The following is a 144,179-nucleotide window of genomic DNA, read 5'->3' as shown; positions in this document are numbered from 1 at the left end:
AAAAAATTGATTTTATATTTTGGAATTTTTCCAGGGCGGTTCACAGTGCAATGGTTATGCGAAGTTTTTACTGACGACGAGAATACTTATCTGGAGGGCTACCTGATTGGTCACTAAATGGAGGCCCTGAGGGAAGGAAGCTAGCACAGAAAAGCAGTATTTCTAATGGAGGTGGCTAAGAGGCTGGTGGCTAATAAAAAAAATTTGTCACCATGAATTTACAGAGTGCTGCATTGTAATAAATCTCTTTCTTCAACTTCAAAGGCAATTATCTCTAAACATAAAATATTGCTGCATTTCACTGTTTTTTTTTTTAAACTACTGAAGCTAGGGAAATACAAAGTTAGAACCATTTAGTTAGCATCACAGAGAGTCTGCTGAACTAGAACTATTAACATTCATTGGGAGAATGAATATTTAAAGGCAATTTACTGCAGATTTCGTGTTTAAAATATGTACCCCTAGTAAAAAAAAAATAAAAAATGTAACTTTCGGAAAATAATAATCCTGTTTCAGTATCAATACCTCAGATTTCTGATTACATTGACACAAATATGAATGCTCTAAACCCAGAAGATCATGAGAAAAAGGGTCACGAACATAGGCTCACAAAAGGGCCACAATATACACGGGAGGAATATAGGCCTACCCTGTCCACTTAAAAAATAAGCCACCCCGACGTGTGATTTCGCTAGTTGTAACCAAGTTTAAATAGAGTTAAACAACCTCCATTTGACGCTGCGTCTCCCAAATGGCACACATGCACAGGTGAAACCAGATTCCTAGGATATAGCACTCTAATCGGTTGAAAAGAGATAAACTCTGCCGTCTTTTAATGAGATAACATTAAAACCCCTCGGAGAAAATACTATGTCCTCGGTCACGAAACGCGATGATTGGCTGCGGGAAGTGATTTCATCAGACTCGATTATTCCTGTTCACTAGAGCGAAGTGACGAGGTCTTAACGGCAGTGAAGACTATGCTCTTCGATGTATTTTCATTGTTATGATGACAGATACGCTAGAGAAAATGTGTAAACTTTAAATAGACGATTATAGGAAATGTCCGGTTGTATGCAGGCAGACGTGCAGTGTGCACTCGCAACCGAAATCATGAAATAATTACACAAAGCTATATTTCAAAACATTTCCAGCGTGTAAGGCTATTGAACTCTCATGTATAACGTAATTGTATATCTATGCAAATTCTTTATGCTACGCTTCATGATCAGGAACGTTTGATAAATATCCACAGTGGCGGGCAAAAAAGGAACGTTACACTGAGACGCATTAGTTACGCGGCTTCTATTTTTAGAAAGCCTTCTGCCTGAAGCGATGATCGTAGGGATTTTGGCTTCCTTGCCATGTATTCCATTTTTTTCTCATACACTTCACTCAGAAAAGGGCTGTGCAGTGATGCAGCCCACTAATGGCTCTTTCACCCTCAACGTTGTTTCATGAGGGCGAACTGTTTTGGAGGGAAGCCATCATTTCTCGGTGGGTTCATTTACGCTGCACGTAGTGAATAATCAAGGCCCAACCAGCGGTTTGCTTAAAGAGGCTCCATCAGGAATGGCTCCATCTTTTCTTTCTGTTTGCGTTATTGGAGAGTTGTGTACTTTTTTTCTTCTCTTTAGATTTGTCTCCTTACTGCCCGTGGCAGTAATTGAAGACAACGTGATGCCTAGCAACAAGGCCAAAGGCCTTTACCTGTCTTTATGTTCAACCACAACTCGGGTTTACTAAAGCTCCTGCTATTTATAACTTCAGTAATACTGCTATCCTGCCGCGGTGGCTCCGTGGTTGTGTAGCCCAACTGCTTAGCAGTGCGATCCGAGCTTTCTGACTACGGCGGCCGCGCTGCGATGAAAATAAAACACAATGTTCCTTTCTACTGCACGATGGCAGTGCACATTGAATAACAGGAGATGATAGAAATCATGTGCAGCCCTCCACTACGGCGTTTCTCTCACCCTGGGTAGCTTTGGGATAGTTAATAAAATTAGCTGTGGTTTAACTCAGCTTAAACCGATTATCGCGTGAGATAGCACTGTTTGGCATGGTATTGCACAGCTGTCTGGCACCGAGAGACCGACGCAGAGTTTGGCTGAGTTAAACGCTTTTGTTAGTTCGGGTTTTGCGGAAAGGAAGGCGCTGTACCTCTCTCATTTCTAGGTGTACACCCGCGCATGCAGGATTTTCGCTCGGCTCTGATGACTGTAAGAGTTGCTTCGTAATAATACTATAAATATCGAAGATACAAGAAAATAATAATACTACAACTCCTATCAGTACTATACTCTATGAGCCAATCTGTGAGGCGAAATGAGACCGAACGGTAGGGCAAAAGGAATTTGATGTTTACTTTAATTGAAGTTTAACGATTCCAAATCAATATGGGCAAATGACATGTAGTGGAGGCCACTGAAGTAATTATACCCATGTTATTAGTTTTTTAACTCCCCCGATATCACTCAGCACACAGGCGCTTATTGTTGCTGCTTGACCGAAACGTGACAAAGACTACCGAAATTCTAAGTATGCGTTTTATCTCAGCTGTGGAGCGCCTTAACCACGATTCCATCGAGCCCGGACTTATGGGCTTTCTTATCTGTAATAGGCATAGATCGAGTATTATACGCCAAGCGATAGCAATGACGATACCACTTGTGATGTGCTGCAAAAGACGGCGATAGCTGTGTCCTGGCACATGAAATATAGTTGAAAAGGTGAGGCGTGGTTGTGAGGGCTATAGTTGTAGAAAAACCTTCATTCAGGAATAGTTGATGGATAGTTTTGTTTTACACCAACGTTATTAGAGAGGCCTTATGATTCACAAGAGGACAACCGTTCAGCAAGTCAAGATCGATGCTTTTGTCGCTTCGACACCACATTGTTGTTTGTTTTTTTTCGCAAGCAATGCTGTAATGGCGGCTAGTTGGTTTTCCATCATCATGTAGGCGCGCTGACCTTTAACTCAAGATAATTCACTGACACAAGACAAGACAAGACAAGATCACACACGTACCAGTCTTGTCTTGTGCTAGTAAATCATCTTGAGTTAAAGTTCAGCGCGCCTACATAATGATGTTTGTTTTTTGTTGCAAATGAATGAATCATGAATATTAATGTGCATAGGCCCGTGAACTGGCACCAGCTGGGCCACAATCACTGCTGCGTGCAGCCGACAGAAGAGAGCTGGAAACTGGCCCATTGAGGGGTCATTTAGGGGACATTTAAACGCCGTGCGTGTGTGTATAACGGGACAGCCTTAGCGGTTCTCTTCCGGTGGAAGCGGTAGTAGCAACAAGAGAACGTATGCAAGCTTTACGCTAAAAAACAAAGTGTTAACACCTCATTTCAACATATGGTTAGCGCCGCTTCGTCGTCACGTCAGTGTCATGCCGTTATGTCAAAGTGTGTAGTTATGCGCTGTCTAATCACCTGGCTCCGGAATGCCGCTCCTATATAAGAACAGGACAGAAGGAGAGAGAAAGCAAGTTATTCTGGCGGTAGCGGTAGTCGCAACAAGCACAGGTCTGGAAGCTTTGCGCTCGGAGACAATTCTTTTATTCCCTTTAATAGGTGCCTTGTACATTTTATTTCCTGCCTGCTGCTGTCTATCCTGCTGCTAGTTTATTTTAATGCTACAGCATGTTCGTCCAAACAAAACAAAATACCGGTGGCGGCGTTGTGAGCGAGAGATCACTGTCATGGCTTTGGTAGGTTGTAGTTTGTATGTTACTGATATGCTAACCTACCCTAAAAAATAGATGTCGAATCACGAAATTAACTCGCAAAAACGCTACTGAAGGCAACACCAGTATCCCATTCTTCTGAATTGTTTTTTCTAGGTTATAACAGCCCCGTCTTCGATTTGAGCTGTCTCTTTGAGATCATAAGTCAGTGCTTTGTTCATTTCGGCCAATTTCTATTCGTCGCCAGTGTTTGCGAGTTCTCTCCCTCTGCTTTGTCAAATCATTTATCCACACCTGTGCAGGTGTGGGCCTGGTGGCCCCTTGCCGATAACGGCAGTTGCATTTGGAGAGTATTTGGCCACATCCGCCACGTATCTGAATAGAAATACTGAAGTCAGTGCGAAGCCGAAATTGTTCGGATGAAAAAGCAGCTCTGGGAGCTTGATCGTACTTTCTAGCCCTTCAGACTAACCTTTTGCACGGAGCTCACCGAGCGCTTTCTGCACGGCAAGCACGTTTTTCGCGGTCGCAACTCGTTTGCGCTCGCGTTGTTGGGAGTACTCTCGTTCGAAGCTCCTGCTGTTTCTTTCCTCTGACGTCATTCCAAAGTTGGCGCACAGCTCATTAAGGACGACCACGTGCGAGCGTGGGTTAGCGCGTGGGGGGCCACGGGTGCAAGGAAAGTAAGTAACGACGTGCGAAGTTGAAGGCGTGGTGCAGAGTGAAAAGGTGGCATGGGAGTAGCAAAATCCGAACCCAGCTGTTTCGGAAGTTTACAAGCTTACATCGAAGAGCGGGCTAGGTGGCGTAATTTTAACTCGCACTTTACCAACGACATTCTCACTACCCATCAGCAACAGTGTAAAGCCGACAAATATGCGTCGTGACTGAGCTCGAAACTGGCTCCGCATTTCAAGTACAGTCAGCTGCATGGAGTACACTTGCTATTTTATAGATTATGTGCTGGCCGTCAAGCTACATTCTGCAGGTTTATAGCGACGGGCGGTGTAGACCACTTTCTTGGCAATCATGGCTCCTTGGCCTCAGCCGTCCAGAGGAGGGAAAGGAGGAAAGAGGTTTCCGAAATCTGTGCTTTGCTGATGGAGGGATATTGGCGGTGAGGCATCAATCCAGTTGATATGGTAAACCATCATTTGTCTCTTGTCCAATATATACAGTTAAACATCGATCGTATTAAGTAAAGTTGAGGTAGATTACAGTTTTCAGTAGTTAACACGAGTGAGGTATGTCGATAGTCATACCGAGCAGCTGCCTGATTTGTAGAAAAAAAGCAATATATCAACAAGGACATAATCTAATTGAGGTCTTCACTTTAAACAACTGTTTCAGAAATTCACGTCATGGGGTGATCAGCACACCGAGTTCTGCCTTTTTACCGCGAGCGCAGCGCTATACTCTCGTCCCAGAGGATCCGCCATATCAGTAGAATTGAGAAACTCAACACACTAATACAATGCCTAGAAGCATCCTCCACAAGCACCTTTCCATCTATAGAGCCTTCCCCAGACGCTCCCTCCTTTAGGCGCACTCACTTTCTTTCTAAAAATATTGATTTGTTTGTGTGAAAAGATCGAAAGCTGAAGGTGGCAGTAGAGCAGAGGCATCATATGGCAATCGCTGAAGACAAATCCGACTGCCTTCGTAGAGTTTTCGCATGGAGTGTTTGATCTGTCCGATAGTTTTTCTTCTTCACCTATCGAAGCTACCTTTGTTTTCTTGCTATGGGTCCCTGATTGTATTCACGCGGACGCGACACACCCTTTTCTAGTTAGCTCGACACACACTCAGCCCTGAGTATCCCTGAAAACAAATGCATATAATGTATAATCCAGTTCGTTTAATTATATGATGGGACTCATATTATGGGCGTGCCAGCAGCTTCTGAACGAGTAACAAAGGTACTGCACATAAATGGGGGTCTTTCACTGCCGGTGGCGGTTGCCATGATGCTGCTGTAGCGCTAAAAATTGTGATATTCGCGACTAATGCATAAACTGGGGTAACATGCAGATTGGTAGGGTTCCTAAATATTTCAAAGATCCCAATAGCCTTAAGAATAAGAAGGGAGTGTTAAAAAAGAGTAAAAAATGGCACGCAACTGTGCCACAGCAACTGTATGGAGGAAGGATCACTTGTTATAACAATCTTTTTATTTATTTATTTCTGCACTACTAATAGCCCGAAAATAAAGTGAGCTTTCGAAAATTGTTTTTAACGAACTGGTTCTAAAGTATAGAAATAAGTTCTGCTGTTACTGAATTTGCTAGGTGTTTTCTAAACGGATGCGGTTTGCATGCGACTTCAATATGGCGAAAAAATCAATTACTGTAGTTTTATTCGTTTTCTTTTTTTTTTTTTTTTTGCTCTCTTCTTTTTAACTTACAGAATACAGTGTTCTGATATGGTGCATTCCAAAAACATACTAATATAACACATAACCACACATGTTTGGTTTAGTTGATGGGAATTAACCTTTCAAAGCGACTCGGGCTGTGAGCGACGAAAAGTGGCCGCCGCTGCCGGGATTCGATTCATATGTTTGAGTACAGTCGAGTTGAATAGCACACTAACCTAAAACACACACACACCCCCACACACACAGGAAAAAATTAATTAATCTAGATCATTTTCCTTTTACCTCTATGCCTCCATCATAGAGGAATGTATAATAGCAATGTCTAATGTATTGCTCTTAGGTTTGTAGCAGTTTGAAACTGAGTAATGTTTTAATGCACGCTTCAATCCCCAACCAAAAAACAGGGTAACAATCGTTGTCACGCTGCCGGTGAAGCAGCTGTTTGTTCTCATCCATGCATTTATTTCTGTGCAGAAAGACATGATCAATAACTCGAATGTTGTCCTTTGCAAGTTGGCTTATGTTATAGATTCCAGTCATAAATATGTAAAATGCGTTCGTTTAAATCTGTCGGACATTTTGTATTCTATAATGCTTCACTGAGAAAAAGTACATCGGCTTCAAGGAATACTTTTATTTGCTTAAATTAGTAGGCACGTAAAGGTTGCTAGATCATCATTTCAGCCTCTTCTACTAGTACAATTCATGCAGTCTTCATTCATTCCGCACTGCAATATCGGTAGATGGGGGGGGGGGGGGGGAGGGGGGAGTTGTTTTAGACTTTTTAGAGTTATCCTGAGGCACTTCAAACAACCCAATACATTTACTACTAATCAAATTGATTCACGGCATCATTATGGGCATGTTGGCGTTTCTTTGCGGAAAATGGAACGTATATATGACGGAGAATTTTAATTTGAACATGACAGTTGTTTAGGAACAGCTAAACATAACTTTTACGTACGAAAGCTATAAGTAATATTGCAGTAAAGAATTTGTTAGGCTAGTTAGGATTACCTATGCCAAACGCCCTCTTCCGAACTTGCGCTTCACGCAGCTTTATATTGCGTAATTAGCTATGAACAGATTTGACCTTGATTTTACCTTGGCGATGATCGTGGTGCTCATAGTAGTGATATTTGCAATAGTAAACCATTGTGTAGCAATCTATAGCAAAGCCATATTTCGTTGTATACTTGGTTACACGAACAAAATTGGAAAATCAGTGAAATTTATCGTGGTAGTCACCACCTCTATTCCCATCTGTACTGTCACGAGGTGGTTCGCGATATCATATTCCAACTGGTCCATTGTTACACAAACTCTTGAAGTTGCCAGCGTATTGACAAGAATGGCGGTGCAGTAAATAACATCTGGTACCTAAAAAATATATATATATTTGTCGGAGCCCAGTGGTGGTGATAAAAACGTTTATTACCTCTGAAAAGAGGAAGTTACATGGAGGTTGCTCTGTGATCAGGCTCAGTAGCCTTCCCTTCACAAACACTAGGTGGAGTCCCTAGTAGGGACCCCAGTGGCCTCCGCTGCCGTCATTTCTCGTTTGACCATCGACTTTTGTTTGGGCTTTCAGGTCACAGCAGGCGAGTAGGCTCACTTATCAGGCCTCCAGCTTACTCCTGAAATCGATCGGTGAAGGCGACGTGTGTATGCAGTGCTTCGCTCTTTTTGCTTTCTGTATAGCATGAGCGGTTTGAGCAAGAATTACCTGTCTCTGATCAGAACGCCGTATCTTAAAGACACACGCTATGTTCTATTTGCCCTTCAGCGTTCTTGGCGCTGTTGTGGGGTGGCTCGAGCTCGAAATTTGTGTACACGGACTAGAATATGAGGGCTCGATAATTGGATACTTTAAAGGACGATAGTTTGTCAACATCGACATCCAAACTACACAGAGCTCTACATGATGGACAAGCTAGTTGAGCTTTCAATTATGGACCTTCGAATCGAACTCGCTTTTGCAAATATCCCCTTTCGATAACATTCAATCAGCAGAGCTTTAAGTCAGCGGGCGCGGATCATCATGCTGTATCCCGCTTGATCCATTGAACACTTACGGAAGGTGGAGTGCAATTATGCGGGTAGTGTCCATTGAATTCTGCCTCCTGAATTGTTGCCATTTCATTAATTGGTTGAAACTAAATGTTACCTGAGCTTGAATGTACGTTCGCAAGTTATGTGTTGTACAATCTGTTTGAAAATAAATGTAAATGGAACGAGGTGAAACCTAAAAGTAATGCCAATATGTTTGCATTCATATAGTACATTCTAGCGGCATGTCGTAACACTTCCGCGAGACCGGTCTTCAAATATTTTGAATTGAGAAGAAAATTATCATTTGTGCAGTCTCCCTGAGCAATTACCTTTTTGTTTTGCTTATCACCTGAAGGGGTTTCGCTAGCGTTTCATGTGGCCCCAGATTGAGTACTTCTTTTTAGGATGAAAATTCGCATACTTTATGAAGTAAATTTGACAGTTGCGCTATTAGTTTAGCTTTATGCTTAACTTACAACACCCACTGAATTGGAAAAGGAGAGATGCATAGCTGGTTCACTTTCCCGATAGACACATAAACCACTTAGTGAATGAAAACTCTGTATTTACAAATAAATTTTAGCCCAGTCCTTAATCCGGGACCCAACTGGAGATGGCCGCCCATCCTTCCCGTTGAAGTGCTTTCTGATCCTTTACGTGTGAGCTGTTTTAGCCTGCTATCTCACTATTAAGTTTTGGAGTTTTTGATAATCTTTCTTTGCTAGTAATTTCGCATGCCCACATGATTCGATTAAAATCGAATATTGGTCACAAAAGAGACATTGTTTTAGCGTATGTTAGGATGCATCGAGGGCATATCGCTATGGAGTGGGTACTTATAGCATTTGAATTTCTGTAAGCCACCTCTTTCTCATCTGTAAGCTTTTGTTAGCTCTTGGATATGTTTTCGTGTCTAGTCAGTCGCGCTGTAATGTGTTCTCGGAGTGGGATATCAGTCTTTCATTCTTTTCTTCACCCACCATGTCCCTCTTAGTTCCTTAGTGGTTCTTGGATTGCCGCGTGAGCGTAATTATCACCCCAAAGAGTACCGTGTGCAAATGTACAAAAAAATACCATGAGCACTTACTACAACTGGGAATTAAACTATCTAATCTAAACCATGCAAATGAGCCCAGCTTATGGAAAATTTGAACTATAGTAGAGAGAGGGAACGAAGATCTGCTAGCGAAGGAAGGAAGTCTGAGACACAACAACCTCATTCTTGGAATTGTTTAGGGCCTCTGCTCTCATCTAACACTGGCAGGCGGGGTTAAGATGACAGAAACGAAAAAAAAGGCAAGTAGAATTCATGTTCACTCTATGCTAAGCGTCAAAGCATATTTCCTCTCCGGATGTATCACTGTTGCAACTTAGTTCACAATACTCGGCTCGTACAGATCTTCTTTGCTTGCGCGCCAAACTTGCACACCTGTCTTAATACAAAACGTTTCATAGCAGACAGCAAAAGTTTCGGGATGCGGAATAGTATCCACCATTGCTGTATTGCAACCTGAATTAGAGCATCATCAAAGTCCGAACATGATCGGGGCACAAAAGACAACGAACTCGGAAATAATCATTTTATCTTTTTCTTCATTTTAAAGACCTTATGTGTGGATGTTGGCTCTCACGAAAGGCTCTTTTGAAAAACAAAATACAGCCAAAAGCGGCTTCTACACAGCTGCTCGGGCACCAACGCCTAGGCACCTGAGGAGCTGTGTGAGCGCTACTTGTGCAACGCAAAGTACTCAAAAAGTCCATAGATCTAGCATGCAAAGAAACTGAACATTGACCTGTACGCTCTTTTCGCACTTTGTGACTTGAAAGCAGTCAGAGCCAAGATGAGACGGCCTACGACTCCCACTCGTGATCGCATTGCAGTCATGCTGTTTGCGAACCTGCCCAACCAGGCGTATACCCAACTCCTCAACTACTTAAGTCAGATTTGGGACTGGCTCCCCCTCCCTACACATGAAAGATCCCCCTCTTTCCCTTCCCCCTCCCCCGTAACTTTCATTCTTAAATCCCAAAAGCATTATATTTTTATGATTTGAGATGGCTACGTAGTTGTGTTGGGTAGCTCATGGAAACTATGGTTCGAGACCGGTTGTCTCCCTATCCCGAATCCCAGAGTCTGCTTGCAGATGTCATGTATGGGTTCGTCTCGCACATGTTGGCCCAAGACGTTCTCTCGCAACTCCACGAAGACATCGTCACTCCATCGGAAGACCGCACGCATAAATCGTGCTATTCTGACGTACCTTGAATGTGCTTTTGATAATATGCACCCCTCAATGTATGCTGACGACGTAACACTACGGGACAGAACAAGGCAGTGCCAGTAAGATGGAGGACAGCCTCCAGCTAGCCGTGATCATAGTCGAGATTTACGTCGCTCATGCGGAATCCCTTGTGCCCTATCTAAACTCAAGCTTCTATACATTCGTGCCTGAATGACCGATCCCAACACGACTTTCCGCGAGTGTCCTGTCCGCAAGAGTGTCCAGATCAGAGCCTTGGGCTTACCATATTGATCCCTACCTCAAAGACGACACAATCATCGTCAAAATCAACAGAGGCGGAAATAGGAGGTCTTATTCTACGACTCGTGTCTAATTTACGTGGTGGCTTGCGCAGATGCGACGACAACCGTCTTGATCAATCTTATTCAGTAATTGTATCCTACACAGGGCTCCGTACCTACACCTGAGGGCAGCTAACACAACAATGCAGTCAGACGTCATCATTTACAAAGTCTTAAAACGAGCTCTGGATCTCCTGATTACCAGCTTCAAGGTCCAGCTTTCGGTCCTGAAGCTACTGACCACCTAATCGGAGTGCCTAGAGGGTCATCTCACGAGTCAGTCTATACTCATGACTGCAGAAGGCGGGGCAACAACGGCGTCTACTCAGTTTATTTAACATATTCTTGCCCTGTGTCCCGGAAGAGCCTCACCGTACCTCGTAGCTGTGGCGGCCAGGCTATAAGCTGAGCCCGTCCCGCACAATTATATGAATCGGCATATGAACGTAGGCAGGAGAACAGAGCGTACTCCGGCGCTGAATGCACAATGTGGTTTCATATCCGGCACGTTCTACTTTGACGTCAATAGTCCGGCCACATCGGTACAATACACGGCAGCAGTAGCCCACCACGATATGCAAACCAATGGGCTCACCTTCTACGCCGGGAATGCTTACCGGGCTGAAGAAGTTGCTGACCTCCCATGGAAGATTCACATTTCAGACTTGTTTTTTTTTTTTTTTTTGAGACCTACGTCAATAGCGAGGTATGTCTTGTAACCGGCCAGGTACACTGCAATGTCATCAAAGACTCCGAACCCATGCTTACACGCATCGTGCGGGTGCCGGCACTCCAGAGACTCCCATGTGACGAAGCTGCCAATGTGGCGGCCCATGCGCTTATTCTTCGGGCAACTACCTCCGCGTCCTCCCAACCCATTGAACCTTGCCGACTGCTTCGGCTTTTTCAAAATATCATCGATGATTATTATAACAGGCATCTACAGTTCCTTCCATCAGCAAAGAGGCTGTCAAGGGCAGACGAACTCATTATGCGACAGCTACGAGCGAATGCCTACTGTTGTCCCGCCATGGTTTTATTTACTTATTTATTCTGAAGCCCAGTACATTACACAAAGGAGTGCGTTAAACAAACAATACAAACCATCACACGAGCAAGAGTGATAGGGAAATACAATATATAATTAGCAATGCAGCCCATTATAGAGTGCTAGAAATGGCCGTTTTGAAACCACTGGCATCAGTAATAGTAGAGACAAAGGCGAGGAGCGAATTCCGTTCTGCGCAACTCTTTTGAATGAAATAATTGAAATGTGGATCAATCTGACTATCTGGTTCTGTTTCCTGCGCCCGTAGTCGCTAAAGAATGAAATGTACGATGATGGCTTAAAAAAGGACACACGAAAAATCGAGTTAAAATAGCAAATTTTATGAAATGAACAAAACTAATATGAAATTATGAAAATAAAAAACATGATGGCTCTCCACGACCCAAAAGCGGATCCTTTGTGGTTAAACTGCGACGAGTTCTGCTGCTATCCAACTTGGTGTGGCCTTGTCCACGCAGTCCGAACTTCCCTTTACACACGACCCCTACGTTAAAGAGGCTTAGGAAACGATCCTTCTCGAGTATTCTAGTGCGACTAGAGAAGCTGTCTCTGATCACCAGGCTCGCGAGGCGGCGTAATCTTGCGGCATTCTGTACTAAGGTCGAGAACCAAGAAGATGCCAGCTTTCAACATCAGCACCTAATCACCCTCCCTTTATTTGCGCTGCGTAAACGTTTGCTCACTCGCTGTGTCTTCGTGGCTGATTTCTTTCCTCCTTATTGATTTAACATTTGTTTTATTATTCGGCGCTTTTTTTTTGTCTATTTTCTTTTGTTTTTTGTAGCACTTTTGTCTTTGTTACAATTTTTGCGTGCCAGCTGAGTGCTCTCCCTGACATTTTGCTAGTTACGGGGCTAGCCCTACTGAACAAAAAGCATGAGGCAATAACCTAACATTTTCTCAAACAATCTCACTCAATTCACATAAGAAATCACGTACAGGTCGCATATAGTTGCATAAGGTCTCATAGTTTCTTGTAAATTATTGTAAATTATGTACAATATTTTATAATAACGTGCACCGTATGAGAGTCTAAGCGATTAGATGAGATTTTGTGAGGTTTTTGCCCAGTAGAAGTTTTGGTTTTTCAGTAGGGAGGCGTTCGTATTGTAAACCTTTTCCAGCTTCCCCCTTTTTCCGTGATGGCAAGAAAAAAGAGGTACCGGCTGACAAAGTTCTTGTCCCGTTCAAACTTCTGACAATCTGGCGAGCGCGTATCTCTCTCCTCTTTCAAGTGTACCTTATTTCAAGATATAAAAGGTACGGATCGGCACTTTCGGAAATAGAATAGTTAATTTAGCGCAGTGGTGTTCTCTGTTCACTCGTTGTCTCGCAGAGCTGCTGTTCCACCCAGAATGATTGCAGCACACCAGCTCGCCTAGCAACATGCCTTGCGAGTTAATGACGTCCCAGTCGGACTGAAATAGAGGAAATGCGCTTGCGCAAGGCATATAATGTGAGAGCGACTTAAAACGATTCTCCTTACAGGTAATGAACTTCAAGGCTAGGGAAAACGAGCCTATCCTACGGCGATAGAAATTAGGTCGGGTGGATCAGGTTAGGAAGTTTTGAGGGAGTTAAGAAGGTGCCGCTGGCAGAGGACAGGGATTATTCGAGTGATATTTGAAGGGCCTTAAACATGCAGAGGACGGAGGTAAGCTGATAATCATAAAGCCTAGTCCTACCTGAAGCTTTATAGCAATCTAAAATTGGAAAGTCTTGTTGATACGAGGTACGAAATGAACTCTCCCGATCACAATATGCTCGTAAAGCGCCATATACCTGCAGGGTACGTCAGCGCAACTTATTCCGACTGATATTTAGCATGGATCAATAAAGGGAAGAGGAATATTCCACATTTCTAAGGTGTCAGTGATTGCTATTTTATGCGCTTATATATTCTACTGCCAGGGTGGCAGTGGTGAGGGAGGGCCCAGAGTGCAGCTTCTACAAGGGTGTATGCGGTACATTCCCGCAAACGACACACTGAAAACTTAAGCTATGCGAGTGCAGCCATCTTTTGAAAGTGAAGGAGGCAATGGACAATATACCTAGGACTTAAGGCACGAGTGACCATTTCATGAGACTGAAAGGGTGCACCCGTCACGTGTTCTTCATTTTCAAATTCAGCCTGAAGCGAGGGGAGTTCTAAGTGTGAGCGAGAAATGGCTACCGCTCTTTCTTGTACGGAGGCACGAAGAGTACATGCGTTGCAGTCTTCCTTTCCTATCTTATTTTCTTGTTTTTCCGCGCTAAGCTCATTCGTATTACAAAGAAAAGCCTTCTTTTCATGATACAAAACGCCTTATTCCCCCCTCCGCTCTCTGCCCCTCTCCTTGCTATTTTAACTCAGTGACGAAGGAGAGGTCACCACCGCTATATCATCGGTCAATGCTGGTTTTGTATTGCAATGCTCAGCGAGGAACTTTTTTTTTTGGGAGGGGGGGGAGGGGGAGTTGAATTCCTGGACTGCCGCATAGAACTAGTGCCGAATTGAATATTGAATTTTGGCCGCACGACTACAGTGCCGGAGTACCCGGGTTCGATCCCGACCGCCGCGACTGCGTTTCTATGGAGGCGAAACGAAGTGGCGTCCGTGTGCAGTGCGCACGCTATAGATCCCCAGGCGGTTGAACTTACGGCGAAGGCCTCCCCTATGGCACCCTTTCTCTCTTTCCGCATTCACTCCCTTCCTTCCTTCCTTCCTTCCTTCCTTCCTTCCTTCCTTCCTTCCTTCCTTCCTTCCTTCCTTCCTTCCTTCCTTCCTTCCTTCCTTCCTTCCTTCCTTCCTTCCTTCCTTCCTTCCTTCCTTCCTTCCTTCCTTCCTTCCTTCCTTCCTTCCTTCCTTCCTTCCTTCCTTCCTTCCTTCCTTCCTTCCTTCCTTCCTTCAGGGCGCGGTTCAGGTGTTCACAAAACGCGTGATAGATACTGCGCCTTTCCTTTCCTGTGAATAAGGTGGCCACGTGGTGGCGCTATAGCCATGCGCCAAAACTCGAAACAGTGTTATGAACAGAGACGGGCATAAACATTTTTAAAGCAACACAGGGAGTTTGGGCATAGCTACAATGCTCTATTCTGTGGAATACTGCGCTACTTGATATACAGAGACAAATGGAAGACGACACACGAATGAAGCGCAAATTGATCAACCACAGAATGATCAACCAACTGGCCCCCGTGTTTGCATTATTGGCTACAATGCTCTAGCCTGCTGCTTTGCACATTAGAAGAGGCTAGGGCAAAGGGATAAGATTATAATGGGTGACGATATGGAGAAAGAGAGGAGAGGCGTGAATGACCAGCTATGCTTCCTAAGTAAGCCAAAAGCCAGGAACACCAAGGAATGCATAGTAACTTCTTTTTAATTCTTTTACATATAATGTAACGTAATCATAGAGATTAATGCTTAGAAAGTAGAAGGAAAACAACGACATGGCGCTGGCAGGGTGTGAAAACCAAATTTTATTTTGTAGCCCCCCACATACGTGTGCTGGTTAGTCGAAAAATGAAGGTGATGATCGGAGATCGTGGGTTCATAATTAACTGAAGGAATGTCGTTATTTTTGTCTTCTACTTTCTAGTCCATAGTTTTCATTATTATATTAATATTTATGGCCTATGAACGAGAAAACATCTTTGCTTTCCTTGATGTCAGTGGCTGTTGACTATATTATGCATCTCACAAAAAGAACCTCATTTTTTTCTGCATTTCCTCGTCGATTATGCTTCTGTTATCGCTGTGTAAAAGATGCGTTTCTTCTCCTGAGTCATTGACATATGTTGTTCTTTTTTTCTTCAAAACAATTGTTCAATATAGGGTATTCTGGGGCCTTCGGAGGAGGAGACTTCAATTTTTGAGGAGAGCATGCGGTAAGTATATCTCTTCATTGATTTCCTAGTAAAACCAGTTACCCTTTTTCCCCCAATTGGGACTCCCCCCTTATCTTTAATTTACTGGTTTACAGAGTTGCGATCATAGCCAACATTATAATATGCAAACTCTGCCTTCACTCGAACTGAACTTCCAAAATATCCTTTTTTCATAACTATACAGGAAAGAAACATCCACCTATGTGCGCGTGGATAGCATTTCCTATCGTCAGATCAGATGTGCTATGTTATTGTTTGAACATCGCAAGCCTTATCGCTAGCAAAAATACTAGACAAGCAGTGATGTTCATTCGGCGTTATGCTAGAGCTTCACTTTTTTTCACTTTTTTGTATGATACATGATTATGTTATCCTGGATGTAATGAAATGACTACATAACCTTGTAGACAGAAATGTTCACACTGATTAAAACATCTTTGATGGCTCCTGAATTGCGGAAGGCAAGTGTTTCAATCGGTTGACACACGTTCTTAGGGATTTGACGGGTCACTTAATTGCTGCCTTCAGCGGGTGTGATCCGGGAAACACCTCCCCGACAGACCTTTTGCTAATTGTTTAATCTCTACACTCTTAATTAGCGCCTCTCTAACCTCAAACTTACTCATTAACATTCTGGCGTAAGCTACTAAATAATGTGAATGATCCCATGACCTAGACATAAACCCCCTTTACCAAGCCGTACTAACGTGCCTGTCATGATTTGGAGCAACGTGTCTGACACTGTCTGACACTGGGTGTAATATTCCAGACGTGTTTGAGTACGATCATGCCCTCCCATCTCATAAGAGAAACTCGTGTTGACAGCCTCTGCCGAATCATCCAAATCATACGTTCTCATAGCATTACATACATCTATACAACCTGCTAAGGAATCGGAAGTCGGCCAGCGAGAAACCCGACGCAGCTAATCGTTCTTGAAAACGATTGTTTCTTCAATTGTTCTTTGGCGACCAGGTTGACAGCGCTGGGATGTAAAACTTTTTTTGGGGGGGATGGGGGGGGGGGGGGGGGGGGGGGTTACTGTATTCAAGAATGTATTTCCTAGCAGGTCACATATCTTATAGGCAAAGCAATTAAGCCATTTGCCGCCTTCACTTCACTTCATTTGCAAAGCCTTGCAAGATTATATTCTTCACAATATTCTCAACATACATAACAGAACACCGACAGAAGAAACAATCTTATTTGCTTACAAGTGTTTGCATGTAGATGTCATTATATCAGGGCGGAAGAAAGGGGTGTACGTTTCGTGTTGGCATGCGCATACGCTTGTCCTCGGAACCTCAGGTCAAGTTTTCAACTCATGCCGCAGTTGGACCTTGCACTGTCTTCGACTTCCGCCCTGCGTATCATAACGTAAAACACATTGTCTGCGGTTCCTGAGTCTTGGCCCTGTTTTCGATAAGTGACGCGCATTCTTCGTATACCATTACATTGATTCCAATTTCAACTTTTCTTCCGAGGTAACGTAGAAAAAAGTAATATCCTTTCATGTTTACCAACAATGATATTTACTAATGCCACCTTATTGAAAAAGGCGACTGCCCACCCAGTGGCACCTGCAGCTTTTATGAGACACTGCAACATATTCAGCTCAAATATTCTGCGTTTGGAACTCAAAGACAAAAAATTTGTTTCTCTCTACACTGTCTGATCCTTACTAGTTTGATCCTAATAAAAAAAGCTACACAAAAATTTCATTTGTCACAACAAAATGTCTGCGCTGTTTTTGGCAGGAACCTGTTGTATAGCACAAATTTCTGTAGCGAAATTATAATTGCGTGTAGGTAAATCATAAAAGCACAACAGAACAACAGACTACCATAACGTACCAGAAAAAAATCTACTTGTCTACAAAACATAATACAGAACTGCAGAAAAGTCTGACGTTACACCAAGCGTATAAAGTACAATGTCGTATTTTTTAAACATGAGTATTTTTTTTTTGTTCTGGGAATTCTAGGAGTAGGAATAAATTTTAGAGTGAACAAAACTAGAGACAAGAAAAGGATGTGTGACATTTGCTTATCATGTGGTGGATACGTCGTGGACTGTGTTCCCACTTATCGCAGCCAATGCCATCCCTCGAGGGCTGTTTGCTTCTCTTGTCTAAAGATGAGCAAGGAGAATAGGGATCAGTGGCAAAGGGGTGACAAACTTCTAAAAAATCCGCTACTTTCTAAGATTAAGATGGAAAGACTCTGGATACCACGTGACAGAAGCGCCACTGCATGGCGCACGATATTAGGCGTACGAGGCCAAGGCTGTTCATTTCAGAGGTTCTGAATTAGCCCATGCGCCCCCTAATTAAACCGTGTAGAAGGAATGGGATTGGCATTTTGGAAAATTAACCTTTGATGTAATATACGATATGATCGGTCACAAATACGCATAAAAACAAGAAAATCAACCTTAGTAGGTTAGAAACAAAGTACTGAATAATATATATCAAGCATGCTAGTTACACGGCTTGCCTGTATATAACGATGCACAACAATGCTGACAGTGCTACAAAAATGCATTTTTCTTTTTTCAAAAATCTTGGTGTTTTCCTGTTAAACGCACCGATGCGAGTGATTGATACTATTCCTCTAATTTTAAGGATTAAGAACCATTGTACTGCGACAATTGAACTACATTAATATTGATCTGACAGGCCGTGAGGTGGTCTTTCGGCAAGTTGAAGGACATTATTCGTAGTGAGGATACGCGTCAGTTCTTGAAATAAAAACTTTTTGAACTAAAATAAAATTATTCCTAAAATATTTTAAATATCCTAATTCTAGTAATATGCCTTAAATACTTGTAATAAGAATGCCCAAGCAAAAAGATAAAGATGAAGGTAACACTGATACTACGTGATCACGGGATCCCCTTGCTTACGTCCCAGTATTATTCACCACAGTACCCTCTCCAAGCAAAAACCCAGCATCGGCCTCGTTAGCGTCAAACACGACGAGTCGTAGTTAAGGAGCTCCACTCGTGACTAAAGGCCTTACAGCTCTACAGCGTATGATAACAGTTTCAACGCAAAGGCGAAGCATGCCTCGCGGAATGTTTTCCAGCGGTTGCAGGGGAATTTTCCAACGCAGTTGAGATAGAAGCGAAAACATCACTTTCGTGGATCTATATGAACAACAAGCGGAAGTAGAGAAAGATGAAAGGGGACAGCAGCGATGGGACGAATTTTTTTTCCTGCTTGAGTATGTTGACGCGGGCTCCGGGCATCGCAGTGCAACCAGCGACTGACACTCGCGGAATTTTCCTGAAATCTTCCCAGATTCACGCAATTCCGTAGAAACGCGTGCGCTCGAGCCGAGCACTAGTGTCATAGCTTAGAGGGATTCCCCCTCCCCCTCTTCCCCGTGTATATTGTACACCCACTTTTTGGTTCGGAAAAGAATTTTAGGTACCAAAAAAAAGCGTAAACGCGCACAAAAAAATCTCTGACGATGTGGTCGTTACACTTATAGCTATGGGCGCACAAAAACGTATCTTAGGCTGTTGAAAGTCAGCGGTTCATAAAGCCCCTTTCGTGCAGTAAACAACATTCAGTTGAAAGCACTGCCTACACTGCGACGTTTTTATTAGTGTACCATCTGAATAAACAAGCCCCTTGTTGTAAGGAAAACATTAGACTTCAATGGCATTGGGTTCGTCGATTTACGTTGTCAGAAGAAGCCTAGCTGGTAACATTTCCGTTGGTGTTTTTTCTTTCTGAACGTCCTCAGATGGAATTCTTTTCCTAAGGCTGAATTTCAAAAATTAGATGAAAAGCAGTGCACACATCTTAAGAGTTTGAAACAGATTCTGGTTGGCATATTTTGCTGGGTTTCTACAACCCTAAGCTGAACAAAGGAAGTCCCTTAGTTTGTTTTGAATAACGTCGTGAAAGCGGAGCAAACAAGATTATGTTGGCAAAATGTTTTATAGGAGGCAGAAGGCCAGGAACCCGGAAAATATTTTCGAAAAAAAGTAATGCATGGTCTGTGCAGAAGCACAATTTTTTCGACAACAATAATTGAATTTTACCTTCATACTTCATTAAGAGAATGTGAATCAGGACTTTTTTTTCAGCGGCAGGCGGAAAAGGAAAAATGGAAAATGGAAATGAAATTTTTCTTTCTTGTGCAAATAATTCCTGAAATAAATGGAGGGCCAATTTTTTATCTAACATTTTCTCTTTATATGTTTCGTTCAACTGTCGAAGAAAAGTTTATCATGGGCAGAAAATCCAGAACATCAATTTTTACTAAACGTTTAAGAAGACAGAGATCGCAGTATTATTTAAAGTCAGGCTTAGTCTCCAGCTGTGAGCAAAAACGATACGAAAAAGACGCGAATGAGTCGTAGTCAGATATTTCTCCCTTGAGGAATGCTCTGTTCACAGCAGCTACCATTAAGCTGTTGAAACCATTTCCTATTCATTATCACAGAAAAAGACATGTCATAGAAAAAGATTGAAGTATAAATTATTTAGATGTAGCGACATATTTCATGGCGATTTGCGGAGAATATGTATTTTACACACAATTTCAACCAGAAAACAGACAGAGATTGAAAAAATTACCGAACCGTGTTAACCGTGATACTGGGCACATGTTAGCGGTCCCCATCTGCACCGCCTACCTTTACAAACGAACTTCGTGACTGTTTTAATAAAATAAGCACAACTTTCCCTTCTACTCCCACACTCCTGCTCGGCGACTTTAATTTTTCGAACATTTCCTGGAACCCTAATAAGATGCCCATTTTGTCTTCCTTCTTGCGCAGGGTGATGAATTCATTAAATTGTGCTTCTTATTTTTATTGACACAGCTAATTACTGAACCAATTAGAATATCACCTAATGCCTCAAACACACTTGATCTCATTCTGACAAATAGGCCGGATTTTATATCAATTAATATTTTATTTCTAGAATTAGTGGCCATTTATCCATTTGCTTTTCACCTTAACGCGGCACTCACCTAACATACCAGGGCAAAAGACAATATACGTGACTATAAGAAAGCAAACTTCTTGGCAATAAATGATGAACTGTGCACTTTCATAGAATCTTTTCTTTCAAACTGTTATGATCGTTCCATTCAGTCATACTCGGATGTCATTGCAGGTGAAGTTGACCGTCTAACAAACAAATACATTCCAGTTCGCAACATCGTCTCTAACGCGCACGCGCCATGGTACAACGCCCATATCAAAAAATTATCAAACAAGAAACTTTATCGCATCGCAAAACGTTCATCAACTGACTCGCGCTGGGCTGCTTACAAAGCTGCCTCCAAAATATGCATAATGGCACTAAAAATGCCAAGGATACATTTTTATCTAACACCCTATCGGGCATGCTACAAACAAATCCCAGAAAATTCTGGCGAGTTATCAATAATGTCAAAATTTGGACTTGTTGGTTCATGCTTCCAAGCTGTAGCGCACACAAGACCAGGGACTGAGAACGAGAGGACACACACTATGTATGTCCTCTCGTTCTCAGTCCCTCGTCTTGTGTGCGATACAGATTGGGAGTAATCAATCCCACATCTAGCAATCCTATAGCTTTGTTAAACGCATGTGGTGAATCAGTTAATAATGATATATGTGCTGAAGTACTAAATGAGGCTTTTGTTAATAATTTTTCGTCCCAAATCTGTACCGGTCTTCCTAACATATGTCATCATGATTACCTGGTGATGCCACCAGTGACTGTTGACACACCTAGTGTTGCTCGCCTAATTAATACTCTAAAAGACCGTTCTAGTCTAGGATACGATTTCGTTAATACAAAATTCTTAGAAAACACTTGTGCCTAGAGCTCAGTTACTTTAACTCATATTTTTCAACAGTCACTGGAGACTGGCACACTTCCTGAACAATGGAAAATTGGGAAGATGTGTTCCACTTGATAAATCAGGGAGCACGTCCTGTCCTGCTAAATATCGCCCCATATCCATTACTAGTACTTGTTGCAAATTACTTGAACATATCATATTCGCAACACTCGTGAACGTTCTTGAGAGTAATTAATTTTTCTCGTCAGCACAACATGGTTTCCGCAAAACTTATTCATGTGAGACTCAACTATTTTTTTTTTTTACAAATTGCTTACATCATATACTGGATAAGTCATCAGTCGTTGATTGCATCTTCTTAGATTTCTCGAAAGCATTTGATAAGGTTTGCCATAAGTTGCTTCTTCAAAACTTATTTCCAAAAGTTCATTGGAAATCATTGACACCATTTTGTTCAAATGCATCGAATGCTTTCTCACCAATCGCTCATAGTATGTCTGCGCTAACGGCCACAACTCATCTTTTGCTAATGTTCTATCAGGTGTTTCACAAGGTTCCGTCCTCGAACCGTTATTGTTCCTAATTTATATAAATGTTCTTTCATCCTACGTGTCATCTAACACACATTTATTCGCTGATGACTGCGTTATTTTTTGGGAAATAAAAAACGATAATGATATTAACATTCCACAGCACGACCTCACTGCAATAATTAATTAGTGTAATCAGTGGCTGATGGAACTAAACTCTAACAAATGCAAGTACTTCTAATTCGTCCCCTCTGTACACTCTGAATGACATTGAACTTGATAGCGTCAATTCTTATAAATACCTAGGCATTCACATTTCATCCGATCTAACTTGGAGGCTTCATATAGATTGCGTCAACAACAACACTAACAAAACGCTAGATTATCTTCGACGTAATTTTTCCCGCGCCCCGTCTACTTTGAAAGCAGTCCTTTATAAAACTTTAATACTTCCAAAATTAGAATACTCAGCAGTAGTCCGGGGTCCTAGCCATGACAATTTATATACTGCTCTTGAACGCACTCAGAGCAGGAGGAAGAGGAGAAACATTTATTGACAATTAAATTATTTGGGAAGGGAACGCGTCAGAATAACTCTGCTCGTTTCATTCTTTCTAACTATTGCCGAGGAGCAAGCATCACAGAAATGAAAACTATTTTGATTCTTCCATCATTGGCTTTACGACGAAAAGTGTGGTGTTCGAAAACAATTCCCATAACTCTTCGCTGGGGTGGCATGCATTTTTTATTTCACAGCGATTGTTTTCTCAATGTGGTTAAAAATAAATTTCATCGTCGATTTTTATTTTTCTTGCCTGCGTGGAGCGATGAGTACAGCTTTTAAACTCTGGAGGTGAGTGGTAGGTGGGTGGAGGCTTTTTACACACACAGGGCAGCATTTTCACCGAAAGAGGAAAAAATTCAAACTTAGAGCCACCTACGTGTATGAAGGCAGAGGAAGCTCTCTCACGGGATGTGCTGCCGCTGGCCACTGCCCACGCGCCACCACGTGACTGGTAGTTCGATGACCTCCATAATATTTCTGCTTCACTGGCGACGGCATCTCCACTCATCCACCTCCTCCAATGGTACCCTCTCCATACCTTCAATGATAACACCCGCATGCGCTGGGTCATGTTGTATGTGGAGGTAATTAAGGCATACATTTGGAGGTACATACGGTTCAAATCCTTGTCTCAAAACTAGTTTCTGCCTTTACTTTCAAGTGCATTCTAAATTAAAAGCGAAATGGTACAAGCCATTCCGAATGCTGCATGAGGAAAGGTTGGGTCATTATTTCGTTACGAAAGAGGGAAAATCTGACGCTCCATGGAGGTTCGTTAGTGATGTCGTATCCGACATCGTCTTTATGGATGCCTCCGTTTGTACACAACGTCTACGTCAACAGCTGCTACTGCAACGGTGTGGACGGACGAGGCGGTCAGTTACTGCGCTCTACGGTTCCGTTTAGAAAATATCAATCAAACAATTAGAATTAAGTGTGGGAGACCACTCTGAATAGCTGAAGGCTCGAAAGCCACAAACGATTCATGAAGCTTGCAATGACAGGAGCTGAATCCAAAGACATTCCAGACTGGCAAAACGCCGCCCTATATCGTCGTCTCTTTTTGTGCCAATAAACATTTCCTCCTGCTATACTAGTCGGCGAGCTTTTGTTCCTTCCCCCCTTTCAGCCTCCTCATCCGAGACGCCGGTACGCGAGAACAGCACCGCCACTTTTTTTCCCTTTCTAATAACCTCCCGCCACATTGTCGCAGTCATTAGTACGCTCTACTACTAGGCCGGAAAACTAACCTTCAGTCTTGCTTGCGGACCCCTTGTTTCAATGCAGGTGTGTCGTAAGAAGACTGTATACTGTGCGTTATCAGCGCACGTTAAAGAATGCAAGGTGGCCGAAATTAGGTACGATGCTCTTTCCTACGCCCCCCCCCCCTAGAGCTTGAGTTCTGTTACGACATTTCGCCCAAAGCCAAGTTTCTATTCCTAATGCTACAGTAACAACTAATACTAGTTCTGCTTCTTGTAGTACTACAGCTTGCAATCTAAGGAACCTGTATTTAAATGTTATTGCTGTAAGAGTTTTACACAGTGCTTCAACTTTGCTGGAACGTATTGCGAGTGATTAGGCACGGCCGGCTGGTCCGTGCGAAGCGTTCCATAATGCAAACCAATATTTCGCACTCAGCCATGGTAGACCATTTGATCTGATGTGCATCTTATGGCAAGGCCATTGTAAATCGATAGGAAAAAAAAAGCATCCGTCTGCACCACATATGTATAGCAGGCAAATAGCCAATTGAAAACAAAGGAATAAGGCAGTCAGCCAAATATTAACCTTGAAAACAAAACAAACAAAAGAAACAAAAAGCAACTAGATTGCCTGCCCTAGGCGAATCTTCTTTTTTGTTTTACGGTTGCACTAAATAGCACTTGTTGCACAAGTGCACTAAATAGCAGCGCAATGAGCAGGCAACACTGGGTGGAGCCTTGTTGGAAGCGGACAGATGAATGCCGCTGGCGAAGTTTGCTGGCAAAAACGAGAGAAAAAAGAAAGTTTATGATAAAGATAAAGGGGGTAAATCAATCATATAAAGCATGTCAAAGAAGTTTCGACATATTGAAAAAATATAGTTTAAAAATTAGTTTTTTTTAATGTTGTATAACTGTACCACACCAATAAATAAATTTTCACGTCCCTCATCAGTAGAATTGCAGATTCTTTCCTATTAGTTTGAAAAACCAGTTAATTTATTTTCTAATGGAGATCTCGTTACTCATTGTGAGGCAAGGATAAATTTCAAAAACAATTTTTTTTTTTTTTGCTGTTTATTCCAACCTCAGCGCAGCTGTATCAGTATATGTTCTTTAAAGCACTTCACAATATTACACAGCTGCGTCAGTTATTTCGAAACAAACGAAATCAATTGGATTTCTATGCCAGCTTTTACTACCTTGTGTGAGTAAAGAAAAACGTTTTAAAACGCAATCATCTCGTACCCGTCGTATGGCTAGACCACTCTCTTCAATACTCGCATAAAAGTATGTTATAATATTCACAGCTGTCTCAACACTAAAGGTGCGCCATTAATGTGGGCATTTGAATCTCTGGTAAAAGTTGTAGCTGACAAGTGATCACGGATGGAAGTAACTAAAAAAGTGTTTAGGAATGAAAGCGATTAGCGATAAGTGATTAAAACAGTAAAACAAAAATAAAGGAGAGAACAAAAAAACAAAAAAAGCAGGTAGTATTGTTAATAAAGTTCTCACGGTTTACTGCACCGACCATCAATGTAAAGATAAAAGCCTCTGCATTTCTTGCGGATCGATGATATTTATCACCTGTAACATTTCTTTTTTTCTGAAGTTCGGAGAAGCAATGCGAAATCTTTTTGTTCAGAGAAATTTTCTTTGCTATAATATTTTGTTAGAAAAGAATGCAGAATAAGCTCGAAGTTTCCGTTTCTAGGGGAAATAAAATTTTCTTGAGGCGGTCTCGTATCGTGGTGTTTGATTGTGCACTGCTCTTTTTGAGGGCAAAAGCAAGAAGTTCGTAAGCAAATTAAGGTGGCATTGGTAAATGTTGCCAGTATTTGGTATCTGTCTATACTTTTGCTTTCCTCTTTACTGCGGCTGGCTAATGAACTGAGCTATTGCGAGATGGCGGCAAGCAGATGATTGCTTAACGCTGAACTCATAAGTGGTTGGCTAACGCTACATGTGCGCCAAAGAAGCGAGTGATTGGGGTTCGTTTGGCGTTGGCCGTTACTTTAACTGTCGGTGGCATGCAGCCAGTGGCCATGCGCAAAAGTTCGCTTTGGCAAGGAACACTTCGTTCAATATTAAATTAGTGCTTGAGGAGCGAGCTGCCGTTCATTATTAGGCGTGGCGATGAGTGTGACGCATTTATAGTCTTGATTTTGCAAGTTTGGTACTGCTCTAGATACAAACGCAGAACGCGGATCTGTCATATAAAACAACATTTACAACAATTGCAATTCGGGAGACATGTCTGACTGATTGAGTAATTGGTTGGCCGATTCAGTTGTGGACCTATAAACGAACCTTGCAACGAAGAAGAAAGCACACAATTTTTTCTGTTTCTTGAAGCGAAAGTGCCATTTTCTATTTGTTGGCGTTGTATCTAGCCTGCGGTTCCTTTAGATTATTTTGACGGCGGCAGCTGTGCCTTGTGGTAGATATGAAATTCGGAGACGCGTGCCGACTCATACCGATCCACAGTTTTCCAGTACGCCGTACTCCGTTATTTTTGCACTATTCCTCCTGTGCACACAAATCAATTAGCCGTCAAACACCTGATCACATGGGGAGAGATAAATGGATCAAACTATTTAGCAGTGACAAATTGAAACCAAAGACAATGTCAAATTGGTTAGGACAGAGATAATAAGATGAAGCTAGCACGTTCGGAATTGCTAAAGAATAAGCAGACCGCGGCTTAAGCAAATCGGGGCTAATTATACATGTCTAACTATTCTGAATAAGTATTTAATACAAGGACACCAATTATGAAATCTGTATTTTCAAATATTGCAAATAGGATCATAAAAAATAAATATATTCGAAGATTCTCGCCCGGGACGGCAATTGTTTTTGTCTATATATTGTGAAACATTCATCCCATTTGTTTTTTTGCCGATTTCTTACCACGCGTGTAATTCGAAGCTCAAACATTAAACGAAAGATAGGTCAGCGTAACAAGATTGCACTATTCACATCCTTGTACCAATGAAACTAAATTACAATTTTACGGACTTGCTGCACAAATCAAAATATGTTCTAGAAAGCTGGGCATAAAAAACACAGTAAACATTTTGTTCCGTATTGCATCCGATTAATATTTAAAGACGATATCTGAACCCGAAGTAAACGCGTCACCATCGCTGTCAAAAAGCAATAATTTCTTTGAGCATATCGTGCGTAGATGGATAAAAAAAGTAGAAACGCTGATACTCTTTTGGAGGCTAGGGCTTTATCAGCATGACCCTCTTCCCAACATTACCTTGCATGATAAGACGACACTGAGAAAAAAAAATAAAGGACAGGCGCAAAAAGAAACAGAAATAAACAACGAAGGCGACAAGAAAAAGAGCAGTCATAATTAGTTTGGCAAAAAGAAGAGATGATAACAAGACAGAAAGAAGGAAGAGAATAATGAATTATAAAGAAGAGACAAATTTAGCCAAGAAAATTTGGAAGGGAAACTATAGTAAAGAGAAGAAAAAAAGAAGCAGGGCGGCTGGGGGCTGTGCGCAAAGAAAGCAAGAAAGAAAGGAAGCAAAAGAAAGATAAAAAGCATAATAGACGAAAACAAAGGAATATGGATAGAAAGAAAACAAAAAACTTACAGGGTTTTTCCAACAAACTATGCGCCACGCTTAGGCAGGAAGAATAGAATTCGCTCTAAATAGACCTAGATAGGCCTATTAGGTTTAGCTGAAGCCAATCAAATCTATTTAGCCTGGGGAGCGTATAATTACTGCAAATACATTTTCAGACAGCAACATAGCTCTGTAACGCGAGGCTTTTTAGGTTCAGAATGAATAACGTTTTCACTTGTACTTAGCAAAGTGCAATCGCGCCAATGCATCTTCAGATAAGATCAGGCTTCATTTCCTAACCTGTGTTTCAAATAGGTTCAGTTATATTTAATTAGGCATAATTAACTTCCACCTTGGTCTTCATCTCGCTCAGTGGTGAATATAGTCGTGATCACTCATAGCAAGTCGCATTAAAACCATCTAAAGCAAAGAACAAGGCTGTTTGTTGCCTTAGCAACTCACGGTTAGGCGGACGGAATCCGGAAATCAGCAAAATCCATCGTGTTAGGCTTGAAGCATTTTCGCACTAAAACCGACAAAGAAAGAAAGAAAGAAAGAAAGAAAGAAAGAAAGAAAGAAAGAAAGAAAGAAAGAAAGAAAGAAAGAAAGAAAGAAAGAAAGAAAGAAAGAAAGAAAGAAAGAAAGAAAGAAATAAAGAAAGAAAGAAAGGAAGAAAGAAAGAAAAATGTAAATATCGAAAACATATATATTGAATAGATGAAGGAAAGCAAGGAGGACAGCAAGAAAGGAAGTAAAAAAAGAAAGAAGGAACTGCGCCACTTGACATTACTCCAAGCTCTTCATTTTACGCAACGTCATCGACGCCTTCGGTCTGCATTCTTCATGCTGTTTGTATTTTTTTCTTTCCATTTGTAGATACGAGCCGCTTTTGCTTCACTCCCCCTCGTATGTTTACGCAGAGTGAGGACCTTGAAACGTGCCACACGTGCTTTCTTCATTCCCTTGTTCTTTCCCATGTTGCTACTTGGCGCCGGTTAGCTTAATTTCTCCCGGGAGCCCACCTTGATGCCTTTCATCACTGACTCCGTCGCGGTGTTCATCTCTTCGTTGCTTTCGCCGCAAGCGCGTTCATTACACAGCTCCGTCCGCGTGCTAGCCGACCGGCCCGTCTCGGATGTGGGAGGCACTCCACGAGAGACAACAATTTGGCGGAACTTGTTAACGAACTTTGCCGCTGAACTGTCCGCTGATGCAGAGGTGGCCTTCTTGCTCGCTACACATCGAGTACGGTACTGTCGTGTCCGAGGTGAAGGTCCGAGACCGTAAACAAGGGTATGGCGAGCATGGCGCATTGCAGAGTAAAGAGGCGACCGAAGAGTTCGGTTATTCGTTTACCATGGATCAATTGATGTTTCGCACTTTATACGCAGTAAATGAGAAGTCACAGAAATGACAGCCCAGGCTTCTTTGTGGGTTTAATGTATAGCGGTGAAGCGGCGTGGGCAAACACTATCAGCAGAGTACATAATTCAGAAGCAAAACAAAATGAATAAAGTCGGATGATTTCAAAACTTCTGGTGTTAAACAACTTTATATCGACGCGAAAACGTTGATTATAAGAACTTGGAGGACTTGACACAGTCGCGATTGGTTGTAATATATTTCATTTCGTTTCACTCGTTTACTGTCAGGGCTTTTTGGCGTTACAGAGAACAGTGGGTAGTACGAAATAAAAAGAAAGAAAAGAACGCAGGTGTATTGGAAAAGTATATGAAGATGATTAAGATGGATGCGAGAGTTGGACTGTGAAAAAGGCTGACCGCCGAAGAATTGACGCGTTTGAATTGTGGTGCTGGCGAAGACTCTTAAGAGTTCCTTGGACTGCCAGAAGATCAAATCAGTCGATATTGTCGACCATAAACCCTGACTGCTCATTGGAGGGTCAAATTCTAAAGTTAAAGCTCAGCTACTTTGGTCATCTGATGAGAAGAGAGGAGTCGCTGGAGAAAGATTTGATGTTGGGAAAGGTTGAGGGTCGCCGGAGAAGGGGTAGGCAGCGAACGCGATGGTTAGATGGCATTCTCGAGGCATTGCAGATGAAGCTAGGTGATGTTAAGAAGATAGTGAGAGACCGGAAAGCGTGGCGTGACATGGTCCATAGGGTCACGAAGAGTCGGACACGACTGAACGCCTGAACTGAACTGAACTGAAATACAGCAGATTTGAAGCCGTATGGTTTGGTGATGAAGACGGCAGGAAGGTGATCCAGTCTGTAACCATTAGAAATAATGACTCGAAACGAAGATTCGATCTACAGTTTGGCACGACAACTTTGAATTTGTGGACCATGTGGGATGAAACATAAGGTCAGCAAAATATAAGGTCAGCAAAAAAAATGGTAAAAAGAGAATGTTTCAACTTCTGATTGGTAAAATAAATTTTGCATCTTTGACTTCGCAACGCATTTGCGAGACATGCAACGTGTGCAAAATAGAACTTGGTCTGATTTTATTTCTGTAAATGAGCATTTAAAGCGCGAATGGACAGAAATTAATCAGGCTAGTTCGCCATTCACATTCCTCTCATTGTTTCTAAAATCAATGCATATTCACCGCAGGGCCCACGAACGAGTTTCTTCAGGAACTGCGGCTGTCTTCTACATTAGAGCAAAAAATATCAGTCTGAAGCACTAATCTTGTTGGAGGTGAGTTCATTGACGCTTTGAAACAACGGCATGAAAAAAAAATAACACACATAAGCATCAATTACAAAAACTGCTACGGGACGCCAAGAAGAGCCCCGCCGGGATGGTGAAGTGGTAAGACATCCAACTACTGTGCCGGAGTTCCCGGACTCGAACCCGACCACGGCGGCTGCGTTGCGATGGAGGCGAAACGAAGTGGCGTCCGTGTGTTGAGCGATGTCAGCGCACGTTAAAGATCCCCAGGTGATCAAAATTACTCCGTAGACCTCCACTACGGCTCTCCTTTCTCTCTGTCCACTTTAACTCCCACCTTCCTCACTTCCCTTACGGCGTGGTTGAGGTGTCCACAGAGCAAGTGTGACAGATACTGCGCCTTTCCCTTCCTGTGAACCATTTATTATTATTACGCGCCAAGAAGAAGCATGAAGTTCGCCGCATGCTTCAAATAAAGAATGATAGCACGTCCAAGACGGTTTTCGTTCGAGCGCCACTTATTGTCGTTCGGGACGCACGTGTCGCAAAAAGGCTAGAGTGCTATACGTTCAAAACACTTATATCTCTTTTAACTGTGCACAACACATGGCAGTAACCATCGCTTCTAGAGGCCGTATATTTGGTTAATAGAAGCTAACGTGTCACACTTCGCGTATGCCTGAGGTGTTTTGAAAGGGGCATAAATTATTCTCGAGTGCTCATGAAACAAATCATGCACCTTGGCTAATTGACTGGCCATTGCGAGCTCGAAATTTTGGAAAAGTATCAACGAGAGATTGCAGGAAAAAGACTGAAGCCGTGTACTATAGTGCTCCAATAGACATACGGACATTACCATTCTGCTGGAAGCAACAAGGCCGACGCAATTGCTTACCGACCACAGGGTAGACCTCCCACTTCTAGCCTTCCTGTGCGTCGCACCGAATTTCGACATCCATGAGTATTTACAAATGGAAATATATGTGATTTGAGTTAATATATTGCAAGTTGTGAACTATATTATTTGGTGAATAGTTATAATATATTATTCCATATCTTAAATCACATGCTAGGAAACGCTTAATTACATCCTAATAAGTAACAGTCTGGGCTAATTATTTTCTACATAGATTAGGCAGTGCAGGCGGCCGAAAATCTATGTGCCGCCATGGTGACGAGTATGTATCTCAGCTATTATTCGACTGTCTAGAACATTCGAATTACATGACCAGAGTGGAGAGCGACCAGAGCGCCCTCAACAGTCTTCAAAAGCTTTTAGGTTGATAGTCGACGTGTTCACAGCAAAAAGTGCGGTCACGGAGCTGAATTCATTCTGAAATATTAGATGTGACTTTATTTATTAGGTGTTTGAACTAACACGTCTCTTGACATGTGTGCGTAGAATATTGTTAGAGTTCACTGTCCAGTCCTAACATTATCCGTACTGCTTGTTTCCTTGCTTTATGCGAAGTCACAATTTGGGTATCTCAATCACAAGACTAACCGACAAGCTTTCTAAAGAATGTCACAAAAGTAATCTTAGAACAGGCGTGAAAATTTCGCCTTATGGTTCGGCACTGTGACAGGAATCTAAACGTCAGCTGGAAATATGATTATAGTTTGAAAGGAGGTAATATATACTTCGTGTGCGTCATGGCGTGTAATTGGTAATAAGTCGTGTTATTCATTTATTAGACCAATAAATCACATTACTCGTGCGTCGTATGATATTTATTGAAGAACTCACGAGAGAATTACATCATTTTCATATAACGTCAAGAAACCAATTACGATGTCAACAAACCCTGCTACACGGTAACAGCGTCAATAAATATCAGTGCTATAGTTAACCGACTGCTTTCGCTATCTTCACTTCATGCGCAAATAAAAATAACCACGAAAGCCTCATGGTACTACGATATGTTAATCCCAAACTTGCATTAATTCCCGAAGTTAAGAATATTGTTTTTTGTTTAATGAAAACGGCAAAACGCAAAACAAACAGAGCGAAAAACTGAAAGGAATTCTGCTTGCGTGAGATCGTTTGCACAGTTTTCAGCCTAATGTCTGCTTAAAAAAAAGTATCCGATCATTAAAATATTCAAATGTTTTGTCTCTAAGTTCTTTGGACGCTGCATCCGAGCGACTTGCCATGTCGTTGTACATTTTATGTGAATTCCAGTTTTAATTCTGACACGTACTTTTCGCATGGCATCCTGCAGATTGCAAGACCTCTATCCAACTCACTTTTTCTCTAAAGCGTACTGAAACTAAATCCAATTTGAAGGTATTAAACGCATAAGTAAGTAAAAGGAAGCCAATAAAACAGCGTGGCCTTGGACAAATTTGGAGCGAACTTCTTTGATCTTCAGAGAGACGCTAATTAGGCTGAGCGTTTGGAGTTTTGCATCACTATAAGAGGTCTGTCGTTTCTGTGGCGGCATACAGATTCAGTGTGCAAGGATTTATCAATGAATTGCCTCCCACTATGCCCTCACTATAAAGCAATACCTAAATTTCGTCCCTTTTTGCAATTTCTGAAACATCGAAAAAAAAAAACTGAAAGAAGCGTAGGAGGTTCATGTTTAGGCTCCATAAAAGACTTCGTTTCAAAAGAAAATACAGAGAAATGAGCTGACAAGAGCTGGTGCTAAACTGCACCCACAGGGTATGACGGTCGTGGGCGAAATCTCTTCGTGTTATTTGCAAGGGTCATTCAGGCTGCGTACAAATTCCTTTGGGGTGTCTTGAGTGGAGCTTTGAATAGTTCAGGCCGAAACTCCTATCGAAAAAGAGATGCGCAATCGCGGCCTTTGAAAAACCGTAAGGGGGCGCAGAGGAAAAAAATGAACCCTTGGTTATTGCATCCCGGATATGTAGGAGGGCATCCAGAAAGGGGTTCACACGGTCTATTCAGAAGTCTTTCCTTTTTTTATCATTTAGCTACTGAGAAAGTTTCTCCAATTCGTTTATCACGCTGAAGAAAGGTTGGTGCGTTTGAGCTATGGACACGAAGAAACGTATTCTGGTTCTCAGGGCAGCAGGTAATAAATATTTTAGACATTCTAGGTTTTTCGAATGGAGTTAAATAAAATGTCTTGTTTTTTGCGTAATACTCATTCAACGCCCGTGAAGATGCCCGGAGCGTGTGCTCACCGTCAGGTTGAGTCGCTTGCAAGCAAGAAATGTTGCATTTTTTATACGTATTGTTATCGATACATCGAGAGCAAGCTAGTTATACCTTGGTAACGTTAGGTTACACTTAATATCTTGATAAAAATAGGAGACAGGGGAGGGGTTCCTTCAAGTTGGGGGAAATATACTTTCGGACGGTGACCTCCAAATATACCCGGAGTACTTCATTATATGGCGTACGAAGGGCGGAGTAGATGTACCACTAATTAATAGCCTTATCATCAACGTGACGTGATATCAATTATGGCCGACTACTTCTTCCTCCTCGTGTTTCTAATGCAGGCCCATCTAAATAACACTGGTTTCTATTATTATTTTTTTTTCTACTTCTGACTAGAAAACAGTGATCGAAATATGGCGCCACTATTTAGCTATTCTCCAAAGATAGTAAGGTCGAGGTTGTTGTTCACTGCTTATGGGGTTTGCCTTGCGGGTCCTGTCGGCAATTTCTCCACCGTAGCGCCTCTTAACTAGTAGTGTTCACAAGTCAGTCACACATAATCACACGTAATATATAATAGCCATTAGTTCTATTACCATCAGTATTCCAGATCCCAGTCCTGCAGGAAAGTTAAAAGGAGGCGGGAAACCTCCTTTCTACAAGACCCGTCTTCGCACGAGTAGACATTGTCATAAACTGAATAGTGGGAACTCCTGTTTTCTTGAGGAAAGCGAACAACGCACTCTTTCTCGTGCTGTACTCTGGACAGGATATAATGTATTATTCTATATCCCTGTACGCAGCACATGTGGAACCCAGCGGAGACGTTGCCAGACGCGCCTTATACATCTGACTTCATCTGACTTGCACTTTCAAATCACGTGGTTATATCGCAATCTGTTTACACCTATTTTTAGAGACCATATTTTCTCTTGGTCCCCTCACCCGATAATTACTCTAAGACGCTCAGATTTTGGTGTTTCAAAAGTACAATGGTCTAAATGAGGCTGCATATTTCAATATTTTGTTGAAGAACGCATCCTCAGCTTTGCAAAAGAAGTAACAATATGAGATGTGAAGTAGAGCACATCACGGGGTCGGGAAAGCCGAAAGCGCAGGCCCGAGTGGCTGGCCCAGGACGTGCTGGGGCTCTGTACGGCTTCTTTGCACCGGCGATAAAATCGTTGAAAGGTTTTGCGAATAAACTGCTCTACTAGTGCAGTTGTTAACGCCGAATAAAGGAAAGCTCATTTGTAAACCGAGTTTAATCAGCGGCACTCAGTGGTTTGCCGAAGTAACATTGGGCGCGCTTGCCTCGCGGCGTTCAACAACGCTGCGAAAAAGTTGAAAAAGCGCTAAACCCTGCAGCGCGCTCTACTGCAGTGCAAGTCTTTGTATGAGCGCTGCAACACATAAAACATGGCTCGTTTACATTAGCACGGGCTTATTATTATGCACAACAACAATAGCTTGGGATTTTTTAGCAATCAGTGAGCACACTTTGTCGGATCTAGGAGAAGGCGCCTTTGTATCCTCGATTTTGTGTTAACACTAAGGACTGCTGTAGCCTCATAAGAGCCCCTCGCTGGAGAAGTACATTTCATCGACTGCTCGGCAGGCAGCTTCCTGTTCAAAAATAGTCTTCGCCACCACCCTCCCCCCCTCTCGCGCACGCACTAACACACTCTCGAGAAAAAAAGAAGAAACATTTCTATATTACGAGAAACGGCATTGCATAAGAGCATACTGCTTTAGGAATCGTCAGGTATTCAAGCACATATTTAGGCAGAATAAACAGGCGCCCAGCTTTTCGTCTCTATAGAGATGCGAAGTCCGGCTATGAATTCTTCGCAAGGAATTGACGATTTTTTTTCCTGTCCTTGCCCATGCAGGTTCCTGCGGCAGAGTTGCTGGGGGCGGCCTTTTGTGTGTGATTAAGCAAACAGCTTGCCCCAGTAGCTAAGTTTTAATACCCAGCTATATTTAAAACGCCGGTAGTCCATAGCTTTTAAATTTGGTTATGCTGGAACATTAACGATGCCGTTCTCTGCTGAGAAGAATATTTTGTCAGATTTTTCTATCTTAGTTTATTATCCTGTACCATTTAGGCAGTAATATTTATTTATTTTAACAATACTATCAGTGCTTTTCAAGACTAAGATATGAGTGGGCTGGTTACATCAAGAGTATGCACATAGTGGCAAACTGAAGAAATTACACATGAAATAGAGTTATTACAAAATGGGAATAATCGTGAAGAGAATACCTACAAGCGGTAATTCAGCAATTCAGGTGAGAAAGAATTACTTACTGCTTTTAGCACATACAGTATTATTGGTAAGTTTATTACAACCTCGCTTCCAACTTAGTGGCTAGCGCACTTGAAAGACGCATACAGAAAGTAACTAGGAGGACATGTCTAGTGCGCTAGCCACTACATCCGAATGTAACAACCAACTAGCCCAATTATGAGGCTTCTTAGTAATGTCTCGTGGTCTCTCGATAAGAAAGGAATATTTAATACAGTTTTTAATAACCTTTTCTCTTCTACGTGTTTGACATTTCTCTTGCGTGTTTTTAGGGATGCGGACTCTTATACACTTTTCCATGTCAACCTGGACTAGATCCTTTATGAGTGAATAGAGAAGCGCGTTACTCGTTTCTTGTTTCGCCTTAACTCTACATTGTTAAGGACTCTGTGCAGACTGACTTTGCCGTGCCTGGGCAGGGCCGAGTCTCAGAAGCGCGGGCCCGGTTCGGGCTGCTCCATGACAGAGTGGGCCTAGGCCAGGCCCGAGCTTGGAGCCATGAGTTCGGGATTGGCTTGGGCTTGAAACGATGGGGCCAGGTCCGGCCCGGAAAATCAGGCCAGTGTAGCGGTTTAATCTGAAGCCAGGAAACAGCTTTTCAAAACTCCCTTTGCACGTATTTTTCATAAGCCGCGCCCGAACCTTTAACATAACCAGAGGAGAACAATGCCATCGCAGCTTTCTTACATCAGTTATCAGCGCTGGTATATAGCTGCTTTTTTTACTTTAATAAGAAGAGCTGCCCTCATCCATCAATTTCTGCAACCTCCTTCGCTTCAAATACTTATGGATTCAAAGCTTTGACGTCAATGGCAAGAAGAAAAGGGTCTAACGCAAGCACGAAGATAAGGGCCTGAAGGCCAAGCGCCTTCACGAATGGTCTGGTTTCATTAACCAGCGGCTATGACAAAAAAATTCAATCATTCTTGAATGAACTTAAAGAAAAAACTGATGTCGTCAAGCTATACGCGATGACGCGGTTGTCTGTGCATACAGCTGGGAGTAATTAATGAGCTGTTCGGGTGTTTGAGAAGAAGGTAAAGACATATTTGCACAATGGGCCACCTTTCAAAGAGGTATTGAAGCCCAGATACAAGTTCACGGCTTCTTCCTTTCATTTCTTTCCATCGACGGCCGCGTTGTCCTTTTCTGGCGGGCATAAAGAAAAGAAGCGCGATTGCGAAAGAAATAGCCGGCCGTTCCCCGAATTTACGCCTATTGATCGATGCGCATTGCGGAGCATTTGCGTCAAACGCTGACCATTTCACGGACAACGTCGTTGCTGTTTTTACGTACGCTTCAATTCAGGGCATTTTCGAAGAGGACAATTTATTATCGCGAATCTTGAGGAGAAATGGCGTTCTTTAGGATTGACTTTATGTTTGTTTACTCATATTAGCTTGAGAGTGGCAAAAAAAGAGTCAGTGAAAGCTGAAAATTTCTTTTCTTCTCCAGAAAATGGCTTTGCAGCCTCTCTTTTCGCTGGCAGCCTTTGCCTACCTGCCGTATACGGCGAAAGGTAAATGTGCTACTAAATGTTATGGCAATTCATTGCTTACTGGATGCCTTTCAACTGTAGATCTGTAATTCGTGGAAAGGCGGTTCCGACATACATATTATTTCTGACCAGTTGGGTGGGAAAGGGGGAGGGGAGGTGGAGGCGGCCATGAAATTCCGTTTCTGACGAAGTTTCTGTCCAATAAATGTTTTACGAATGCCATATCAGAAGAGAGAGAAAAATAACATTTATTGGCACCTGTCAAAAGGTTGGCGAAGATCCGAGGCGCAGCTCTGTCCCAGCCTTGTCCTCCCCCTCAGCCTTCGACATTGATCTCTTGGATCTGAGCAGCGGCCAGGGTGAGACGGATGACTTCACGTTGCCCTTTTTCGTTCTGTTGGAGAAGTAGTATCGGTTCTGTCAGGTTCTCCAAATCTTGGACACTTCCATATCATGTGGATCATGTCCGCTCTCCCGTCGCAACGTTTGCACTTGAGGCTAAAAATTTCCGGGTGCCACTTACTGTAAACCTGACGGTTCGGGCATACTCCAGTTTGTAGCTTACGCCACATAACCTCCTCGCTTTTGGTGAGTTGCTTACACGCTTTCGGAAATATTTATCTGCCTAATTCGTAATGATTTATGATATCTTGGTAAGTATTAAGGTCATTATCGAAATGTAGGGGCTCCACATCGCGCAAGGGGTACAAGGCTGCACATACGAAGTCACTGGGATCCCAGAATGTAGCTAATGCTCGGGCCAGTACGTGTGCTTTCTCTGTCCCCTCACCCCTTGGTGCGCCGCTGTCCAAATGAGTGGTGGACCACTGGCCAACACTCTTACTGCTATGGCCGAAATGCGGCCTGAGTCAAAGTTTCTAATCGTTGTATTTGGAGTCTGTAACTATAATTTTAACCTGTTGTTCAGTTAGAGTAGCGCAATGGCCACCTCTTCCGCCTCCGTTGCGGTCGAGTGTCGGGTGTTGCAGCAAACTACCAAGCCCCCGTTTTCTCTTTTTGCTACTGAAACTCGTCTCATACCGCCCGCACATTGTGCGGCATCTTTATATAAGACGTCCTGCCTGCCCTCAAAACGGGCTTGCAGCGCTGCTGCTCTATCACGCCTCCGGCTTTCATGGCAGACAGGGTGCTTGTTTTTAGGTTACGGAGGTATTTTTAATTTGTCCCTAACCTATCTAGGAACCTTGTCTGTACGTCTGGAGCATGCTTGCGGCTCATAGCCCAGTCTCTCCCAAATGCTCCGACCAGTACGACTGCGCAACACTCTCTGGTATTGTGACGTCGCTGCAGCCTCAATGAGCTCTTCGAAGGTATTGGAAACCCCTAGTCTCAAAATCTTGTTTTTCGATGTATTGTACGTGTGGTAAACCTAGTGCCGTTTTTATCCCTTTACGAATGAGAACGTCAAGTTTCTCCTTTTCCGCCTTGTGAAGCCGTAAATACGGCGCCACATAGACTATCCTACTTAATATGAAAGACTGGACTAGCCTAAGGAGGTTAGCTGTTTTCTTGGCCACATATTTGTTTGCGATCCGCTTCAGGAGTCTACAAGTTTGACTGGTGCTAGCGTCTAGCCTCTGTATTGTTTCCGAGTACCTGCCGTTAGCCTGAATTCGTAATCCCAGAACGCTAATGCTTGTAAGCGTGAATTGTAGTCTGTCATATGTAAATAGCGTATGTAAACAGCGTTTTCTGTGATTTTTGTTGATTTTGTTGTCTTGAAATGCAATGTGTCAAGACCAGCCAATAAGGGGAGGGGCGCGCGCGCGCGTGTGTGTGTGTGTGTGTGTGTGTGTGTGTGTGTGTGTGTGTGTGTGTGTGTGTGTGTGTGTGTGTGTGTGTGTGTGTGTGTGTGTGTGTGTGTGTGTGTGTGTGTGTGTGTGTGTGTGTGTGTGTGTGTGTGTGTGTGTGTGTGTGTGTGTGTGTGTGTGTGTGTGTGTGTGTGTGTGTGTGTGTGTGTGTGCGCGCGTGTTTGTGTGTGTGTGTGTTTCCTAACTCCGTCGACAACTTATCGAAATGGGCTTCACATTGAAGTTCACATGAAAAATTGTGCTAAATACATTTCGACAAAAAAGAAATCGAAACAATTAAAAACCTAACTGAGTTGAACCGCATGCCGGGAACATATACGTCACTCTTTTTCACTAGCTGCAGTAAACCACTTTATTTAAATCCTTGGCTCAGATTACTAAAACATCCGCGCACAACAACGGCCACTCAAGAGAGTTGAACCGTACCGGACACTGTAACGCCAACGACAAGAAAGCAGTGCGCCCAACTGAAAAGAAAATTTCCTAGGGTGAACACTTTGTCGGGAAAAGAGATCATTTGCGTGGGCTTAGGTCCTGTTACGGTATAGCTTCAAGTCAAACTATAAAGTTCCGCTTTAATTGGTAGGCTATTCATCGGTACGCCTGCTTCTGGGAAAGCGAATGCAGTAAACCTCAGCGCCTTTCTTCAGCTATACGTAGCGTGCCTAATTGGCCTTTTTGTTTTACTGATTTCACTCGCGTCTCCTCTCTTGCTGAAATTATTGCCTTCAAGATTTCGTAATTTGCTAAAGCAGCGGTATTCGCCGTGGTGAACTCTACCTTTCCGGGATAAGTCAAGGAAATGAGACGGGTTTCCTGCTGCAGTAAAATTTTATTACAGCGAGAGCTTCCAGTAAAGAGCTGCTCCAGTTCCTCCTTTAAAAGGGTCCCGCAGTACCTTTCTTACAAGCCCTCGTTTCGAGTTTTATTTTTTTTTTTTTGTCGTCGGAGATTGCCGTTGCCTCCGGGCAACGCCAGATGGCAGGAAGACACCGCTGCAGGCCTGGCGCCACGTTTACAGCCTGCGTTGGGCCCAGGAGGTAAACCTCATCAGGATGAGTCGCTGTACACCGTCTGTGTTGAAGTGCTTTTTATCATGCTCAGTGTTCTCTTTTCTACATATAAAAAGTGGCATCGACACTTGTGGCATTTTGCCTTAACTGTCGGTGGCCGAGCAACAAAAATGTGTGCAGGCAATGAAGAAGAATTCAAAGGAGAGAGAGAGAGAGAAAAAAAAAACTTTTAACGAGCATAATAATCAGTAAATATTCGCAGGAGCTGGGTGGTCGGTGCCCCTAGTCCAGGGCTCCGCTGGCAGCAGCTGACTTGCGGACTAGCTGGATAATCCAGGCTTGCTGGTCCAGGTTGTCGCTGGTCAGGGCCGCCTCCCACTGCTCGTGTGTAGGGCATGGCACTATTAACGTTGGGTCAGGTTTGTCCTGGCATTCCCAAGAGATGTGAAAGAGTGTGGGGCTTGCACCGCACCAAGGACAGTAACTCGTGTATTTTGTTGGGCTTATCTTATTTAAAATTTGAAGATTAGGGAATGTGTTTGTATTTTTCTCCAGTCTATAGCGTCCGAGGAAGGAAGGTGTTTGTGTGGTGGTGAGAAAATTCTTCTTTCTAACCGTAGGTGTTCCAGCCTGTCGCCGTAGGGTCCTAGGAGAGGGGTGAGGTAGGGATGGGGATCCGCCCGGTTTGTGAGAGCTCGGGCTAGATCATTCGCTACCTCATTTCCTTCTAGGCCTTCGTGTCCAGGTGTCCATGTAATTGTGTGCGTCTGAGAAATGGAACGTAATATTGCACACGCTCTTTTGTGAGGTTTTCCGGCCAGGTAGTCCCTGCAGGCTGGTTGGGAGTCCGTCACTACGTGTGATGACTTATTTTGGTTGTCTTGTATTTTTATGGTTATGGCTATTGCCAGTGATTCCGCTTCCGCAGGATCCTTGGCATAGATCGAAGCCTGAATAATTGGCCTCTTCTTGTGGTCAACTCAAAGGAATGTTGTCAATTCAAAGGAATGAGACATGTATTAATGACCTTACTAATGATTGAAAGCGGGTTCACTTTCGTGGCGCTGTTCTGCTTCATGTTTAAGGTGGATGTGGAAGGGGTGACGAAGCAAATGAATCAATTTGATAGTTTGAGAGACTAGTGACCTATGATCAAAAATTTTCTCGTGTAAATCCGATCGCCGTATGCAAACTTCGGCAGGTGGAAATTACAAGATAGATAGATAGATGAAGTTATTAAAAGGAAAGGCAGGAAAGTTGGCTGGAATTGTTGAAATCTGGCCTGCTACTGTGCACTAGAGAAAATGAAGGGGAGAAGAAAGAGGATCACGATGGGTGATGATGTGGAAGAAGGCATATGAAAATATATAAATGCACGGCAGCATGCTTTACAAGTGCGAATCAAGTCTGGTGGCGCACAAAAAACGGCGATGAGCCCGCACTCCCTGGACACCCTTCCTCTTGTCCTGCCGAGCGTCCAGTAGCAGTTCCTCCGACAAAGGGCAATAAACATCCTCTAAGTATGTACCTTGGGGGGTATAGTTCTGCCGCGAATCATTTTAATCATTATTTGTTACTTGCAACAGATGGAAGCACATGGTATTATCATTTTGTTCTTCGTTCACGCTCGGTATTGTAGAGAACGGGGCAGACACCGGGCCTTTTCTTTAGCGCGCAAGATGAGCCGAGATGTACCTACAACATTTACCGTTACGTTCCCCTCTTTCCACATTGCTGCAGGGGGTTCTCGTCACCTTTGGCGAAGTTATCTGGATGTTTCTTCACTGAGTTAAAATCGTGAACCGCCGAACGCAGAGGGCTTTCATAGTCCGACGAGAAGTGAGAACGTTTGCTGCTATCGCCCCACAGAATTTCTTAGTTTTTTTGTGGGCCCAGTGATGTGGCGTGTCTGTTATGTGACTGTATTAACTTCAACTATCCTTTTCTCACAACTTTTATATCCACTCATCCCCTTCCCCCAGTGCAGGGTAGCAAACCGGTTGCTTTTACTGGTTAACCTCCCTGCCTTTCCTCCTCATCTTCCTCCTCCTTGTGGGACCACGTGAGCCCAATAAAGAGTTATTTTCAATGCTACTACCCTTGTCTGTCCTTTTGTGTGCATGACTTTGCCACCACATCGGGACATTTTCGCTGGACGTATTGCAGTCCTCTTGGAAAGAGGAAGGAGGGCACCTCATTGTAAGAGGATGGAGGGCAATGTCATGGAAACATGTGCATGGTGTGTGGTAATTCGAGTTTTATCCACGCTAGTGTGATCACTTAGCGAACATTTCTCATCATAGCTACGCGACTCACCTAGACACCGCACGGTGCATGGAGAAGCTTTCCTCTCTCTCGTAAACATCGCAACACCTTTTACGGGGCCGCATCGCTAGCAGTATTAGTCATGCAAGTCAATTAGGTCTCCTTGGAAGAGGATAAAAATTAGCAAGAACGGTCGTTTATGAAAAATCAGTGGGAATTAGCCTTTCACGCAGCAGTGGCACCTAGCGCATTGTACATCTATGCCGGAAATATTCAATCCCTTTTTCTTCTCGCGCGTATTTTCTACCTTATTCTTGGACCACGTGTTTAGGAGGTTTATTATTTGTGTCTTCTCGCATTCTGGCATTAGATATTTTTATATGTATTACTTTCTATAAAAGGGGTAGCTGAACTAATGGATAGCAAACCTCATGTGCTTACCCTCAAATCTAGTTTCAGCTTGCCATCTTTGGGTGAATATAGACCTATTCCCCCATAATATTGCTACAATGAAAATGAGGAAGTCAGAGCGCCACTTAATAATGAGGATCTAAATAAGCTGCTCATGACTGCATTCATATCATTCGCGCCAAATTTCAAGGCACCTGTGTCACGAATTGTGAAGCGAAATGCAGAGGAATGATCAGCAATCGCGGCATGAGTAGCATTCGTTGTGATTACAGCTTTGTTAAACGAAGGAAAAAAATATGCAATATCTCTCTTCCCCCGCGGCTCATCACCTAAAAAGACATTTTACGGCTAATTATGCCTGCCAGGTCAACCCGTATTTACATTATACCTGACGCACTAATCCCATTAAGGCACTGTAATATTGCGTGCTGTTTCGGAAGCGTTCAATGCTAGAAAAAACAACAGAAGAAAATTTCCATCTGTTGAAAATTTTGAAAAATATCAATTATTAGTATTATTGAAGAAGTATAGCTGCATTAAAACAGCAGACAGCATTTCTGTTCGAAAACTAAGTTATCCTGATTTTACTTCGAGGCTCGTCATTGCCATCTGTTGTCATCTGCGGATAACTATGATAGATACTGCGCCTTTTCTCTTCTGTAAACCAATTTGTAACGTCGCTGATGCCTACTGTACTGCGTTGCTTCTGTGTACTGGGTGGTGCGGAGTTCGAGGCAGCACCAAATGAAAGGAGCCGCAGGCACGCCTGGATCTGGCGGGGCCAGCTTCGCATATGCGGGAGTCGCCTGAGTGATCATGACTGGATGTTACTTCATGATGATGTCACATCCTGTCATGATCTCAAGCTCGATCATGGCGGCGTGATTACTGCCATGCGGACGCCATAGTGAAATCATGAAGAACCGGACGTGACATCATGATGACATTAGTTAAGAATATCAGACATGACCAGATGACATCTCATCCGGTCATGGTGACGTCCCTACTGCGAACACATTCAGCTGCGCACGACACACGAAAAAACTTCCGGCTTAAACAGCATCGCTGGTAAAAACGTCGATACCATTACCCTCACCTTTCTCGTTGCGCATATCCTGCCCCTATGATACCGCTTCTACAAATTAGGGTTTTTATATCCCTATTGAGAATAGAAATTTGACTGTTCAGTTGCAAGAAAACAAGAATTTAGGACGAAATCCTAACCTGCGTTTATATAGGCGCTAAACATATTTTCAATTTTTGAACTACAAAAGCTGCAAAGCAAACAAATGCTCGTTGGGCCCTTTCACAAGACACACCCGCTGGATTATGCTAAGCAAATAGCCTTACCGGGAATTTGCAAATGCATACGCGGTAGTCGTTAAAGCCTGTAAGAAACACCAGAGTAGCGCATACTCGTGTGAAAACAATTCTGGGTATACCAGAAACGATTGTTTGCGTCCCAGATCCAACTGTCCGGCGAAATCTTAAAGAAAACTCATTTCCACCTGTATAGACATTACGCAACTAGCGGTCCATAAGTACGCACATCAGAGGAGAACTTAAAATTCGAAATGGAAAAGCTATCTGTCCATTTATTTCGTTAAACTAATTCTAGGTATGGTGCGCTGAATGATTTCTTAGTGTACTCCAGGGGTGAAATCAGGAGTTGATTCAGGCTGCATACTTTTACTGATCAGGAGAAAATTCTAAAATGCGCGTTTTTTCGACCGCCCTTAAGTAGTTACAAGGAGCCCATTTAAGACTTTCTTCTATTCTAGCAAACAAGCTCTACAGAACATTCAAAATTCCTTAGACGATTTTGAGTGGCAGCGCCAAGCGGTACAGCATCGCAACCATGGGAACTGTAAGCTTTCGTCCAGACTTTCTGAGCTTGATTTTAGGCATGTCATAGAAAAATCAATTTGGTGATCAGTGAAACCTGGATTAACCCACTGTAGGTTTGCACACGTGTCGTTCAAAATTCTGATCTCATGTGTACGCTAGAATCTTAGTCACCAAAGAAATCTTTCTTTTTTTGTGTGGTTTTAACTTAGGCTATGAGAAACGCCAAGGGAAGGAAAGCGTAGCAGAGGGCGGCAGAAAGTTAGGTGGGTGGATGAGGTTAAGAAGTTCGCAGGGGTCAAGTGGATGCAGCTAGCACAGAACCGGGTTAAGTGGAGAAATATGGGAGAGGCCTTCGCCCTGCACTGGGTATAGTCAGGCTGAGGATGATGATGATGATGAGAGACGCCGTAGTGGAGGGCTCCGGAAATTTCTACCCCCTCGGGTTGTTTAGCGTGCACTGACATCGCACAGCACACGCCAGCCTAGCTTTGCGCCTCCATAAAAAAAGCAGCCACCGCGGCCTGGAATCGATCCCACATCGTTGAACTGGGTAGTCGAGCGCCCTAAGCACTGCACCACTACGGCGGGGCACCAAAAAAAGCTCTGTGCACTCCTTTATTACGCCACTTGTAAGTGCACACACGTGGTAACAGCGGTGACATAAAGAGCACGATATGGAATTCTCGCCCGTTGTCAGGGTGTAGGCGAAAGCTTTAGCGGCCTACTTCTAGTAGTGTAACAGAGGTAGACTACCAACGTGCAGACTTGCAATATGGGAAGAGCGAAAAGATAGAAGGGAAGAATCGAGAATTTGTCACTCCCTTTTAATTCCCCAATTCCCCAAACGGCGGCCGAGAGCCCACCCTTCCATTCTAATAAAGAATTGATTGATTGGTTGATTGATTGATTGATTGATTTCTATGATCCAATTGAGTGTGTCATTTCTTTGAAGTATCAACGCACGAAGAAGTGAAGGTAAACCTTCAGCCATTTACTGCATTCCTGACATAATAGCTTAGTGACAGAGGGGAAGCTGTTGCTGAAACGTACTCGATGAAGCAGGATCGACAACCCCAATAGAAAGATTACAAATGTGTCCCCTTATTTTGCAAGTCGAGCTGTTTTTTATCGTTCTTTTTTTTTTTGCTTGTTCTTCTCAGCTATTGCATGTTTTCAAGTACATACGTCAGAATAAAACATGCTTTCAGTGCTAATTAATCCACTCGGTCAGTTACGTCACAGAGTGTTGCGAAATATAGCTTGTTTGTGTACGGATGTACCAAATGATATTAAGCTGCGCAGCTCCGCATGAAGTGCACTATGTCTGGTTACACAACCCCCGTTCCCGAAATAAAGGGGTAACTAATTAATACTTTGTTTCCCTTTTCAGTATTGCGGTACTAATCTAACTCGCGTTTACACAGAGCCCCATGTGATACTATATTGAGACTTGAGGCAACAGCAGTAAGCATCGAAAGATGCAGGAGGAGCTGCTTGTAAGGCAGGAAACGCTTGCTATTTCTGGCAGAGTCCTTCAAAAAGTGGTGGATAACGAACAAAACATTGCGATACGCGTCTTTCTCAAGGATCTTGCTGCAGGGATGACAAACAAATGGTTCTTTCAACAGCCAGTGCTCCGATCCGAAAAAGTTTTCCCGGAACACAGTGACATGAAGGCAAGTACCGACAAAACCCTTGAGACTATGTGTATGAGACGCAAGTGATGCCGGAGCCTGGTACTCCATGCTTCTGCAAAAGATGCTTGTTCGACTTGGTTCAGCTTAGATTGCGTATTGTTGCACCGAGACGACCAGGCGACGCGTTCTTGATTTGCCGACGATTGCGTTATACGGAAACCTCTATTTTCCTAAGTGCTGATTGCCTCAGCCATCTCGCTTGCTAACTCTATCATAACTTTATCTGATGAAAATGGCGTTGTCATACCCTGTGATAAATGTTGTGATGCATTTATTGAGGTGTTTTCAAATATCTTTTCGCGATTGCAGTCTTTTTTTCTGCCTGACATTTTCTTCCGTTGGACACTGTAATTATTGATGTTGTCGCCGTACGGGGCTTAATTAGGAATTCAATACTGTCTTTATCATCAGACATAGGTGGTACCAACTCGAAATGTTTGAAGGGTATCGATAGGTGCTCATCTATAATTTTGTTTAAACTGTTTACACAATCTTTGAATTCTAAAAGTGGGAACGATAGGAAGGTGGGCAAGGTGGTTCCGTTATTTAAGTCCGGTGACGTGCTTTCATCTACTAACTATATACCAGGCTTCAAGACTGTGAAGCCATAGGTAGCGTAAGAGGGTTCTAGCACAGCTTTCGCCCTCGCTCTTGATCACGTTCTACGTGACGCTGGCGGTAACAAAGGACGTCCCACGTCCGCCGCTATGGCTGAGGGCGGCGCTGGTGAACACTCTCAAGGTTCGTATACAGACAACATAAATACCCAAGAAAGTAGCAGGGGGGACAGCGGCCGATGTAGCTCAGTTGGTAGAGCACCGGACGCGTTATTCGGAGGTCGTGGGTTCGGATCCCACCATCGGCACGTTGTTTTTTCTTCTACTTTGTGTCTAATTATCTTTCCCCTAAACAGATTACATTACTAATTTCTGTGGTTATCGAAGTAAACATTAAAAAAAAAAAATTACATAAACATACCATCCCCAACGCTTTCCTTGGCCTCGCCGACTGTTGGCTTCTTTCCTTCATGTTTATAACGAGCACCCTCATTTCCCCTTGATTGATCTGCTTATATATATATATATATATATATATATATATATATATATATATATATATATATATATATTTGCACATTTAATTCCGTAGAGACCAGCTTTATAAAGTAGAGATCACTTTTTGTCATACTGACATATATTGTCATGGATTTATTCTGCAAACCAGCAACGAATAGACCAACCTGTCCACCTCAACTGCATCTCTTACGACCCTGTTTTGTTCAGATCTGCTGTTGAAGAGCCTATTTACTCCCTGTAATCTATTTGGTCGCATTTTTTGTGTTTTGTTGCATTCCTACTGTTTGTATCTTTTGTATTTGGCTAAATTTCTTGTGTTAGATATATAATTATTTTCTCGTGCATTCCACTTCCTTGCGTAATTCCTTCCACTGGCACTGAAAATATTCAAATAAATCAATAAATATTCACTCGAGGGAGTTTTTATTGCTACGTAGAAGACAGCTAGAAGAAGCGGGATCAACTAATTGAAAATGGTGCAGATTACACTGTTTGTGTTTTAATTGACTCGGTACAAGAAAAACTGAAAGGTTTCTCTTGCTCCAGGAATCTTGTCAAGCTCATTGCTTCAGTGCTGATGTCGTAGTCATAATCTCAAGTCAGGTCTGGAAAAAAATATACAAGAAAACAAAACCAACGGTGGTGACTTAGAGCGAGTGCAGTACTACTGGCATTATTTACTTATTTATTTTAGTTCTATGCGTTTATAGGCATTTGTAAACTGCTAACTATTCACCTATAGTTATACCCGGAAAGTAGTGTAGCGGCGAAATAGACTAAAATGGCGCATTGCATAACCTTAGCCTGAATACAAATTTCCCTTTTTTTTTTGTTTCAGCGCATATAAAGAGGCGTGAAGTTTGTTGATCACAGACATGAAGGAAAAAGCGCAAGGCCCATCATTTTTAGAAACAGCCGGCATACAGCATTTTGTGAAGCTCAGCAATCTCTTATCCATCATCATCATCAACTTTATTATTCCTTAAAGGCCTCTAAGGAGGGTATCACATAAGAAGGAGGGAGGGGGCGGGGGAGATCGATAACATATGTATCAATGGTCAGTAAATAAAAAATGAGAACAAGCACTACAATGCAGTAGTGCAATAACAATGCAAGGATACCATAAATTTTAACACAGCAAAATTAAAAAACTCCTAAAACAGACTATAAGCAGTACAAGAGCAATATTAAAAAAAAAAGTTATTTGTTCCTCCTGAAATTTTTATAAGGTATAAGCGAACAAAGAGCAACGAAGTAAACATCTGTGTATAAAAGGTCTAGCATGCCGTCTCTCATAATATTTTGCGACACTCTAAACGAACAGTTGTTTTGATTTTGCCCAGTTTGAAATTTACCTACACAATTTCGATTCTACAATTAAGGCTGTAAGCTAAAGAAACACTGTTTCGCAAAGCAGCATACCGCCAACAATTCAAATGTTCTTTAAGTTCACTTGATCGGCGTAAAAACATGCAGCACTTGCTTGCTTCTACAATCCTTCGGTGCAACCCGGGAAAACAGCACGTGTTCGTACTGCATTTCTATGGAAAAGAAATCGATGTCAAGCCGGAAGCGGAGCTCCAGCTTAAACCGGCTTTTCGAGGACGCACCTACTTCCCGCACATTCAAAAGGAGCCGCAGGCGCTTTGCGCCGCGCTAAACAGAACGCCAGAGCAGAAACGAACAAAAAGCAAACAAACGCCGTAACTCTGAACCCTTTGTGAGTGATGCTACGAAGCGGGCCTCTCGTTGCTTGGGCGTAGCAGGAAAGCCAGCGGCCATGATCGAAATTCTGGAACTGTCCTTTGAGCTGCTGCAAAGATGCGAAGCCTCTAGAGTCGTTGGGAGATACCTGCTTCACAGCGGACACAAGCGCGATTAAAGAATGGCCCTTATACTAGGAATTGAATCAACAGTTCCGTTTTTGGAATTTTCGCTTATTATGCTGACCGCCGAAGAATTGACGCGTTTGAATTGTGGTGCTGGCGAAGACTCTTGAGTGTTCCTTGGACTGCCAGACGATCAAATCAGTCGATATTGTCGACCATAAACCCTGACTGCTCATTGGAGAGTCAAATTTTAAAGTTAAAGCTCAGCTACTTTGGTCATCTGAGGAGAAGAGAGGAGTCGCTGGAGAAAGATTTGATGTTGGGAAAGGTTGAGGGTCGCCGTAGAAGGGGTAGGCAGCGAACGCGATGGTTAGGTGGCATCCTCGAGGCACTGCAGATGAAGTTATGTGATGTTAGCAAGATAGTGAGAGACCGGAAAGCGTGGCGTGACATGGCCAATAGGGTCACGAAGAGTAGGACACGACTGAACGACTGAACTGAACTGATGCTCTGACAGAACAACAAACTATGCATTTTATTTGTGCCTGGTACAAACATAACTAAGAACAGAATGACACGCAACTATCGCATGTAGTGCGCTTCGTGTAAGGATGCGCCTGCGTTAGAGGACTCTGAGAAAGCGAAAATGGCCGCGGCCTGTCAGATGTGGCAACTGGTTACAAAAACATATTGAGGAATAAACTCCAAAACACCAAACCAAATCACTACTCCTGCAAATATTCGTTGACAAGTGATACTGCACCCACCATTGGTGCGTTGTTTCTCCTTCCGATTTGAATTTACATTATTTCTCCCTAAAAATTATCGCAGGAATAATTCTAGTTAAGCGCAACTACAAAACACAAACAATATAATAATAATAATATCCACATACGTTTAGCTTGGACTCGCTGACTGCTGGCTCCTTCACTCTTATATATATGTTATATTTGATGTTATATTTAATGGTTCTTATTGGAATTGTTCCTGACTGCATCTTGTTTTTTACAATTGTATCCGCCCCCCCCCCCCTATGTAATACCCTCCTTTGGAGGGCGTTTAGGGGTAACCTGAATAAAATATATATATATATATATATATATATATATATATATATATATATATATATATATATATATATATATATATATCATTTTAATCCACATCCGTGATTACTCATCATCACCCTGCATTTGACGTGAACTTCATCGTCATTTGTGAATCATCATCATTGTTTCGACGCCGTTGTTTGCAATGCAAATAATGCTCGGTGAATCAGTTTGCAATATATAGATATACGCGCGCGCGCGTGCGTGTGTGCGTGTGCGTGTGTGTGTGTGTGTGTGTGTGTGTGTGTGTGTGTGTGTGTGTGTGTGTGTGTGTGTGTGTGTGTGTGTGTGTGTGTGTGTGTGTGTGTGTGTGTGTGTGTGTGTGTGTGTGTGTGTGTGTGTGTGTGTGTGTGTGTGTGTGTGTGTGTGTGTGTGTGTGTGTGTGTGTGTGTGTGTGTGTGTGTGTGTGTGTGTGTGTGTGTGTGTGTGTGTGTGTGTGTGTGTGTGTGTGTGTGTGTGTGTGTGTGTGTGTGTGTGTGTGTTTGAGCGAGACTACAATACGATTCTTCTATGAAGAGTAGTTATTCTCTAATGCCACCACAAAAAGGGTCGTAGGATTTGGCACTTCAGAGATAACCAGCCCCCCAACAAAGAAACACAACCAGCAGATAGTATTACCCGGAATGAGCGGTCCATAAGAGTCCATTTTCGCACTTTTCTGCGAATCTCCCGGGTTGCGCGCCCAACACGTAGCCCACAAACCCCACACCAGGTCACCACAGGTCTTTTCAGGAGTCGTGCACACCTGCTAAGGTAAAGACACCAAAACCACCTTTTCGCATCGGCGTCTTTATATCGGAGCTTCAGGATCGGGGACAAGCGGCATACGGTCCCACAAGGGTACGCAAACATCGTCTCGTGTCCGCAGCGTTTCCAGGAACTGAGTCGCTCCGCCTTTGCCGACTATACGCTCGTGCATGTAAGCATATCCGTGAAGAACATTCGGACCGATCAATATTGCGCTCTCTTGCTCGCTCTGGTAACTCTTTTTTGTGTGTGTTATCTATCTCACTGCGGTTGTTTGCGTCCTAGCGAGACGGTTCTTTGAGTCCTTCGCCAGCTTCAATCTCCAAAACGACCTGTTGCCTCCTAGCTTCCTCTAGTCACACGACTCCGCGACTCGTCGATAACGAACCACTCTTTGCAGGGGGACTCAAAGAGTCTTTCGTATCCTTCCTACTTCCGCGCTTTTCTTTCCTCTCACTTTATCCTTCCCTTCCCCGCTTCATCTAGGGCCCGGAATTCCTGGAAAGCAAAACACCTGCAAGCGTGGCGGCGCGGAGAAAAAAAAATGAGATCCTCGTGTGAAGAAGGCCAGCAAAAAAATAAAAATAAAAATAAAATATAGAGAGCGCGCCGGCGGAACCGGCGGAGCTGCCGTTGGCGTGCCAACGGTGCTCTATCGGTCAAGGCCGACTGCGGTGGAGGTAGCATCGGTCAGGGCTGTTGGAACGTGGCCGTGATAGATGGCGCCACCGGTACTAGTTCGCTGAGTCGACTGGGAGCGATGCTATTTTTGAAGTCGCGAGATGTTGCCCGGTCTATGATCCGGTCCTCCTGCCCCTGAGGCAACTCTAGATGCCTTCACCCGTTTCCTTCTCTAGTGTGCTGTGCCCTATAATCTGTCTCATTTTTTATGTTTTTGCTTCTCCGTGTGCTTCCATTGGCTCATTTTCCGCTCGCTTCTTTTGCCGTCTATGTGGTATGCATTTCTTGCGCTTTTGAGCTTAGCTTAATTTTGCTAATCTGACTCTTTCCGATTCAGGTTTATCGCAATCTTCCGAGTTTCGCGCTCTATTTTCAGATGATTTCCCATTTATCTAACAAAATCAGTTATGCGAGGAGGTTTCCAGACGCCATCGTATTGTGGCGTGGCCCAAAGGCTCCGCGATCACTTGTTGATCAATGCCAAATCCAACCAGGCACAAGCTGATCGATTCTTAAGCGGCGCCTGATTTTGTGCGGCGGAGTTCGAGGTGAAGACGTCCTTGTGCGGCGAGATGTCACTGCAAGCTGGAAAGCCGTTATTGTTCGATATTATCTCCGAAAGAGTCCTTTAATAGGGCACTATAGCTTAGTTAGGCAGAACCTACCGAGACTACGTGCTGTCCAGATTACCCTGAAATAGGAATCACGCAAACCTTTGCGTGCATGCATGTGGTCGGATCCAGGGTACCTCCGGATCATCATATTTTTTAAGGGGGGGGGGGGGGCGTGGGAGGGGGAAGGCAGGGGTAGTGGATAATATTCCTTCCATTCTCGCCCCCGTTCATCGAAGCCTCGGTGGCAAATTTAAATTAGGTGCACATCCCCTTTCCCCAGTTGTTCCTAATCTAGACATTTTATTTGGCAAGCGACGAGTAACGCCTTTTTACAGCAATGTGCCGCTCACAATTACATTGTGCACATATAACCGCCTGCCTTAATCATCATCTCCTCTCACCCATAAATCTGCCATTGAAAGAACGAAAGTTCATTGGGGAAGAGGATGCAGTCAATACATGCAGCGTCGGGATTACTTCACGATTTCAAAGGTGAAGGGCAGAGTTTTCTCTATCCATCTCTTTCTTTTGCACGAGCTCAACCTCTGCTAACAAAAGAAAAAGTATAGTCCAGCGTAGTTTTTTTTTTTTTTTTTTAGTCTATGTAGCTTGACTAATTTCGCATCGATAACTTTCAACAATGACCTATATCTAAGACATGAAGGTCTCGAGTTAGTGCATGTCGCTAGGAATTCGTCATAAAAGTGCGCAAACAAAACGAATACAGGGACAGAAGGCAACAGAAACGCTTGTGTCCTTGTCTTCTCCCTCTGCCGTCTTATTCGTTCTCCTTGATGATGAATCTGCCGGAGGTGGCACAGCATCGCCTTGAATCTTTTTCAGTCTGCAGCTTCTATGAGTGCTGCAGAAGCCTTACTTCGACAAGATTAAAGTTAATGCCCATCAAGTGCGTACTTAGAAAAAACTGAATTCACTATCTTTTTCGCAGAGCTGCTTTTTGTCTTCAATTTGGCTTCGGATTGGTTGAAGCTTTTTCTTCAAAGTCAAAAGATAAAAGAAAAGGCGGCCAGAACTGCGCAGAACGAGATCGACGAACAGTAGAAAAAGAAGTTATTACCCAAGCTGGAGATTTACCGTTTTGCCTTAAACCGTCTGGTGTCCTTGAGAGAAGCACGGATGGGGAGCAAGCTCGGGAAAGGACGAAAAAAAAAGGTTACAGGCTAAAACGCTGGCATCCACAGGTTTACTTCAGCCCGCTGGATCAAGGTGTACGAAAGAGAGAAAGAGTGAAGGAGAAAAGGCAAGAGAGTGTCGGGAGCATTGCGAAAAGGCTGCGTCCAGGCCTGGCTAAGCCCGGCCGCTTCGCGGATAAACACGCCACGCCGCTGGATGCTGCCGCTGCTGCCGGCTTTGAAGCGCCGGGATTTTTGTCGTCTGCTTCGGTGGGCTGCGCAGCAGACGACGCAACCACTGCCACAATCTGCTTTCTGCGCAGAAACCAAAATGATATAGGTATGTGAAAAGAGCGTTAATTGCGGTGTGTGTTTTGCTTCATTTGGTAACCCAAGATTGTGGGGTTTTATTGCGATTACAAGGAAAACAATTAGATTAAACAAGGTTGACGACTGGGCGAGTTGGTAACGGTTCATTTTAAACCAGCCAAAAGACAAGACAGAGGAAAGAAGAGAACAAGACAAGGCTGGACTAACAACTGAATATTTATTGAAGTAAAGAAGACAACGAAGACTCGTTCTGAAATGCGCGCGCACCATCCAACCGGTGAAATGGCAGAAAAAGGAGAAGAAGAAGAAAATTCAGAGTCATGGCCTAACTATCAATTTTTCTAACAGAGAGAATTTCTTACAATGAAGGCTAACTGATGCCTTAGCCCCACACTTGTCCTTAGCCTTAGCGATGTAAAACGCCTCAACCAACTCTCGACAGAATTGTTTACTATTATTGTAAACTACACCCGTGTTACTGAAATCAGGCTTGCAAAGAGACGAGTCATCCTCCGATTTACACTCCCGGGAATGCACATGTAGCGCCAGATTAGAATTCGCCTTCCCTCCTAGAGATTTAGAGTGCTCCGTCAGGCGCACATTCGGACACCTGCCTGTCTGCCCGTAGTAGCACCGGGCACAATTGAGCGGAATGCGATAAACCACATTCTTTCTGCAGGTGGTGAACCTTTTCCTATGTGACGCTGTGCAACGGAAATTATCACGAGCTGTATTGTTGAGCCCCCTTCGAAGTTGTTGGAGGCAGGCTTTCCAACTGTCCATCTCGCTCGTCTGTCAGCACGTGTTTTAACACGTTCGAGGAAGAGTAACACGGGGCTGGTTGATGGCATGGCGACGCGGCAAAAGAAGGTGGCTGCCATAACTTACCTCCATGGCGTTTCGCACCGACTCGAGAAACTTGAGGCAAGGTACGACGTCGACGTTGTATTTACAACAAAAAACAAGATATGATGCTTGTGCGCCAGAGTTAGAAGGGGGCTCGCGTTTGTCGTATTGTATCGAAGCGCGTTTAGGAATGAGTGCTTGTGTAATGAACTAGCACTTTGGGCCGTGCTGAGATCCTCTTATTATTCGGGAGCCTGAACGATTTGTCAGGATGAAATAAGAAATCAGTAATCCACCGCTTTGATCGAAATTATGTTGTATTATTTTAACCGTCTTTATCAAAGTTATCATCCTTACGGGGGTTATTGAGTTCTTCGGTGTATGCAAACATTTCTAACAACACAGCGCATCACGTGCACGATTTCTGCAGTAGGTGTTATTAAATAACAATTACGTGCCTTAAGTAGTTAAACAAGAGTGCTTGGGTAATGTATAGTTCCAACGGATAAGTGCAAGCTGGAATAATACAGTCTTTATGTTATTCTGAAATGACTTAATTTATACCACACTATGCGATAACTACCGCACGATCGCGCTTATTTCGCATGCTAGCAAGGTGATGTTAAAAATCCTGCAAGGTAGGCTGCAGGAGTATGTGGATCGGGAGCTTCCGGACGTGCAAGCTGGGTTTCGCAAGGGCAGAGGAACTAGAGACCAAATTGCCAACCTTCGCTGGATCATGGAAAAAGCAAGAGAGTTCCAGAAACCCATTTACTTCTGCTTTATTGATTATGCGAAAGCGTTTGACTGCGTAGATCACAACAGATTGTGGCAAGCTCTCCAAGAGATGGGAGTTCCAATTCACCTCATCTGTCTCCTCAGGAACCTTTATGAAGGGCAAGAGGCCACAGTCAGAACTGGGCATGGTCTTACTGATTGGTTTCCGATTGAGAAAGGGGTGAGGCAAGGCTGCATACTGTCGCCCTGCCTATTTAACCTATATGCAGAGTGCATCATGAGGAAGGCCGGTCTGGACGAGTCTTCAGCTGGAGTGAAGATCGCTGGAAAACGCATCAACAACCTTAGATATGTGGATGATACCACTTTAATGGCAGAAAGTGAATTGGATCTCAAGAGACTTCTGATGCGCGTACAAGAAGAGAGTGAGAAGTTTGGGCTTAAACTGAACATTAAAAAGACGAAGATCATGGCGTCTTGCCCTATCAAGTCCTGGAGCATCAATGGACAAGAAGTGGAAGCTGTGACAGATTTTCTGTTCTTGGGCGCCAAGATTACCTCGGAAGGAGACTGCAGCCATGAAATTAGGAGACGCCTGCTTCTGGGAAAGAGAGCAATGGTTAGCCTTGACCGCCTAGTAAAGAGCAGAGACATTAGTCTGCCAACCAAGATCCGTATAACCCGTGCTATGGTCTTTCCAGTTGTGATGTATGGATGCGAGAGTTGGACTGTGAAAAAGGCTGACCGCCGAAGAATTGACGCGTTTGAATTGTTGTGCTGGCGAAGACTCTTAAGAGTTCCTTGGACTGCCAGAAGATCAAATCAGTCGATATTCTAGACCATAAACCCTGACTGCTCATTGAAGGGTCAAATTCTAAAGTTAAAGCTCAGCTACTTTGGTCATCTGATGAGAAGAGAGGAGTCGCTGGAGAAAGATTTGATGTTGGGAAAGGTTGAGGGTCGCCGTAGAAGGGGTAGGCAGCGAACGCGATGGTTAGATGGCATTCTCGAGGCATTGCAGATGAAGCTATGTGATGTTAAGAAGATAGTGAGAGACCGGAAAGCGTGGCGTGACATGGTCCATAGGGTCATGAAGAGTCGGACACGACTGAATGCCTGAACTGAACTGATGCGATAACTATCACAACTAGACTTTGCTTGCAGCAAAAAAGAAAGTAAGAGCGAGAAAATATGAACAACACGCCCAGGGGCGGTTATTCATGCCTGACATGTCTCTAGAATATTGTGAGTCCCGTGTTTAACTGTTCATTTAACCTCTAAAATGCCCAGCAAACCTGAATCATGAGCTATTTCGAATGAAGCGAAACCGGTGCCGCTTTTGAAATAAATCGCTACACAATACGTCTGCTGCACCGAAAAAGCATGATTTAGAAGCGCATAGAAAATTCATGCAAAGAACCAACGTCACCGTTTCCATACATTTATTCATGCCGAAGGCAGATGCTAGGCCGGAAAAATATTCCAAGAAAGGACTCGAATACCGAGGGAGACAGGGCTGTGTAGAAATCGAGGACAGTTGCCTGCTGGCTGACTCATGCGCATATGACAGCGCCGATCAGTGTACGCATATAACAAGGATGTGAGCGTTGCTTGTGGGTGGTAGCGTACAGAGCGCCTATGCGTGCCATCCAAGTGTGAAAGGAGAGAAGGAATGAAGAGAAAATAGCAAAAGAAAAACATTGGATGTGGCTTAGCTCAGCTAGGCTTGGATATACGTAGCGAAAGCATGTGTGCCTAAAGCTGAGCTGCCTAAAGCTGAGATGATCGAGCAGTGGGGTCTAGCAGAACGACAAATACATAAACACCGATGTATCTAGTTAGGCTAATGAACAGACAGGGTTAGAGACATGAGGGGCTCTTAGGTATCTGAAGGAAAGCAGTAATACTTCTTATTTTACTTTAAGGTCATTTTTTTTTCCCAGGCACACAAAAATATAATTACGCTACGTCTTTCTCGATATTCAGAAATAAATGTAAAAAACGTACATCTTTCTAAAAGTTACTTGGTTTTAATGACACTTTCCTTCCTTCAAAAGAATATCATAAAAATCTCCGCGTGTCCCTACCGGCGTCTGCTCAATACCTTGACGGGAGGCTTTGATCTGCCAGTCGTGATGCCTTAGGTAGCATTAAATAGTTCAAGCAGTGCTGCCGGTTTTGCCGTTCGAACATATTCCTCGTAAAACTCGCATCATTACAGTGTCTTCTCTGTCTACACCAATGGAGGAGCGTGGCATTGGTCGACATTATCAATATCAGTTGAAGTGGATTATGAAGACGGCGCGAAAGCGACGAGTACAAGGAAGGAACGCCAAAATAACAGGACAGGCGCCAACTTTCAACTGATGTTTATTCGCTCAAACCCTTTCATATTTCTGAAGCACCCAAACCGTATCACAAAGGCCTATCACAAAGTCATCCACGTGGAGCACTCAGATCACCAGCGGTATTGGTCACAGACAAGAAAACCTTACAGTATAATCAGCCAGTAAACAAATAATAGCAATTCATCAGGCTATCCAAAAATATATAAAAGCAACCTGTTCGAAAGAGTCCTAAGATTATCGGAGTGCACAAACACACAAAATAAACATATCAACCACAAATTGAAATCAACCACACAATGCAAATACGCTCGTGCCCCAGACAAACACGGCACGTGTTTGTAATCCTCCCTTCGACCGCAATAACAAAAACAGGTGACAAAGATTATCAGAAAGACCAACAGAAATGCCGAAAAAAAAAAGATACACAACAAGGCTTGAACAGGTGACAATGGAAACAAAAATGACCAACAGAAACTCGGAAAGAACGTGCAAAGAAGTTTAAAAGCTAAGGGAATCACCTCATCGTCAACGTAAAACGAAAACAACCGACAACACCTGTTAAGAATAAATAAAACCAAAGTATAAAATCCACAGGAATCCTTCAAGAAAAGCCACCTCAGAGTCACTGATTGATATGGACGGCTTGCTAACGCACAAACTTCCTACGTTCTTGATGAAATAAGCCTCTACTACTTCTCGCTCAACTTTATCTCTACCAGATTTCAAAAAAATCGTCTTTTCTAGTTCCGGACGACACCCTTGGCAGGCTTTGCAGTGGTCTGCTAGGAAGCTTCCATGCTGATTGCGAACATTCCGCATATGTTCACTGGCACGCTCATTCCATGATCCATGAACCAACTAGCCCAAAGCAAAGTACTTCTTGATCAATATCAGATTGCATGCAGCAAGAATGCATTCCAAATTAAAGCAGGTGACAATCGCCAACGTAGCTTAGTTGGTAAAGCACCATACGCGACATATGGAGAGCACGGGCTCAGATACTGCTAACGTCATATAGCTATATTTTGCTGCACTCTCTTATTAAATATATGTGAGGTGAAAATAATCTTTGTAGCTCAAATTTTGCCCAGAAGTGGTATTTAGTTGTCGGTATTTTTTTTTTTTTTTACTTAACTTGTTCGAGGGATTTGCATTGTTCGATAAGGAGACGTGGGATGTTTGCATCCTCTTTGGCGGCGGAGAAGCAAAACAAGCCGCTTTCCCGGCGATGAACCCGGAGGCGCCATCTTGTTGCGTTGAAAGCTCGAAACAATTATTTTCATGCACAAACAAAAGTCTTCACAATTAGTGCAGTTTTGACCAAGCTAAGTTTCGTTGATTATTGTTGCCAAATAAGTTTAAAGCTCTTCAAAGCTTTCACAAAACAGCTCCTCCCGCGTACCTTCCTTCGCTGAATCTCTATGGAAGTGCTAACGTAAAGAACATGGGGTGCGCCAGGTGCCATCGCTCCTGCAGCCACTTGTTTTGTTTCACGCTGCCACTGACGCTGGAAACATCCGACTTGTGATGAAATGAGGCAAGCACCGTAAATAAATCTAGCATAAGTATAGAGATCACGAAATGCCATTTACGTGTGAAATTTGAACGACAAGGATTCAGTGGTTTAATTGGGACAAGCGCTCTACGGTACGCATGTAATTATGGCCTAACGCGCGTTATTTGCTTCGTACTTTCTTTGCTTGCGAGGAGTCAGCGCATCCTGCACACACGTCATAACAATCGTTAATGCCTCATCTCTTCTACTTTCTTTCTCTGCGCGAGAGAGTCAAATGGAAATAATCAATAGAGACTTTTCTGCAGTGGATATAACTAGGTTGATCATGAATATGGCAATGATTATATTTCTACTCTGGAGGCACCTGTAACCGCGCAACCGCAGCAATGAACTCTGAATATTGATGAACTAAAGCGATACTTTATTCTAGAACATAACCTAAACTGAATTGGAATGGAATAATTTATATTGCACACCGCCGAGGAGGATTTGATGCCGCTTCCCGTCAAGCTGCTCGAACTAGTTTTACGATCTGCAGTGGGTTAGTCTGCGCTTGGGGAAAAATATCGCACTTGAAATTTGCACAACTGCTTGATTCGATATTTTTACTTTCATAAAGCTCCCCACAGTTCTATAATGTTCACGCGGCTGCTGCGTGTAGATGTTCGCGTCTCACACCTGCGGTTTTGACCTAACTTTTAAACTTCCGAGCACAGTGAAAGGTCTCGTTTCATGAGCGCTTTTAAAGAACGAATGGGCCCAATAATAAATTCAATATATCTTAATATTTCTATCTCGTTATACGCAAACGCATTTGCACTTGGGATAGGTATGCGGTTAGGTACAAATGCCACGCAGGCACAAACCCCTGTCACGTACGCGCTGCGGTTGCCCAATTGTAACGGCGTTAAGCTACTTATTCAAATTATGTTTGGGGATCGAATTATTACCGTGGCTGCCGCGCGTCGATAGCGACCAAATGTAGAACTCGTTTCTGCGTTGGCAGCCCGTAAAACTTATAACCCCTTTAGCTTACTTGGCCAAATGCGAAGTATATGCTCGAGCACATACCACGCTTCTAAAGCACGTGTTTCGAAACATATGGATCGTTGTTCGGACGTGTCATTTGCCCGACGAATTTTCGCGGCATCGGCGAGTGTTCAAGCGCGGTGTTCGCTCCTTTTAATATCCTCTGCGAGACTACTTAATATCCTTTTATCCTGCGCTCCTTTTAATGTCCAAAAACTACTCGGAGAGGCTGGCTTCCCAAAAAGAACTCTCCTGCAAGGACTCGTGGTGTACCGTAACTCTAAAAGAGTGAGGATAAGACGTTTCGTCACATACAAGATTGCGAATGTTGGAGATGCGCAACCAGCCTCCTTAAGGGAAAAAGAAGTTAATCCCTTGGCCTTAATACTTCTGACAAGAAGCGAAGGTCTTACTACACGCAGGTTTATTCCGCAGCCCACATGGCTGAGAGCCGAGAGTGCTGGTCTTGAAATAACACTGTTGTAGATAACGAGGAGAAATTTATTCTCAAAATTTATCACCACTTCCCAGATAAGACCAGCGTGGAGACGATTTCATTTAGCCTGATTGTTTTGGCTGACTTCTTCGAAAGATTAACGAGCACGTTGTTAACAGATCTTCTTCGCTTGAGAAAAACAACCTTTGAAACTGGAGCACTGTTTTCGTTACGGCCGCCATCAGGATGCTTGAAATTGTTTCACGGTTTCGTTTGACCAAGCCAATCACGTAAAACCAGCAGGTGCTCGGCAGAATCGAGTTCGCAAAGCGCGCTGTTTCATTCTTCTTTAACCACGTGACGATTGAAATTGAACTGCGCATAAAACAAGAGAAGCTGAAAGTGCACAAAATGGCAATATGCGTAGCAATGAGGAAGTTGGAGAAATTGCGCTGCACAAAATTGTTAGAAAGCCCGCACACCATAACAACAATATACAGGGCGTGACATGGCCACTAACATTAAATTCAGGTTTGGTATATTCAGGTGCAGAAAAATTCTACTTCGTAATAACAAAAAAAACAAAAAACATCAAATGCGAAAGCTCCGAAGGTGCTTGTTGGTGAGCTGCGACTGACAGCATCGAATCGTAGGAGACGTTGGCCACCATAACGGAGAGACATATCTTGAACTTGTATTCACTTCAAAGTTGCTATATCTTGTTATAACCATAACCTGTCTCGCTAAAGCAAAATATCATATACATCGGCTAATAATTTTTCTTAAATTGCACATATTGTCTTCATATATACACAGCTTTCTTATAAAGATGTTAGATCGCATGTTCATGTGAAAAAATTATCCTTTTCTGAGTTGCAAGTAAGACATCTGGAGATCTTATATATATGTACATGAGATTAGGAGCTTCAGACATCAAACATGTGCATTTTAGAACGTGAGAAGAAAAAATAAGTTAGGTCTGCGTCCCAATATCAGCGCAATTCGTTGTTTATGCTATGGTACTATTTTCCAAATACGATAACGTCAGAGATGCCCATACGTCACGAAAAAAAAAAAAAAAAAAGAAACTCCATGCGGTTGGATTTCTCAGGCAAAACTTTGTCGGAGAGTTTAGGTTTTACTTTTTTTCTTACATTCTCTGTGTAAAGTAAGGCAGCACATTCGTTCCGCGTTCACGTCCCGTACTAAAAGGCAAGACCATTGGCTTTTATTTACATATGGTGCACTAGCAAGAAGTTCTACTTGACCTTTCACCGCTCCTTCCGTGTTTACACTTCTCTCCCTCCCCTCTCCCCCTCCCCTCCTCCCTTCGCCCCCCTTCCCCTTCAAGAAAAAAAGGCTTACACGACATAATTTGTTTTTCTCAAGGTCCCCTCGAAGCATGGTACAAAAAAAAGCCACCAATTGTATCGATTAGAATATTACAGAAATCCTAGCATAAACAAGAAAACATGAGCCTCACAAGGCAACAAGTCAAAGGTTCTCTAGACCCGCTTTCCCGGACTTCACTTACAGTTTAATTGTAAGGAAATCCAATATATTTTAGGAGACCGCTAGGGAAAAACATTCTATTTGTCCAACGTTCCAATTCATAAGAAAATTTCCTTTCCGAATCTGTCCTGCGCTCGTAGCAAGCAGTTAGGAATGCCATACAAAAACTATAAGATCCGTTTCTGATCATAAATAGTAAAGACATTGTAACCACCTTGAGAGTTTACCCTTTTGTTATGATGGTTTTCATGGTGACTTCCGCTGTGCAAAAAAGAAAGGTACAAAAAAAAATGCACTCATGAGCATCCTCACGTTAAAAACGTGGGCTTGTCCAGAAATTTTCTCTACGTGTAAAGCACTAAGAAGATAGCGCCTATGCTTAGTATGGAATACGCGTGTAGCGATCGCGCTTTTTTTCATCATTGAACATATACTCAGCGTTTGAAAGTTCTTTTTTTTTTTTTACGTGGTATACAATTACTCTCAGCCTTGGAATTTAGGCCGTTAAGCTGCGTTTCAAACTATATTTTTGTTTTCTTGAAAGCCTACAAAGACGAGAAATGTTTTCTCTGTCTCCGGTTAGATCTCAGAAGCTGTGAGTCACACCGCTTAGATGCACAGAAAAAAAAAAAATATCCGGGAAATTAGCAAAGCGACATTTAATCCTCAAGGAAGAGAATAAACCAAAGAATAAACCAATCAACACGACGAATTAGAAGCTAAATGTGGCGTGGTATTAATCTACATTGCGGAAAGCCTTTGAACGCGTCATTTCATATTATATATGCGCATGCGCTCAAAGGTGGCGGCCAGCGTTGCGCGAAAAGGCCTCCAGTCAACCGCAAGAAAATGCACGCAGGTGTCGCGTTTCTTATGGCCGCTTTCGAAGACGACTGCTGCATGCCCTTTTCTAATATGCGTAATTAGTGCAAATTCTTTTTGGGCGCCGCAGAAGAGATAGCGGGCTAGCGACAGCAGGGACAAAAACTTTGTGAGTCACCGAAGAAAGTGCGTGGTAAATGAAATGCCATTGGGGCCTCCTGCGTTCTTTCGATTCGCTTTTTAAAACAGGATTTCTTCTTTTTTTTTGCTCTGACGTTCTCAGTGCAGCAAGATTGGTATTCAGTATAGTTCCGAGCTGAAAATTATGCACGTTTTCTTTTTTTTTCCTGCAGCTCGGTTCGAACTGAGGACTTTGATAATGGCGTCGTACGAATGCATTAGAGACTCCGTGTTCACTAATACCTGGGGGATGACTTTGTTTATTTAAAACGCTCCAGACACAAACCACTTGAAAACATCCATATTGTACTTTACGAAAACAGCGTGTGGTAGCGGTACTCCTCTTTCTATTTCTTTGGTGCTTTTTATATGCCTGGGTAAAAGTATACAACTGTTCCATCTAACCTTTACTCACCTATGGGGCTGAAACGTGGAGGCTAACCAAGAGAGTTCTACTTAAGTTGAGGACAACCCAGAGGGCTATGGAACGAAAAATGGTAGGGGTAACATTAAGAGATAGGAAGCGTGCAGAGTGGGTCAGAGAAATATCTCAAGTTACCGACATTCTAGTGGAAATTAAGAAGAAGAACTGGACATGGGCAGGGCATGTAGTGCGAAGAGAGGATAACCGATGGTTGCTTAGAGTAACAAACTGGATTCCAAGGGAAGGAAAGCGTAGCAGGGGGCGGCAGAAAGTTAGGTGGGCGGATGAGATTAAGAAGTTCGCAGAGGTGAAGTGGATGCAGCTAGCACAGAACCGGGCTAAGTGGAGAAATATGAGAGAGGTCTTCGCCCTGCAGTGGGTATAGTCAGGATGATGATGATGATGATGATGATGATGACGACGACGACGACGACGACGACGATGATGATGATGATGATGATGACGATGATGATGATGATGATGATGATGATGATGATGATGATGATGATGATGATGATGATGATGATGATGGGTAAAAAGACAGAAAGCAGTTTTCTTTTGAAACTGCCTTTTTTGTCTTCAGAACGTTTTAAATAGATAATGTAAGCCAGTTTAGCTAGTTTTAGGCTGCCTCAGACTCCAAAGGGGTTAGACTAGGTATTAGGGTGGGGCCGCAAAAATGCAAGGCCGGTGACGAAAACAGCTTACGTGCGGACACCGTCGATATGACGCTTGTCACTATATGCCAACGATATCAGTTTTATGCAAGAACATTTTTTCACATCAGTTGGTGCATACTTTCGCGTAGGGAAATGCAAAGAGTGTAGCATGGTGGTGGTGCACGTTCACCAAACATGCGCTTATGCATAAAGAGGGAAATGTAATACGAAGAAGTGCAGAATGGTTCATATACTGAAGCATAACAGCGCAGATACGAGGGACAAAGAAGCCATTGTTGTCTTCCTTCTTTGTCTCTCGTATATGCGCTTTTATACTCTACCAACTAGCTCACCTCTCCGCTTTAGTGCAGAGTGGTTAAAGAGAAAATCTGCAGAGCCAATATGAACATCATTGAAAGAATTGAGTGGAGAGCAATACTTTATGAACGCAGAGGGCACTTCAGCTCCACATTTAGGGGTACGACGTGACTTCGTATCGTATCTCATCTGTAGCATCCCTTGAGAATCCTCGTTCGCGTATATTCAATATGATAGGCGCCACATTCAGAATTTCTTACAATTCGTAATTCTGTGTCTCTGTAAACGGATGCATACTCGTTATAGCGTACCGTTCTAAGGTACCACCGAATGTGAAAGTGTACCAGCCAGAGATATAAAGCCCCGTGATAAACCTTGTAGCATGGAGATGCCTGCTTGACATAGGGTAGGTGTGTATGACTTGGCATCCATCCAAGGGTTCCGTATAAGGCTTGATTCTCATCTTACTCATCCAGCTCAAAGGAGCTACCCTAGTTGGTGATTCCTGCCCCCCGGTAATGTAATGTCGTCTCCTCAACGTCACACCATCCGCCGACCACTCAAGGCCTGGCCATATCATGTACCAGCTACCCATATTCATACTAATAATTTATCAATCAGAACGCACACACCAGATGTTCCGAAGAACAATTTCTTTAATGCTGTCCCGTTAAAATAAAACGGCGTCAAAATGAAGACTTCTTTTTGCAGTGTAGAAGCCGCCATATTTCCTGATAAGCGTCTGAAAACCTCGCATTAAGCTGGTGTTTTCTCTATAAAACACACACAAATAAAGCAAACATAACGTTTTTACCCTTAGGATGTACAGTGTGACAAGAACGGATAATTATTTGAAGCGTCATCATGGCAACAGGATACATGCGCAAGGAGACGCAAAAGGCGCATAAGTGACTTATTTGAGTGAGGCGACTAGGGGACCACTTTGGAAAGTAGGCTTGACATTTATAATGCATTAATATTAACAAGCCGTGCAGAAATAATTGATTTGCATCGTTTGACAGCTTCGTTCGTGCTGAAAATTTGTCGTTAACAGCTACGGCATCCACAATAGGTTATTATGAAAAACATCTTGAGTGTAAGCAGTATAGAGCCTTGAAAAAGGTTAAAAAGGCCGCTTTGAACAAATTGAGCGGTCCCTGCATCGATAAAATACTGCGGTTGACTCACAAACACTGAGCTTTAGATAAAAACGAGTCTTTAATAAACTAAAAACAAAATCAAAATGAAATGTCGAGGTCGTCCCTACCAGTCGTTCTGCAGACAAACTGCGCTGTGTCAAAGTTTCTTTATTCTATCTGTCTTTGAGGCAATGCTCTATCACGTTTCACTCGAAAGCAGTAATGACGAAGTCTATCTTGACGTCACGAGTATCGACGCAAAGGTGAGGATTGACGATTTATTCCAGAATGCAGCTTTCTCAGCATTTAATGTATTTTTAACTCCGATACAAGTATCAATTTGGCCAAGAAGAGCCGATAAATATTGGTTACGAATAAAAACAAAGATATGTTAGAGCTTTAAAGTGCTTTTAATAACTAATGTGTCATAAGTTTACCTAATCTTTAAGTTGTTAACAAGAAGTACAGCCATTTTTTCGCTGTCTTCATCTCTTTGGAGCAGCGCTTAGCGCACATTTTCTGGCCTCCTATTATTTTTATGATTGTATCGCAGTTTGGTTCGCCTATAATCGTTATTACGCACTTATGCGCGTTCGCCAGGGCCGCGCAATGCAGTGTCAGCCACTAAACAGGTAATAAAAGGCGGGATTAAAAAAATGGAAAGAATATTTCTGGCCTCAGTTTGGGAATGAGGTGTGTTAAAGCGCGGAAAATTCCGCGGAAACTTACGATGGAAAATTCGTACCAATGTTTGTCCAATGTGCGCATTTGCTGCGCCACGCTATGTAAATTTCAGACGAATTTTGAAACAGCTATTCGATGAGAGCTCTAATCTAAATAAACATACTTTCAATCTTGGCATTATCAAATTAAGCGGAAGAAAAAAGAAATATTATTGTAGCCGAACCTTTTTCTTAAACTTCTAGCGTTTAAAAAGCCTTATTTTTAGAATGTCGTAGGGGAAACGGAAACATTTCTGCAAATTGACGCCACTGAAGCCTGGAATAGCGAAATTCATGCACAATCGCATTTATATTAGATGTCGAACCTCGAAATCGCTAAGTCGCGGTTTGCAAATGCTGGATTTCGTGAGCTGGAGGACGTGTACATAGCTGGAAACCTTGAACTTAGTACTTGTGATTTGGGCACTGTTTCTATTTCAAACCCAGCAATTCGCATAGACAAAAAGTGAATTTGAATTTTTTTCGCGTTCTGAAAATAGCAGCCGCTCTACATTAAGCAACTCTGATTAAAATACGGCTCCTTCGTGGTTTATTTTCGACCAGTGCAAGCACGTTAGGTAAAATGCGAAATTGCGTGCTCTTCAAGACATTATTGTATTTCTCAAACCCTCCGCAAGACGAAATCACTCTGAACTTCTTTGATAGGCCATGCCTCGAAGACCTTAATCTAACACGTAAAAACACGTGTCATCTGCATCTGTTCTGTGGTATTTTTTTTCGGGCCTTTCACTATTTTCTTATCGCTAGGAATCTATGTTCTTGTCTCTTTTGCTATAAAATATGATTTAGTGAGCTCATCGAAAACTAGTTTTTGACGCGTGCATTGTCAACTACATATATTATAACGTTTTATAGCAACTTATTCTATAATATAATACGAAAATTAAATGGCGATGTGGCATTTGAAAGGCAACTGTTGGCAAATCAGTTTTTTGTTTCTGCGTACTTGGAAGGAAACCATCACCGAAACGAAGAATAAAGACTTCGTTTTTTTGTACTTCCATTATATGTAGTATTGATGAATGAAAAATTGATAGCGCGATTATTTCATTGCTGAAAGACTACTAACAAGAAAATAGAAGGAACATTAACCACATATTGCTGGTGGAATCTGAACCGAGAACCTCCAAATTTTTCCTACGGTGCCCTAACAACTGAACTAAAGCAGCTAGCCATCTAGCACAATCGATAGTATTTATGTGTTGGGAGACCTAACTATTTATCAATTTATTTAAATTGCGATCTTGTTTACTAGGCCTTAGCAGGGTGGGAACAAAACGAAATCTTAAAAATACAGCGGTTCAAAACCTCAAAGCACATGAGGTCACTTGCTCCATGCAGACATTTTGTTTCCTTGCAGCCATATCAATTGACAGCCTTCTGTGATACCTCAATCAGCTGCTACAGCAAGAATCCTCATTCGGAGTGGTGGGCGTACTACGTCCTGTATTGCAGCGAATTTCAGTGCGCGATTGAACAGGAGGGCAAGAACTATGCAAGAATCCCCTTATGCTACCTGTGGAACTTAGTGTTAACAAAAACGAGTACATAATGAGCAATTGGGCAGACGAGTGTAGGGTAACGAGTGGTTCGTTATGACATCTATAGGATGAAAGTCAACAACCGCTGACACCAAAAAGATCTTCTGGAATATGTTTCAACTTTTTTATTTGTGGTATTGAAATTTAAAAAAAAATTGTTTGTGACTCTTGACGCCCAACTCCATTTTACATAACCAATTTAGATATCGGTATGAGGTAGCACAGAAAACTGTCAACTGAAAGGGCTCAAAAGAAATAAAATGCCAACATTAGCTCGCCAATTTCTACTTTTTCCTCTACCTGGCTGGTAACAATTCGTTGACTCAGTAAGGAGGGAAGAAGTAGAAATATTGCGTTTTTCGCAGTGTTAAAACTCTAGATTTATGTGTGCACTTTCCGCCGTGGCTACTTCAGCTTTGTGTAGCGCTATTTTAGGGACTCACAGGCAAATGCGTGAAAATAAATATAAATAAATACTAAACATTCGTAAATACTTTTTGATTTCGTGTAAGTACTGCTTTTGTCTATTATTTATGAAAAATGTTCGCACTGGAGCTTCAACGTTGCAGTTAGCAACTAATATTTTACTGTAAATTACATTTAAATACATCGTTCCCCCATAAGATTAGACATGTAGTACATGTAAACTGTACACCAGAGTGAACACGTAGAAAACAACCACAACCTATACTGCAATTCGCGTGTGAAAACTGGAAGCGAGAGAATATAGCGTCAAGGATAACTGATCGCTCTCACATTTTCGGTAAATAATCAACGATGCCCTAAACAAAGATGACAGCAAACAAAAGCAACAGGTAAGAAGGCACGAAAACGTGACAAAGAACCGAATAAAGAGAAAACAAGCCGAAAGCGAAGAGTTCAGATGAAAACAAATCGACAAAAAGGAAAGCCAATGAAGGACTCACGCTGGAGGTGCGGAAGTGAATGATCGTAAATATTTGAGAAAGTAGGAAAATAATAAATAGGTGAAACCGAAAAAAAAATGAATATAAGGAAGAGACTAAGGACACTGAGCAATACCGATAGCAAGATTGAAGGAAAGAAGGAAACAAGAAGATAGTTGAAAGAAAAGAATAAGAAATGGGTAAAAGGAAGGAAGGAAGGAAGGAAGGAAGGAAGGAAGGAAGGAAGGAAGGAAGGAAGGAAGGAAGGAAGGAAGGAAGGAAGGAAGGAAGGAAGGAAGGAAGGAAGGAAGGAAGGAAGGAAGGAAGGAAGGAAGGAAGGAAGGAAGGAAGGAAGGAAGGAAGGAAGGAAGGAAAGAAGGAAGGAAGGAAGGAAGGAAGGAAGGAAGGAAGGAAGGAAGGAAGGAAGGAAGGAAGGAAGGAAGGAAGGAAGGAAGGAAGGAAGGAAGGAAGGAAGGAAGGAAGGAAGGAAGGAAGGAAGGAAGGAAGGAAGGAAGGAAGGAAGGAAGGAAGGAAGGAAGGAAGGAAGGAAGGAAGGAATAGATGTAGGAGAGAGCGGGGATGGAAGGAAAAAAGTAAGCGAGAAGGTTCAAACAATCAGGAATTTTAGAACAGACATCATATTCAAGAAGGAGCTGCGTGAGAATCTATCTTTCTTCGCGGTTACGTAATTTTATCAATTTAATGTCTCCGTGGCAGTTAGCGAAGAACATTTCAAAAAAGAAAGTTTTTTACTCTAATGGACTTTAGGACATTCTCTAAGTCATGTTGTTATGACTATTGTATTCTGCTCTGCATGACTGAGAGAAGAAAGAACGTCACTCACTGCTCTTCTCCAAGGAATCACATGCGAGTATCTTGAAAAGCTCATTTTGAAAGTCCGAACAAATGCATACTAAGCACTCTTTTTAATTGACGAACACAATAGCCTTGAAAGCGTCCGTTGTCTCCTACTCCTCTTTTTTGAAGAATGACGTTATAGGCCTTACTTGCATGGCCAAATAGGCGTAGATCGTAGCTGATCCGCAAAGAAACAAACATTTCTAGTTCAGCGCTGTTGCCACGGTTATAGGAGACTATGTGAATAGATATAAGTGCGGGCTTTTAATTGGGAACTGTTTAATCAAGCTATTAAGAAAACAGTTTTGGAACAAGTCTAGAAATTTACTGAAATTTATGCTTCTTTTTATCTCAGCAAAGGGCCCCAGCAACAGCCGAAGAATAACCGCGCCAGCAATTGCGCGGTTATTACTTTTTTACAAACTTTTTATTTGTCTTATTTGCTCGCCTAGATTAAAATTCTAAGCGGAAAACCACGAACAACTGTTACATACTACAGTCTTTATTCAGCCTCGATGTTTGCTTCTGCAATCTTTCTCAATATTTTCGTTGTTTCATTCTCCAGTAGGGCTTCGGCGTTTACTCTAAACCGAAGATTGCAAAAGACAAACGTGAAATAAGTCGGAATGAAACGTGCAGAATATAACAAAATCACATTATGACGTCCCTAAAGAAAACGCGCACAAAGAACGAGAACCCTTGTCTGGAGGTGAAAACCCAGAAATCCGATGAATCCGCCTATTGTTGTGTAATTGCGTCTTAACAAAACGCTTATGCGCTTTCAGAGCCGAAAATCCTTGGAAGCTTTTCGAAGCCTGTACCACATCCAGAAGAGAGGAAAAATAAGATGTAAATAAAGACTGATCAGCCGGCGCGAAAAATTTCTCTACACCCCCGCAGATTTTCAACAATCGCTCTGAACCAAAGCACATTTTTCAAAGGCTTGTGGTTCAAATATTCGTTGTTAAGTGATGATATTTGTGAAAGCGATATATATAAATAAAGGTGTCATGATCGGGGTCTTACTGCGTGTGGCTGGAGATCGGGAATATTTCTTGCCTGAAACAAAGAAAGGAAAAGGCTTTTCTTTTACATAGCCGCAGTGGTGAAAAGGGTATATATATATATATATATATATATATATATATATATATGTATATATATATGATCGCACACTCTAACCTGAAAGAAACAGAAGGGGTGGTGAGGCACTGTGAAATGTATTCCGAGGAATAGCACAGCTCAGAAACAGTGCCAAATAAGAAGAAGCTCGGTGGAGACTTCAGTACCAAAGAAAGTAGCTACAAAAACGACAAAGCGACACTGAATGCCGCGCCAATGCGTGAAACCTATACGCCTTTTCAATGCGTGCCACGCAAGGCATCTGCTTACCGTGGTAGTGTGCATGCTTTGAATGCCCAAAGAACAGGGGAGGTTTCAGCGAATATGCTGCCGCGGCACAGTATTCACATCGGGCACGAAAGATGTCGAAGAATATGTTGGTGTACTAGAATCCTGGCTTTAGTAGCACTTTGCGGCTCGGGCACAAATGGAGTTACGGGTCCGGCCCGGGAGCAGCAACTATTGGCATTGTAAGGTTACGTCCTTTCTTTTACAGGGTCTCCAGGAATGGGCATGTTTTCGCAAAAGTTGCAAGATGGTCTTTCTTTTCTTTTTGTTCTGTGAAGAATTTTATCCGCTATTCCTTCAGGCGTTGGCACAAAGGCAACGAGCGCAGCTCATCTGAGCTTTTCTGTGTAAGAACTCTTTCCATGCAAAGGCAATTCAGACTAAATAAGAAAAACTGTGCTTAATTCGATGTGTCAAAAGTAAAGTCTCTATTGTGGGAGGTTATACATAAACTGCTCCTGGGGGTGGTTGTGCTCTAACCTTGCTTTTTTTTCTTCGCATGTATATGCGGTGTCGGAAATCGCTGCGAGCGTAAGACCAATTTGGCAGCTATTTCAATTTTAAAGGGCACCTTCAGATCTTTTTGAAAAGTGTTTTGAATTTTATCACATTTTGCATTTAGCCTCATCATCATCATCATCATCATCATCCGCCTGACTACACCCACTGCAGGGTGAAGGCCTCTCCCATATCTCTCCAATTGACCCGGTACCGGGCTAGCTGCATCCACTTGACCCCTGCGAACTTCTTAACCTCATCCGCCCACCTAACTTTCTGCCGCCCCCTGCTACGCTTCCCTTTCCTTGGAATCCAATTTGTTACTCTAAGCGACCATTTGTTATCCTTTCTTCGCTCTACATGTCCTGCCCATGCCCATTTCTTCTTCTTGATTTCCACTAGAATGTCGGTAACTTGAGTTATTTCTCTGACCCACTCTGCACACTTCCTATCTCTTAATGTTACCCCTACCATTTTTCGTTCCATAGCCCTCTGAGTCGTCCTCAACTTAAGTAGAACCCTCTTGGTTAGCCTCCACGTATGTATATGCGGTGTCGGAAATCGCTGCAAGCGTAAGACAAATTTGGCAGTTATTTCAGTTTTAAAGGGCACCTTCAGATGTTTTTTAAAGCTGTTCTGAATCTTATCACATTTTGCATTTAGCCTCATAAGTGACCATAAAGTCTCCATTTTCTCATCTAACGTCTCACCATATGATAGTGCAGCCTTGCCCATGTGCTGACACCTTAAATAGGTTTCATGCCAAGTCTACACGATTCCCGCAATTTCTATTGTTTCTTACTGCAAACACACGTGATGCTTCAGTGTCGTGCGATTCAACTGTGAGCGGTTGAGCAGTTGTTCCTTTCCTCGAGTTCTGCTATTCGAAGAAAAGCATAAAATTTGGACCGAATATACGGGTGGTATTTTTGTACCTTTAGTTTTCTATGCGCTTACGCGTTTATGTGCTGCAATGAATAAATGAAAAGCCTTTATTTCTGTGGAGCGTTCAAACTTGCTCTTTATTCATTCATCATAACCAGGTCCTGTCTGTTGAGATAGGAAGCGTTCTTCAGCGCTCCACGCTCGGCCCTGCAAACAACCTCCCACTAAACACCTAAAGTCTCTGATACCCCCAGACACCCTGTGAAACACCCAGTCTACAATAATGAACAATTTTTAGTGTTATATAGTACAAATTATTGAAGATTAACTAAAAACAGATCACGGACGCGCGGATGCGGCATAAAACCGGCCGGCCGCCGAGTACTACCTGGCCTACAGCGAGGGTTTCTCCACGACATGACCAACGTTGCGGTGGTGCACGCTTTCAAGGGTGCACCGCACTGAGTCTTGAAGCAAGAACTGTAAAAATGCCGAATTCCCCTTAGCATTCCCAGCTTTTTTCTGCTACGTAGTGCATAACTCAGGCAAAGGAACTGGGGTCAGTCGAAACAAAGTTAGGCAATCTCCGAGAAGAATGCAATCTTCGGGAAATCGCGCTTGCCCGGCAACAGCCCAGGGCGTTTTTTCATCTTTGCCCGCCGGCTCCTTTCCCAGACGTCCCGAAACACTATCGCTCTTGCATCCTGGTCTCCCGGTTACCGGCGTTCGAACCCGGTGGCTCCTAGGTAGGTAGGCTATATATTTCTGCAAATATTCCCATTACTTTCCTGCCCGCCTGCAAAGTGTACTCAGGTGGCGAGGGCTTGCAAAGGCGCAGCCAAGGACAAGCGCGCAACCGATAGCTCCCGCAATATTCCCGAAGCGCTCTGACAACGGCCACGTGATGATGTGTTCGAAACTTTACCGAGAGCAACAGCCCGCGGTCTGGAGAACGGCCGCGGAGCACAGCGGAGCGGAGGAGACTCCGGCAACGGCGGCAGCCGCGGTTTCGCTCGAAACCCGTCGGGAGGCGCTGGCCGCTGTCTCACCCGTTCACCGCCGCCGACTCTCCTCTCATTCTCTTTTTCAATCCCTCTATCTTCCCTACTCTTTTGCCTCCGAGCCATCCTCTCCCGCTCCAGCCTCCTCCCCTCTGATTCCTGCACTTATCTCTCTATCTGCGAGTTTGCCGCGCTGGCCGTACTCTCCTCCGTGTTGGTTCCTATCGCCCTTTCTCCAGGGGCAGTCCCCGGGCCGCATGGCGTCGCATAGAAAAGCGCCGGCTCCGAGTGAGTCGAGTTCTGTCTCCAACGCGCAACGATCGTGGGCGCTCCTCGCGGTCTGTGCTCCACCGCCTGCACGCTCTTTGTTCGCCGCCGCTTGTCGTTGACGTCGTCGTCTGCGCACCGCTATGTCGTCTGCTCCTGCTGCTTCGGAAGCATGTGCAGACGGATAAAGGACTGGTACCGGGTGCAAATTCGCGGGAATCGTCTTCTACGGTGAAAGAACAGTCCGCCCTGTGCATTCGTGGACTTGTAAACTGGAACAGTTGAGGACGGAACCAAAACATTTCCACGTCTTTCCGTGCAGCTATCTGCGTCGGCACTGACAGCCTGACTGGCCCAGCAGCAAAAATGTAAGTCTTGATGCATTTTGCACAAAGCTTTTCTCTTTTATTTCCATGCATGTAACGTTGATTTCCGCTTATACGACGATGCAAGGGAAGCTAGTGGTTTCTTCTAGATTCAACTATGAGGAGAAACTTCAGCCATCTTTAGCGTATTGCAAAGTATTATTTTTTTTCTTTTCTGTACCAACCATCGAATGCTACACCAGCTGTCTCACACAAGGTCAATTTTATTTTTATTCAAAACCCTACGAAACTCCCAAACAAAAGTGTGCGTTGCAGCAGCAATCTGTTTTTTTAAGCCGTAAGACTGGTCTCTTTCCGCAGCTGCAAAATATCTACAGGTGCCGGCGTCGCATTGCTTCCACGGACCTCACCGTCTGAATACATCGCTAACGGCTGTTTACTTGTTTTTAGTTGCTTTTTTTTTTTCGGGTCGACAGCACTGAAATTTGTAAGGATTCAGCTTGCAGGCAGGCAAGTTTGAGCAACCCGTTGTGCGTGCACTTTCTTTGCAAGCGAAGACGAACTGCTTGCACAACAGCTGCACTCGTACGATAAACGAAGAAGAGAAAACCAAATTCGGAGAGGCGTGCTTTGAGCCTCGCGACGGTTGATAGGAGGCATTCTTTCAGGATGCGCCTTGCAGAAACGATTACTACCTAATTAGCGCGGATATACGGCAGCTTAATGCGTTTTTTTTTTTGTACACTACCCCTAAATACACGAGCTACAGAGAAACCCAAAGCCGAGCAATATGTGCTGCAATCGGGCGCTGGTGCACCGATGTCGAATAGTTTGTTAGTTGCACGCTCGTTAAACTTTAGGATGGTGAAATATTTTGCACTAACTAATATTTGTGTAAGGGAAGTTCAAAGTGTAGTAAGTTTTACAGTAGCACGTTCTCGAGTGGTCGATGTAACCAGGAGTTGCTGCTGATCGTGTGTTAGCTAAAACGAGTTTTCTGTTAAGAGAAAATATCCTTTAAGAAAAATGCACTTACGAAGTAGTCATCTATAGCCGATTAGCGGCATACCTAATTTAACAGCGCCTCGCCGCTGTGGCTGAGCTGATGGGGTGATCGGCTGCTGAATGTAATTAAGTGGGTTCAATTCAAGCCACAACGGCAGCTTTTTGACGGAGGCAAAATAAGCCACCTGTCTTCTATGTGATGTCAATACATTTTAAAGAAGATTAATGGGCGGAAATTTCCGGGGTGTTCCTCTAAGGTTTCTCGGGTCCCTTTGAAACGATAAATGTTTTAAAGCAATTTTTGTTTCAGGTATGGTAGACGAAAAAAACGAGCATGCATATACACTTGTCCTTTGTAGTGCGCGTCTCTGCAGTGCGTTTGCATTAACTGTGCAAAATTATCAAGAGCACCTGCATACAGCATTATTAACGCTTTTGAGAGCTGTCAGTAACTCATTGCAAATGTAGTTTGATTTTAGGTTTCTTATAATGGAACACAAGTGTGCAGCAGTAACTGATAAATTAGTGTTTCATCTTTCTCCAACAAAAGCACAGATGTTTGCTAGACGCAGCAAAATATGCTTGGAAAATTTACCTTCGTTCCAACCAAAATGCTGATGAATGTTTACACGTAGCATTTTTTATTGCGCCAAAGTTCTTGAAAGCTGGTCATCTTCAGGAGCCGTTGAAAAGTAGTAAGACGCAGTGTTTATTACGCTTCCAAGGAGCCTTGCAACTAAACTGGGCCCGTATTCCGAGTCTGCGTCGTTATAAAAATGTCGATATCTCACGTGACCTCAAGTCATCTGATTGGTCGAAACGCCGGAACTTGGTGTTGCCACTGCAGAACCGGAAGAGGTGAGAACATCATTTTCCATCGTTTCCACCAATCAGGTGACTCGAAGTCGGGGATATGGCGACACTCACGATAACGCCTCAAACTCAGAATACGTGCCCTGGAGTCTCAAACTAACTAAAAATGGCCCTGAAGCTTCGAAGAAATTAACATCATAAAAATTCATAATCGTTCGGGCGCTACTTGCAGAATAAGATATAGGATGCCGCGGTCTTGCAAAAAGACATTGAGTGTTTTCGTGTCCTCGAACCCAGTGGTGTTGAAATCTTTATTGATTCACCCTGATTTTTTTTTTTTTTTTGCAATGTCTGAAAAACGTAACATTTGGGCGCCGCGGAATGCTATAATGCATTGCAAATATTGAATACGTCCCTGCTACGACCATTTATCGCAGTTTACTGTTCTGCAAAACTAAGTGCTTGGTATGGTATGTCTGCCATCATTGGAGCACACGTTAGCAAAAGAAATAAACATATGTCGCTTCCTCTCATGTCATGCAAGCGCCTCTTAGCAAGGCGTACAAGGCTGAGCAAAATTATTGCTTTTTCCAGACTGACCTCCTGCCGATTATTTTTTGTTGCTATCGAGAGGCGTCCGGGGTGTCCCTGACGACGGTGCAGTGCGCTGATGCATTGTAGTTCAAAGATGGCGGATCTTCGATTTTTGATTACTCCCGTTGCGCTCGTTCGGGCATAATGTCCTCGGCGTTAATCTATGTTAGCGATCTTTCTTTTTACATATGGAGACGCCTGACGCATAAATGTTTACGCATTTTTTCAGCTCCTTTTTAAATGGCACGCTGCCTGAAGGCGGAATATTTGCAGTACTTTGCACTTGCGAGGTATATCTCGTTTCATTTTTTTTTTTTCAGTAATGCCTTTTTAGCACTATTCTATCTTGAAGTAGTACCACATGTTCTTATCTTTTCGTTTTTTTTTTTTAGTGTCGGCAGTTTATCTATATCTGTGTAAAATTTTTTAGTGGGCACATACCTACCGTTTTGCAATTTGCGAAACGTTTAAGAGGAAACGGAAAGGTATATAAGCCACTGCCAGTCGTTGTCTGCACGCTTAATAACAAAGGTAGCGGTGGACGGGAAGAGAGTGATATATTTTTATATTGGCTACTTTTGACTCCATCCTTTTGGCTGGCCGCATTAATTTGCTCTGTATTAAAAAAAGCGCACTTTGCAGATCCCAAGCATCCGCCGGTAATGCCAAGTCGGTGTTTTTTGTGCAAGACGAAAACTTACCCTTTTTCTCGCGAGGACAACATTTAGGTCTTGGTCTGACCTAAAAGAAATTTTTTCTAGCTACTTGGTCTCGGTATCGGCACTCTATTCTCTGTACCGAACACCTGCACATATAATGCGTGGCTGAATTCGCATATTTAACTAATGACGCAAATGACATGGCAGATATGTCGTCCTCCATTATTAATATCATTGTTTCATTAATATCATCACAAAGCCAAGTGTCTTCCGCTTGGTTCGAAAGCTCGTGAAGCTCGCGCGGCTGCCACTCTTACCTCACTCTTGCTAGAGACTCGGGCGACTCGTCTACGCTGTTCATGCCGTTTGGACTGATGTACAAGATTCAAACGCAAAAGAATCGCTAAAAATGATAAATTTATTTTGCCTGATCCATCTACACAATTCTTAGTTAGCGTACTACCCTTAAGTTCCGGTGGTGTTTCACTGGTTAGGGCCTTAGACTGCTGAACCCAAGGACGCAGAATTGAATCCCGGAGTAGTGGCCGCTTTTTGGAGGCCGAAAATAAGGCGCCTCTCTTCTGTGAGATGTCAGTGCACTTTAATAAACCCCAGAAATTTCCGAAGCCCTCCAGTGCTTCATTCTTCATAATTAGTAGCTTTGAGATGTTAGACCTTAAAATAAAGAACAAAAAACTTATTCTCAGTTTTCTGAGATTTTGTGAAATAAAATACCATTTCCATAATTTTCACCCAGGAAAGGCCTTCGGCTAACTATCTTCACTGCTCCATAAACACAACCGCAATATCTGATCGCACCTAGAAGATTATATTTTTAATCCTTCTTTATGGAAGCCTGTAAAAGGCTGAAAAGTGCGTTTATTGCATGTCATGTGACTGTAAAAAAAAATTAAAACTCGAAAGTGACAGCACAAGAAAATATAAAGGCAAATATACAAAGGGAAGCTGTCATCGTCGATCCTGTTCGTTCTCCATCTTCAACTGTGCATGATTTCTACACGCTGTTCATTGTGAATAACTTCAGCTCAAAGAAAATAGTATGTCTTGCACATGCACAAAATAAAAAAAAGAAAGAAAGGTCGATGTCGTCAGCCGTCCCTAAATAGGGTTAAAGACATCGCCCTCGTAGAAATTAATCAACCATGACTAATAATGTTGCTGTTTGTAATCTTGGGAATCCGTAGTATATAATGAGATTTGCCATTTATTGAAAACATCTTTTGACATATACAAGTTTACACCGTCTTGCCAGCGCTACAAGAAAAAAATGAAAAAAAAAAAAACAAAAAAACAACGCAGGCAAGCGAGTTTATTGCTCCGTTATAAGCCACATTTTATTGGTCTAATGCGAAACAGCACCCCCCCCCCCCCCCCACCCGCACACACAAACCCACACCTAGCTGTTCTTATTTGCTGTTTCCGCCGGTGAATCGGAACACAGAAGCCTCAGCATTGTTACGGTTCAAAAGAAAGGTCGTAGCAACAGCATTCAAAGGTCGCCACGTGGGACAGTCGAGACGGGGCACTGGCTCCAAACATTTCGAAAGATGCATTCGTTGCAATGCTCTTATTTAGAAAGCGACGCGGCTGAGCTGTCGGGACGGAAATCCGCGTTTATTTGACATTTTAATCACGGCGGAATTCCTAAACGGCCGACCTCCTCTTTTAGCGCTGCCGACACGCTTCACGTGACACGCATCCCTTGGGCACGCTTTAGACACCTATTCGCTCACGTGTCGAGGCGTGCAGTCGTTTTTACTTCAGGTCAAAATCAAATAACATCTCCGGCCTCTCCGCTCCGTCGTTTACTGTCGACACGTGCATTCTTGGCTGTTCTTCGTCGCATGCTGAGGAAAGACTGTTAACGAGGTGAGATTCCTGTGCGCCGCCTGACGCGATTGAGGCGAATTATACTCAGGGCATTCTTCAAGCGGTGTTTGGTTCGGAATGAGGGTTCGAGTCATGAAGTAAATTAGAAAAAAAAAAACGTTAACAACAAACGCTGTGTAGAGAGAAAGATGGCTGGTGTTAAGGCTCGGGAGACAGATTCGATGCCACGGAAGAATAATAAGAACCTAAGTTTTAATAAGAAAGAGGATGACCTTGCCTGGTGCAATGTTGGGAAGTGTAGAGAAAAGGAAAACGTCCATTGTTTTGTTCTGGAGAAGGCTAAGGTAGGCTGATGCTACTTAAACTGACTAAGCTTTGCCAGACACCAAGATTGGGTCTTGGTTTTGTAGGCACTCATGAGTGCTAGACATGCAGGAATGGCAGGTTAGGATTAGTAATTGTAATTTTGGTAGTAGAAGTAGTACTGTAGTTCTAGGGGTGACAGTTACCTCACTTCAAGCAAAAAAGAAATGTAATTCTAATTATGGCTCAAGATGTTTGCCCTTTTAAGCTCTTGCAGGCGTTCCTCACAACATTTCGGGAAGCCTACGATAAGAACTTACCATCTTCGAAAACAAAAACATCGAAAACTTTAATTGCTCTTGATGAGCCATTGTCCAGTCGTTTCTTTTTCTTTTTTTCCGAAACTGAGATTGGGATGATTTCGGACATGTATCGGGCGGTACTTTCTTTTGATGCAGCGTTGGTCGTCAAAAGGTTGCTGACTGGATGACCTAGTGAGCGTGCGCTCAGCACGCTAACACTGCGCTTGCCGAGCACGTAGGCTAAGATTGGAGCTGTTCAAATACAGCTATTAAAATGTATCGACGGTGCCAGATAACGCCCTAGTTTAATGCCGGAGTGCGGCCAATAGCAGGGGTGAGGCATACTAATGTCCGCTACGTTAGAGTATCTAATATTTACTGAAGAATAAGTTCGTATCATCTGGTCCATGTTTCGCTTCTCAGTATTGTAGTATAGAACTTTTTATACTCCTAAATCTATAAATCTCTATATAATACAGACAACACTTGACCTTCCCATTTTACATGTTTAGCTCATTAGAGGTGCTGATACACGTGCAAATGAAGCTTTCACCAGCAATCCGCAATTCTTTATCCAGCTATAAATAATTTTTTTTTTTAAGATGACACTCATGACTACCGGCCACATCGCGATTAACTCCATAGAAAGAGAACAGGCGCAATCCAGCAGATTAGGGATTATCAGAACAAAAGAGCAGAAATAAACCCGTTAGAGGCTTTCGCGAAAGCCTGTTAGCGTCAGTGACTCGCCCAAGAACGAGGACGTGGTTGCCAGGCGGTTAGGCGGCATTGCGTCAGAGAGGACTCGACAAGGATTTGCGGCCAATTTTAGTCCTTCAGCATTAGGCGGCGTGCGTCCAAAAGAGATGTACACATTAACACAATGACAGCAAATGGATAACCTGAATGAATTATAGGGGCGATATTTGGAGACAGTCCAGCTCATTCGAGCTAAGCTGCAAACGAAGAGTATGGCACTCAATTTTGGGATGTGGCTTGCATCCGGACTAAAAAGGGCGTTGCTAAGGACATTTGTTAACATAGCAACTAGTGGCTGGTCTGAATGCCAGTCACTAACTATAATTACTCAGATACTAATAACTTTTCTTCTTTGACGCCCACATCTTGAATATGACAGGTTAGTTGTCAGGAACACATCTGTTTATCTATTAAAATGTATGCAGCTTGCTTTCAGGTGCACATAACGATATCTATAGTGACAGATAGATTAGTCCGGTCGACTGATCAATTAATCAATTGACTAATAAATCTGCCTAATAATGAGTCGGTTAATAAGTAAAACAACGATTAAATGTACTATTATAAATCTGCCCGAAAATATTCTAAGAGAAAGTGACAATTAACAAGTCTGACAATAAATCTATCTATTCCTACAATAGTAATAATTACACACGTGTCGGACCTGATTAAGGGATCTGGTATCTCCCTTTATTCGTATCACGTTGGGTGGGAAAATTTATTTCGCAACTTCTGTCACAACACAAGGAGAGATGAAATCGGCGCAGTCTGACATCTGGCATCGTTTCGTTCGGCCGTGTTCATTTTTCTTGGCATTCACAGAAAGAATGGTGCCCCCTGCCGAGCATGCAGCTTCTCTTGCACTTCTGCCCCAAACATTGAGCGAGTACGCCCTCATTGTTACGGTTTCTCGAAGAGCTTCACGTCGGGATTCGCAACGCTTAATTACTGATTGAAGCAAATTCTAGCTACTGCATGGGAAGGGGTCTTTTGTTTTTTGTTTTTTTCGCCGCCACAGCTTTCTCCGTGTTACAATAGTGTTGTATTTTTAGTGAAGGCAGCGACATCTGTGCATATGTTCACTGTTAGTGGGCTTAAGAAGACGAGGTTGGGCTAAGCTCTCGCGGCACCTCTAGGGTACATTCAATGACGTCTACAAATTGTTTTTTTCATGGCAATGTTTGTGCAAGTCATATTAAATATTTCGTTTGGTGTGTAGGGTTTAATGTCCTAAAGCGACTTAGGCCTAGAGAGGTGCCGTAGTGGTGGGCTGTGCCAATTGCGACCACGCGAGGTTCATTATCGTGCACTCACATTGCAAAGAACATGGGCGCCTTGCTTTTCTCTTGCATTGAAAAGCGGCCGCTGCGGCCGGGATTCGATCCCGCATCCTTGGGAACAGTACCCAAGCGCCCTAACAAATTCATCAGCGCGGCAGAAAAACAAGTTAGAGAGTCAATGCCCTGAGAAAAATTAAAATCTACATTAAAAAAAAAAAAGTTTTATGTCTAAGCACAAAAGTAGCCAAGAGGAATGATCACGTTCACATTCGAGGTGCTATAGTGGATTATCATGATACAACTTTCTGAATATCCGCCTTTTGCTAGTATTCTAGCACAGCAAAATTCCCATCAGCCGCTTAGGCGTTGTTCATGCGCTCCTTCTGTGACCTTGAAATATAATAAGTATGGCCGCGACTGAGTTTCGTCGCCAAAATATTAGCCCTTGATCAATATGCCACTGCTGCTGTTTCTTTTTTTATTACTATTTGTTGCCGCAGCCGAACATCCTGCGTGCTCAACTGACACATCGCATTCTCGCTCTGTACAGATGTAGCCAATCATAGTGCGGCCTCATCGCATTCATGTGGTTACTATACATGCAGCGTTCGCTAGAAGGTGCAACAAAAACAGACGAAATGCTGTATGTGCGGTGACGTCGAGGCCGCGACATTTACTGATTTTAACAAGGAACCCAAACAGAAGAAATGCCATTTTCAAGCCTCGCCTATGTCACAGATATCGTTCGGTAAAAGGAAATCCCTGAACAACGAGCCGCGCATTGGGAAGCGAATGGTTCACAACTGTGTCAAGATCTAGACTACATATTTTGCAATGGCCAACCAACCAAAATTGGAAATTTTCCAAGAGTTTTCTAAGGCTACCGTACCGTGCACTTGGTACCCACAACTGTTGTTGGCTGCTTAGAAGCAATACCACAACGATTGCCTTTACAACGGTTTGCAGCTCTGTAAGAACGGTGTGCCTGAGTGTAGGGTCGCGGCTCACATCCTAGTGTTAGCGTAGCGTATGCTAATATATGCATAAAAAAAATAGCATACTATAACTCGCATCCCTTGCGGGGAAAGATAGTTGCCATTAAATTCCGTAGTTCTGCTGTCATGAGGCGGTCATAAGGGCGCGTTGCCATTTTTCAGCCTTCGAGGAACAGGTGTAAAAAAATGCCAAGCAGGCTGAACTGCCTTTTTCGCCAGGGGCACTGCTGAAGTTACCTTCATAGCGCGAGATCAACAAGAAAAAAAAAACATGACCTGTTTAGAATGTTCACATAAGGGCGAGTCAGTCAAGGAAGGATTTAGAACCTGTTTTCTTAGGCCGGTAGAGATGAGCACTCTCCTTTTCGGCACCTTCAAAAGAAATGTGGGAAATACCAAGCTCCCTATAAGTTGATCCTGAAAAGCGCATACTACACACACGGAAAACAGCAAAAAGACGGACAGACGAGAGAGTTTCTATAGGCTACTTAATGCGAACTTTCGCAATACAGACTGCAATGTAAAAGAATCCCCAGACGTGTTCTTTTTTGCAACACTTCGATTTTGGTCGTGTTGAGTTGGGTACATAATTCATCGCACTGGCTCAAAAGCTACGAAAAGCTAGCCCCAAACGGCTTCTGTTTGTTCAATATATTTTTAGGATTGCTCAATTAATTAGAGCCATTCAAAGGCCTCCAGACCTGACTGCTGGTCACCCGTATGCTGTGTGATGATAGCACATGTTCACAAAGATCTATTATTTAGAAACAGTCCCTGTGCGCACGTATCACTTTGGGACAGATGTCGTGTGCTGCTTTTTTCTTCTTCAAAGCTAGCTCATTTTATGATTTCATTAGAAACCAGAGCACAGAAATATTCGCTGCATTTCACTTCAATTCTAATTCTGCTTCTTATTATCTGCTTCTTTCTCTAAACTATTGCTTGTATAAGTATATGGAATTTATGTATAGACAACCATGGTATAGTATTTTGGCCTCGCTTTAATAAATAATCACTCTAATTTTGTTTTTTCTTCAGCGTATTTTATGACAGCCTTCATACTCTTAAAGAAAACGTATGCATGTCATTTCTTACAAAGCCTTCGGCTATAAAGTGGCAGAAACTTTTCAGCTCATGTTAACATCGATACGTCTATCAGGTCCAGACTTCAAGCACGCTTTCCGTTTGTACGTGTAAATGCAAGTATTATACACCGGTAGACTTTCCTTCGAAACTATTTTGCCACAACGTTTCAAAAAACGTCTGAACGTCTGGCGCCTGTTCACAACCTCAAAGCTTCCGGTAATGCTCAAGACATAACGTCCTTCCTGGTCTGACTTCCCTTCCTCTCTGCGTTTCCTTCGCTTCATTCATCTCCGACGTCCAATAAAACCGCTTCTAAGAATGAAAAAGCCCATTACCAAAGAATTCCTCAGTTTTCCTCTCTCGCTTGACGCTCTTGTTGTATAAACTAAGGCTATGGAAAGGAACATGAAAAAAAAAAAAAATAAGCTGTTTGCTTTCAAACGAGCCTTCCCAGCCTTGCTTCCTAAATGCCTTTTCTTGCGCCGTTTTGGCCAACGGCCACAAAGATGCGCTATATATTGCAACAATACCTCAAAGCAGCAAGTGAGGCGGTACAGTTTGATGGATTTTCAGCTTGTCGCAGCCACGGTGTTTGTTGAAATGTTTCTTTTATTTTGCTTACTTTTGGGCGTGTTTCTTGGTTCATATTTCCGACGGCTCGGGTATTATATAGCTCACCTGCGGCAGGCCTCATGTCGTCTCTGAAGAGCCAATAAATCAATTTCGTTTTCTTAAAAGCACCTGAGTCCCTCAATTCACAACGACACGCTTTCGATCGGCGAAGTATACTTCTTTTGGGAAACGACTCAAAAGTATTGAATGTAACGAGCGAGAAGAAACAAAAAGTAGTTTTTTTTTTAGAGAAAGTTTGTGCCGCAATTCTAACACTTTCATCATAACTGCTCAAATTTTCCCGAATATTTTTTATTGGTCCCTTTCGCAGTGTTAATGCATCCCCTACCTGAAGCCTTAGATTATTGATCTCTTTATCTCAAGTCGATGTGCGCAATTCTCTGTGCTCTACATTGTCTTGCGCACTTTGGAGCTGTCAGAAGCATTATGTAACATGTTAGGCGGGCGCTGATAATTGCGCTTTTACAACTTTCTTGCTATAATGCAGTGAGTCCTGAAAGCTGAGATGAGACTAGGGAAATAGGGGTCTGGAACGCCTAATTATGTACGCCCCTTATGCAGCCTTTATTACGTCGTCATGGTTCTGGTGAGAACTAAAGGAATTCAGCAAGAATATGTCGCAATGCATTTGGAAGAAGCGTTTCTTAAGCCTTGAAAATTAGCCAGCATACATTCGTTCGAATGATAATATGAAATAAGTGGGTTTCAGAGCATACTTACCAATAGAGCTGAATTGTTGAAGCTTCGAAAGAGCTTCAATATTAGATTAAATACGGCACGTCGGCCTATTATGAAACCGATGAGTATAATGCTAGAAGATTAGGAATAGCGTTGCGTATTAGAGTTTAAACTTGAATCAATGACTTCATGGAGATAATAAGGTAATGATATGAACTGGTTCTGAATATGAATAATAATGTGCAACGTTATGAAATCTTTCGGATGACCACATAATTCTAAAAAATCTCCCAAAGTGTGATTTTATATTTCCTGCATCTTCAAAAGCTCCCACCACCTTATAGTGGAAGTTGATGAAAGAAAGCAGTATCTCTAAAAAGCTACACAGCCAAGAAAAAAGTTTCCCTATAATATTTGCAATATTCATCTACCACATAAAATGAATGGATCTCCTATCGTCGCCTACTACTTCGAAGGAAAAGCCAATGACGAATCATTCCTGCCTCTCTATTATCTTATGTAAGTGGCCTTTCTATGAAACATTTTTCGCCGTAGAGCAAAGGCGAATCTTGGCATGGTCCATTTTTTTCCATCGCTACAGTACAAAAGAAATGGAATAACGAAATAGTTAGGTTGGCACACGTCCCGATGGAATTGCAGCAAATGTAGATTTAAAGTTATTTGCTCCTATGGTTACATTGCTCTATTCATACCTCTTGCGACGCGTCCTAGACAGACTACTACTTGTACCTTTGCCCTTCTCTTTTTCTGAGGTGGAAGAAGGGAACGCACAAAGGAAAAAAAAAATACAGTATGCGAGAACATATTATTGGGGAAAACGAGAAAACCAACGCATCACAAGGAAAAATAAGACATTTCGAAATCCCTTTTGAAATACTGCCTTTACGAGATGAAAGCTTTCTTCTTAGCGGCGACTAACTTCTCACTAAAGGAATAGATAGTTAATTGCTCCAACTGATCACTATAGCTCGGAAAGGGTATTTATGAGGCTTTTTTTTTTTTCTTTCTTCCGAGGTTAACGAACAGATCAACGAGGATTACAAAAAGACACGAAAAGAATTATTACCATTTCACATGGGGCTTATTTTACCTTTCGCACAATCGGCTCGTGTGGATCGAACTAACCTCTCAGAAGCCACTTTTAACCGAGTTCTCGGAGAGTGAAATTCGGAAGCTGATGCGAGAAAAAAAAAAGAGACTTCGCTCTGACTAACCATTTCGTTGGCTCGAATAAAACAAGAACAAGACTGAAATTAGGCAGTTGCTTGCGACGCCGCTGTTTCGTTTCAGCCCATTGAACCCGTAGTTAGCTTGTTCTAATAAAGCTGGTGCCTCGTTAAGAGGCGCTATCAAACAACCAGAACAACACCACGCAAACAGAAACTACATAATGAAAGAAGCACGCTCAAGCAATCTCATATGCTGCCTGCCTCAGCATATTCTGTTGTTTTTATCGTGTTTAGTTGCCCCTGGAATCGTGCTCACATAGTAGCAGGTGGCCCGCGTGGTTGCAACCTTGGCTTCGGTTAGAGAGAGAACGTTGACCCTGCGGATAAGAGCAAGCAACCGCTAAATAGACGAAGTATAGTCCTGTAGGTGCACATGGATAGTATCTGGAAAAGAACAGAGTTCTACACAAACCGAGCAGCGTGTATCTCTTCAGCCGTAACGTTGGCGGCACGGTTAGTTTTGAAACAGATGCAATGCAGGAATGGGAAATGAAAGGAAATACTCGAGCAAGCGTTGTTAATAGACTCTACACAAAGTATAATTCCTCAGGGACAGAAGACAGAATGCAGAAAACTCTACAACTCGTTTGTTTTTAAGACCGTTAGTCGTTACTACCTACATTTGCACCGTGAGTGACGTCATGAGTCCCCAAAGCCACTTGACCAGACAGAGGAAAAACTAGGAGGGAGCGGCTCATTTACAACGCGTTTAAAGTTACCGGTCTACCAATGACTGATGCCTTAAGTCACTTTCTTAAAAAAGAGAGAAAGGGATAAACATAGAAACAGTGCACCTTGAAGTCAAAACAGGATGTTACTATCGTCGCATAAAATTCAAGTAAAGACGATAGATGACCTTGAAAGGAAGTCCTTCAGGCAAGAGTGGTGACAAATTTTCATGACGAAGTGGTTCGTCTAATTAGGCCGTGGTAAATTCCACTTCATCTGCCTTATCCTGCATTGTCAAACTAACAGGTCCAACGAAATTATTCATGACGTCATGAGAATCAGCTGATGCCATTCGGTGGAGGACCTGAATTAACGGACATTTGCCAACTTTTTTTTTTCTAGATTTCTATGCGATGTATCTTTATTTGATCTCGGGAGCCCTTTTTTTTTTCATACATTTTTTTCTCAGTTCCAATAGAACGATTGAAGCATTTAGCTGATTCCTCTTTGGAATTTCTGTTTATACTTTGCCTTCATTTTGGCTAAATACGAAAACAAAATACATATTACACAAATCGAAAACAACCTCTCCCTGCTTGAGCGTCTTTGCGGAGACATTCTGTAGGTAGGAGGTGTCTTGCTATGGTAGAAGCGAACAGATTCATACGCACATAATAATGACAGGGCAAAAAAAAAAAGGAAAATAGAGAACGTCAAAGTTGCAACAGGAAACAACAAGAACCTGTGCTCCAGTTTGCACCGCGTTTCTTATTATACACCTCCGCTTCATACTCGCCTTTGCCGCTTCCATTTCTGTGCTATTTTTGGCAGAATAACATTTTCTACTCGGGTACTTTTGATCACCGGAGTGCTCTTCAATGTTCCCGGCACACCCACCGCCACGTGACATGATTCGGGCGTCGAAATATAGTTAAGAGGAACTGAAAGCAAAGAAAGCCTGCACCGACATAAGGAAATAAAAAAGGGGATATGATAAAAAAATCATATAATTCAAGAGGGGCGGGCTGCTTTCGAAGGGCCTCCAGAGGTGTCATGAATGATTAGCATTTTTACTTTTATTTTCACTTTTCTTCACCGCCGATGATAGATCGGAATGGCGCAGAAGCTTGCACTGCGTACCTTTGCGGTATAAAAGAGGGCGTTTACTGGAGCGTCCTTTTCGGCGTCACATCTCCTAAACAAGCAGGAGATAAATAAACAACCAAGCGAACCAACCACTCAAAGAAGAGCTATTGAACGTAAGAATGAGAGAGCACGGGAAAAAAAGGACAGAAATAAAGTTGAAAGAAGGATTGAAAAAGACGTTGGCATAAAGAATGGAAGAGAAGTATTGAGAGACTCGACAAATAATAAACACAAAAACGTTCCTAAACGCGTCCCGTTGTAGACTGAAACTGCCGCAGTTCCTCTCTGTCTTTTCCTTGTGCAAACCCGCAGGCACGTTTATAGTCTTATTTAGTAGAGGCGTGCGAAACCGTCGTATTTCACTTCTTTTATGGCCGTCCAGCCGCTATTCACAGGCGGCACCGTTCAGCACCATATATGTACCGAGCAAAAATGGCTCGATATTCGTGATACATGGATCGCACTCCTGGTCTAACAAACACAGTTGCTTCTCGCACAGATGGCTGAATTTCTGGATGCCTGATTTTCTATCGCTTTGTTTTAAATTTGAGGCGTAGTGCGAAGAGAAGGGCGTACCATTCATCGTGCCTGGATATTTTTTGCTATGCCAGCTGCAGAGCTGTTTGCGAGTAAGCGCACGTTTATGTACAATGCGGCGCATCTGGAACGCAAAGACAGCGAGCATGTCAATGCCGCAAACGGAAGGACGCATATGCTTGGGTCAAGGATGCTTTCTTTGTTTTCTAGCACGAGCTTCACGTTCCTTCAAAGCCAGTTTCAAATGTAACGGTGCAGAAAGGTGAAAGAAAGACCCAAGCACAGAAACAACAGCGGAAATAAGAAAGCTGATGCGGAATTTTCCACGTGGCTTACACGCATTGCAAGAACTGCTTCACGCCACCCGGAGAAAGCAAAAGAATATATCTCCTAGAACTCCAGAACAGTCATTTTCACCTCGGCGCTTTGTTCACGTTACGGTGGAACGATCGAATCTTGTTGGGATTTTACACGGCTGTAAGTTTGGCTCCCTGCTGAATTTCGTTTTAACGCATTCTGTGTGTACTTCGTAAGTACTGTCCAAGTACCCTGCGTGCTACTAGAAGTAGGCCAGAACAAACTGAATAACAAAAGCTAATCACACACAGAGATACGCGCGCAAATTACGCTTTGGAGCACGTGTAAGCGTACTTGAGGGATCAATGCGGCGGGCATTCCAGCAGACTGTCACTCAGGCGTGGCCCATCGGGAAACACACATGATTGTGATGAAGCATAAAGGCATATGCAATTGACTGTTACAGCCATATCGATGTGTTTGCACATAATATACAAATCGCAAAGGCTCACGCCTTCCGGCGTATCTCAATCTCGCCGACTTTGTTAGCAGCTTCTAGAAAAGGCAGAAAGGGGATACGTTACAGCCAGTCACAGTTAAGGCCTTTTATTTCTAAGGCGGTCACCGCGAGGTTTAAACATGCACTTATATATGGCGACAGAGAGCGAGCATTCAAGCGTGAGCAGGCTTTCCTGTGAAAAAAAAAAAAAACAGAATCGATTCAGGCTGTAATTCTTGACAAAGGATTTGGGGAATCGGGGATCAAAATGGGCCCAGGTCGCACCGAATACCGAACAGATTTGCCAACTTGGGGGCCTAGGAGGGCCATAAAGATGCTTAATTATACCATCGCTATAAAGGGAAGCGCATGACTTCGCTTCGAACACTGCAACCTTAAGAAGGCATCGAATAAAAGGGTCATTGGCAGGCTACATAAAAGTGGAGAGGAGAAAGTTTCGACATGGTCAGTAGTAAAGAGCCGGTCATCGCTGGCCATTGTGAGCGGCTCATATAGCGACTCGAGCCAAGCCAAGCGGGAAAAACTCGGTCCGACTGACCTCGGCTCGGCTTGACGATATGGATCGTCGGCTCTGTTACTTTCTATGTTTACGTGTGTGGTGTTTGCAAGCGAGCGTGGCAGACGCCGCTGGAACTCGCAGCTTACGCAACGGGTGTGTCACAAAGAGTCAGCTCAACGGGGCGGAAGGTGAGACATTGCCTTTCAACGAAGGGTGGCCTAGGCTGATTTGCTGACGTCGGTTCGTCCGGCAGCCCTCGTTACAAACCTCACCAGCGCCCGCGCACTGAGCGAAATGTCGGTACGCAGAATGCATAGACTCCTCAAGGCCCTGTGACCGTCTCAAGAAGTGGTCGAGGTTTATTCATGCGATTTCGAGGAGGCGAATGGACAATAAAGAATGACAAATGAAGAAAAATAGTGAAGCATCCTTTCATCTTAGTGTATCCTTGGTTGAGGCGCCTACGAAAATCCCGTTTAGCAGGGGGCAGTCCGGTAAATGTCAAGGAAATAGGATTAGCGACTCGGAGTGGTTCCGGCGTTTTCTGTCCAGGCGAAGATTGGCCTCTCAATCTCGACGCGTAGGCGCCGTGAGCTGAACGCCCTGTCTTCAAAGTCGCTAAAGCGGTAAGTAAGAGCTCCTAAAGCTAAAGGGTCATATTAGCATTTTGATATGGTACTACAACGAGAGACGTCGTCAGCCTTGGGGGATATAGAAAGGGACCGCGGTGACGTAAGCAAGGTGCTTACGCATCTGGTGTGACAAGTGAATGATTCATATTTTAGCCTTTAGAGCGAGAGCTAAAGGCTCTGTACACAATCCGCAGTAGTTGGGTCTTTCTGAAAAAAAATATTACAACTAACTGAGATTTAAATAAGCGACCTTTAAAACTGCTGTTCCTCGAGACCTCCAAGTACTGGGCTCATTCACCTCCTCCATGAAGCCTTATTTTACCTCACTTCGCTTGTCGGTCAAGTCATCCGCCGTAAATCAAGCGTACGTGTTCGATGCTCTAACGTACGGAAAAAATGAAAGTATGGAGAAAGTGCAGAAGAAGACAGCTTCAGTGTAATTATGGGGATTGTACGCGAGATTGATGTTGATGTGTTGCTGGAAGTTGCACCCAGCGTTCTTCTTGAGGTTTTAGACAATGGTTAATTTATCTTTTTTAATAAGAGCTGAAAGAACTGGAGGGGGAAGGAGATAAGATGGTCCGCTGCTCAGTCAAACAAAAGTGGATTTCACAACCAGGCTGCCTCGAGTTAGCAAAACTAGCGCCTGCAATACCATCACCTGGAGTTACAAGACCGTCCGAGAATGATTTGTCAACACGACGGTGACACAGCTGGCTCGCAGCATGTTCGCGATGGCATGCTCCAATTATTCTGCCAGACGTGGATGACAAGTGCACGGCCCAGATGTGTAGCCAAAAGGCTCACGCTCACTCTATCGCACTTATTACTACAGACGAATCGAAATGGCTTCAGATGCCGAAGTTCTAAACGTGAATGAGAAAGTGAGAATGAAGACCTTCCCTAAGGCCGGTGTTTTGGTCGCGGTAGCTCCACAAATGTTCAGATATTTGCAGCGATGAAGTTTGCGACTTTTTGTCATCAGCCTTGTAGAGAATGCTAGAAGTTGGCACACCGCAGCAGCCCTTAGAAATTATTTAAGTCGGGAATAAAGGTGCATATCGGTTGAGTTTTTTTTTTAGGCGGAGCCTTCAGTATAGATTGTCTTTTTGTGGGACGTCAGCCACTTCGTCATCCCAGGACCGGGCCATATGATACGGTCCCTTAATAAAACAGATAAAGGTGACAGGATAACCTAGCACTTACTATCTAAAAAGATCATATGATATACTGGCCGATAATCACGTGATTCATATGTCAAATGATCCCGCTTAATATTCGCGGTTAGAGTCCGAATAGCCCATTCCTTTTGTCGTCTCATACATGACCAATAAGACATTATTATGTTTGTCTTTTTTGTTTATTTTATCATACCTGTATTTCTTTACGTACTTTTCTGTGTTTAGTTACATTCCACACTGTTTTGTTGTTTCGTGCTCTCTCTCATAATATGTGGTTTACGTTTGCTTAATTTTGTTTGGTTGAGTTTGGTTTGTAGGGTTTAACGTCCCAAAGCTACTTAGGCTATGAGAGACGCCGTAGTGGAGGACACCGGAAATTACGACCACATGGTGTTCTTTAACGTGCACTGACATCGTACAGCACACGAGCGCCTTGCTTTTCGCCTCCAGCGAAAAGTGGCCGGCGAAGCCGGGATTCAATCCCGCATCCTTGGGCACAGCAGCTGAGCACCGTAACCACTGCGCCACCGCGGTGGGACTCTGAATATAGTTCACAGCCATTTCTTCCCACTGCGCTAACCGACCTGTAATGCGAATCCTTTAGGTGAATATATAAACGACAGCACATATTGCCCAATCGGTTGCAAGATATATTACAGCCCTTAAAAAATTTGGTCATCTCTTACGCTAAAATTTATTCCGCAATAACAGGAACAATCTTTTTGTTTGTATTCATTTCTTTCTTAGCATATTGAAACGCCTCCTCATTTTTTGTCCTATTTTAGACACTTGCTATACTTCTATTACTAAACTGAACCTCGAAAGACCATCTGTTGTTGATTACGTTCTCTGGCGATCAATTTTTCAAGCGCGCGCTGCCTACGCGAGGTAAATGTTTCCGTCTAGCACGGCTGCACCCCGCAAGCACCGCGGCAACCAGCAGTAGTAAAAAACGAGCGTAAAGGAGCGAAGGTGACGTTCAAGGCCACGCCGGTCAGGCCCTACTGCTATCAAGCTGCCGCTGTTGTTGCGATGGTAGTCTGCGGATCGAAGGGGAAAGGAGCTGTCTGATCGCTCCCTTTCTCAGCCACAGGCTCCCTGTTTCCCTACGCTGCCGCTCCTTCCCGCGGGAGCGATGATCCGCGGTTGCAACGGGCATCTCCGGTGCGCACCCTAGCGGCAGTAGGGAGAAAAAAGAGTCATCATCGCCGGACAGGCACCCCCGGCACCATGCTAGCAAAGAACACGTACCCGCCGCTCAGCCGATGTCGTCATAAACGCGCGCGAGAGCTAGGACCCCCCTCCCATTTCTGTCTTGTGCGTTTCTCCTCGCTTTCTAGTTCCTTCCCTTTTTTTTCTCACGGTGCTTCCCGCTGTCCCCATTCTTTCCGGCTCTTTGATCGTGCGTGCGGAGACGGAGCATCATCGCCGAGTAGCACGTTCTTTCCCTTTTCTTTACTAAGCTATTTTCTTTTTCTTCTCCTTGACTCCTGTTCTTTTTGTGTTAGCTCTTCTTTACCTAAATCTATCCCGTCCTACAGTTCCCAGCCTTTCGGGACACCGGCCTTTCTTAATCGTTGCATTTTTTTACCCGAACTTTCTTTTTTTCGTGTGGCTCTATCTCCTTGTCACTGCTCATCTGTGGTGCGCCAGCATTTTGCGCGTATTCAGAAGAGGCATATAAGGGCAACATCAACCAGTTCGTCCCTTTTTTTTTTTTTTTGCCTATATCGTTTTGCCTTCGCTCAATTCCCGCCATTATGACACTGTTTCCCTTTCATTTTCGCTTCTGGCTTCGCGTCAGTTTGCATGATTGTTACGCCCTGCACTTTTCTTCCCCACTTGTGGGATTTATCTCACCTTCGATCGCCACCGGGTTTCTTCCTTTTTGTTATATATGGACGCACTCGTAAAACGTAAGCTTTTTTTCTTCTTTAATGACGCACACAGCCCAAAGGCGCAACAATGCAACAGAATCGGGAGAGAATGAAACGTATGAGATACAAAGAAGGGAAAGAGAAGGAGAAATGATTAATATTTTGCTAATAAAAGGAGGAACATACATTAAGGTAATTATAATAGAGTGTACAGCACAGTGCACGCGGAATATCTAGACACGGTCTCAGCATTCTGGTATATGCGCATATTCATGATTTACAAGTACGACGGTGATAAGAAGGTACTATCTTCAAACCAAAAAGCGCCCTTTATTTTGAACCCCGCCCCCTTTTCCTAAACAGCAGAACGAGGTCTAACCGCCACCAATTGCGCATTTCAACTAACACTAAAAAAAAATTTCTGAATAATCAGTTTACTGTTGCGTTCAAGAGTTCCGTTCGTAAAGTACAATATCAAATAAACTGCAGGAATTCACGCACTATAATGTCGCATCTAGATCTAGACTAATTCAACGCTATCGTGACAAACTGTACAATTAACAAATAGAAACAACCTTTCATGAGCGCCGTCTTGTAATATTTTCCGATGTCCCACATTCTAAGAGTTCCTATCACCATTCTCTTCGTCCCCCAGCCGTGATACTGCAGTGTCTTGAACCATTGTCAAATTTATGACCGAGAATTCTGAAGAATTCTAAAAATGGTATCTTAAAGAGAAACTTCCTTGACAATATGTCATGACATCACCAATTATGAGCGGTGCGACCTTTTTTTAGCTTTGACACAGTCTCTGTATTTATTTTCAATGCGTCTTAAGCAGCACAGACAAAGAGCTCTCCACTCGACTTCAAAATGTGTACACTGCGCGGAAAGAAAACAAAAAAGATGTTTAGTGTCGTGTTCTGGGCAATGTGTAAGCCTTGTATTTACCTTACACAGCACTTAAATGTGTTATTCGCAACTGTCTATGTCAGGCCTATGTGTTTGTTTGCTCTCAGCGTCGGACACGGGACCTCAATTTAATCTCGTGATCATCTAGATCACCATGTTCGGTGCAGTTTTCTTTTTTCCTGCTGTCCACTCCTTCCTCGCGACGTGCTTTAAACAACGTCACTCCGCAAATGCAGTAAGCGACCCAGACAATATGTCCAGGCCTGCAAAAGGACGGCGGTTTGAAGACTTAGAAGTGGGTAAAGACTTATACAAAAAAAAAAGAAATTCAACTATGAGGTACACCAGTATCCTAAACTGCAGAACTGAACAACATTTGCTAGAACTTGAGATGTCCCCGGGGCGATTTTGGGGGCGAAGAGAGACTGAATTGAGAAAAAGATGACAACAAGAAAACGAGGAGCGGTGGGAAGATAGACGGGAAGAAATTACAGGGGCAGTGAAGGAAGAAAGGGAGGGAGGGAGGTTTGGTTTGGTTTGTGGGGTTTAACGTCCCCAAGCAAGTCAGGCTATGAGAGACGCCGTACTGGAGGACTCCGGAAATTTCGACCACCTGGGGTGAAGGGAGGGAGGTATAAGGAAGGGAGGAAGGGATAAGAAAAGAAGGGAGAAAGGAAAAGCCTGGAGGGCGGAAAAGTTGGGGGGAAAAGGAAGAGCAAAATTAAAAGAAGAAAAGAAACGTACAGCAGCGCGATAACTTTCTTGCGTCTCTCTTGCAGATCTTTTCAGCACGGCTAGCCCTCGATATACTACTATTACTCCAGTGAGTGAACAGTATTTAATACAGCGCGGCAGGTGTCTAAGCGAAGCCTAAGGACACGAAAAATTTTACGAGGCAATGTAAACATGAGTCCTTTGCTTTCAGGCGCCCTGTTTGTGTTCTAATAGAGGTCTAAAGTCTGGTGCCCGACGCAGACCGATGACCGCGAACATGGTTCCGGCTACCGGTTCCCTGCATGGCTTTTGCTCACGTTCAACCGCGGGGTAAGGTGATCACTTGAAGAAGTAAACAGTAAGCTCTGCCTTTGTGCCACCGTTGCTGTTCAGTCATTAAACAGCACCCAAACAAAACAATGTTAAACAAATACAAAAATCAGGCAGCTGATCAAACACCTAAACAATAAATCGATCCACTTTTAATTATGTCAGCCTGTCAATTGACGAATTATTCAAAATCTCACTTTATTATTGTGTCCGATGCCAGCTTCGCATTCTTTCTTTTTCAACTGGCCCTCCAATCATTTACTTGAAGTGAAAAGTCCCAAAAAATGTGCTATAACAGTGATAAGTTAGAGTAATTATGATCTTTTTACGGCCGTTGCGTACGAGGTCGTCTTAGTAGAAGGAAAAATTGAGGAACTACAACCATGACCATATTTCTTTAGGTCGCGTCTGGCGTTTCATCGCCATACTTGTCTATGTAAAAAAAGATGCGCATCTTACTGCTGAATAACGGTATGCATTGTCAACAAGACATCCAGTACACTGCGCTGAGAATAGCTACGCGAGCGTAAAGTACCCGACGCCTTGATAAGAAGGCCCTGCAGGTTCTTTGTTGACATTATTGGGTTTCTTTTGATACGATCATTTCAAGAGGCAATAAGAACTAAAAAGAGGGGAAACGTTAAAAGTGTTGTTTTGCCGGGTTGGAACTTAGCGTGCACCCAGACAAAAAATAATGTCAGTTTAAAAAAAAAAATTAAAGAATGAAATTTTCGGAGCAAAAGACTAAATTTTTTTCGTCTTTTCATTGTTTTTTTTTTCCTGCATGCCCTTTCGTTATGCCGAGGTGGAACCGCCCCATTCAATGTTATCGCGTAAGGTGTGAAATACGGTGACGTTGTGTAATGTTTTGTTAAGCGTGGGATCTAACTAACTAAGCCAATTAGTAGTCGGTCACGGAGAGAAAAGCAGGGCGAAATTCAAGCCAAGAGAACACGAAATAAAAAAAAAAGCTTTTTTTTTTTTTTTAAGGAAAGGTCGTAAAGTAGACTGGGTTTGTTTTTTGCGCCCTCAGTTATTACTCAGCCACGTATCCCGTCCTCTTTGACAATATTGCTCCACTTGCTAAGGAAGCAAGCATGCAGGAAGTTATGACAGGTGTCCTTTTCGCGGATCGCCAGCTCACCAAAACAACTCCCACGTCAAGAACAGCGGGGTTCTAAAGGGTAAGAAGAAAAAAGGAAAATAAAATAGGAGAAGCAAAAGGGGGGGGGGGGGGGGCTACTTGGTCCAGAAGCTTAGTGCAGTATGTAGTTCAGGGACTTGTTGATGCAGGGCTTCTGGTGTATCATTTCCAGACCGGTTTACTATGAGCGTTATATTGATATCAGGGGTGCTGTGTTATCACTACCAGGAATAGCTTAGGAGGCAAAAAAGTTACCAGAGAGCAGAGCCAAGTGTTGAGAAAGAAAGAGAGGGAGAGAAACCTTTTAGGCAGCTGCTTCTCGAAGGTAAATATTGATGATGACGTCAGTGGGTCACGAGAGGTTTCTCTGCAAAACAAGGAGGCACCGTGAGGCACGTGGGACGAGGAAAAGGAAGGATATTGCTTGGCTTTCGAGGAAAGGATGGGATCTGGTCAGAAAATACCGAATAAAAACGAAAGAGTAGGTGACCGAAAAAGATGAGAATATTCAAGAAAAACACACTGTTTCGGCCACGTGTACACTGCCTTTAGTAAATATGCTATTGATTGCTTCGTTTCTCCCTTTGCGCGAATGTTTGAGTCAGCTCAGTTTAAGAAAAGTGAAGTTCTTTCCTCTTCTATAAGAAGTCTTTCAGAATGAAATTCTCTACGGGATCCCAAGACACGTGTGTTATATATTCAATTATTCGTCGAGGGAGGCTTGACTGCTTTCGAAGTCCTTCAATGCAGCGAGTGGCAAAATGGGAACAAGGAAGAGATCTTTTTCCCTCAAAATCATATTAGGAAGGTGCCATAAATAGCCTTCAATTGTACTAAATAATCGGCTTGGAAATAGATTTTGTGTTCGATTCTTTCCTCGGAGTAAAAGAAATCCTTAATCATGTCACAAGGTAAAGTAAAGGAACATTTTTTTTTTTTTTGAAGGGTGTTTTCGAAAAAAAGATAAAAGAATCGAGCTGCGCGGAAGCAGAAACGTCACTGGGGAGATAAGAGAGCGCCCGCGTATGTCATTTCTTCCTCTTAGTTGCATTTTTCCTCCGCTACCTAAGCTACGACGGAGAACATTTTTCAAGGGAGCTAAATCACTATCGCTTGCCTTGACTGGGTATGTTACAACCTGCAGCTTTTGCTCCAGTGAAATGGTAGGAGAAAATCTTAACAATTACCTATCTTTTTTTTCCACAGCTGAAATGCAATGAGGGTCGGTTTTCTGACCTAAATATATAATCTGCTGAGGAGCTCGCATTATCAATCACAACTATTTCAAACTGGGGAAGAGCACGAGCCCTTGCCCCACTTCATTTGGAAAGGTATATAGCGTCCCGTTTCTTCCCTTCACTAGACCTTTACCTGAGGTTCAGTCCCTAAATCTTTTTCACTTGCTCATGAGTCCTAGTTTATTCGTGCTGTAGTCTCCCTCCAACTTCCTGATTCCCCTGTCCTGTTCTTCTCCCAACGTCCCATATATCTTTGAAGACGCTACCGAAGCACCTGCCTTTTTGTCCTCTCAAAAACACTCCTATTGCAATGTCCGGTAATTGCTCCCCCTCACTGGCCCACAACTCCTTGAACAAGAAGCAGATTTTTATGATGTTATTGGTCCAGGAATAGCTTCCTTCTCTTATGTCGAAATGAATCTCTGCCTGGACAATTTCTTATATTTTCTTTCCCCTTTCTCAGACAGTAGCAATATAGGTAGACGCCTCAGTAGCACGAAAGCTCCGGTCCTGAAGATTCACGGCCCTGTTGTGAGCAGGTGTGGCCTGTCTCAAGACTTGGGGGCTACGACCGCTAAGAGATTGCGGAACTGGTTGGGACACTGCGATTAAACCGAAAAAGCTCTGTCGCCGTTCAACAAAGATAGCTGCCGTGTCGCCGTTAATTTTTTGCTGATGGACACCATATCCCTTTAGCGTACTTGTCTATATTTATATGTGTATATAGAAGACGGATAAATGAGAGAGATATATTTGACAGAATGTGACAGACCGCCATGTAGACGGCCTCAGACGGAGGGATGGATTTGTTGTGCATAGAATAGAGTGTTTGTCTCTATATATTGATCATACTGATTCTTTTGCATTAGTAGGGCTCTGAATTATAAAAAAGCAAGTGTTCTTCAACGCTTCAAGGTAATATGGGGCTCAGCTGCATTAAGGTTAATGACCCACCATGAGGTCGCTTTTCTGGTACACTGCCTCACATCCAGCGTATTTTGTTTTTGTTTACTTTTTATATATTCATACGAAAATTTCTTTCGGGAGGTGGCTGGCAACGATTGGAAAACTGTTTTTTCCTTGTCGTCGTTGATCTAGCTTTGGGAGTCTATTGATGCCAGTGCGGGCTGCTCGAATCGTCAAGTGACTGCCGCAGTTACTTGCACTTATATTATTAAAATAAATGATACTAGCGTCCTGGTTTCTTATCACAAAACACGGCTTCTGAAAAATTTGGCTTCTGAAAAAGTGGCTCAGTCAGGGAACCAGGGGCACATGAGGCAATTGAGTCTAGAGTTTCACAACGTAACACCTCCGAGGAGGGGGTGACGATTGTTGTAGTTCATAGCAGAGGCCTAATGTACATCTGAAAAGTTTGGCTTGGCTGATGGTTTAACGTCCCAAAGCGACCAATGAAATGTAGGATGCCGTAAAGAAAGGCTCCGAAAATTTCGACCGCCTGGAGGTTGTTTAACGTGCCCTGACATCGCACAGGCCACGGGCGCCGTGCCTTGCTTTTCATCGCTACCGAAAAGCTGCTGCAGCATGCGGTGTTCGATCCTGCGTCCTCGAGTTCGATCAACGGTCGAGTGCCGTAAACACTGGGCCACCAAAGAGGGCCGTGCATCTGAAAGGGCCTATTCTATGGACAAATATTGCTTCCAAAAGCCTGTAAAAAAAAATCAAGCTTGCAGCGATCAAACTGTTATTGAGCGCTCGTCACCTCATTTTGCTACTGCACGTTTCTGTACCTAGCGTCAATGTATCCTTTTCAAGAAATCTCTTCAGAAACTGGCGAGAAATAAAGCGTCTGAAACCACGCCAGCTGACGAACAATTTCCGACTCTCGAATACGGCAGAGAGGTGAGCCTTCTGTCATTGCCCTATACAGTCCTCCTACATATACCGTCATTTTGAATAAGGTCTCGGTGGACAAGCGTACAGTTCAAACTTTATGATCGAAATGTTCAAAATGTCACTTTTAAGTGTCCACGCTAAAATTTCGCGTCCCTTGTGTCCGCCCTGGCTGACTTCTTAGGAAGTCTAACTTAATTTGTATTTTACGAGGGTCACCAACAAAAACGAGTACGGGAAAGATGCAACTATTACAGTTCATCGTACGATATATAGATAATAAGCAAGCAATAAAATTAATGTAAACCATCGAAAAAAGTGGACAAAACATTACACGCCTTTTATGTGAAAAATTAAAATATCCCATTGAAATATGTGTTCATAAGAGCTACAAAATAGGCAGTTAACTTGTCTATGATCCATGCCGCCTACGATATTCCATCCGGGAAGCCGCCTGAGGATGTTATATTCAAATCAAAGCCCTTGACCCCTGGGTTTTGCGCGGCACGACGACCGTAAACGAATATTCATGTGCGTCCCTAGACGCTGGGGGCAAGTAAAACCGGTAGCCGCACATGCTTATTAGTTGAGCTAAGTTTGAAAAAACACCGCGATTTTTGTCTGTGTTCACAGATTCATGGGTGATCAACTCGAGCGTGGGCTCAGCCATCGTCGTTTAAGGTTCAATCAAAGGCGATTTGCCTGTTTCGGGATGCAGACAAAACAATGCTATATATAGCATTGTTTCTGTTTCGCTTCGTAGGGCTCTGCCGCTCTCCATAACTCTGTATTTTTCACCCACGACTGAAGCAGTATATGGAGAGATAAGATGTGGAAGGGGGTGTTGGCACGAAACGAAGCTTGCGTTGCTGGCTTTTATTAGTCTCGGTTCGTGCAGGGTCCATCGTATCGAGTGCTTTCGAGGTTTGGCTACGCAGGTAAGGACGCGAGGCTAGAAGCAGGGGGAACTTTTGCATCTAGTTGCGACTAAATTAATAATGCTCCTGCCGATAACCACGATGCTCAGCTAGCTCACTCCCTCATGCTGGGTATAGCACCCCTAGATAGCCAAGAACTCCGTTGACCTTTAGGGCTGCTATTGCGATAAGGGCGTAAACAACAGAGGAGGACTAGAGGAGAGGAGTCAGCAAAGTAAACGAGAGCTGAAAGAGAAAAAGAATACGAAATTAAACGCCGAGAACACGAACGGAGCAATAAAAAGAAAAACATAAAGGAGCGATGAAAGAGGACAATGAAGAAATAACAATAGAGAGAATAAAGGAAGAGAAGAAGAAAAAGAAGTAGCAAAGATGCCTCAAGAAAAAGGAAATAACAAGCTGCACAAATGATAAAGAGAAGTGAGAGGAAAACTGTGGAAAAGGAGAAAAAACTGCACATCGCAGCACAGCATATAAGATAATGAAAAAAAAAATTCTCAGCAAGGCAGAAACGTAAGCTGACTGAAACGCTGGTGTTGTCAGGGATTAAACCACTGGCCTCAAATGCAGGCCTTGTCGTGTCGCTGACGACGCCTTTTGAGGCCGCATCCCTAGCACCCTCCACACTGCCAGGTACTGATGCGGAGAAGAAAATAATTGTATAATACCGGCCGACGGGAACATGCCACTCGGGTTATAACTCGGAGACTGCAGTTGACACTTGCACAAGTGAGGAACTATGCGAACTCCGTTGTGCTTGCACGCCCACACAGTTCTCATACATCGTCAATTCTGTTTGCTTTCCAGACAACCGGACATCGTCTTTGTGTCTGTGTGTATTTTTTTTTTTTTTACTTACGCGATGGATCGTTTTCCCCGAGGCTGAAAGAAAATTGGCGGAGCTACGATCCCAGAAATATCTCCAAAAAGGTTTCCCAGGTAGGTTCGGGTGAGCGACCTCTTGACGTTTTTCGATGAGTGAAGGACATTTTCGAAGCAATCGCCAGCAAAGCTATATTTCGTTTTGCCCAGAGGAAGTGTCAAATATACGAGAAGACGTTGACGGGGAAAAGTCGACCTTTTAGCCATTACATTTGTCTCGTTATTCCTATGTTTACGCCATTCGCCACTGGAAAACTGTTTTAAGGCATTGAAAGAAGTAAATGATAGATTCTAACATGATCGTCAAGCCGGAGCGCTGAAAGGCTGTGTATTGTTTCTCACTTTCTATGATCTCTCATTTCACGCGCTCTCTACTATGCGACGTAGTATGTTTCTTCTTTTATAATGAAACAAATAATAAGCAGTGAGTGCCAATAAACCTTACAAACGTTCAGTTGTTCAGTATATAAGTAAATAATTTCGAACTGCGCTTTTTTATTCTATCTGTATTTTTTAAACCCTTTTCACACTTGTCCCCCCTTCAATCAAACCACGATGAGCCACAACGTTGAGGTCAATGACAAGCATCGGGAGAATGACAATTCTCATATTAAAGTGATTAATCTTTCTTTACAGCATATTTTTTTACTAAGAGAGTAACATGTCAATGAGATTGCTTTGGTGACAGCTGGAATTAAGCTTTGCAAATCACGCCATTCCGTGACAGAAAGGCGTCACCTTTTCTTACAGCCGCCTTAGGAATCTCGCAATCACCTCTTCAAGCATGTGTGACTAAAGCACGCAAAGAATTACAAGTTCAATCGGGAGTCGAATTCTCAAGCGAGTACTGACTATTACAGAAAAGAACCCTTTTAACAAAGCTGGCGTAGACTTGCCAATACGGTGTGTGTCTTGCTTCTTCATTTCAAGCGTCAGCTTTCCGGATTATAATTTCTACATTGATTTCGTCGACCCCGAAATACGGCACATGTCTTCATTGGCACAGTCTTGTGCTGAGAAAATATAACAATAAAAACAAAACCTAATCACACAGCTGTGTGGAGCAACATCAGATCTTGACAGTAGAAAAGAAAGCAATTTACTTCAACCAAATGAATGTGCATACAATTATTGTGTTAAGGTGAGAGGCAGCTTTGTTTTAATAGTTCAGTTTCAGGTGCACAGGGCTTTTAAGCCTTCAGCATCGATTCGGCAGTTATATATTTCCTTCTTATGTACCGATTCTTAAGTACCTTCTTAAGTCTCGTTTAATATTGTTTCTGCAGGCCTTTCGCATTCTAGTTATTATCCACTTGTGTGCGGCACCCAACTGTAATAAGCTTGCAGTGTTACAGAAAAATGTGAGCTTTCTTGCTTTAACCTCATACTGGTCTGAACTAAACAGATTTCGCAAGCCCATTCGACACGTGTACATAAGGCTGTAGTTATGAATAAGTATCTCTTTAGGCTGGGGGTTCATCGTCTGTTCAATAAGACGAGCGAAGTAACCCGCGATACTTAATTCGAAGTCAGTGAATAAGGGCCTCTAGTGTATGGCATCCTGTTTACGCTTTTTATTTAGCACGCTGAAGTCAAGCCTGGCCTCCCAGCGAGCATTGAAGTTCGCCTTCGTCTATCAGTAACGATATTCCTTACATACAATATGTAGCTCATTAACGAAACGTCACTATTTATTTTTGTTATTAGTAATAATCTGTACAGCTCTCTCAAATCGACGTCCATTAGTCGCGACAAGCCAAGAGAAATATTATTGCACGTGGCAGAAGTTGCAAAACAAAAGAACTTTCCCATGAGTACAGTTCAGCAGATAGTTCTGATTCACTGTTCTTACATCCAATTTGTCGAGACGAACACGCTGTTTAGGCGGCTGGGCTTATTCCCACTAATTCTCTGCTCTGATATTGCTTCTTTGTTCTAGCCTTTTAAGTTCTGTGGCAGTCATTAGAGGCAATTACTCTTTAATTCCTTCGATAAGTTTCTCGAAACTGATTGATGCAAGCAGAAAAGTAAGTTTTAGCCACGTGAAAAATATTTGACTCGGAGCATAATTAAGCGAAGCCAGTTAAGTTGGGACATAGTCAAGTAAGTCTAGCTATTAAGCCAAGCAGCCGGCCGTGCGCTAAGCCAAACGGAAGGCATATTTTGTAAACTCTTTCCCTTTTCATAGCTGCGTCTACTTTCTCTGATGAAAAATCCTTCGACGCGTGTTGTTTATTTTGCAGCTCACCTCGCATGGTCGAGCGTGCCTTCCAGACCAAAACAGTATATAAAATGTCAAAAATTTATTTCGTAAGAAAAGATAAATGCATATTGAACGGGAGAGTCTGGAAGCCTGAAGGTGAACGACAAAGTATACGCTTTATTGCACGTCTGCGAACAGGCCTGCTGTGAATGGGATTTGGCTTTGGCTACGATGCTTACTTTGGTGGGCTTCTTTTGCTAAAGGCTTCGTCTGCAAAAGACGTCGTCCAGACGAGTTCCCGCCGAAGCCTGCTAAAAGCTCGCATTTGAATATTGACTGAGAAAGACATTTTGTGGCCTCATTATATCATGTTTTCCTTTTGTTAATGTTCCTGTTAGCGACAGACATAAGCATGAAATTAAGCGTGCGGACTGCATGCAAACAGCAATATAAACCATCAAGGCCATTTAATCTGCAATTCTGAATGGCATAGAATACACTGAAAGCACGGGAAGTAATAGATGTGTCCCCCCTCCCCCCCCCCCTCCCCCTTCCTTTTTTTTTTTTTTTGCAGTGATGACTGCGTTCACTTCGAGATGTCAAACATTTGAAATAAAACTCCCAGAAGAAGACTGAAAAGGATAGTGCATAACAGTGGAACAGAGCCGCAGTAGAACTGCTATGTATTATTTATGTGCATGCAGAATGCTTCACAGAAGCAGATTCTTAGTCTCTCGAGGAAGCCGTCTAATATGCAAATGAAGGTTCCGGGAGAAATGAAGCAGAAATTACAAAAAAAAAAAACATTACTGACCGCTTATTCCAGCCGCTAGCGGCAAAATATGAGTGCGCTGGTTATGGTGAATGTAGACAACAATACGATGTGTTGAAATTCTCACTGAGCGGGAGAGGGACACTTTATACGAACAATGAAAGCATAAATTGTGGATACGCCCGACGGCATGCACTAGATTTTTTACATGAATATCGGCGCTATGTGCTCTGCTGTGGTGTCATTGGTATGGTATGGTATGGTATGGTATGGTATGGTATGGTATGGTATGGTATGGTATGGTATGGTATGGTATGGTATGGTATGGTATGGTATGGTATGGTATGGTATGGTGTGGTATGGTATGGTATGGTGTGGTGTGGTGTGGTGTGGTGTGGTATGGTATGGTATGGTATGGTATGGTATGGTATGGTATGGTATGGTATGGTATGGTATGGTATGGTATGGTGCGTTATAGTAGGGTATGATAATGTATGCTATGGTACGATAGAGTATGATATGGTGTGATTTATATATGGCATGGTATGGCGTGATACGATGTGCCTTGGTATAAGGTATGGCAATGTATTGTACGGTACGATGCGGTATGGTAAAGTAACTTCATGAAGCGATATCTTCTATGATGGATACCTAGTAGAAGGTTCTGGTTATTTCGAGCACCAGACATTGTTTTTTTTTTGTGTGTGTGTGTGGCCAGAATGAGCGAGTTACGTAGTTATCATGAAGGAAAGCAGAACAATCGGCCTGATTGTTTACCTTTTTTGCATCCCCTCTTTTATGTTATTTCATTCTTTCTATCATGCAAGATTTCGCCCCAATCTCGCTATCACGCTATTCCGGTATCAGACGAAAACAAACCTGATCCCCAAAGCTGGCAACCATGTTGTGCAGGTCTGGCGGCCGAGATGCTGATACAACAGCGCAGGAGTCAAATAATTGTTACTACGTGCCTCGAGCTTGTCACATGTCGGCGTAGGCGCGCTATCCTAAACGAGGCATTTTCTTCATTTCTTACTTGCTTCGTATAGTTTCCGTTTATCTGAGTTCGTTTCATATTCTTCTTTTCTAATTTTTATATAGTTTAGTTTACGTTTTTATTTTATCACTTCTTTCCAATCACTTAATGTTTATTAAAAAAAAAAGGTTTTCAAAAAACTATTACTAGTTACTGAAAAGAAAGGTAAAAAAAAAGGCTTTCTCTAAAAAAGTCTTCATCCGGTTTGGCTTGGCTACCACGAAGTAATCAAGGAAGCCATCAATCCCAAGAGCAAGATCAAGCGTGCCCTTCCGATGCTGCGGTTTCTGTTGAGAGCGCCTGGCTACTTATCGCGATGGCTTCGCTCGGAATTCGCAGAGACGTGTTAAGAAAAGCTTCCTGGAAACCAGAAATTTTCGGGAATATTCCCCATGAGAGGTGGGAATTACATATGACAAGATTTGCTACCACAAGCACAAAAAACATTCGCTGTGCTCGAGCTCAGCTAGAAAGGAAGTCGTCAAGTTAAAATACGCCTTGGAATCTGTTAAAAGAATTACTCGGGGTATGCGGGATAAACGAGGTTACGTGTATGAGTGAGGGTAGGAAAAAGATGAGCAATGGGAGTCCATACTCTACTCCGTCGTGCAAATCTACCATTTTGCAAGGCAGCAAGCAAAGACCCCCTTCTGGTTAACTTCTTCAGCGCTCTTTCTCAGACCAACGGTTTCTATTTCTTTAGAGTCTTAGAAATCTTGGACAATGAATATCTAACTCTATTACTGTCGTCAAGAACTATGCAGCGCAATGAGATTTGAAGCTCTCTTTACATACCCAAATGGCACAAACGCACAGAGCAGTTCGAACTGCTTGAATAAATGGGCTGTGATTGGAAGGCGTCATCCAACACACCATCCAATCAGCACATAGCGCATGTGCTATTCTAATCCCAACGTGCCGTTATTTCTTTTTTAGCGTAGTTAGATCAATATACATTTAGGCCTTCAATGAAGACAGAGGTACAAAGCCTGGATGTCCAATATGCTGTAAGGTGTTTAATGAGACGCGCTGATGTAATAAAGTCTTGTAAGAAAAAAAAAAATCCCGTGAGCTATTTTGGGACACCCCTTTACGGACCGCAAAAGCGCCTACAGCCTCTTTCAGCCGAATGGAATTCCTGATGACTGGGGTTACTTATTCACGCCTTTGTGTCCGGAGTTTGGACGTCGACACAAAAAAATAAAGAAAAGATAAGAAGAGAGAAACCTCAGGACAGGGATCTTTTTTTTTTTTTATTTCCTTGTTTGTAGCCTGACGGTTGCGGACATAGAAAGACATGAGTGCAGAGTGTTGAAGCGTGCAAGACAGAGAGGACAGGCGCCTTCTTTTCAACGCTCCCACTGTTACGGCCATGGTGATATTTTCTGAGTTCCTGCGACCCCAAGTATAGCCGCGGCTGAATGCAAATAGACTCTGCAGACACGTTCCGCTTGAGGTGTCATCCTAGGCTCGCTCCCGCCTACCGTCGCCAACATCTACAGAAAATAAAGAAACGAAAAGTACGCTAGTTTCAGGAATCTGCATTTGAAAGGCGACTGAGTTCGAGATTGCGACAAAACAAAGTCATGAATTCTTGCAGACGAAACGGAGCCACAACTTGGCAGACGAAATTAAGGCGACGCTTTATAGACGTGGGTGTTTGCAGCGTGCACCTGTGAGCGCTCGTTATGTCGTCTGTGCTAGGAACTTTGTTCTAGGCTAGACAGAGTTCGCATTCAGACGCCAGGCTAATTATGAAGCGCTCGCTGCTACCATACCAGGTCAACGAACTTTTAACTTCTCACATCCCTATTATAGTGGAATAAAAACTGTTCACTTCTTTCTTGGATGGAAAAGCTGTTCACAGATTATAAACAAAACTAATTTGACAACTGTCTGTGTGAATGGTAGCTCCAATCACTACACTCTGAGAGCTCTACATGTTAGTGCGAATGCAATCTTACATTGAACGCCGCCGATCAAGAATCTTTTCCTATCTTATTTGTACCGTCGCTTCGATTGGGTAAGCTGTTCGAGGTCACAACGATGTCGACTTGCTAGAGTAAATCTGAGTCCGGTATGGCGGCTCTAACACGTGAGTTCGGCAGCCAACAGAGAAAGTAATGTAGTCTATCACTGCGCAGAGACTGACCGTGAACCGTTGTAGTACATACGCACTAAATGAACAAAAAAAAAAACAAAACAACGGCACCAGGCTGGATTTGACCTGGTCGGGTTCAGTAGTAGGGCGTCTTAACCATTGAGCAACTGCTTCGTTTTTTTAAAACTCAGTTCTTTGGCGCCCATTCCTGCGTTTTGCGTCGTCGTCGCCGTCGCCGTTGTCCCTCGTAACCAGCTCCGCAGCCGAGCCAGCTTTACGTCATTATACAGCACTCGCAACCTTGTCAAAATGTATAAACAATGTGGGCTGACAGTGTTCAAGTGAACGGTCGCTTCATATATATACGCAGGGCAGTATGAAACGTGGGAGAACAGTTGGCAGAGAGACATATTATTATGCGTGATCACACAAGAGGTAAAGGTTATTCATTTAGTAGCAAGTATTAGAAAATTTTGGGTTGTCCTCGTTTACATTGCAGTGGTTGTCGTGTGGCAGTTTAAAATTTCACGACAAATGGGAATCCTTAGACTGAGGACTAAAGATTGCCTGAGGCTTTGAAGAAGTCCTTAGTCATGTGTTGACACTTACAAGGCTGCGAACATTACTTTTGCATGCTGCCTGTAGTCGCATCCTCTAGTGCTTAAACTGCCTCGAGAGTGTGGCAAAGGCACTAAAGCGGAGCTTGGGAAGCAGGAAATGAAAGTATGTGCAAGCTAACAAAATTGAATAGAAGGCAGTAATAAACACATAGGCGCTACATGGTTTTCTGTGTGCGGTGCAATACAAAAGCAGGCACTTGTATGCACTTATTGTCATAACCGACTCTAAAGCAGGCACAGCCGGCTAATGTCGTATTTAGGACTGTAGCTCTGAAATGAAAAAAGCAACAACTTGATTCATGGTTGTCTGTATTGTCTGTATTTACCTTAAGCTTTTTTAAGGCGGGGTACAGCCCTGCGCCTGTAGATAATGATCATTTGCTAGTGGCTGCTACTTGTTTAACTGCTTTAGTTTCCGCTGGCTCATTTTACGCCCCCTTAAAGAAGTTTACCTCAAGAATGAGCTGTGGTCATTGGCGAGTATTTCTTAGGCAGAATGAACAGCGTTTTGATTCTTCTTGCGGAGAAGAAAAAGCATATCAAAAGGACCCTAACAGAATACAGCCAATATATGAGCGGGCATATCGTACACAGCCTTAGGCCAACTGATATCTGACTTCCCTTTGTGAACAACACTCTTTTTCTCCTTACTAACCGGCGTACTCGGAGCCCGGAGGCGTCAAAAAATTCATGTTTGAGACAGGCCGCCTAATGCGGAAAGCATGTCTCGGAGCCATCCAGGAAGTTAGACACTTTTGCTTTCCCGATCAATGCGCACGATGCAAACGATCGAACTCGTTGCACTCGGCCTGTCATTGATAAAAAGAAGAAAATAAAGTACACAAAGTAGAAAGAAAAGCAAGAACAATGAAAAGTTGTTTTGAAGTCGCAGCTTTCGCGACGAATGCTTTAGGACACGGATATACAAACACACAAATGCGAAAAAAAAGCGTAATAGAGACCATGTGTTTGCTACGTCCCCCCACACAATGGGCTGCACGCGTGTAAGTTTCTGTTCGGTGTTTGCGCAGCTCGGAAAACGAGGAAGCAACCATTGTGCGTTTGAACCTGAGAACAACAAATACAATTTCTAGGCAGCCGCACGACCAAGTTTGATGTACGACCTGCAATTGATGCGTTTTGGCAGGGTCCTAACTGAAGCGACGTCGTTGGCGTACTCCATTGCATCATTTTGTACCCTTTTACGTTACGTTGTGCGAGGTGATCTATCACACTAGAATAAAGCAGCGCGCAGGAATTTCGCTTCGCGCTAGCTGTCTCATAACTGTAAAAGTACAGCATACACAGCGCAACGCAAAACACGACAAGACGGCGTTGTATTGCGGAACGTTACGCCTAGTCTAGATTTTCAGTGTATTTTTGGGTGTCTTACAGTGACAACATGATTTTCGCACTCCTTTCAACCTGACTCTCCTCGTGCCGAGCAAATATTATTTCGTCTGCGTGACTGCGCAGTGTTTATTCTATAAAATGTCTTTACTTTGGCCAGCTTGAATTCCTTTTTCACTTTAATCGCAACAGATTGAGGTAGGGAAAACGACGGTTCCCGCTATATATGGTTTGCCTTGAAAGCATTCCCCTATAGCTGCCTAAGTGCACGATTGTTGCCCTTTCTAAATAGACTCATCTAAACTTATTGGTGCTTTCACCATTCTGCAAGCATTCAGGTCGGAGTGTTTGAAGGGAGAATGTTCTTTAATAAGGGGGCCATGCATAGTGGCATCCATTCTAATTTTAGGGACGCCTACTTTTTTGTCTTGCCGAGGGAGCAAGTTATATAGGCCAGAGATAGCCTTACAATTTCCCCCGGTAGTCTCGTTAAACTGAAATGCATACTTGGCTGGCTATCAGAGCAGGCTCAGCAGAGTCAATTAACTCGTTATTCCCCTCCTCCTTGCACAAGCAGTCAGCGCCGGCGGGCTTCCCATACGTACCTGCTATTCCTGGATCCGTGTTGGCACACACGTCTCCGTCCGGTGAGATCGATGAGGAAAAAGGATAAAGGAAACGGGGGGGGGGGGGGTCTTCCTAAATAGACTGCGGCAAAGGAGTTCCCGTTAGTCGGTGCCATTGCTCGGCTCTCTCTTGAGCTTAACGTCATTGGCTTATAGCGTCAACCGGAAAGCCGTGCTGAGACTGTGTTGGGCTGACAGCGACTGTTGGAGAAGCTTGGAATGGTCCCAGTGGAGAATCAAACAGAAAACAACAAGTCGACAAGCGGTCGCGGGTGTCCTCAGAGGTGGTTCCTTGCGTTTGCTGGAGTAGTAATATGAAAACATTTTCCTTCGCAAACGCAATACTTTTCTAACGACACGTATACGTGCACCGTTGATATATGAGCATATCTGTATATTACTTGACATCCAGGGTAAAACGAGATAAAGCAAATGGCTACACGATATGAAAGAAAACTGAACAAGAGTAAAGTGGGGAAGCCTCAGTTCGCACCTAGAGCCAGCATTTCGACAAGTAGAATTTTCTTCGTCCCCTTGAGGTTCTCGATAAGTCCACTTGTCGAAACGTTGGCTCGACTTGCGAAAGAGTGGGGGGGGGGGGGGGGGGGTGAAGGATGGCAGTTCCTGGCCCTACGGGGCTGGGACGGTAGGTCAACGCCACCTGTGGCGGGGGCTAGCCAGCCACCGAATTTATATCTGTTGTAGGCCGTCATTGCGCCCGCCACCGCCTAGGTGGTGGACGACGGCTGTTGTGGCGCGCGTCCTTCTCTCCTTCTTCTTTTCTTTCTTCTTTACTATCTCTCTTTTGTCCGCAGAGGTGGCTCAGCTACAAAGCCAGTAGCAGGCCCATGGATTTTCTTTTCCTTCTTCCTACAGCCACAACAACAGCTTGCGAATTGAGCCCCCTTCCCCGCCCCCCTTACCCCTGTTCAGGGCTCTTTCTTATATTACTTCGGACACATATATAATACAGGAATGAATGTAAAGAAAGACAACGCGGAGGAGTAAGGGAAGTAAGAGAAAACTCTGGTGTTCCACCAATCATCTATGCGAGGAACCCGCCGTGGTGGATCAGCGGTTATGACACTGGACGTTTTAACCCAAGATCACCGGATTGAATTCGTGCTGGTGGCTTCTTTTCGATGGAGGCAAAAGCAGGGCGGCCGTGTGCTATGCGATGTAAGTGCACGTTAAAGAAACTCAGGAGCTTGAAATTTCCGGAACACTCCGCTACGGCATCGCTCTTAGCCTGAGTGACTTTGCGAAATTAAACCCTGAAATCCAAATAATCAATGTCTGGAATTCAAACAAGGATGTGCCGAGATATCAATAACAATGGCTACCAAACTAACCTTTGCTGAAGTAAAACTTTCTGACAACCTATTTGGTACATGATACTTAAGAAGTGACATGCGCGGAAAAAATAACCCTGATAGGAAGCACGGAGAGAGGAAACACGACAAAACCGTGTTTCCTGTGATCGTCTTGTAAGCGCACGCCACTTCTTAGGTGTCATGCTTGTCTACGCCATGTGACAACAACTATTGAAGATCATGACATTAATAGCACGTGACATTTATAATGTGTTATTACCGACTAAGCTCAAAATAGAAAACATTTGTCACGTAGGCGGTGAACGAGGAATTTTAGACTGCGACATCAGACGTCAAATTTGTTCTGTCCGAAAAGGACGGCATGTGGGCTTTCCTTGCCAATACTTACAACAATCTTCCGATTTTGATCTCAAGGAGGCAAAAGGTCGATGCAAGCTTCTTTCTATAGCGTCCGCCTAGTGTTTCTTCCGCATTTCTGCAATTTTCATTCAGTAGAGAAACGAGGCACACAAGACAATTGGGACCGCGGGGAAGATAACGGGCCTCCGCAGGCCGGATGCCATTAGATGAAGGAAAAGGAAACACATCGAAAACAAGCCAAATAGTCACTCTACCAGAACTGTCTCTTTCCATTGAAAGCAATCGAAGCGCACCCACGTACTTACAAAATAAAGAAAAGAGCGGAAGAAAAGAAGTGGGACGGACCCGAATGCCACGTCAGATGAACTAAAGAAAACGAGTTCTCTTCAAAAATTAATCGCGACAGATTACGGCGGCAGCGCTGTGGTAGTCACTTTTGCGAACGAAATAATAACAAAAGGGTCTTGTGTGGCCAGAGTATCCCACATTTTGGTTTTCAGTTTAGACGACAACCTGGTCTGATCATTTCGTTAAGTGCTTTCGGCGTACCGCTATAATCGGTAAGAGACGGTTTGGAAAGTGGGCTGTCCAACCGGACTTCAACGTAGACAAGTCGAAGACGGGTACTTTGTAACCACACATCTCTCGATTCATAGTACGGTCCACTTATCATCGGTAGCTCCTGCCTGTAGCAATCGAGAATGGTAGTTAACGTCACTCGCTGCCTTTGATTTCTGAAATAGCTTCGATCGAAATGGAGAAAAAGGTAGCTAATAAAAGGATAGTTAAACTGCTATAGGAAAGAGGGCTTGAAAAGGTGGGAAATGGCGACTCGATTGACCAGGATGCTGTCAGATGATCGATCAGTCTTTATCTAAGGTTTTTGATCAAACACGAAGGTGGGCATTCCTTAAACTCTGCGTTAAAAATATATCTGGTTCTGATCTGTCTCTGACCTCTTCCGTTTAGGATAAACTCGCCGGTTGGTCGGTGACACAAGATTCTCGGTTTTCTTTTTATTGATTTATGGCACGAACTGAATTGTTTCAATGACACTTTAGTATCAGGCCCTGTTGACACTTTAGTATCAGGCGCTGGGCCTGCTTGTGGGACACTAGATGTCATATCAACGGATGCGATCTCAAAGTATTAAGGTCAATTATTAAGGACTTGATGCTGTGTCAATACTAATTCCGAATATATTTTTTTCTGCTTTTTAACCCCTAAATGTTATGATATGCTGAGCATTCTTTGTATGACGGAAAAAGGCAGAGCAGCGACGAAGTTACGCGGCTTCGACCATGTGATGAGCGCGTCTCCGATTCCAACCTAAATAAAAAAAAATTGTAAGGACCATGTGTGAAATCGCGAGCAGTTTGTTATACAACGAGAGGTGCCAACCGACCGCACAAGGCAGAAATGGCCACGAAAATGCATTACTTTATTCAGAAAATGTAAGCTGTGGAACTCGCAAAATTTCAGCTGATTAATTTCAGTGAACAGCTCCTTAGACACAATTCTCCCCCTATAGCATGTACTGAAGTCTAGATTAACTTCCGAGCATATAAATGGGATAATGAAACATTTGCGTGTGAAGATATGACAAGGTCCCAGAGCTGTATTTGTTTTTTTCTAAACATGCTGGCGTCTTGAAGCCTGTCCGTGACTTATACCGCACGCACAATGTCCGAGCAAAACATTTCATTACTATAATTGCTGCATAGTCGCGAGACTTCTAATTATTTCATCCGCGTTTCCATTCCTTTCCTTCTTCTTTCCTGCTCGTTTTGTAATTTTCAGTATCAAAGCTCAAGTTAACGTGGTCAAACCAGTCTTTGCATCAGATTTGAACCCTCTGCCGAGCACACACAAAAAAAATCACTGTAGAGGAAAAGCGGATTCGAAAAAAGGAAGCTTTTGTGGGAAGTGGATACTGGCCCTCGTATCTATAGCTGCTTTTTCTTTTCCCGCAGCCGATTCCCCCCCCCCCCCCCCCCCCCCCCCATTTTTTACTAGCTCTTTATAACTAGATGTATTAGATGCCATCTTCAGTGAGTTCCCTCCGTGTTAAACTGATCGAAACACGCCGTTATTTGGTTGCCATTTTAAGTCAGTGCTCGAAAAATAAAAACTGGTTTGAAAATTGGACCTGTCCCAGTCTCAATATTTTTATGGCCCATCCCTAAGCTGACTTTGCGCAATTCTAAAATTGATTTACCCACATTAAAAATCAACTTTACCCACTATGAAAACTGCCTGAACCACAGCCACAGTCAACCTGTGTAGGAAAATCTTTAAATGTGCTTAGTCAGTCGAACTTTGGATGATTTTGCGTGACACCTCGTTGGTTGGCGGAGTCCCCCCGCCCTCCCTCCCTTTCAAACCGACCATCATTTTTCCCCCTCTCTACTTTCATTTTGCATGCTGTCATGAGCGATACTTTCCAGCCGGAAATGTGAACGGCAGAGCACCATATTGAGACCACTTGTCAATCATTCCATGTGCGACACTTGTTGATGATGAATACAGCCACGGCTTCTCCGAGAAAATTCTTCCTCGGAAAGATATGTGTGTGTTGTTATGGCTGGACCTCAAATGCCCTTATTATAAGTGAACAATGGATAATCGCTTCATCGGGAACTTTGCAAATATCTAAGCAAGACTTGTGACTCAATTTTCTAAATTTCCCCTGAAGTACCGTTCTCTTTCTCACTATGCCGGGCGCCAAACATCTTGGGAAAAAAAAATAAATTGTATGCAGAGAAGCACGACGCTTCGCTGGAGGGGCTCAAGTCAAAGGCGGGGAAAGAAAGGTTTAGCTTCAGCCACCACGTCTTTTACCATATGCGGAACTTACAATCGCTTGCAATATATAAAACACTGGGACAAAACATCGTAGAATAAAAATGATTGGAAAAATATTTAACCCAAGAGTACATGTCATCCCCATTTTATTTGCTACCGGTACCGCTGATTTTGTTATTTTTTACTGTTACTAGCATTAGTACACAACTAATACTAGAAGTTTTTGATATTGTGCACTACTGAAACATCTTATTGCCGCATACTTTAACGGTTAATTGCAGTCTTGTGCTAGTCGTTATTATCGTTGTACTAAGATGTATGTACTACTCCTAAAACACTACTAACTAATTAGTAGTGATAGTTGTGGCAGCATCTGTTATAGCAGTGCGTTTAGACCTTTTCAATTTTTCAAGCACTCAGATTTTAAACATGACATCGAGCTGAGAAAGCCAACGAAGTGCTCATTTGCTATATGAGCACTGTCGCCGTTTTGGCGGTGGGAAAATTACTTGTCTTTATTAACATTTCACTCTCTGCTTAAGGATGCTTTATTTGGCACGTGAACGATGAAGACCAAGTAACCACGTTTACAGCAATGGGGGCTTTATTAGCGGTCAGGCATCTTTAAAAGCCAGGCAACAAAACTGAAACTTGCTCTAGCGTACTGCACACAATATTCAATTACTGTACGCTCTGCGAACGCGTTCTAGACGTACATTAAGCATAGTAACACTATTCTCATTATTATTTATTACAGAATTCAATAGCACGGGGAGTTATGAATACACCAACACAAAGGTGCGAATAATCCAGCACCATGCATATAGCACGGAATAGGCGATGGATAATACATTCTTCATTAACAAAGAGGGTTTCCTAATAGAATTAGGCTATGCAGAGTGTAACCGAGCCTTCAACCAGTTCCACGTTCAACATTCTGCAATATGGATGAATATGGAGCAACCCGAGAGGACATCAGAATTAACTATGTGACAGGTAAAGCATTCTCCGAGAAGCCCGGTAACAAAGTCAAGGCTCGCACATCGATCTTTGATGTAGCTATGGTCGCACAAAAGTTTTCTTTACTTATTTTAAGTGCTTGCATTGGCGCGAGATATAAGAAAAAATGTTATACTGTGTTCCCCGCGCCACCCTTTCTAAATGATATCTAATCACTGCCACATTCTAGGCATCTTTATTAGCCCCTTGTGTTTAAGCAGTGAGAGGTAAATGATGGCTTCAATCAGATAAAAAATATCTAGAGTCGGTTAACATTATATTAGTGGCTCGATTACTGTTTCATAATAAGAAAAGCAATGACTACAGCCAAAGAACCAGAAATCCCTATGGTAAACAAAGCATTTTGCTTTAGTTAAGGCGATTAGGTCCGAACGCTCACGATACGGTTTTTTTTTTTTCTTTTCTAGTTCAGGCACCGGTGCTAAACCCAAGAGTGTATTTCTATTCTAGGCCGTGGGCATTGTACTAATGGCAGGTCGCTTACCAAAGCACTCTGCCAATTCGTTTTTTATCTCCCAAGCATTTTTTTTTATTTCCCCAAAGGGGGGCATAAATTTACGTCTCGAATTTCCGCCGTGCTGTCAAGACACTCGACGGTTAAAGAGGTAACCAGACAGAATGTAGCTAGAAAGAAAGAAGGAGATAAAGAAAGAAAATAAAATTACTTCGGTTGAAAGCAAGGAAGAGCAATGCAGCGTAGACGTTCCTGGTACTGTGAATTTAAGTGGCTGTTCTAGTGCCCGCCTGCACGCAACTCGCTTTTCACCTCGGTTCTCGTTTGGGTTATCGACCCTTCTCGCTCGCCTTGTTGTGGCTGCGTTCCATGCTCTCTCCTCGCTCCCCATCTTGCTTTAACCGGTCCTTGTTTTTCCCCACGCCCGTCGTCTGGCAGCCCTTTCTTCCCGTCCGTTTTGCCAGGAACTACTTTCTCTAAAGACGGCCTCGGGTTCGCCATCATCATTCCTTGCCGTGCGGAAGGAAATGATGCTGTTCCCGGAGCAAGCCTACTTTCTCAGAAACCTTTTTTTTTTTTTTTTTTTTTTGTACCTTTAGCTGTCAGGTGCCCGTCGCGTGCGACGTCGCATTATGCGCCAGTTTCTCGAATTAGCCTCTTTTTAGGCGGTGGGTTTCAAAAATAGAGGGGAAGAGGGGAAGTGAGCCAGACAAAAAAAAGAAAGGCTATTTTTAAAACAGACCGGCGCTGGCGCGTCGGCTGTGAACAGATTTCGGAAGGCCCGTTTACGTTAGGAGAAAAATTGTTCCATTTTGATTTTTTTTTAATCAGCAAAAAGAGCTAATACATATTAATCCTTGGGTATCTCCGCGAGTCTCAATGCGTTTTCAATCTCATTCATCTATTCTGAGACAGATCGAGTTAAAAGAATCTGGTCTTTTCTCTACAAAGGAGCGGCTTTCCGGAGCGTTAGCAATGCACTGCTAAAAAACAGAAAAAAAAAAACGTAAAATTTGAGCATTGCTGGCAGAAACGTACGAATTGATTTCGTAAGTTCTTCTCTTTCGGTGGTCGATGACTAAAATATAAACAAGCGCCTACTAGAGTAGCCATAGGCTTACAATTTCTACGCTCTTTGCATCCGACATATTCCAACGACTTGTTTGAACTACTATTGCGTTATAAAATAATATTTAATTGTTATGCCAATATTCACGACAATTTGCATGGTAATAATTATGACATATCATCACAATGCTGTAACCTTAAATATTGCTCCTGTCGTGCTTTATTTTGGTTTGTATTTTTAGTGTATTAAATAACACGAAGGATTTGGTAGCGCGCGTGTCGAGCCCATCAAAGGAGAGACACCTTCACTCGTAGGGCCTTCGGCGCAAAAAAAGTAGAATGAACGTGTTTTCAATCAATCAAGGGGAGACAGCCACTTTACAACGTGCTAAGCAGGTCCTCGAGTTTTTTTCGAAGTGGTCTCACTACAACTCTCTTTCTTAACAGCTACAGTTTTTCTCTTGGTACGCGCCATCCCTGCAGTCTGCGGTAACGCAGGTATGTCTGCTGGTCGGTCATCGTCTCCTACGTCAAGGCAGAGTTGCAAGCATCTTTCTCGGGAGTACGTGCGTTCTAAAGGTAGACAGTCTTTCGAAATGCGCAGCTATCATCGAGGCGTACGATGCGCGTCTCGCCACTAACCTTCACAGTCCGAAAGATGCAGCCAGTGACATGCACTACGGACAAGGAACGTCTGAATGTCGCTCTAGGAGCCACTGAGCTCTTGTTGACGTCACAGCAGCTGCAGATTTTAAAGCTTCGGGACAAATACCAGGCGCCCGTGTATCGCCGCTGTGAGAAAAGACAGGGAAGGGGACGTGAAAGGGAGAGATGAAGGCAGCACCAACCGCTTTAACGTCATACAGACAATGTCACCGCCTGAATAGCCTTCTGAATCAACAATATCCACGGCGGAGAGACGGTGCAGCAGCATCACAAGTCTATCGTACTTACCGCTTTATAGGCAACTTCGAAACTATAGATGAGTTTTAAAGCCATAGCTGGATTAGGCAGACAGGGATTCTGATTTTATGCGCTATTAATGAGTAAGCAAGGTTACGAACCTCGGACTTTCTATAAGCAATAAATCCTCGTTATCAGCAGCTACAATAGCGGCACTGGATAAGACATACTAGATAAACAGTGTTGGAGTGTTGGTGGCGTTGCGCCAGGGCGGGACAGACTACGTCACAGTAGGAAATTGACTTGGCTAGAACCTGTCTGGTCCACCTGGTAAAAAAGGGGAGCTTCAGAACCAATCCAATCCAATCCAAATCCAATAGTAACGTACGGCTTCTAACTGACCCATGCTTGTTTCTAATTATTGATGGCGATATTCAGGGTCATCGCTAATAAATACGAGATAGACTGCGTGTGAGTCTCACAATTAAGTGTATGTGACGCAAATTTGGTTACTGTGAAGGATGTGACGTAATAACTGAGAAAAAATTGCGCACTATCAAAAGCGCTGCTATAAAAAAGCAAGAAAACGTATAAATTGAAAGCTTCACGTTTTCGGTTGGTTTATATTTGTATTCGTGCTTCACGGCCGTTTTTGAAAACTAATGCTTTTCGGATGACGTGAAATAGGTGTCGGAACGTCCATGACAAGTGATGCCTTGTGTTCTTTTGGCCACTATCAGAGAAAATACAATGCGTGAGGCGCTGAAAAGAATAGGTTTTACTGTCTGAGGAAGAGGTTGTTATTTATTTTTGTTTTTAGATTTGCGTTGTTGAATACACTGATCTTCCCTTTCTTCCTTTTGTAAAACAAAATTTACACCAAGTCGAGATTCCAGAAAGAATGAATCATATACTTCGTTTTTTTCCATCACGCCGCTGACAGCTTGAACGCGTGAACGTTTGAATGTCTCAGTTTTATTACCACAACGTATAAAACGACATTTACCGTGGAGACACCTTAGTGGCAGCTGTCGCGCTGAAACTGACCGAGGTAGCGCACGATCTAGTGGAAAGAATGAAAGGTGACAGAACACCTCAGATATTTTTATATATTGCATGTAAGATGCGACTTTTCCGAACGCTCATTATTTAGCTTCCCTTTATGAAGACCTCCGACGAATCACCAAAGAAAACATCTGTTTTCTGACCTTCTTTTGATTTTTAATCAACAACAGAGAGAGCTGGATTGTTTATAGCTTTAAATATATGTTTTAATGACAATACGTTATTTATGCATATATTCCAGCCCTCTTTAAATAAATATGAACGTGTTTTGTTTGACGCGTCTTTCATCATCTGCCTTACTTAATTCAGGTTCGGTCATGTATTTTTGCCAGGGATATATCTGCGAGGTGAAAAGTTGCCTGGTTCGGCAGGTGTGGTGGCATCTATAACGCTTATTGAATGTTTTGTGGACCTCAATTTTTTAGGAGATTTTGTCTTGTAACTAAAAACAAATGAAGGAATGAATTGAATTAACTAAAAAAATAAAAAAGAATTTCATGACTTGCAGCTTCCCGCAGAATAAACGATCCATGGTAACAAAGGCTTTTTGTTCTTTTTGTTACGTGTCGAATCGGTTAACGGAACATTTGCAAATGATATTCTGCTACAGTTCGACTGAAGAGTACTTCGGTCACCTTGGCTTTCGCTAACCCTTCTTTATTTGCCCAAGGGAAGCCGCTCCTCCATTATCGATTGAATTTGCTTGCGGCCAAACTAACAAAAAGGCCGGAATACAAAGGAAAAAAAATGTATTTGTTGCGCATATGAATTACGAATAATCAAGTTAGGAGATAATCAGTCATAAAGAAATCACTCAACGAACCTTTCCAGACATTGGTGACATCGGGCGTGTTTCTCTATTTATGTTTGTAAACTAATAGGAACATATATAGAGCCTGCCTACTGTAGGTGGATTTTGCGATTGGCTGGCTGAACTTAAAATATTAAGGAGTTCAGAGTCGAAAGACCAGCTTTGGCTGATTGAACGGGCCAGCAGGGCAGCAAAGGCCGCGGGAGTCCTGGGCTGAGGACCCAACCACGAGAGCTCTATATTATTTTTCTTTTTTGCATTATATAAAGTTTTCTCTCTCTCTCCTTCAACATGCAGCCAGCTGCAAAAGCCATTAACACTCCCCAATCGCTGTTACGTAAGCGATATTCATGGAGAAAACTGTGCATATCAGCCCAGTTCTCCTCTACAAAAGAAAAAAAAAATTAATGAACGAGCGCGCATCGGCGAACAAACGCTTAATCTGGAATATTATTTTAGTCCTCAGGTAAGTAAAGTATTTCAACCTATTTTCAACAGGATCCTTATTTATCGCAGCTCTTTGTATTCTTCGCGCCTCGCGTGACGTCAGAGAGAGTGCCTAGGAGCAGCTAATGTGCTTGATGGAATAAAAATCGATCATTACTTTATGCTGGCGCCTAGGCTACGGACAATTTGGAAGGAATAATTTTCCACTTAGCATGCCTCTAAACACGCATGCAGATATTCAAAGCGTTCCCTGCAGTAATTTCACTTTTCTGTACTCCACAAACAAGTGTTGAGGTCTCACTCACGATACGTGCTCCGAGCTTACCGCTGAGCACACATTCAGGAACGTCACGCTTTGGTAAACAAGTGATGTCATTCTTTCGGTGAACGAGCCAAACCTTGAGCGCCTTATTTCCCGCACACTTATTCGGTAAAGGGAAATAAACAGGGATTAAATGGCTCGCCTGTCTGCTAATGGGGGAAAATTATTTCCATTACACGTGAAAAGAATACAAGGTTGTGGTGAAATGCTGAGGTCGCTCAGTCAAGTGGAGGGAACGCAGAATAAAAAAATTACAAGGGTTCAACGCTGCTGAACGAAATAATGAGCGAAAGCATTAGCTGCGGGAGCCGAGCGTTCTTCTTCTTCTCTTGAGGGAGACTTGTGCAGTCTAGCAAGCGGATAAGCAAATCTTGAAGCATGAGGTGAAGCGATGACAACAGCCGCGCTTGTCGGTGCGCTATGAATAAAGTTTTTCCCACCACCACCAAGGAAAACTGAGATGAAGATAAAAAACTAAAAGCATATCAAAGAAAAAAAAACAAAAATACAGAGAACAAAGAAGGGGGAGAGTAGATTAAAACAAGAAAAAACAAACGAACTCACGGACACGGTTGCAGCTGAGGTGAAGCGCGCACCTGGCGTTTCCAGCCTCTGCGCCGCCTCATACCACTGCACAAATCTTTTCGCAACGTATTTTGAGTCCACGAGGCGACGGCGTTCGAAACGCTACACTTAAAATTGTTTTCATCAATGGCGGTCAGTCAGCATTGGCTGAAGAAGACAACGGCGGCATGTACATGCAATTTGATTCGTGGCATACTGAGAATGGCACGGTACTAGATAAAACAGAAAATAATGAAGGCAACCATTGCCATCTGGAAGGTCTGATAAAGATATCAGACATGCGGCTAAGTAAAGCTGGTTTAAAATCTATTTTAAGCCATTATTTCTCGTCTTTTCGGTTCTGAGATGTCAAGAGGTTATTTCAATAAGTTTGCGCAGTAATCGGAATAGGGGGAAAATATCTCAATGCATTTTCGTTTTGTTTATTTTGTTGGTGATATTTATTACCGACGTCCAATTACTGGTTTTCCCGTAGTCCCTGAAGCTTAGGTGCTATTGTGTTTAGTGTTTATTATTATTTTGCCTTTCTCACCTTCCTCAAAGAACTCATAGTACATACAAAAAGAAATCGTCTTTTACTAAAGAGTAATACCTTGACCACACAGGGCTTAGGCCATATACTTACAAAACCACAGGTAGATGGCGTTGAGTGTAGCTTTCACAATGTTCTACGGGTTTCTATGTGTGCATGGAGATAAGGTATTGTGACTTGTTGTTAGCTAGAGACAGATATTACCAGTTCGAAGAAGGTGTCGATTTACCTCACGCCTTTCGCCGTGATCTTCTTGCCCTTGTTCTCTGTCAATGCCTCCCCCTTCGCTCTCTGTTTTTTTCGTCCCGCGCATTTGTTGCTTCATTCCCTACGAAACACATCTGTATAGACGCGCGCGCTTTGTGGCGAGCTCTCGGAGGGCCGGCGCCTTTTCTATAGCGACCTTTGTGTTTGTTTTTTTTCGTCGACTTTCTAACACTTCTTTTCTATTTTGTCTTCCCCTCCTTCCCTTCCCCCTCTCTCTATCTCCCTGCTTTCGCACAGCTGCTAGCTGTTGACCTACGAGCACTCGCCGTAGGCTCTCGGTACGTCGCCGAAGACGAGAACCTGCAGCATTCGCTGGCTCGCTTGGAGCGGCGCCAGAGAGCAACGTAGGAGCTGTTCTGTCGCCTAGTGCTTCTCGGCGACCGAGAGAGCCATTTTCCTGGGAGGGAGTCCGTGTTCGCTGCAAGGGAGCAACGTTTAGCTGCAGAGGTTTCACCACCGGTCACTCATCTTCCATCGCAGAGGTAAACGTGGCTTCGCTTCTTCAGCGCTCTTGGAGTATCGCGCGAGATGAGCATGAGAAAAAAACGCTTTCAAATACGCCTACGATGCACTTCGTGCAGCTGCTCGAGAAAGACATTCCTCGAGATTAAGGTTACACTCTTTTGTCTTTGCAACCAATGCCTAATTTAATACCAGCTTTCTTAGCTAAGCTACCGTTATTTCTGCTGCAGAGCCTGCACGTGGTGTGTATTTGCAAGGCTTGAGAAACAAGAGCTCATCCAATACGAATAATCGCTTCATACGCAACATCAATCGATTTTTAGAGGATGCTGTCGTCGCTTTGCTATTTTTTTCTTAGTGATCACGTTGTGTAATCCGCCCACGGCGTTAATGTCGAAGTTAAAATTACAGCTGGTTTGATGCCAAGAAATGTGTCACATCATTGGTACCTCAATGTGCATCGTGTCTCGCTGCAAGTATCTTATCGTCTCTTTTTTTATTTCTAATCCGAAATTGATTTTATGATGCCCCCAGTCTATACATGTGACATCTGAAAGGGTTAGCGGATGTCACGCACCTAGTTGTTTTCTCCATCTGGACTGAACGTTCATAAAAATTATATTCGCAACTTTCCTCCTTTTAAATCCGGGGGGTTCAAACAGGGCGACGTCATCCCCTTTTTGGAAACCGCATATTAGCTTCGGAGCACCAAGACATATATTTTCGCTTTTAGTGCGTACGTTTTTATTTCTCGCGGAGGCAGCAGTTGGCTATAAACTGCAACGTTGCCCTAACAGCAGGCTGGGCATTCCCAGCAGGCAGCGTGCTGCAGCCGTTCGCTGCTTTCTGTTCGTTTTCTTTGACCTAGTACGAGAATAGACGCTCTACAACTCGACATCCGGTTTCAATTATAAATACCGCGCGTTTCAGTGACCCCCATAGACAGCTGCATGTGTACAGAAAAAACTCCAAATTTGGTCACTGCTCACAAATATACCCCTTTTAAAGCTCAACGCGACACAAATTCGAGGTATACGCGTAAATGGTTGCATGTGCCGGTAAGTGCCTTCACATTGTTATTTACTTAGAAACAAACGTACCCTTTCCTGTATAACGTTTTATCACGAGGCGTCTACGCGTCTTTATGTAATAAAAAACACCTAAATGTGTTTTCGTTCGTAACCAAGCGTATTAAGCACCTTCACTTGCGGACTGATACTGTTGCAAAACTATTGTTTTAGACTTGCCCTACAGGTTATTTTTGCAAGATAGCGGAGCAAAATAGGCGAGTCCAGCTAACGCTAAGGTTTCTGTATCTGGCGCCGTTGTTGTTGTTGTTACCTAAATGCAATTGATGATTACTGCGGAAATCATTTATTGGTCTCATAGGACCGTAACGAGGCCAGTGACTGTCACTTTGAAAACACCACAGTGACACCAAAAAAAAAAAAAACGAAAGAGGACATTTTTCTTCTCGTGAGTACTACACAACAATCGTAGACGCTATTGTCTTTCCCCATGTCGTCTAACCATGGTCGAAAGAAAAGACAGCCGAAGATGAAGCAAAATATTATATTCAGGATCGTATCTGGCAAAATCCGGCGTATAGGCAATGAAAAGATGGAGAAAGTCACTCATTGGATTCATTCGTTATTTGTGTATTCGGATGTTGTTATGGCTTTGTGAGGTGGTATGAAGGTTCTGAATGCGTTGTCTGACACTAAGCGCTATAGGAAGAGTCAAATATCAGTGGCAAGTTGAGCAGTCGTCAATTGAAGCGGATCACATGACTTTGGCAGCTGCTGAATGCTGGACTTCAAGTGAATAATGTGTAGTTAGTCAGAAGTCATCAGATTAAGGTGAATATTTAGCGAAAAATAAACAAAAAAGAAAAAATGAACAGTCATCGTACAATTCAGGGCTTATTAATATTGAGAAGGGGGAAATATTTTAAGGTAATTCTCATTGACGTTGTTTTTCTAGTAATTACTCTTTAACCGAACGAGATGTACTACTAATACTTTAATTTCCTCACCGGGGACTAGTGTGTAGCGCACATGATTCAGTGGTTGATACACTGATATCAACGCAATCAATAAACACTTCTTTAAATGGGGTAATGCGAACGCTGGGAAGGATTGACTTCCGCTTACAAGGAAGAGATACTTTTTCAGGGTAAACCATGCAAAACACTTTTTTTTTTAACTGGAACTCATGTAGACTCGTAAAAGTTATACTGACCTGAGATTAAGAATGCAGCATTTAAGTACTGGCAATGGCTAACTGCGATTTCAAAGGCGAAACTAGTCAGAGTCAAGCTAGTAAAAACAATGAGTGAGCAAAATTGCCGACAAAAGCGCGTACCTTATAGACGGGTCATTGTTCCGCATCACCAGTAAATGCGTATGGCCCGCTGAATATTTTGAGCCTTGACTCATTGGTCTTTTCTATGATATTTCCGCATCTTGTGCTGGCGGTCATGTTCCGTTTGTTCGTTGCCGCTGCCAGCAAAAATTATTTTGAAAGATTATTCACTAATTCCATCTCTGCAACGCCTAACAACGTGCGTGAGTGCATGACGTTAAAGCGAGGAGCCGAACTCGTGACCTCATTTTCGCCAGCAGCTGGCCTTTTTCGCAGGCACCGAACACGAGCGCGTCAGTGCGTCTGCAGGCCGCACTTTCAGGAGAAAGCGATAGAAGCGACCATATAAGGAAGGTCGTTTCTGACGAACTCGAACCCGTGGCGTGGGAAGCGACCTGCTATGCTCGGCCTGGGTGAAAAACCTGCTGCAGCTTCCGCTACTCCGCTTCTAATGGCACGATATATATTTTATTCATATTCAATTGGTTATTGTTCTCTCGCCCCTTCTCACTGGTTGCGGTAAAGACGTACCTGTTGTATCAAAAATTTAAATAGAAATATTTTTAAACTTTGACGCATTCCACATGGCTTGCTGCATTGACGGAGTTATGTGCTTATCCGAATGCGCTATCCGTGCGTCAAGTTTAGTGGTCGGACAATGGGTCTAATCTGTTTTTCTGTTATCAACTTTTGTTCCCGCTGAAGCCGTGAATGATGCTGAAATATAAGCATAAATTATAATAATAATAATGATTATTAAATTAATAATTAATAATAATTAATCAATAATTAACAATAATGAAAGCCTATAATATAAATTATAGGCTTTCGCATCGTTCGAAACAGAGCCGTTGACATGACCTTTAAAGACCGGTGTGGCACTGCCGTTGCATTGAGGTCGAAGCTGAACGGCGACGATGATATTCAGACCGAAATGAATCTCACCAACTGACTTCTTTTTTTTAAATTCTACTCAACCGGCAAAAACCGTTGAAAACGCCGCTCTCGTATGACAACGCTCTTTTCTTTAGACGATATCCTATGCCGTCCACGGCTCGCCTGCCCTTAAGCGCGCATCCAGAGATGTCGGTACTGAAGAAGTTAAATGTTGAGAGGCAACAGTGCATTGCTCGCCTCTAAGTTGTCCGTGCAGTTGTCGCTTTCTTTTCTGCCAGAGTATATTTTCAATCGAGGTTCGCAGATTTTATTAGCCCGACTGTACGCGCAAATTATAATAAATAAAGTTAAGCAGTGTACTTTAGCTAATCAATTAGATGGCAATTGAAGAACAAGTGAAATTATCGAGAGGCGCAAGCTCACTTCTAGACGAAAAAGAAAGCAAGCTGAGTTAGTCAAGACCTTAACACGCATATTCCCGAATTTAACGTCTCTTGCTGGCAAGTGCCTATGATTTCAAAACCGAACGGTGAACACATCGAAGCTACGTTGCGTATACTGGCAGCTGTAATCAGCAAAAGAACATGTTAGTAAATTTGGCATCCATATTTCACGGACTGCACTCGCCTTCAGGTAGAAATTGAAAAGCGAAGCACTAACGCTTTTTCACTACTTTAATTAAAGTGCCCGCTTTGTGCATGGTGTTTTCGATATTTCACTGATAAACCCCTTCTCGTGGAGTCAAATCGTTATCGCGGTAATTGCATTTGAATGAAGCCTAAGTCCAAAATCAAGACCACGTGCACTGCGAAGTCACTGTATGTGAATTAAGACCACGAAGTCGAAGCTAATGGAGGCCCTTCCACTGCTCCGCCTCTATCGGCGCATATAGAGCACGAACCATATACCACAATCACAGAAGTAATGACAGCAAAGGTACTTGGTGGATAACTGAACACGCTCGCTGCAATAGAGTATCCTTTTTTACTCAAAAATAGTCGTCTATTCAGGTACTCGTTCTGTGTCATAAGCCACACACGCACGCACGCACACACACACACACACACACACACACACACACACACACACACACACACACACACACACACACACACACACACACACACACACACACACACACACACACACACACACACACACACACACACACACACACACACACACACACACACACACACATGAGTTCACACGAACAGATGTGCACATAAAGTGCGACCTTATGAAGTGCTGTAACCCAACAGCTGTGCTAGCAAGCGGAAGGTCGGTTTGGCCTAGATCTGTTCAGATGAAATACGATAGCTCACAGCCCACTTCCCTTCAAGTAGCCTCTGTCTCTGCCACAGTAATTCAGCCCTTCTGAAGTGGGGAAGCCAGCATTCTGGAAACTGTATGTTGTCTAAGGTAACTTTGAAGCGTTGTACAATTCTGACCTATCTTCTTGGATGTTGACTGCCTTTTCTAAGTGAGTGGCTCATCACCTGTCTGGTATTGGAGCTGGCCTTTCTTTCACATTTCAAATGTAGCGCTTACAGCACTGCATCGCTGGAACCAAATCACTTGAACTGAAACCTTTAGTTAACAAGTGCTTCAAAACATTATTTCTTTAAATGTGACAGTAGGGCTTTTATAAATTGCACGATTTTGGAAATTGCTCACCTTTCGTGTGGTTTTTGGCTGAAAAAGGCCGCTCCGTCGACACAATTCACTTAGCCGCAATGTGGATTACAAACTTTCTCAATAGTGGGGCGTTTGCTTGCAAGACGATAGGACATAACCGCACTGAGCTGAAGTTTTTTGAAACAAATACGCATTAGTATTTACAGCAGTTACACTAACCCTTTACGGCTGATGTTATCAGGTTTAAAATGGCATAATGATGTAACGCTGCCTCCGGGTACGTGGCATGTCGTCTGTCTTTCGTCCATCATAATCACCGCAGGCAACTTGCTTCGTAACTTTAGGTTATGGGAATCATTTCCGGAGCATGCCAATTTAAAAATGATATTTCAGCGCAACCTAAGCTCCGCCTTTTTTTGCTCTCTTCTTGCGCCGCAGCTTGAAGACTCTGCGACAACTGCCACCTGTAGGGCCTGCGTAGTCGTCGAGGCCTTTGAGCTCCGTGGTTTCCCTTCTTCAGCCGGAAGCGGACCGCATCGATAGCAGCATGCCCGGCACAGGCCACGTGCCTTCGGTGTCGGCACTGCAGCCTCCCCATGAGGAAAGTGGGCACCATGGGGGCCATCCGGCCAAGGATCAGTACCGGGTAGTGGTGCTCGGAGCGGCCCGAGTGGGCAAGACAGCCATCGTACACCAATTCCTCTACGATGAGTTCCCCGTCGACTACTTCGCCACTGTTGAGGAGGTGAGTTGTTGCAATGTTCGTACTTCGTAAGTGTGAAGTTTATAGCGACGAAAACGTGAGAATGAACAGAGAGTGTATTACTTTTCAGTCTAACTTTTTCTTTACTGCTACAGTAATTTCTTGAAGATTTTAACGTCCTTTTTTGTCTTAAGTATTTACAGCAAATTAAGCTTATTTAGTCAAACCCGAAGTATCAGCGCTAGCTCATGGCATGCTTGAAAAAAATACGCTTCCAAACGGATGGCTCTTTGTTCAGGCGGTTTAGTTACCCGAACAATTGTCGTGGCATCGGCTTCGAAGCGCCGAAAGCGCTCGCGGATTACGCCTTGATAGATACCAGTATACGGTGTCTGAAACGTCAACGAAACATTCTGTGATGCGCAAATGCGAGATTTTATAAATATAGCCTGTACAGCTACGATTATTAAGCAGCGACCTCGTTCCCGTTATCCCAAAAACCACAACCTCTGTGCCGACAACCCCTTCGTTGCGCATGAAGGTTGCCAGGACGTCTGTGTGCCATTGAAGCACTTCTGTGGAGCAGTAGTGGATGCTACGCAGCAAAAAATTCTAGATGTCAATGTTCCTCACACGTGACTCCGGCCTGAAGGATATTGATATGGAGGGCTAATTTGTTTGGCTATATATATATTACTGGTTATTATTGGGTGATATGCCATTTGCGTATAAACTATGCGATGAGGTACATAAGGTAACAGCTACCTTGCTAAGTACGGCGGGGAAACGCATCATATAACAGCCGTCACAACCGATATTGCCAAATTAGCACCCAGTTAGTTAGTATGCTGGGTGTTATGCAGCTTAAGCAACTTAGCATGTGAATAACACCAGTTCAGTTAAATAGTGAAATTTCGAAGCTAAAACGTTAGCAACGTTCATTAAAAGCGGATTGTTTCTTACTTTACAGCATTAGAATAAGTCGGAAACTACGGAGTTTGTCGCTATATCTTCCGGTACTTGCCTGGAAATAAAATCGCGTTTGCTCGGTTCTATATACATCCTTTGAGAAACAGCAAATTATACTTTTTTTTTCCGAGATCAGGCGCTCGGCTAAATCCACAGTTCAATTCCTCTTGCGGCGTATGCCAAAAGATTAAAAATAACAGGCAACTTTGTGGTATAACGGGTTAAAGTTGATTATTTGAACGTGTTTCAGCCTCATTTTGGACTCCTTCCCCATACGCATTTTGGGTCATCCCCATTCAATATAGAACTTAAATTACAGCGCATTTCTGGAGGAAACCTACAGGGGAACCATTTGAAACCAGCAGAATCCGGATCTGTATCGCTCAAATTTTCGTTTATGCCGAAGTGCGCCGTTGAAGTACTCCGCGTTCTCTGGGCACTACCCCCCCCCCCCCCTCCAACCGGGACGCTCCTTCCTAAAAAAAAAAAAAGAACAAAGGCTTCTCGGCTGAAAAACATACCCTTCAGCCCCCTTCCTCAAAATTGAAGCGGCTGCCAGCAGCTGAAAACTGCATCTTGATGCTTGTTTATGCAATTCCCTTCGTCCGGCAGACTTCCCTTAATGTCCCACTTATGGATCCAGCTTCCATCTTCGTCGTTGGCTTTATTATACAGCACTAGTAACTGGAACGCACGTGCCGGTGATAGCGGGAGAGAAAGGCAGCTGCCTGAAACTGGGTCGTTGGTCTCTGCCACTTATTCGAGGTCACATATGTCTCTTTCGCTTGCTGTGTAACACATGCGTGCTGTTCTCAGGCAGCGATATATCATTGACGTTTTATAAGATAAAGTGGCCGCTTTATCTTCGCTTGAGACAGCCCAAACAAAATTAAGATACAGCTGCACGTACTTCGTAGCCTGGACCTGCGCAGTCGTAAAAGAGCTACTGGGCACGTTTAATCGGACAGTTTTGATCGGCTGGCCTCTGAAAGCATAGTAAGGTCACTGCCGCCGTGAAACGCATGCGCGTGTTTACTTTGAACGGTTCTGGCGTTGCTTTTGTCTACTTTAGGCGGGAGAAATTGGATTATTATGGATATATACCACGTGTTTCAAATTATTCATTATAGACCTTCAAGTTATTTGAGTGCAGTTTGCGCAGTTCATTGCACGCTTGGCTGGATATTATTTTCGCGGAAATCTACAATACAAATATAATTATGTAATATTGTGTAAACATGTTTCTTATCTTTCTCTCGGGGACACATGATTAAATTGCAGAGCGTTATGAAAAATGAGCCCCGTTTTTTATTTTTATATCAGATAAAGCATCTTGAATCTCTGAATTGCAGGCTAAGGAAAGTTTTCAAAGCTGCTTTAACTGGCTTTTACATGAAAGTTATAAAATGGCCCCTCTTGTTTAAAATGTAAATGCGGTTAACGTCCTTTGTTACTTAGTAGGCGATAAGCTGATTACTGTGGCGAAATCATGTGCGAGGATGCAATTTTAGCGATGTGTACTGCGGCAAAGCAGACCTAGCTCTCTATATAAAACCATTTATTTACGTTCTGTATTCGGAACTACAATCACGACTGACCAGTTTTATAGACTTGGACACACTTCCAAAGTTTGAAGGGTGTCAATTTCGTAATACAATACTCTGCTTAAACAGAAGTTTAAAGATTGATTCGTTTGAAATGAATAGTTTTTTTATTATTATTGCACTCTACTGCGTAAATATCGTTCGCCTTGCCGCATAACCTACTAGCTTACCAGTCCTGCTTATCGTTCGCGGTTTAAAAAAAGTAAAAAGCCTTACTTCATAAACTTAAATATTCCACATATCTTTCCCGTGGCCTTGGTCAGTGAATAGTTATTCATAGAACTGTCTAGGAAAAAGCACAAAATAGCCGTGCAATGATGTGCGCATTCCGGATAGGGCTGCCTCGAAAGACAACCTGCGACTCTAGGTGTTTGTCGTGTGTCTGTTTCTGGTTGGCAGAGGATAAGGTCAAATCAAGGGAACAGTGTAAAATTTAGAGACTGGTTTGGTTTGGCTTGATTTGGTTTGGTTTATAGGGTTTAACGTCTGAAAGCGACCCAGGATATGAGAGGCACCGCATTTGTAGGCCCTTCAAATTTTGAACAACTAGGACACTTTAACCTGCACTGACATCGCACAGCACACAGACGCCTTGCTTTTCACCTCCATCAAAAAACTGGCCCCCGCGGCTGGGATTCGATTCCGAAGCCTTGGGCATATTAGTCTACTGCCTTAACCGCTGCATTACCACGGCGAGGCTGTAAGAGAGTGAGAAGGGAGGGTCGTGCAAAAAATCAATATGAACAAATGGCTCTAAGTGCAAATATCCCAATTACCATCGAGCCTACAAGTGACTTTGTACAAAAGGAGGTCACTGTTCTGCCTTTATTGTCTAAAATTATTCCTGCTCCATACTTTCAATTCAGAAAATATATTTATTCATTACAAATAAGAGTTGGTGTTTGTTTCAATACCTCTTTTGAATTCCCTCTTATTTGATGTTTTTACGTTGCCATAATCAGTCTGAGTAAAAAAAAAAACGAAAAAAATGTTTATTCTACCAGGATCTACCTGCATTGCTTCGTTCGGCTTTCTTTTTACATCTTTTAAGCTCCTTTATGTTTTCTTCTGGCTAGCATGACATTTATGAATTTGAAACGTCTTTAGATAAGCTTGCTGTCTTTATTGATGTTTTTCTTTTCTGACTTTATTGCATTTTTTTTTTTTTGAAAACATATTCTGCTTCTCTTATCACAGTTACAGAGCAAGGAAGTTCGTTTAGAATGTCCGCCAAGTAGAATGCCTCGCTTGTGACTGCACGGAAGTTAATCCTGACGCTAGCGGTTGCCGGATATCGTTGGACGCGTTTTCATTTTCTCCCTCTTTGTGCGAAGTATAGCTAAGCCTCGACGTACCTACTCTCCATATACGAGCGCTAGAGGTAATCCTCGTTCGTAATCCTTGGGTTCAAAAGAGAATACAAAGCGTTTTTAAGCCGTTTTCAAGGTTGGCGCCTCATGCCTTCCATCGAAAGAGATCTTAAAAGCCTTTGAAGTTGGCGTTTTGTACTGCAAGTTTCCTGGTGGCATACTGTTTCTTTTTAAATTTTCTGCCGTTGCTGCAGCAGAGCTTCCAAGGACGAGCAATCCTTTTATTCTTAAGCCTTTCTTACTGCCATGGTCACTTATTATAGTGATTTATTTAGCAAGCAATTCCTCTTCGTGGCTTTCGCAGCATGACATGTTTTCTGCTGCAATTACGTTTTGAGCTTTGCATTATTTAAGGCTTTTGGTATTTTGTGCCAAATCTAGCCGAAAGCGTAGAAAAAGGCTCAAGAAATAAGCTTAACTAAGCTGAAACTTCATGGCCGTATATGCGGCTGTTCGAGGAAATGAAGCGTGTTTCGCAAATTAGCAGTGTTTAAAGATACGCTATCTCGAATATCCATCAATCCGTCATTGGTAGATTAACGTAGTCTAAAGATGCACGATGCTCCACTTCCACATCGACGTAACAGTTTAAACTGGAAGATACTTGCAATGGATGGTAGATGCTTCGTGAGCGAGAGTGGGTTTTCAAAGTTAAATAATTCTGCAAAATATTGCTAGCCTTTGGTCAGCTATAGTATCACTGCCAAACCATCGCGTTTTAAATCTAGTGGTTAAGGAAGTCCACCAAAATACAGTAGAACTACTTATAAGCCCCTAACCGAGCGCTACCATACATCAATAAAGAAAACCAATAGAGATTTTATGGGTGAATTCTTCAGTAGAATAATCTCCGGATAGGCGGAGATCATAGTTTCGTAAGCGTGAAATAGTAAAAAAAAATTTCTTGAACCGCGCAGTTTCCATGAAAGATCAGTAGTCTTTCTTTGCATTTGTATGACTTCGTTTGGATGGGTGCTAAAGACTAATAATTTTCTTATTGAACCACTCCATACCTTCACGGATATTATTAATATTTATTCTCTTTTCTTTGCATTCTATTGCTCCCGAAAATCATTCATTTATTCTGAAAGCTATAGCTCTCAAACTTGAAAGCTTACCTCCAAACAATATCACGAAAAGTCCATTCCGCTTGGCTCCTGTTCCGAGACCCTCTCCAAGCTAGAGGGTTCATCGCTTCCCAATCCACAAACCACCTGCCTTCTCTTTGTCAGACCCCATACGTTCTTTCCAGAGGATTATCGCAATTCCCCGGGACTTAATCCTTGGCACCGCATTGAGAACAAAGGCCCCACCGAAAAGTTTTCAGAAATGAACGAATTAACGAAATAGAAAAGTGCGCTATCTCACGAGAGACGTCGCTGATTATCAAACGAAGCAAGCGGAGGGTTGTCTCTACTCGTTAAGTTTCCAGGTAACAAAAGGTCAAGGTTGATCGGCAGAGAACGTACAAGAACTAGGCGCGCTTTCAAGCATGCGAAAGGTAAAGGATAAAATTTCATCCATTCTTGCTGATCTTTTATTGTTGTTTGCAACCTGAGACGCAGCCAAGCGAGAGCGGGTGAAGTGCACTCGAGCAGCGCGATACTATCCAAACTCTACCGAGGAATCGTTAAGCGAATCTTTAAGAACTTTGCTTTTACTTCTCGCTCTCGGATCGGCTGATGAGATTTAGTAGTTGACGATCGTGTTTTTTTTTTTTTTTTTGTCTACTTAAAAGGGTTCGTCTAACGCGATGAGCTCACTTTGACGAGGCGTTCCTTTGAGCAATGTAACCATAAACGAAAAAACGACTGCAGAGATGCCGCAAGAGATGCGGGAAACTTTTGTGAGACCTTTTGACATTCACGCAGTTATATATAGAACAGCGAAGATTTTTAAAAAATGTAATTCTTTTTGTATTCAGGCTGTTTTTGAGTATGGTTAGAAACAGGACGCAACCACAAAAAATGCGTCTGTCGACAGGCGCAGGTGCATCTTCGCTGAGACTAACAATTGAGCTTACTAGGATGAATGCTGAATAACAACTACAATAACTAGTATTGGAGCTGATCGTCCGGTTAGATTCTCAGAGAAACTGAGAAATTGGGAATGCTTCCCTGAAGGATCCTCCTTTAAAAGCAGTTGCTGCGAACATGGGGTGTGAATCTAGATGGACGTACACAGGTGCAGTTAAGAGTAGTGTTTATTATGGGGCGCCCTAAATGCTGGTATAGAGCTCGCACAGCGTTACTGGTTAAACCCATGCATACTTCGCAAGGGACCGAGCAGAGGCGGCGTTTTATCTTGCTAGCAGTATATCTTAAACGCTTTGACATTATGTCCGTTTAGGTCGAGTGATTTACCGCCCAGCGGGATGCAGAACCGCCTAAGGCCAGCTGCGAACGTTACGAATGATATATCCGGATGCTTGGATGCTTTTTGAGAAGAGCGCTGAAAGAGACACCTGCGCGGAACAGCCGGATGAGGAATGAAACGACCGTCACCTCGCCCTCGCTTCAGGAGGGGGATGAATCAGCCCAGCTGTCGCCGCTGGGAACTAATAGCGTTACATGCATGTTGTCGCCGCCTAGAAGGATTACATTTTAAGCCCGAAGAACTCTTAAATAAAAAATTCTGACGTTTCACTTGGCTAAACTTACCATAGTTTATCTTTGTAAACGCTAGATGTAAGTGACGCTGTCGCTGTCTTCTCGCGTAACCTGCCAGGAGTACGGGAGGATGATCGTGATGTATGTTGCCCAAGTTGCCAGGACTAACCGTCTTCTTTAACCGCGCCGTACGAACATGCCTGCAAGCCCTGGAGCAGTGTACCCAACTAGGCACCCAAGAGTCCTAAAAGACTGAGTTCTAATCTCACCCTCCCATTTTAATGAAGAAATAAGAGTTGGCAGCGCTAAGCCAATTTAAAGACGCAGGGGATGGTGAGCCGTGATTAGACATCGTGAAGGTGGGCTTTCGAGCTAAAACCCTGAGCGCATTGAGTCACTAGTAGGGCTAACCACAACAAGGGAAGAGGACTTCTCTAAATGGCTCACCGACAACGATAAGAGGGAGAGCCTGCTCCGGTTCCTTACGGAAAATAATTTACATCAGTTTCTATAATATGCCTCATGACAAGCTTGCGTAAAAAAAAAAAAAAAAGACAATTCGAGTCGAACTTTCATACGGGCCTCCGTAGAGGGCAATCACTCGCTATTAGCCGAATATACGGCCCTCGGCTCTTGGATCATTCCACCACCGCAATGCGTTTGCCGGGTCTCCGGCGTCTGAGACAGGATCCCTACATGAAGCCGCTTTTGAGGTTCCCCGTCCCCCCAAGCCCGGTTCCCCCGCCCCGACTCTAGTTGAAGTACTGAGAGTAGATTTCGCAGCGTTCATACCTACTCCAAGGTACTCGGCAAGTGTCCAGACTTTAATCTGGCGCACCCTGATGGATACTCTTCCATGGTTTTAGCTCGGCAGTGCATGTTTGAATATACATTTCATCGGCGTCCCTTTACCCTAGGGTAACGCTTTAATCCCATCCATATGGGTGACAATTTGCTTGACTTAATCGGTTGTTTTCTTTCTTTTTTTGTGTGACGCAGTTCCACACGGGCGAGTACGAGCTGAACGGCGCATCGCTGACCCTGGACATCGTGGACACGAGTGGCAGCTACCCGTTTCCGGCCATGCGTCGACTAGCCATCTCCACAGCCGATGCCTTCGTACTGGTCTACGCCATCGACGACCCGGAGTCATTCGAAGAGGCGCGCCGTATCCATGACCAGATCGTCGAGCTAAGGTCTGCCAGGGCGCCCGTGGTCGTCGTCGGTAATAAGTGCGACTTGCCGACCGCCATGCGGCGTGTGAGGCGAGAGGTGGCCGAGACTATCATCTCCATCGACTGGGAGCACGGCTTCGTCGAGTCCTCGGCCAAGGAGAACATAAACATCCTGGGTATCTTCAAGGAGCTCCTTGTGCAGGCCAAGATACCGTACGACCTGAATCCCGCTGTGGTGAACAAGAGACGTCGGTCCCTGCCCGTGTACCCGACCAGCCCCACGATTAAGGACAAGGCGCTGCTTAAAAGGAACAGCTGTGCCGTCTCGTAGCTTCGCAAGGACAATCATTAGCGTTCATCTTCGCTCGTGGACTTGAGATACCTGTATGCTAACGACTGTGATGTCTCCGTGAGCTGTACACTTATACATAGCGGACGTAACTACGAAGAAATGATGAAATAATCTTTCACGGACAGTTCCGCCGTACACTCCGCTTTGAAGACGTGCCCGTCCTGCCCGACTGAACTCTTTGTGCGAGCAACAATATGACGCTTGTTACGTCGCCCTACTAGAGCGACCGGGACAGCAGTAGCTACGGATGAAGTGATTGTGAGCGCGCTGATGATTTGTGCTTTCTTGTTGTTGGCACTTTACAGACTACGTGGAGCGAATAACCTTTACGCAGTGACGTAGAAGCACTTTAAATATGATTTAGGTTCGTCAGGCTTGCGAAGCAAGAACCTCGTAGACTAACATCTCGGCAAGTCAGTTCTGTCACGATGATTCGGCAGTGAGCTGAAATCGAAGGCTCCTCTGTCTACCTGTCTTGCTCGTAATGCACTCTTCGAAGACGACTGACATCGGGGAGGCGTTTGAACGGAAAAATATAATTCCTTTGAAACGTGAAGCGCATGAAGAACAAGCACCATAATAGTAGCAGGGAACAGTGGAGAAATTCCGCGTGCTATGGCCGGGAGCCTGCATATAACGCTTGAGCCGCCTTCTGCTGCCGTGGCCTAGGTACTATGCGGACACAGCCAAACCGCGCGCTTGTCTTCTCAAAGATGGAACTGTGAAGTGAGAACGAGACCAGTGCGAAATATGCTCTCCATCGAGACTGTTTTAATGTTCGCAATTTTGAGTGAAGCTGTGCATTTTTGGCGTCCATGTTTCTCAGAACAATACGAGAGTCACTGGCGAGCCTACCCGCCAGCACACGCATAATAAAAAGTGCTATAGAATATTGATCGTAACAAGAGGTTCAGTATTAAATAAAGTAAAGATCTAGACGCTGTCTATTTCTAAGATGGAAACAAAAAATACAAAGAGAATGTAATGCCTTTGGTTTTAATTTATCGAGGCAGTTTCAGTGGCTTGGTTTACAGTATCAAGATCTCCACTCGAAAGTTATTATAGGTGATGGCCTGGAACGACCAAACCGGAGCCAGGCTTTCGGTGCTTTGACTGCTGCACAGATGGCACATAAGGCACACGGTACGCAGATATGAAGAAAACCTATTTATAAAATGTCTGCTTCCTTTTTACCCACCTTGCTGTATTAGAGTCCTAGTGAACAACAGCCATTTTTCTATAACCCAAAATCTTTAATGCTGCTTTGTAATACACTTATCTCAATACACAATAAGCTCCACTTGACTATTCTACCATTACAGGAAAGCTTGTAGCCCTAGCCATTATACATTAAGATTCTAGTCTCATAATCTTTTCCACTAGCCTGAGAGTTCTATATCCTCTGGTTGAAACCTCATAACCTTTCCAGCAGCCTGACATCCCTGCAACCTCTAGTTGTCCTAGCAACTTCGTGTACACGCTATCCTTGTTAGATTTAGGAACATTGGAACATGTTAAATGTCTTTCTAACCGCACAACTGCTACTTGTCTGCCATCTACACAAGAGACCCGCCCAAAAAAAAAATTTTACTTAAATTTGATGCATTTTCCCAGCACAACTTTCATTTCGGCTTTTCCTTTGTCTCTACTTCAGCTTCTTCCAGAATGATAAATTTTTCTTTTACCTTTTAAAGTTCAACAAAAACGATTTAATCTTACAACCTTATCAATATTATAAATGATGTCTTGTAATCGAACAGCTGTTGCTTTACGACAGTTGTGATCGTTGACCAAAATTCCTCCAGAACTATCAAACAAAGATGACAGCTTTGTGTTGCACTTGGAAAATAACTCGAGTATTTAAAAGTAAATATCTTGGTCCCCAACGGCTAGCTTTTCTAATATTCTCCAATAAACATGAGACTTCAGGTAACGATCATCCGATAAACTCGCAGAACCAAACCAGAGGTGAAATGAATATCGTGCAGTGAGAATTGGGTTTTTTAGAATTTAGCTGCCATTTGTGAGTATCCGCAGCTGTGAATCTGTGCTTTCCTTTCATTGAGGATATCTTTATGAATATGGCACTTTCGCCGCATCCTCAACGCGTACCGATGCCAAACTTTATGACAACGCTTTCACAATGTGCCTACGCTGGATGTTTACTCGGAAGATTTGTGTACATTGGAGTCGTTCTCCTTCACTCTTCAAGTCGAATTTCACTGGAACTGTCAGAAGTAAATATGCATATATGTAAAAAAGCAAGCAATTAAAGCCAATAACAGCCATCGAGTTAGTACAGAATGAGAACTAGAATGTAAATGAATCAACTCAGATTTGAAAATTAGCAATGGCTTCAAAATTGTTTCTAGAAATTAAACTGTAGGCCGCGTTTGCTGCCAAAATGAAGCGAAGCCATAGCCTAAACCTTATTCTGCTTCTAGAATTTCAGTCACGTAACCGAGTTCCATAAATGCTTCGCGAACGATACAGGAGCAACACAGCATCACCAAATGCTTAAGAAATCTATTCCTGACACCTTGAAATTCGAACCTTGAGTACAATGGAGACATTTTTCGTTATGTGTTGTCATCGATCCAGTGGCGTGGTGAAGTGATGTCTGTTTCGGTGGTTACACACACACACACACACACACACACACACACACACACACACACACACACACACACACACACACACACACACACACACACACACACACACACACACACACACACACACACACACACACACACACACACACACACACACACACACACACACACACACACACACACACACACACACACACACACACACACAAACACACACACACACACACACACACACACACACACACACACTCTCTCTCAAACCCAAAGAGCATACAACACATACACCCCTGATGCAATTTCTTGTATCCGCGATGCTGCACGTAATGCCATCTACCGAATGTTCTGTGTATTTCTTTTACCATAACTATGCCATGTCCGTGTCTCGATATTCGTTTCTTGTACAAAAGTTTAATTTGGGAGATAACCTATTGTCAACAAGCATTCTATGGCAGTGCTATGAGGTATCATATAGTAACCGTGGTTATTTACCCTTTTTACTTCCGTTTAACTCGACCCAACTGAAACCATGATCACAGTAAACCTTTATTAAATAGATTGTAAATGTATCAATCGAATTGCAGATAACCGAATTTCCAATGAACCTGGCGTCAATTAGATGTATTGAGTATATGGGTATCAACGTCGTAACAAATGTTTACGCCTTGGCAAAGGTGCCGTCACAATCCTCGCAACATTCTAAAGACGGTAACCGTGGTAACAGTGCAGTAAACTTAAAACACTGTTACAATACAGTAAAATTAAATCAGTTCAGCAGTACCTGTTTAATGATAATGGTATAAACTTATGAGCAGATGATTTCAAAATCACGCGTGTTATAAGAAAAAGCGCATTTCCTCGAAACATGTGGTTATTAATTTTCTTCCACTGTACTTTTATGATAACGATAGTCTTTTTTTTTTTACGTTTCATAATTAGTTTTTTGACGCTGTAAAGAGGACAAAATTCTTAAGGGCTTTGCCATCGTGAATTCTGTCTTAAAAGTTGTAGTATTCTCCAATTTGTACCTTCTTTTTTTTTTTGTCGATTAGAATGTTACTTTTCTGCGGCGGAAACGGCTATGCCTACGTACATGTACCTGTGAGAGAAACGTCTGATTTCTGTATGGGTGATGTTTAAACATCGACCGCAATTATAGGCGTTAATTACAAGACAATTTGGCTTTCGTAGATGCTACTCTAACGCGCCGATTTAGCGGAAATGGTTACAAGACTTTTTCTGCGGAAATAGGTCTATTAACGCGGTAAACACAGTTCTTCAAAGAGGATTTTTATGGCCCCCAGTCCCAAATCTTTTCTTTTCTTTGGACTTGCTTTGACGACCTAGCGTCGCAACAAGTGTTGTTCGATGTTGTGAAGAATAGGCTAGATGTTCTTGCCGTATATTGGTGCTGTTGCTTCGACTGTGATGTTCATCGTGCGTCGTCGATCGTTCACCGCGAAGATATCGACTATTATGAAACCTTGTCGAGTAAGAACTTTTCCCTCCTATCTTCCTTTAAATCGTCGAAGAGTGCTGGTTTATTTTGTAAGCTTTTTGCGTGTACACGCCTGGATTGATGATATGCCAATGCTGGAATCATACGCTGCTTCCAAGTGTAAATAAACACTACTCTACTGTAAACTGGGTGATATTTCTTACTAATTCTCTTGATGTGACATGAGCTATTGGGTGAATAGAGATATCGCCCGAAGCAGCCTGTCGCGCAGGAGGGCGACAACAGAACAAGAGAGTATTGAGCATTAGCATTCGCCAGTGCTTCCTTGCTTGGGTTAGCAGAAATGAGCAGTTACTAAGTGATAAAAATATACTACACCTTCGGAAGCTGCATCCTGAATCATATGGAACTAACAACAGCACGGGCTTCTTTATCGATAAGCCCGCAGAGTGTTATCAGAAAGACGATTGTTCACCGATGAGTTGCACAGACCAGCATCAGAACTCAGTGATCTTATCCAACTGCAGAACATGACACATGACAAAAAAAGCCGATGCCACACTTTTACCTCGCTGCTCGACAGCTAATGCAAGGACGCGGGTTCGGTCCAGGCCGCAGCGGCCGCTTTTCTAGGGAGGCAAGAAGAAAGGGCCCCCGTCTGCTGTGCGGTGTCAGGTCACATGAAAGAACCTCCGGCGGTTGATATTTCCGGAGGCCTGAAATTCAGCGTCCTTCATAGCCGATGTCGATTTGGGACTTCAACTCTGTACAATCGCACCTAGTTATTATGGACAGTTTTGTTCCTTCCCGCGCAAAACTGTCCAAAAGCGAATCATCCATAACAACTAGTCGAGAAGAAAAACGAAAGCCTTTTATAAATGAAAAACTTTGGGATTAATCTATTCTTCTGTGTATAGTGATGTGCGCTAAGCTCAAAATGTGACATAACACCGGCTATTTTCCCTGCCTTATAGTTATCACCATGGTCCTAAAAAATTAGAACGCAGTCTGAAGCCACGATCTCTTGCGCCATGAGACGCCTGGTGGTAAGTTTCGCGTTTACCTCTCATTGACGAACTCTTCACTGGTAGACAAGTCCACGTTTGATTTATATTCGTCGTCGTTACAAAAATGGCCCCGCCATTGAGCTGCTGCTCCATGTCCACTTCGTCATCCGCGTCGAGAAGCTGCTCAGCGGTGCTCTCTTGGTCAGGTGCACCAGCCTATTTTATAGATTCTCGAAGCCTTAACATGGGAATGGCATCTTATGTAAAACTATATTATTGATTTTAATCATCATACGGTACAATCGCAGTGTGGCGCCATTAGTTTGTGATGTTTTTCTTGTTTTTTTTTATTTTTTCACCTGCGGTATGTCAAGCACCAGAGTGTTCGGAGCTCCTGCTTCTCACCACAGTCAAGGTAGTGAAGTATCAAGACATTTCGGTAGTGTGCCATTGTAGCTCTCTATGCAAGCATCAAGCGAGTCAACCTTAACAGTCACATTTGGCGTAAGAAAATTTACGTTTGTGAGCGCTATAGGGGAGGTAGTCTGGTAGACGGCATTATCAACTAGAACTACCTTCGACAGCTTGGCGTTAGGTTTGGTCAATGTTCTGCACAGACCCTCTGAAAATAATTGTGTTCGTCCATAATTTTGTACTTGTTTCATGTTTGTAGTAGATCTATGGGAGAACTTTTTCCAAAGCATCGGTGTTACTTTTATTTGGCTACTGCAATCGCCTTAACCTTGTCCTTCCCGCTGGCAGTGCACATGAAGCTTACTGAAGTTGCCCTTGACAGCGTTTCATACGCCATGCTGGTGTGATGGTTCGGGCGCTCTACTACTGTGCCCGAAGATGCGGGATCGAATTCCGAAAAGCGGAAAGCAAGGCGTCCATGTGCAGTGCTATGCCACTGTAGGTTAAACAACCCCACTTTGTCGAATTTTCCTGAGCCCTTGACTACGGCGCCTTTAATAGCCGGAGTTGCTTTGGGACGTTAAAGCTTATAAACCAAACCAAACCACGTAGCGTTTCATAGCCGCCTCGTATTTCGTATTTATTGAAGCTCGCTGAAATGCGTCAACTTTGTCCGAAAATATGACTACGAATCCTCTTCCTGAAACGGACATTTTGTATGTCATCAAAAAATTTGCAGTGGAGATGTCAGACCTCAGTTTTGGGGGCTCTCAGCGTGTAAGTGCACATATAATGAAAAGAATGTATGATTTCTTGCTCACTTATCGCTGGCATTCAGCGCCTCAGTGAGATCAATGTTTGGCTCATCGAATGACCGAGTTCGGATTACCCTCTTCTGATGTAAAGTGACCACCGGCTTAATGGCTCGGTGGCTGCTAGAATGGTTAAACGTCAAGCTGTCCTTGAGCGTTAATTCTTCTCATGCCATGCACAAGCCTCGAGGTCAATTGATTGTGCAACTGCTGCATTGAACTCTGCCGCTGTGCAACAAACATCGTCATATTCATCAAGTTCCAACTGCAACACATTCTTACGCTGTACATTGAACATCGTCGTCTTCATGAAGTTCTATCTTCGCCACCCCTTCATTTAGCCTAGGTAAATAAGCCATTCACATGCGCCATCTCGCTAAAAGCAGAGACCGCAGCCACACCAGACAGGCTGCATTGACCATGGAACAATGAGAAGCCGGACTAGCTCTTTCCTGAGATGCTTACCAAGCGCGGAAGCGAAACAAGGTCGAAGCGGCAGCGGTGACTGCGGTGGCGGCCGATGCCTAACGCTCGTGAAAGTTGGTTCAAGGATAGCTTGACCTTTACCATCTATGCTGTTTGAACTATTCAAAACTGTTCCCCGAACTCAGTGGGAGCCTCAAATGCGCCTGCATTTAGAAGCGGTGATGTGCGGATATTCGACACAAGGTAAACTTACTTTAGACGAGGAATGGTATTACACTACTAATGCTTTCCTAAACACCGTAAAAATGAAAATATATTACATTGTTAATCATTGATGTAAAACGTTAGTGGGATTACATAACAATGACATCTGTAGAGCCATGCAATTTCTCTTAAAATACTGTCTCGTTTTCGTGTGTACGAAAAACTTAGTAAACACAGTAAACAAAACAACCTTTTCAGCACCCGAAGCAGGCATTCTTTCGTCTTACCTCCAAATTTTCCCAGGGGTAACAACTATTCCCTCCCTCTTTCTTTTAGCACGCTCCATTAAGAAGACAAGACAAAGTGAGCAGAACAACAAAATAGAAAACAAGCTTTATCGAGCGCTCATCCTTTTCATTGATCTCAGTAGTGTTCACTCCATGGATATTTCGCCATGTTTGTTGCAGACTATCAAGAGCAAATGGAAACAATGTCCGACTTGGAGTATTACTGGATGGCTAATGTCGGAAGAGATGCTGAAGCATTACTCAGACGTCTCCAAACCCTTACTACTCCGCCTTCATCATAGTAATCTCTCAGATCTATCAAGGGAATGTCGCAAGCCGAGCGTGATGAACGATACGTACGGCTGTTCATCGAAGGCTAACCGTGGCATCGGACGTATGGGACAAGTTTGTGGTCGGCCGACTTCTACTATCGTCAGACCAGCCCCGACGTTTGTGGTTACCCTAGCCTCCTTGAATTGGGCTGTAGTCGTTGCACTGATACTACAACACGAAAAAATCTTAAAGGAAAAGGTGCGCTGCTGCAGGCAGTTTGCTCTGATACAATGTTGTGGACCTATACTGTTCTGTTGATCTGCAGCGCCATATGAACATCTTTCCCGCGGTATGGCGAGGATA

General features: G+C 43.2%; 1 protein-coding gene and 1 long non-coding RNA gene across 5 annotated transcripts; one reads left to right on the top strand and one right to left on the bottom strand.

Moving 5' to 3' along the window:
• Positions 1-39,689: 39,689 nt before the first annotated feature.
• On the bottom strand, positions 39,690-54,651 carry LOC146189873 (uncharacterized). The gene is made up of 2 exons (XR_014707316.1): positions 54,408-54,651; positions 39,690-39,788 (listed from the first exon to the last, which is right to left on the bottom strand). It is a non-coding gene; the product is annotated as an uncharacterized LOC146189873 (long non-coding RNA).
• An 18,961-nt stretch (positions 54,652-73,612) lies between these two features.
• On the top strand, positions 73,613-137,260 carry LOC146189872 (GTP-binding protein Rhes-like). 4 transcript variants are annotated; one of them, XM_084604629.1, is made up of 5 exons: positions 73,613-73,962; positions 122,417-122,661; positions 125,282-125,459; positions 127,979-128,285; positions 135,795-137,260. In XM_084604629.1, the coding sequence occupies exons 4-5, from the start codon at positions 128,088-128,090 to the stop codon at positions 136,299-136,301; spliced, it is 705 nt and encodes a 234-aa protein (XP_084460755.1). In that variant the 5' UTR covers positions 73,613-73,962; positions 122,417-122,661; positions 125,282-125,459; positions 127,979-128,087; the 3' UTR covers positions 136,302-137,260. The 4 variants fall into 4 exon arrangements, with proteins under 4 accessions (XP_084460755.1, XP_084460756.1, XP_084460754.1 ...); XM_084604628.1 differs by lacking the exon at positions 125,282-125,459 and adding an exon at positions 95,324-95,442 and having other exon boundaries at positions 73,614-73,962; XM_084604627.1 differs by lacking the exon at positions 125,282-125,459 and having other exon boundaries at positions 73,614-73,962.
• Positions 137,261-144,179: the final 6,919 nt, after the last annotated feature.

The sequence above is a fragment of the Amblyomma maculatum genome, chromosome 5 (genome assembly GCF_055883805.1).
Source record: "Amblyomma maculatum isolate TAMU_Amacu chromosome 5, ASM5588380v1, whole genome shotgun sequence".
NCBI classification, from domain to species: domain Eukaryota; kingdom Metazoa; phylum Arthropoda; class Arachnida; order Ixodida; family Ixodidae; genus Amblyomma; species Amblyomma maculatum.
The sequence above is the reverse complement of the archived record's forward strand: the minus strand, read 5'-3'. Positions and strand labels throughout refer to the sequence as shown.

What these genes read in the sequence shown, in the direction of transcription:
- LOC146189872 (XM_084604630.1), top strand. Translation starts at nt 128,088, where the DNA reads ATGCCCGGCACAGGCCACGTGCCTTCGGTGTCGGCACTGCAGCCTCCC. An exon ending in ACTTCGCCACTGTTGAGGAG is followed by an intron (nt 128,286 to 135,794) that starts GTGAGTTGTTGC and finishes TGTGTGACGCAG; the next exon opens with TTCCACACGGGCGAGTACGA.